Raw genomic sequence first — 144,179 nt, 5'->3', positions numbered from 1 at the left:
GAACTAAACCAAACCTTCCCCTTGTCATGAGTAAATGCTTACTTATCATGCAAGCCCTAACTCAAAATCACCTTTTTCCCCCATGAACACATCGTTTGAGTTTCCTTCCCACAGTAATTCCACAGAATTTTATCCGACTCCTTTAGTATTTATCACAATAAATTTTCTGTGTGTCTGCCTATCTTTCTCTCTATAGATGCTTATTCCCAGCACCTAGTAAAGTCTGGCATGAAGTAAAATGAACAAACAGCCAGAGATTTTTTCTTTTTTTTTTTTGGCAACTAGCACAAAGTCACACAAAATGTTGGCACTAAATAAAAGTTTGAATTGAATAGAATTGAATTGAATTGAACTGAATTGGTGCTAGGATTTCCAACAGCAGAACTGAACAAACTCCTACCTCTTTATTGTAGTTTGAACCTTAATGATCTTACTGAAGTCCAGTGACGGATGAGTATAGCATACACTCTTTGCCCTTTCTCCCCTCTCAAAACTCAAAATGCTGACACTTTTCATGCCCTGTTGGTTCTTTTCCTTCTTACAATGGATAAGGTTGGACACGGTTTACTTGCAGTGATTGTATTGATCCTCATTCTAGAGAAGCAGTTGGGTCTTTCCCTTGAAGGTGAATTGTCATTGACCTTTACTTAGAGAGACAAGATTCTGACCATGGGATGCTTTAGGGAAAGTCAACTTTCAGTATTTAAATGTGACCAGCCCAGTGAGCTAAAATTTTTACCCTGTAATAATTAACTCTCATCATCATGTCAAATGAGCTCTTTCATGTCACTTCTGAAAGGGTTATGTACAAACATGGATTTGAACACTAAGCAAAGGAATATGAAATTGTTTGGCCTTTCAAGTCAAATAAAATCTGTATCCTTTTCAAGTTCATCACTGGTGTTATAAGTCCTGTATACAGTAGAAAGGATGGTATAGACAAGAGCTAACTGAGTGAGCAAATCTGGGTTGAGTAGGAGTATGATTCTTTACCTTGGAACAGGGCTGCAAGATTTATAAAACACTATAATAAGTGTTGACTCATTTGTCCTTGAAACCACTCTTGCAAGAAAAATATATTCATTTCCATTTTACAGAAGGTAAAACCAGGGCTCAGAAAGAATAAGGAATAAACTAAAAAAAAAAAAAAAAAAAAAAAAAAAAAAAAAAAAACTGGTAAGAAGTCTGGTATCAAAACCCTTGCTCTTTCTACTATATTTTGCAACTGTGTGATTTTGTTTTTGTGAAATAAAGCCATTCACAATTTCCTATGCATTATCTCATCTGATACAAATACCTGTTGCTTAGAGTGCCCACTGCTGATAGTTCACACCTGAGTCCTTCCCCAAGACTTTCAGCAGAGAAAGAGTTGCTTCACCCCATATTACACTGCTTTCTCAGAGACGGCCCACACCCATTAACTGGGAAATGTGGGGGATACAAAATTCAGCTTCTACCTAGATAGGGACAACTCTAAAGCACCATCCTAGCTCTAAAACTGCCCCATGAAATCATCTGAGACCTCTATTATAAGTGCATTAACTCCTCCATCTCACCTCACTCCCTATCTGGTGCTACCTTTGGGAACAAAGGTACTCCTCAATAAACTCCCTACCCACATATCTTTATCTCCAAGTATTTCTCAGAGAACAGAAACTGAGAGAGTTAGTCCTAGGAGGGGTCAAAAAACAGATTTTTAAAATGGGATTTTGGATCTGGGTCCCTTGCCAGCTGGTCAACACTGGGAAGGCCATCACAAGAAGTAAAGGAAGTCCTAATAGCCCAAAGCATGTCATAGTAGGAGTTGTTACAGTTTTGCTGGTGGAGAACTGAGACAGAATGTTGGTGAGTGGAAATGGACCTGCAGGCAATACTTGAACTATTGCTGAAATTTAGGAAAAACAATAATCACAAGGAGACCATGGAAGCAGATGGTTTTTATTGGGGGGGGTACATTAAACAAATGTAATGAAATGCTGAAGATGCAATTAGAAATTTAAGGCAAAGTGTAAAACCTGGAGGGTCTCCTTGACAGCATATAGACTTTTCATCTTCTGCAACCAGAGGACAAAAAACAACTAAGGATCAGATGCAGGGCTCAATTATAGAGGTCATGGAGTTCAGAGAAGATTGAATTTTAACCCTGGAAAGTCTTTTCTGCTTGGTGTGGAAAAGAGTAGGGCCCCAAGATGCTGCATAGAGACCTTCATGTCAATGCCTCAGAAGGAATCCGTAGATTCTCCTGACCCCCTAGAGAAGTGATCATTCCTCCACATTAAAGCCTTTTTCTCCTAGTTCTTGCTTGAAAATATTGCAGAAGTTTCAAGATAACATGAGTCACCTGCCCCTCCCAACTTTGTCTCCATCACCAAGCCTGACCACCAGACTAATAGCTATGGGCAAAACACAGTATCACCCATCCAGGGAAATGTTTGCCCTGCATGGGGAAGGGAAGGGACCTAGTCAACATATACCAGCAGTTTCTGGGAAAGTATGCACAGAGCACTGGATCAAATGGGTGTGGGTGAAACATAATTAGGTAAAAGACATTTTGTTGATATGGGAGTCTGCTGTGTAATAAAAGATTTTACCAAGATTAAGACAAATCTCAAGCCCAGGGTAGATTCTTAACTTCCTATATGATCATATGAGATGTAACACAAGGTGTTACATGTCTATATATTAAAATGAAGTCCAAGTGACTGCATGGTAGGAAGACCAGGTATGGAACAAGAAACTAAGAAAAAGACAACTTAAAGCACACCATAGGCACAGAGTTCTCAAAGGTGATAGAAATTTTAAAGAACAAATCTAATGCTTATCACTCAGGTACAGATTAGAGCAGACAATAATAATCCAGAAGCAATAAAAATTCCTGGAAGAATTTCATTGGTGAAAGAAAATTTTCTCTACCTGGTGTTTAAAAGAAGGCAATTTAATGACTAGAAAACTTTAATTGTTTGTTTTTCACTTTTAGAGAACTTTAGTTGTTTGTTTTTCACTTTTTTTTTAAATTAAATTTTTTATTTATTTTCAGCGTAACAGTATTCATGATTTTTCACCACACCCAGTGCTCCATGCAATCTGTGCCCTCCCTAATACCCAACACCTGGTTCCCCCACCCTCCCACCCCCGCCCCTTCAAAACCCTCAGGTTGTTTTTCAGAGTCCATAGTCTCTCATGGTTCACCTCCCCTTCCAATTTCCCTCAACTCCCTTCTCCTCTCCATCTACCCTTGTCCTCTATATTATTTGTTATGCTCCACCAATAAGTGAAACCATATGATACTTGAATTTCTCTGTTTGACTTATTTCACTCAGCATAATCTCTTCCAGTCCTGTCCATGTTGCTACAAAAGTTGGGTATTCATCCTTTCTGATGGAGGCATAATACTCCATAGTGTATATGGACCACATCTTCCTTATCCATTCATCCGTTGAAGGGCATCTTGGTTCTTTCCACAGTTTGGCGACCGTGGCCATTGCTGCTATAAACATTGGGGTACAGATGGCCCTTCTTTTCACTACATCTGTATCTTTGGGGTAAATCCCCAGCAGTGCAATTGCAGGGTCATAGGGAAGATCTATTTTTAATTTCCTGAGGAATCTCCACACTGTTCTCCAAAGTGGCTGTACCAGTTTGCATTCCCACCAACAATGGAAGAGGGTTCCCCTTTCTCCACATCCTCTCCAACACACGTTGTTTCCTGTCTTGCTAATTTTGGCCATTCTAACTGGTGTAAGGTGGTATCTCAATGTGGTTTTGATTTGAATCTCCCTGATGGCTAGTGATGATGAACATTTTTTCATGTGTCTGGTAGCCATTTGTATGTCTTCATTGGAGAAGTGTCTGTTCATATCTTCTGCCCATTTTTTAATATGATTATCTGTTTTGTGTGTGTTGAGTTTGAGGAGTTCTTTATAGATCCTGGATATCAACCTTTTATCTGTACTGTCATTTGCAAATTTGTATGTTTGTAGCCACATTAAGAAGTTGAAAAATTAATTGGTTGATTAGTTAATTGTGCTAATGGTGAAATATAGAAATAAAGATTTCAGGGACGCCTGGGTGGCACACTAAGCTAAGCATTCAATTCTTGATTTTGGCTCAGGTCATGATCTCAGGGTCATGAAATCAAGCCCCATATCGGGCTCCATGCTGAGTGTGAAGCCTACTTAAGATTTTCTCGCTCCTTCTCCCTCTGTCTTTCCTCCCTGTTCTCTCTCTCTCTCTCTCTCTCTGTTGAAAAAGAAGAAGAGGATGAAGAAGGAGAAGAAGAAGACAACGACGACGACGACAACAACAACGACAGAGGAGGAGAGGAGGAGGAGAAGAAAAAGGCTGCAAAATGAAGCAATTTGAACAGATACTTTGACCCAGCTATTCCACTTCTGGAAACAACCTACAGATAACTTGCAGATATCCATGCCCATGTGTGCAAAGATGTATGTAGAAAGACGTTCACTTTAGAATTATTTGCATTGGCCAAGGGAGAAAGGATAAAACAACATAAACTTATGGGGCTAATTAAATAAAGGATGCCACACTAATATGATGAGATACCAATGAATCATTCTTTTTAAAAATGAGTTATTGAGTTAGATTGTTGATTGTGCTAATAGCTCCAAAACAGTTTTAAGTAGAAAAAAAAGAAGTACAGAACCGTGTACCACTCTGTCTTAATTTTTTTTCAAGTTATATGCAAATGCTTTTGCATGTATTTTCCTAGGAAGTTTCTGGACTATACCAAATGAACATTGCTACTCACCTTTCTCCAACAAAGGAGGTGGGGGTCTAGGGGATGGGGAAAGAGTACCAGAGGCAGTTCTCAAATGAGAGGAAGACTCATATTGTTACTTTTAAATTGTGTACCATTTGTACTCTCAGTGTTTCACCCTTTTCATTTATTAGATTATTTTTAGATAATAGAAAAGATTATATTTCAGGAAAAAAAGGAGAACTTGAGTTGTAAAATAGAATTTTGAATGGCACTGTAAAACAATTCTCATGGCTGAGCAAAGTGAGCAAGACTGAGAAAATTGACTCGGAAATTCAGTCTCCTAACAAGGAATCAAGTAGCCAGTAGTCACTGACCCTGACAGATAAACATCGTCTACAGGAAGCACTGGTCCTCAGCTTCATAATTGAGAATCACAGGATGAAACGAGAGTATACTTTGGCGGTATCCCCATGACACTCAACCATCTGATGAAAACAAAAACACTCAGGTAAAAACCTAATCACTCTTTGCCCTCATGACACACTGTCTCAATCTCAAGACACAGTATAGCCTATAGACTTGTTTTTAAATTTCCACGTGGGCATCTAGAATGGGGAAACATCACCTTTATCTTCAAAAACACAGATGGACACAGGCAATTGCCAAGAATTCCAGTAGTAATATGGGAAAATGACATATCCAGGCTCTTGATTAAAACAAAAATTGAATTAGGAAAGTGTTACTACTCCCCAAAACCGTCTGAATTTACCTGTGCCATAATTAATGCTTAAGTCTCCAATCAGAATCAGCATAATTTGGCAAAAATGCCAACACATTTGGGGTCAGAAGAGCTAGATTCAAGCCTCAGGTATAATAATAACCTTTAAATCACTTACATTTTAGGACTCAATTTTTTGCATCTTCCAAAGAAAAGTGAAGGAGGACTATAAAATTTCACATATAACCTAGGTATTAATTTGAAAGCAAAGGAATCTGACATTCATCACGTCCACTTGCAAAATGAGACAAATGCACACACACGAGTACATGTGCACACATACACACATACATTTTCAACAAAATTTTAGAATGTTCTTAAACTCCATAAAACCTATATTCAAAGACTCTAGATGAGAGTCTCTATCTAACATCATACCATCTGTTTGTTCTTATGGAAGATGTGATGTCAACATTTGATGAGAACAATGTAAGAAGTAGTGCAGAGGATCATAGGGGAAGGGAGGGAAAACTGAATAGGAAGAAATCCCAGAGACTGACAAACCATGAAAGACTCTTGACTCTGGGAAACAAACTGAGGTTTGTGGAAGGGGAGGTAGGTGGGGGGATCGGGCAACTAGGTGATGGGCATTGAGAAGGGCATGTGATGTGATGAGCACTGAGTGGTATACACAACTGATGAATTGTTGAACACTACATCTGAAACTAATGAAGCACTATGTGTTGGCTAATTGAATTTAAGCTTAAAGAATTCATAAAAAACAATAAAAGAACAACATACTAACCCCCACTCCCCCATGTAGCAAAAAAAAAAAAAAAAAATTTTTTTTAATTTTTAAACTCTACTTCTTTCCCCAAAGGATTGACTATCTTTTCATTTTAGATACTCACATAACAGCTAGTGAAAATGGCAACTTCTGTTTTTGAGGGATTACCTATAATTTCCACAAATTGTCTTCCCTATATATACAGTTAGTAAAGGTAGAGCCTGGAGTAAAACTCAAGTATGTGCAGCTAAAAAGCCCATTTCTTTTCAATGCATCACTTGTACAGGTAGATATCCGAAGACTGGTCAATTTCCCGGGACCTCTCAGATGTTTGCAGACAGACTCTAAGAATCCAAATCACACATTTAATAACATTTTAATATGTTGCTTCCCTTTTGAATCAAACTGTTGAAAAGAGAAGATCCTGAAGAAGCCTACCCAAAGAATATACAAGAAGGAGTACACTTTCAACATTTTGGGACTTCACTTAAATAGCTGTATTATAGGATGCTTATTCCTTTATCCATCTTTTACTCGGTATTCCCATTAGCACAGGGCAATTACTAATGAATACATTTCTTTTTCTTTTCTCTTGCATTTCTTTCAGATGAAATTAAGCTTTGTAGACCAACATCTCCAATCACATTCATACAGCTTTTTGCATGTTGGACTTGATTTTTCCCCCTGAGTTTTACTAAGTGATATTTACACCCAATTTAAATTTCAAAGAAAAAAACTCATGATGCTTCTTCTCATCCTTAACATATCAGAGTGCCATACTTGTCTTCATGCCCTGCCGTCTGCTTCTAGTACTCTCTCGCCACCTCACCCTGCATACATTCCGCTAACTATCGAACTTCTAGCCAATTAAAATGAGCCTTAGTGAAAAATCCAATTGGGTTCCCTCTCTTTGGATTCCCCTACCTACCACAAGAATAGCTCCCCACCCCTTTTTTTTTTTTTTCATTCTTTTTTCACTGAACGGAGGAAATTATCTTGACAATGCATAAATGATGTTCTTGGGCAGAGAGAGAGAGATCAAGAGTTGGTTTTGCTCCATTCATGCCAAAGATAGCTATGGAATTTGAGCACGCATCTCTGTCCCAGACTGCTGGTCTACCCCAGAATGATAAGCGTGAGAGATCCTGAGGGCGGTGGGGAAATGGACATTGGGGAGGGTATGTGCTATGATGAGAGCTGTGAAATGTGTAAACCTGGCGATTCACAGACCTGTACCCCTGGGGATAAAAATACATTATATGTTTATTAAAATAAAAAAAAAAAAAAGAGTGAGAGAGATCCTGCTCTTAATTCACAGGAGACCATCCAGCCCTGGCATACCCACCATTGCCACACTCGCCATGAGGAAGAGGATAAAGCCTGCTGCACACACACACATTTTATTTATTCTACTTATCAAGAATAAGGGAGGGGGGTGCCTGAGTGGCTCAGTCGGTTTAGCATCTGCCTTCTGCTCAGGTCATGATCCTGGAGTCCTAGGGTTGGGACCTGAGTCAGTTTCCCTGCTCAGTGGGGAGCCTGCTTCTCTCTCTGCCTGCTGCTCCCCTGTTTGTGCTTTCTGTCTGTCTGTCTCTCTCTCTCTCTCTTTCTCTCTCGCTAATATCTCAAATAAATAAATAAAATCTTTTAAAAAAAAGAAAAAGAATAAGGGAGAGATTAAGGAAAGGCTTCTCTATGAGCCACATTTCCACACTCTGGCTCATATTTACCTTCCATCTGTTTTTTCCATCAAGAGGAAAGCTTTTGTTGTCTGAGCCCTCTTCCTTCCAGTTTTTCTTCTGCATGTGAGAAAGAGGCAAGTTGCCTGGGGTGCTGATGGTCTAACCAGGAGACCACTGCATCCAAAAACAATCCAAAACACTAATGTCAAAACCTTCCATTTTTGAGTAATTTCCTCTCACCCTAATGAAGCTGTATGTACCAGATAAGATCCATGAGGCCCCCGCTCCACACATCATTGATCCACCATCCCCATCCCTTCCCTAAGGCAACACACTTTTGAACCATCTTTTAGAACTCAGTTCAAGCAGTCATCTTCCCATAAGCATTTTCTCAGATCCCTGCCCCCACTGAATCTGTGTTTTTCTTTCTGGGCTCACCCTTTGTGTTCCCTTTGCATTTTCTTCACACCATGATTACAATCCCCATCAAACTACATTACAATCCTGAGTTTTTGCTCCAATGAACTTTTAGCTTAGTTCTGAATCCCAGCTCAGAAAACAGATTAATTTAACTGAATACTCACTATGTGCCAGGCATCGTGTGCAGCACTTTAGATAGATTAGCTCATTGATTTCTCCCACCAAGCACCCTACTATCCCCCATTTTACAAACCACAAAACTCAGGCTGGAAAAACTAAATAGACTGCACAAGGTCATACAACTAGAGTCAGGATTTGAACCCAAGCAGTCTTTTGCCTGAGCCACAGTTTTAACCACTATAATCTGTCATCTCCCTTCAAGACACAGAATCCCAAAAGATGAAGAGCAGTCCACTGGGAAGTCAACAGAGAGCAGGCATTCTGGACTTTAAAACCTACAGATTTAAAAGCTCAAAATACAAAATAATATGGTGTCTAAGAAGTGGAAGAGAGTGTAGTGGCTGGTGATTCGGAAAACTGAGTGAGAACAAAACCTTGACAGCCTCGTTTTGTCAAAGGATTCAGAATTTGGACTTTATCCTTTAGCCATTTGGAAGTCATCAAAGGATGTTAAGTAGAAATAAGACAAGATTTTATTTGTATATTAGAAAGGTATTTCTGTTGGCAGTGTAAATGATTTAAGAGAGTGGAATTAGAAAGCTTAAACTTGGCATTAAAACTGAATGACAATTATGTGTCAGGCATTATACCACATTTTGGAGTGGGAGACACAAGATGGGGGATAATACAAGAATGAAAAATAACCAGCCCTAATTTTAAGACATTCACAGAGTGGTAATGGAAAGAGGCATATGCAACAACCACAGACAAATCATGACTCTACATTAAGTAGCTCTAATTAAAATTTGACACACAAGAATGAAAGTAGTCAATTTATGTCACCCTTTCCTTCATTTCCCTCCCATGTTCCACCAATATCCTATAAGAAGGTCAAAGGTAGAGAAAGGAAGTATACACTATGGTTGATAGACAGCTGAAGGACAGATAAGGTATGGAAAACATGTGGCTGTACTCCACCATCCATGCCCACAGAAGGCATCATAAATTAATCAGGGGTCTCTTTCTGTGAAGTGCAGATGTGAGCTCAGATATCTTCTCAACGGAGCATCGTAGGTACCCACAACCACTTGACCAGATTGGCTTCCAAGTTAAAACTATCTGCCTCCCCTGAGGGCTGAGGCTTCCAGTGTAGAATGAATGGGAGACTGTATTGACGGGTGTTTACACCTTCCCATCTTCAGTGTATCCTGGTATTATTGTAAGTAACCACAAACTGGAAAGTGGTTGAGAAATGCCATTTCAGTCAGGAGTTAGAAAAATGAATATCCTTTTTCTGTCCCAGACAGGACCGCTAAGCAGATGTCCATATATATCTTTACAGTCACGAAGAGTGACCTTACTGCTATGAGTGAACCCAAGATCTAAGAGCTTGTAAAGCTTTCCAATCATCTGAAACTGATTGTGCTGTAGAAAAGATAGGAAAATGATCTTGTGATTAAAAGCCACTTTAAAAGCCCTTTCCCCTCATGTAAATTCTATGAGTATAATACATAAGATGCAATAGTACCAGATTTCCCCTAGGTTCTGCCTCCTCCAGGAACCTCCGGGAATATCTTCCCATTGTGAATGGCCAGACAAGAGATAGAAACTCTATTTTTAACACTTCCAGGAGCTGCATTTGTAACCCACCCAGCAACTTTATGAAGTTGGCAAAAACATCCCTGTTTAACAGATGAGCGAAAGCAACTAGCAGATTAGTTTGATAATTTTCCCAATGATGTCCAGCTCTGCGGCAAGCCTGGGATGTGAACTCAAGTCCATCCAGCCATGCACCTGAATCTCCTTCTGTGTCTGCAGCCACACTTTGATGGGCTCTGTCAAGGAGGTGGATCTGGAACACTGGGCCCGCCCACTTTCAGTTAAACCACCTTCAGGGAATGGAAATTAGGTTGGCAGGAAATCTTCCCACACTGGCCACTTTGTAAGAGAAAGAAAAGAGGAAATCCAGACTTTGCCTTTGGGAACAAGCAGTCAGCAGAGAAGGCCTGGTTGTCCTTTATTAATAATCCCATTAACTTTCACCCCAAAGGACCCACATTGTGGTTTGCTGTGTTTCTGCCTACTTGAGACTAATATTGTCTTTTTTAATATTATGGGCCCAAATAACACTTTATGGCAGAACTGAAGGTTTAGCCAATATAATCCTATTTGGTTAATGCCCTTATCTAGTTGCATGGGGTTAGCTAGGCCTGCCTGAGAAGACTGAGAGAATTGCCAATGGAAGCAAGTACCACCACATCCTTTCATTTACAATCATGCTGCGTAGAAATGAAATGAAATTTTCCAAAAGAGGAATGTCCTTCTGTACCTTTCCATCCTTTCCTCTGTCAAAAAACAGGCTTTGGTCCAGAGAAAAGATGACCTCAGTTGGGAAAACAAGACAAATAGCAGTTTATTCTATGTTTTTTTTGTTTTACTGGACCCAGGTCAGGCAATTGAAGCAAAAGTTACGGGGTTTCTTCCCCATGTTCTTCTCCCAAAATTAATCATTTTATCTATAGCTGATCTCATATATGCCAATTCTGGAATCTTTAACTTCTTCGCACCCCTACCCCATTCCTTTAGGGACTCTACTCCACTCTTGTCTAGGCAAAAGGATGAAGAGAAGTGGATGGATCGAAGAGCTCTGCAGAGGTAGATTTCAGGTCTTGGTGACTGATGAGCTGTTGGAAGGCAGAGGAAAAAATCTAGGGTAACACTCAGGTTTCTCCACAGAGCCCCTCATTGTTTCCTTAGCATATCAAGACTGAGCAATGGCTCTGCTTCTGCACAGGAAATTGATCTCAGAAAATTCCATTTCCCCTTGATGATCCAGAGACTAAAATTGTACACATCTTCATGTGACCAAGTAAAAGAAGAATAATGTAAATATGAATACAAGTTTGTAACAGAATATTCGTAAAGGCAGACCCTGACTTGCAGCAGAAGGGCTCTATAAAACATAGTCCATGGTATTCTCAGGTCGTTTAGATCCCAAGTATTTCTTAGTTAGAAAGACTTGTGTAGATAAAGGTAAAAGTCGTGCATTAGCACGTGGTTTAATTTCTCTTTACTTTGATGTGCCCAAAGTGTTTTCAAGTTTGAAAATCATCAAGCATTCCTTGCCATGCATACTTCTCCTAAAAATATCCTCCCTGTATATGTTTGTTTCTTTTGTTTATGAAAGCATGTGCCAAAGCACCATCCAAAATTCTTGCAAGAAATGCATCATGGGTTTTTAACTTTGACTATTAAAGGAGTGAAAAAAATGTTTAATGTGTGCCTCCTATATGAAGGCATGGTGCATGGACTATATATCAGAAATGATGAAAATGTTAGCCAATCCTCTCTGGGTCGTATACATCAGTGCTTCTCAGATTTTCCAGCTGTGGAGGTGCCTACCTCAGCACACAAAAGTGGTGTGTACAGCTGGGGAGCTCTAGAGATAGCCTGAAGTGAACAACACAAAAGAAAAACTTTCTAAATCACATATTTTAGATTATACATTCATGGAAATTTTGCATTATACTCCCAAACATATGTTTGCATTTATATTACAATGACAGAAGATGCTCTGTGGTTGTCCTATAGTTTTACATTATTCCCGTCACAGCCCCATGTGTCCAGATGCAACCACATCTCAGGGGAAGGAACACTGTCTTCAGTGTGTGTCCTAAAGACCATAGCCCTGCCAAACACTAGGCCCAACACAGAAATGGGCCTCTCACACTGATGACAGCCTTCTTTCCCATTCTCGATCTTTCTTTCTGCTTGCCAGCCTAACAGTTTAATCTGATTTTCCTCCATTTCTCTTCACCTAAGACCAATTCTTGGTACTGCTTTCTGGCTCTGACCTTTAGTCTGCTCCTTCATTCTCATTTTGGAAACTCCCACTGACTACATTGTTTTGACATCCTTTGGCCCCTCCCAGAGCTGGTCTCTACATTAGTGAAGACCATCAGTGTGATACAACCCTATCAGATTCTCCCTAGATCCAGGAGAAGTCCCCCTCCACCCCCTCAAAAAAATACATTAATATTTGTCTCACAAAGTGTTAAGAAGACCAAGTCTGGCTCAAGCAATATCCAATGTATGTTTCCTAGGGCCATCCTAACAAATTACCACAAACAGGGTGGCTTATAACAACAGACATTTATTCTCTCACAGCTCTGGAGGACAGAAGTATGAAATCAAGGTGGGAGGAAGGCCATGTCCCCTCCAAAAGCTCTAGGGGAAAAAATGTTCTTGCCTTTTCTAGCTCCTGGTGGTTGTCAGTAATCTTTGGCATTCTTTGGTTTGTAGCTACATGACTCCAGTCTCTGCTTCCATCTTCACATATGTTCTCCCTGTGTGTTTCTGTCTCTGTTTTCCCTTCCTATGAAGGACACCAGTCATTTGATTAGAGCCCACCCTAATCCAATATGACCTCATGTTAATGTATTACCTTTGCAAAGACCTATTTCCAAATAAGGCCCTAATCTAAGGCTTCAACTGGACGTGAATTTAGGGAAGACACTATTAGTCCCACTACCCCAATAAGCATTGATTCTTTTCTCTGTGATGTTGAGAAAGGGAGAGGTGAGGTGTTACGTGATTTGTATCAGAATTGGATTTCTTTAAATAGTTTTATAGGTCTGTGAAGTTCTTCAACTCTGGTGCTCTCCCTGAGACACCTTCTTGTCACTGGATATTGTATATGCTTTGGGGCACCTAAGGCAATCACCACAATTTATAATGGCATCATCTCATCTTGGTTTGCTGTAAGAATATGGACTATGCCAGGCACACGCCAGAGTTCTCAAGTGAATCAAATGCTACACACTCCCTATGACTTTGTTTGCCTTCACTAGACTCTAAGCACTCTGTCTTATGCACATCCAATGATTGATGTTTACAGCCTTCCCAGCAAGTGCTCACTAGCTGCTTTTGAACTAAACACATAAAATGATATCGATAATACACTTAACATTCACCGAGAGTTTACTATATTCTAGGCCAAGACAGTCCAATAGAAATATAATGCAAGCCACCTATGTTACTATTAAGTATTTTGGTAGCCACATTTTAAAAGATAAAAAGAAATAGGTAAAACTATATTTAAAGCACACTGTATTTAGTCCACATGCCTAAATGTTATCATTTCAACCCAATATATCCAAAATATCATCATTTCAGTATTTTAAAATTCTTAAAATACATGCATCTTCCCTTTTTTTTCATCCTAAGTCTTCGAAATCCACAGTGTATTTTCTATCTAAAGCACATCTCAATTTGGACTAGCCACAATTAAGGATCGGCAGCCACATGTGGCTAGTGACTACCACATCAAAACAATGCGGTTCTGGGAATTATGCTAAACATTTAATAAGTATTAATTTTTTAAATGTCATAGAAACCTGCATGAAAATATCATATGTGTCCCTATTTTTCAGGTAAAGAAAATGAGACTCACAGAGTTTGCATTATTTGCCCAAAGTGACAAAACTAATGATTGCACAGTTAGGAATCAGCTGTGGTTTTGGCAGGATTGTATGCTTGAAACTGTTGTGCTACATCACCACCTAACCTGGACAGAAGAATGGGTGGATGAATATAAGTTCTTTGGAGGTTATTCCACGAATTCTGGGTTCCACATTCTCTTTTTTCCCCCTTTTTACTTCACTCCAACAAACAAGTATATGCAGACACATACACTCATGTGCGGGATCAATAGTTTTGAACTTTCCTCAAGTTAGTTACCACCTGCATCAGAATCACCTAGACTCTCAAGATTCCCAGGGTCTGCCCCTATATGATGCTCACCCAGGAGATCAATGAAGTCTCACAAGTTAATGCTATTAATTTTCCAGATTAGTGATTTGGATGCCCACTAAAATCGTGTTCACAATGTTGGCTGTTAATAGAATCATGGGGAACTTTAAAAATACCATGCTTGAGCTCCATCCACAAGCATACTCATATAACTAGTCTGAGATAGGACCTGAGCATCAATATCTTAAATGGACAGCTGGGGTTGAAAATTCTGCACTGGAGTATGAGATTCACGCTCATCATGCATCTCTCTCCTAACTCAGTCAGGATAATTACGCACGATAATGTTTAGAAGAATCCAGAAAAATGAATTTAAAGCTGCTAAACCTCCAGGTGTCCAAGTGGTCAATTAGGACAATGAGCCAACCTGAAAGTAACAATTGAGCCTTTACTCACCCATTGCAACAATGCAAGCAAGAGGCAAAAAAGAGGGGCTGATTCCCCAGTGCTTCACTTTTCACCCTGGCACCAGGTATGTGTCAGTGGAATGCAACGCAGCTGAGGGGACACCCTGGTCTCCTACCTTTTTATGAACATGTAAGCAAAGGGGATAGAGGGAATGGGCTAGCCATAGAAAGAGACCGAGTCAGAGTAGAGAAGGCCAAGGCGCCCAATAAAGAGGTCTCTGAATAGAAGTGCCCCTAGAAATATAAACATTTAAGAGCATGGTTGGCGAAGGGGAGGGGGGGATGCTGAATCCTTGCATCTCCCTCCAGAAAACAGCAATTCAAGGAGGGTATCTTCCTTCCCATGAGGCCTGCCAAATAAAGCCTTATAATTGCCTTTGGTTGGATCTAAAAGATCACATGTAGGGTTTTGGCCAACTCCTCAAAACATCTATTATTCTTACAGCTGTGTTGGACATGATAAGTCAGTCTGTACATGCTGAACTCTCCATACAAATGTGTTCTGAAGAACAAGCCAGCTCCTGAGCATTGTGAATTAAGCAAAGCTAGTCATGAATGATCCACTTTAACAACTTGGCTGGCTTCCATAGGGACCCCTTTACGATATGCTTCTTAGACCCCCAGGACTCTTGCCTCCTCCAACTACTATAAGTATTCATTAGGATTTTTGTCAGCTAAAAATGACAGAGGACCAATTTAGACTAACTTAAACCATAAACAAAGCTTTTGTTTGAAGAAGCTAAACAGACCAGAGGCATGGGTGACTTTGAACATGGTGAAATACAGAGGTCCAAATGTACCATCAGGAACCTTTCTCTTAACATATAATGCATTATTAGCCCCAGGGGAGGAACCTTTCTTTCCAACATTCTTTTCTCCTGCCCTCCATCACGAGGGCATCATCCTCAGGAAGCTCTTTGTACAAAGCATGAGACATAGCCCACCAGCAGCTCCAAGATTATCTTTGCTCAGAGCTAGCTTTCTGAAAGAAGAGAGCCGCTCCTTACCCACCAGCAACCACTGCAAACTCAAGCAAGGACTGCGATTGGCTCCTCACATGTCCATTCCTGAGCCAACGACTGCAGCAAGGACGGCAGAGCCACAGGCTTGTCAGCCCCACCAAAAATACGTGGAGAGAGGGAGGGGAGTTCCCAGAAGGAAGAGAGAGTCTTCAGGCACAGTATATTACTAAGGAAGAACTACACAACATTCTATCAAAGCTTGATGTGAGGAAATCACTTTGAAAATTTGTTTTTTAAAAACACTGCTATGCTTGCAGATCCTATGTTCCTGAAGATTTAAAAAAAAAAAAAATGTTTCTTTTCCCAGAATACTTAATAGGAATCAAGTCATTAACCCGAAAGAGAAGAAATGAGAGCTTCTTGGTGAGGACTGACCATAGAAAAGATCAGGCACTGAGCTTGGCAATTTTCTTTTATTTCTTTTATCACCTTTTTTTTTTTGTCCCGATAAGTGTATTCCTTAATTCCCATCTTCTATTTCCCCCTTCTCCCCCTGTCTGGTAACCATCAGTTGTTCTCTATGGTTAAGAGTCTGTTTCTTGGTTTGTCTCCCTCTTTTTTTTTTTTTTTTCATTTGTTTTGCTTCTTAAATTCCACATATGAGTGAGATCATATGATATTTGTGTTTCTCTGATGGGCTTATTCTCCTCAGCATTATACTCTCTAGGCCATGCATGTTGCTGTGAATGGCAAAATTCCATTCCCTTTTATGGCCAAATAGTATACCACATCTTCCGTATCCATTCATCAGTCAATGGACGCTTGGGCTGCTTCCATAGTTAGGCTATTGGAAATAATGCTGCAATAAACATTGGAGTTCATGTATCATTTGAATTAGTGTTTTAGTATTTGGGGAGTAAATATGCAGTAGTGTGATTACTGAATCATAGAGTAGTTCTATTTCCTATTTTTTGAGGAACCTCCACATTGTTTTCTATAGTGGCTGTACCAGTTTGCATTCCCACCAACAGTACATGAAAGTTCCTTTTTCTCCACATCTTGCCAACACTCGTTTCTTGTATACTTAATTTTAGCCATTCTGACAGGTGTGATGGCCCTGGCAACTTAATAAGACCAATTCATTGAATCCTCAGAACAACCATTAGGCAAGATGAGAAAATTGGAACCCAACAAGATAAGGCCCTAGCCCAAGAACCCAGAACTAGTAAATGATAGAGCAGCTCTTACATTCCATGCTCATCCTCTAATAAAAACGCTATGTTTTCTTACTATGATCAGTTGACTGCTTTTCCACAGCACAGTCATATATGTTATCTCATTTGATCTTCACAACAGCAAAGAAGGAAAGTAAGGCAGGCATTATTACAGTTATTTGGTAATACTTCCATGAGGTCAGTCCCTAGAGATAAAGTTGTGGGTTAAGCCATCAGGGGAGGAGGACATTAGAGTATATACAAGGATTCCCTTGTACCTCTGAACATCACATCACCCATTTGGGTAAGCCAGGACATTCCTGGATCCTCACATCTTCAAATGGAATCTCCCAGAGAGAAACAATACATTCCTGCCTCAGCTTCCCTGTGTCCCCACTCCCTTCCCCTCAACTCTCCCTGGAGGTCACCAAGGGGACTGACTTAACCCAGGGCTAGTTGTGTCCCTAATCACAGTAGCCCATCACAATTGGGAGTGCTCAAATGCTTATAAAACCAAACTAATTTGATTTACTTTATATAATGGCACTTGGTGTTTAAAATTTATTTCCAGTCATCAAGGAAGAAATACTAGTTAAAGGGGAGAATTTAGTCTGTGGACTCAAAGAGATGATGGTTTGAATACTGTCTAGGACAGTTTCTAGCACTTAGTAGGTATATATGTTGTTTTTTTTTTTTTCCCTTTCTGCATCTGTCCATTTCGATTCAAATGTAATGGTGTAGAAAGAATTTGAACTGGAAGCCAGAAAAGTGTGTATTCCAGCCCTCCTCTGCCACTGCCTTCCTCTGTGACCTTGGGAAGGTGATACCAGCTTGCTATTCCTTGGTTTCTTCAATCTTTAAATGAGGATAACAACGCCAATCTAGCCTACCTCTAGACAATTGTGGGGATTGAATAAATGGATGTTCATGAATTCACTGTGAAAAGTATAAAGAGCTCCCTAAATATTAGGGATCACAATGGGACATAGCCTTCATCAATAATCTTTGGGACAGCCTTTAGGGAACAGGAATGCTTGCAGAAAAAATGCAAAGTGGCTGTTACCTTTGCAAGGTCACTGCTGTGCTACGGGCATTGACAAGCCTGAAGAACAAGCAGGTCGAATACGGGGAAAATCTTTCATGCAACAGAGGATTTTTGTCAGCAGAACTGAGTGGAATGCCAAGTCACAGACGGTTCTCTAAAAGCATGATTAACTTCCTGATCAACACTTTAAAGCAATTTAGAAAAGTCACCAGAAACCATAGACTCCTGGAAGTTTAGATGACGAAGAGAACCTTGTAAGTTGTAATCCCAAATGCTTCCTTTTCCAGTTGAGAAAACTGAGGCTCATTCACATAGCTAATTTCAAATCTGTATTCCTTGCTACTACGCCAAGTATTTCCTTATGATAAAAATGAGGAAGAAGAATCCTCAAAATCCTAAAAAATCATTAAAGTAGAGTCATTACTGCACAGAGCCCTTCAACCTGGACCTCCGAGGGGATTGAACCTCCAAAGGTTTTGGAAATTGAGAAGAAATGTGAACAGAATATAGAATCCCCATAGACAGCATAATTTGTAAAAATTAGCGTGGCATTTGAGGCACTTGAGATGAAAGTCACCACAAAAATGCCCAGCCTTTCATGAAATAACTAAAAGGAATAGAGGGTTTCACATTATATTATAGCTTGCAGGTTTCCATTACGTTTCAAAGTTGCCCTGTTTAGTTAAAAGAGTTCAGCCCTTCCTGAAAAGACTAACTCCAGAGTTTTAACTCTTCTTTGGTAATTTAATATGACCCTGTAAATTTTTTTCCTCCAGGCTGGAAACTGGGTTTTGTCACAGTAGAGGTGCCACAAAAATGAGATAGCCCCCAGCAAATGGTCCCATCTGGAAAGGAGGTAGGAGGTCTTTTTTTTTTTTTTTTAATTCATTAGAACACTATGATCTTGTTAGGATAATGAGAGAGTTGTGTACACCCAAACAAACGTAGCTCACAGAGGACATGCTCATAAACACATGTGCGCAAGCTAGTGTAAGCTTGGAGCTGAGCTACACTCTTCCTACCTACAAAGCAAACACTTAAAAAGCATCCTCTCACAGTTTCAGGCTTGACAGTTCATTAGGTATTCCATTATTATGCTCCAAACGTTCAAAAATGAGATACCCTTAGGTACTCTCTGTTATAATTTTTGTTGTGGCCCCCATAAAGATATATTGAAACCCTAGTACCTTATAATGTGATCTTGTTTAGAATTAGGGTCTTTGCTAAAGAAATTAGTTAACATGAGGTTAGACTGTAGTAGGGCAGACCCTCATCCAGTATGACTGGTGTCCTTATAAGAAGAGTTGAGATAGGTGGGGTGCCTGGGTGGCTCATTCAGTTAAGCATCTGGCTCTGAATTTTGGCTCAGGTCCTGATCTCAGAGTTGTGAGATCGAGTCCTGGGTTGGGCTCCACTCTGAGCATGGAGCCTGCTCTTGGTTGAGATTCTCTCTCTCCCTCTCTCTCTGCCCCTCCCCGACTCTAAAAAAAAAAAAAAAAAAAAAAAAGTAGAGACACACATGGGAAATGCCATGTGACAATAGAGACAGATTAGAGTAATGAGGCTGTAAGCCACAGAACTTCAAGGATCGCCAGCAACACCAGAAGCCAAGAGAAAAGCATGGAGGGGCTTCTCCCCTGGGGCCATCCAAGCAGGCATGGCCCTGCTGACACTTTGATCTGGAACTTCCAGCCTCCAGAACTTCGAAAGAATACATCTCTGTTGCTTTCAGCCGCTCAGTTTGCGGCATCTTCTGGTGGAAGCCCTGGGAAACGAATACGCCTTCAGCTTCAATAAGGACAAAAAACCAGGCCTGAGACAAGGAAAAGCAATGGGACAGGGGTGCAGAGCAAGTCAGCCAACATTTAGGGCCTCCGTCACCTGGCAGGCTGGGCGCTTAAACTCAGGTTTGAAAAATGGTCTCTCCTGTCACACGGCTGTGGAGAAAGAAGCAGGATAGCCACCTTTATTGCTGACCTGGCATCATAAAAATAATTAGCAAATTGCCACAAGGTACTTCCGGAAGGTGATTCAGATGTCGCTGCCGTTCAGCCTGAGAGAACAGCACAGAGCAGCCGCCAGCCTGCTAATGCATCACTTTGAGGGAACGGCCATGTTTATGAGCAGATATTATTCTAAATTGTTCTCCACAGCACAGAATATCTTTTCTGCACTGGGGCCGTCCAGACTTAGCTCACAAAGAACACCCTCAGGTGAGCAATGAAGGTCATGTCAGTCTGAGTGTGTGAACGTGACAGCTCCCATCAGCTTCCAAAGCCAAGGGGCAACCCACGGAGCCACCAAGGGCCAGGAAGATTGATTGTGCAACTTCCCAGAAATGGGCCATTGTCCAGGAAGTTCAGAGTGCAGGACATGGGCCCTTGAAGTCAGTACCTGCAGAGCTTCACAGGCCTATAAGCATCTGGAAAAGGAAAAGTAAATACGGTAAGATGGTTTGGTAAGATGTTCTCAATCAAACTTGATGCCCAAGCTCCCTGGCAAGTTCTAACAATCAAAGACTCTCATTCTTTAATCTAATCCTAAGCATGCTTTGTCTTCTGTATTCTTGTATTCTGTATTCTGTATTCTTCTGTCTTCTTATATACATCCCTTATGTATATAAGGGATCATTTCATGGCTATCATTTTAATTTTCACTTCCTACTATTCACTGCAAAGTCACACATTGACCTTGAACATAGAGAAGCAGGGCAGGACAGGGAGACCAAATGATGGTCCTTGCCACCATCTACCGATAACTTTGATGTTCCAAACAGCACACTGAACTCTTCAGCTCTATGATGTCTTTTAATCCTTATTGTTCTGAAATCACATATGAGGAAACCGAGGCTCAGATGATTTACATGGATTATCTACCCCAAATCCCACTACAAGTTGAGGCACAGGTGTAATTCAAGCAGAGAGCTGTTTGCCATCAAAATCTATGCTACATATACTGCCTCATTTTTGCAATGGAGAAAAAAATTCAAAAACTGAGACTAATTTGTGATTCTAACACTGTGAGTGAGTCTCCATGGATCTCAAAGACATTCTCTCTATCCTTCCCAAGGCAGGCAAGGATTTCTAAACTGTAAAGTGTTGTTCTGCAGACAATGGACAAGTTTCTCTTTTGTCCCCTCTGGCAATGCTTGGCATGTGCCAGGAGGTGCTTTTTCTCTGCTTCCACAGGATTTTGAACAAAGCCAGTTGTGTGTATATTGTATGCAAGGCAGGCAGCATAAGCAAGCAATTGGTTTGTGTGTGTGTGTATGTGTGTGTATGTGTGTGTTTAAGTTTCTATTTGTTTATTTGAGAGAGAGAGAGAGAGAGAGAGCGAGAGAAAGCATGACAGGAGAGAAGGTTAGAGGGAGAAGCTGACTCCCCGCGGAGTTGGGAGCTGCGGGACTCTATCCTGGGACTCCGGGATCATGACCTGAGCTGAAGGCAGTGGCTTAACTAACTGAGCCACTCAGGTGCCCCATGCAATTGGTTTTTAAGATGAAATTGGTAGCAAGTTGAGGAGGCAAAGAATGAAGTGGATTCTCTACCCAGTATGGGAACAGGGGAGGAGGCAAAGGAAGTCCCTAGACAAAGACAGTAATTAAGTCAACACAATCAAGGTACAGAATATCTTTGGTCCTTCCTTGGGAGACTCTCTGATCCACAGGGGGAAAATCAGTTGAGAGCTTTCAACGAAAAGCAACTCAGGATTAATGGAGAGTTCCCAGGTCTCCCGTTTGGGACATATAAAATGTCTCACTCCCCTGCTTTTAAATCAAAACCAGGGAACTTTAGTCAGTAAGTTCCAAAAACGGTTAAACAAATTATGGTATAACTATAGATTAGAGTAGTATGGCCTTACTAGAAGTAATATTTTCAGTAATAGTTAATGCCATGAGACAATGCTAATAAGAGAAGTTTACACATAAAAAAAGAGGATTCCAGGGGCACCTGGGTGGCTCAGTCAGCTAGGCGTCCAACTCTTAATTTTGGCTCATGTCATGATCTCAGGGTCATAAGATCAGTGCCCATGTCAGGCTCTGTAGTGGGGTGTGCAGCCTGCTTGAGGTTCTCTTTCTCCCTTTCCCTCTGTCCCTCTCCTGTTCATTCTTCTCTCCCTTTCTCTCTCTCTCCCCCTCTCTAAAAACACAACAAAACAAAAAAAATAAGATTCCAATGTGCCTCTAAAATACAATTCTATTTCTTTGAAATATATATAATGTCTGTTGATCTGAATGGAAAAGAGTGAAATGAAACATACAGAAATTATTAATGGTGGTTATCTCTGAATGAAGAGATAGCAGTTGATTTTTATTTTTTATTTATAGTTTTCTTTATTTTTAAACATATTTCACAAACTCCATATAATGCTTTATAGCAAGAAAAAATAATGTCTTTAAATATTTCTGGAAAATAAGAATACTGAGCAGTAAATTGCAAGAACCACTTTCCCACTCCAACTCTGCTTCAAATCCCTTCCCTGGGCCAGGTGTCCACAAGGACAAAACACAGAGGTTGCTGTTCATATCTAGAGTTCCATGACTCCAATATACGCCAGACCCATTAGTGAATGTAGGCAAGCAGGAGGCATATGGAAGGAATTGAAAGGAGCAGGATGGGAGGCACCTGGGTGTCTCACTGGGTTCAGCCTCTGCCTTCTGCTCACGTCATGATCTCAGGGTCCTGGGATAGAGCCCTGCATCCGGCTCTCTGCTCAGCGGGGAGCCTGCTGTCCTCTCTCTGCCTGCCTCTCTGCCTACTTGTGATCTCTCTCTCTCTGTCAAATAAATAAATAAAATCTTTAAGAAAAAAAAAGGAGCAGGAGGTACAGAGGAGTCAGACAGGGCTGAAAAATTGAGAGAGAACAAAGAGAGCTAAGGAGAGAGAGATTCGGACAAAGCAGGTGTGAATGCAGATTTTTTAGATGAATGCTGATTTTAAGCCACTGCCTACTATTCATTGGGCTCTACGTTTAAGTCACAGTCCCTTAAAACTGTGATTCTTCACAGACCTTCATCTGCTTTCATTATTAAAACTTGAAACATCTTGCCTAATGGGTTCACCACACAAGCCCACCAGGATAGAAATTAATCTCTGTGCTAAGGCAGGGGTAACTAGAGGAATGTGATGAATTCAAACTGAAATGTGAATCTAGTGCCTCAAGCTACAAATGACTCACCCTTGAAATAAAGCAATTATTTGTGTTATCTGCCCACTTCACCTTTGGCCTTTGGTTTATGTGGAAAACAATTCAGTTAAAGATGGTACTGATTAACTCCACTCCACTAAAACACTCACAGGTCCTTTCACTCCAGACCCCCACTTGCCAGTGACTTGGGGACAAAACTCCCTCCTGTCTGAGGGCTACCAAGGCCTCTTTTCTCAGGAAAACAATGTGGGAAACAATCATTTTCACTCTGCTAACAAAATTGAGATCTCCATTTTCTGTCTCTGTTATGTCCTTCAGAACACCCAGCTATTCGAACCACAGGACACACTCAATAAATACTTAAACTCTAGGGCAATCATAGTTTTTCAACCTTGAAGAACTCCATGGCAAATCAGAGGCCATCGAGATCAACGAACAAGTTATAGTAGAACTCTAGCTAGAAACCATAGAATGGCTGGACCATTATATTACCAAAGAAATCCTTAATTCCTCATGAGTACACACCACTTTAGAATCTTTGCTCATTCATAACCTCCAGGTAGGTGGGAAAGCATTGACTTTCTGAATTTACAGAAGCCACTCAGATTTCAATATTCTCTTTAGAGAGACTTGAGGCTGAATCCTCACCTGATAAGATTTTACACATTTCTGCAAGAGGCATAAGTTGAGAAAGCATGTTCTGGGGCTAGATGTCTGGGTTCAAATTCTGACTTTGGCACATACTAGTTATTTAACGTTTCTGCACCTCAATTTTCTCAACTATTAAATGGGGTATGATTATGGTACCACATAGAGTTAGCATAAAAATCAAATAGTTAAGTTCTTTACCTAGTCCCTGACACAGTACCTGAAATCGTTTTAAGTAAATGGAATGATCACCAACCCCCACTTGATCATAGATGTGCTTGGAATTTATTCCCTACCTAATTTCTGTGAATTTGAAGAAACTACAATAAAGGCAAGTATTCTTTGCAAGTTAGTCAATGTGTTTATTATTCACATCAGAAAGTATCTGAGCACTGAAAATTTTTAATGCCAGCAAACCCTCAGCTCCAGGCAAATTGTGAACATTGGTCACCCTATGACTAGTCCATAAGAGGATGTTACAGACTAGAAAGAGTCACAGAAGAAACCCATTGAGACTGGGAGTGGGGAACTTGATTTGTGCTGTGGTTACAGGCTGCATATGCATGTAAAAATCATCCTGCTGAGCACCAACGATTACCACACACCATGCACTTTACAGTAGCTATAGCCTGCCTTTAAGGAAAAAAAAAAAAAAAAAAAAAAAAAAAAAACCTGGATCTAGAAAAGATGATGAGCTGTTGGAGAAATAAGATGGCCAACAGTGCAGGAGATAGTGCCCAAAGTGGATATTTCCCTTCTGGACCCCTACAAATCTCTGCATTCACCCCCTTCTCTGTCCTTCCCTCATGTCTGACTACTAGACCTCAGGTATTGGCACCGCATCTGTCCTCAAGGTAGGAAGAGATGGTTGAAGGAGCCAGAATTCAATAATCCAGGACTTTTTATTCATGGTCCAAATTAAAGATGGTACTAATTAATACCATCCCACCAAAACACTCATAGACTTCCACACACTGGTGACTTGGGAACAAAACTCCCTCTTGTCTGAGGACTATCAGGGCCTCCGTGCTTTCAGGAGCACAATGTGGGAAACAGTGGCCTCTCCCACAAAACTCCTGGAGCTATATGCCCACCAGAGCCACCTCCAAAACTAGTCAACACTCGCTTATTCTTCCCCCATTCTCTCTGACTTTTCATGGACCTGGATTCAACTCCTGCCCAGCTCCTTCACGCTGGTGCTTCAGTCATGCTGTTTGGCTCTCTCAAGCCAGCTTCACCTTCCGAAACTTCTGAAAGACATAGAATCTAATCTGCAGACCCAATGTGCCTGAACATTCCCAGCATCACCATAGTTACTACTCCTACAACTGGAGAAGTTTCCTGGTGGCCTTAAGAAACGAGCTCCCACTCTCCCTTCAAAGAATTAGACCAGAAGTGGTTAGTAAATATTTGGCATACACACCTTCAATCCACCCTACTACACCCTCAACAGATGTCACTCATCAATGCTGATTCTCCTCTTCAGACATGGAGGAGATCTTGGAGTCCTCATTAGCCCAGGACTCTCTGTGTGATTCACAGATGAGAGAAAATGAAACCTATTAGCTATCCCTACACTGGCTTCCAAATTCACAGAGAGACCTAATTAGCTTTGTACATGGCCTGAGAAGCAAAGGTATAATGGTGCCTGCAGTCTAGCCAGCCTATGCACTGCTTGTAGATGACCTCAGCTCCCTTGCTTCATAAAATGAATTTGGCCCTCCTCCAAGCAATCGGTCTGGTTGGGCTAGGTTTGCCCTTCTAAGGTCCTAAGCACTCCAAGTATCACCTGCCCCACTAGCCAGTGCCATTAATTTGCCACTGAGACAGTGACAAAATATTTCTTCTCCTTTTCAGCTTCTTTTTATTATTTGTATTACTTTTATTGGTGTACTGATCTTAATAAAATGTATCCATATTAAATGTTCAGCTTGATGAGTTTTGCCAAATGTACCCCAGCCCCTTGTAACCACCACCCAAAACAAGACAAAACATTTTCCATCCCCTCCAAAGTTCCTTGCTGGTGGAACATTTCCCACCACGGAGAAAAGCCGGCAAAAGTTATCTGTTCCCTTTATGTGGATGGTATCAGATTCCTGGCTGGCTTGTTAAATTGCACTCTTTCAAGGGACTAGTCCAACTACAGCTATAACCTCAAACAGCACCTTGTATTTTCTATCTAAAACAAAGAAAACTCCATTTTGTTTCTGTCCCTGAACTATTGAGTTTTATCTCCCCAGGCTTCGTTGACCTTCTAAAGGTTTTTTATATGTTTTCTTATATCCTGGTTTCTCCACTTATCTTCTTTATTGAAGTATCAGTTTTTCAGAATAGACTGTGTAAGTCCTTTTATAGCATTGCACGGCAATCTTATATATTAGGTATCTGGTGGGAGAGCTGTAAACTCAGGAGATTGTGGTGGGTATAGTGCTTGGGACCTGCCATAATATTTTTTTTGTGTCTCACTCCCTGTAATATCACACATGATTAGAGTCTCTGACTTAAAATCTATCTGGTTCTCAACCTGCGGGATATGTTATATGTTCCACATAACCTTTCCATACTACTCCAGAATTTTCTCAAATTCATCAACCCCACTAAAGGAGACGTGTTTGTTAGAAATACAAAAAGAGTCGTGATGTGGCCTCTGTTCTTCATAAGGCAGAGTCATTTTGCCAGATGATGAAAGATGTGCCAGGTTCTGTGGTTCTAGGTACTTGCCAACCTCTATGCCCAAGCAAATTAAGAATAAAATATTTCTAGGTATTTCCATGCTAGCCAGCAGTGGCCTGGATGGCAAAAACATGAAAGGCGCCCAATCTGATTCAGCTGAAAGGAGACGGACACAGGCAAAAGCATGAAGGAGAGAGCAGAGGTCCTGTCCCTGATGGTTTTTTTCCAGACCCTCATTGCTGCCTGGCTGGGTTATTTCAACAGCCTCCTAATTGGTCCCCTGCCCCTGGTTTCACCCAGCTCTGTCCTCTATACCACTGGCCATGGCTTCCTATATCACTCTGCAACGGCTTTCCCATGACGACAAACAAAGCCCAAACCCCACTATGATCTCCATAGGGTAGCTCACCTCTGCCCTGCCTCCTCGGTTCCACTCCAGTACTACACCTGAGTGTTCCCTTCTGTTGTTCTACAGGCCTTGCCCAGGACAACCTGCTCTCTCAGATGTCCTTACATTCCCAGCTGCTTTTTCCTCTGCCTGACATTTGTGTGTCTCTCTCTCCTTTTAGTTAGTTCTGCATCATCATGAATTAGCTTAGATGTTATCTCCTCCAAAATTCTTCCCAAACACTTCTGAATAGCTTGTGTCTCTCCCTCTGTACCCCTGTAACCCTATCACTATCTTTTCAGTGCTTCTGCATACCCCTCCCAATTCCAGGGGTACCATTCCCTTAGAACACAATGACTCCCTGGAGTTATCCAACATGGTGGTGTTAAGCCTTTGCACCCAAATCAGGTGTGTGCATGCCTGTCTCCCGCCCTTCTCCCTCACTACCCCCACAGCAAATCCCACTTACAGTCATGACCACAGCTCTTTTCAGAGGCTCTCTTCTCTACCTGTGGGTCTTCAGGTTCTCTTCTGAACCTTCATCCTTCAAACCTATCAATTCCATCAAATAAACCCGTTTTGCAGATTCTGTGCTTTGAGATTTGAAAGTGTTCATTTTTCCAATGGTTCTCAAGTTCAACTCTGAGTCAGTATCATTGATTTCCACTAGGGTCATATGTGCCATGGGCAGGCAGCACCATTCTCCACACAGCCCTAAGCCCCAGAATTCCTCCCTGACCAGAGTCCCAGGGCTCCTTATAAAGATGAGAATTCAGCCACATAGTAGTAATAAGGAAGAGTTTGGGACCCCTTGTCCCTTTAGTCTCAGCATTAGCTATTTACAGACAAGGGTCACACCTTCTATTTCTTTTTAACCTTTTCTCTCTCCCCAGGTGAGGTGACTTCATTCTGAAGGCCAAAGAGGTTGGATCCATTGTCCTACCAGGCTCGGTGGCATTTGGGTTAATTTCAGTCCCAGAGGGCAGCCATCAACTTGTCTTCTCCCTGGCTGCTGCTTTTAGCAAAGGCTTAAGGAGAATGAATTAGAAACTGTTAGTCCTGTTCTTCAGTGCACATACTATTTGTTTCTAGGTTTGGGCAAGACAAGGACGCTTACAGGTTGGTCAGTGCAGCTGCTGCATAAACAAGGATAGACGGCAAATTTGCATAGAGCTTCATTAAAAAAAAAAAAAATCAGTCTACAAGACACCCAACTATGCTGTGAGCAGATGTTACCTAACAACAGAAACTTCAGAGCAGGAGGCCCACCTGATCACAGCATTGGCCCCAGGGCATTGTGTTCACCAGTTTCTGCCTGGAGCATGATCTCCAGGATCTCGGGATCCTTATTCTAATGTGTTCCTATTCTTAGGGAGGAGAGAGCTGCTAAGAAACAAACAAAAAACAAAAACAAAACGCACACACAATTTCCTCTTTACCAACTAGTTAAATTATAAGGTATACATGGTAATTACTCACTTAATGATTTTTAGGTAAATGCACTTACAAACTGATGAATGATTTGGAGGTAAGAAATGTCATTTATCTTTAGTTGACAGACGTATATTCTTTTTTTTTTTTAAAGATTTTATTTATTTATTTGACAGAGATCACAAGTAGGCAGAGAGGCAGGCAGAGAGAGAAGGGGGGAAGCAGGCTCCCTGCCAAGCAGAGAGACCAATGTGGGCCTCAATCCCAGGACCCTGGGATTATGACCTGAGCCGAAGGCAGAGGCTTTAACCCACTGAGCCACCCAGGCACCCCGTCAGAGATGTATATTCTTAAATAATAAACAAAAATTGAACCAAAATCCTTTTTTGAAACATAAGAATCCATAAGCAATTGCACTACTGGGTATTTACCCCAAAGATACAGATGCAGTGAAAAGAAGGGCCATATGCACCCCAATGTTCATAGCAGCAATGTCCACAATATCCAAACTGTGGAAAGAACCAAGATGCCCTTCAACAGATAAACGGATGAAGAAGATGTGGTCCATATATACAATGGAATATTACTCAGCCATCAGAAAGGATGAATACTGAACTTTTGTATCAGCGTGGATGGAACTGGAGGAGATTATGCTGAGTGAAATAAGTCAAGCAGAGACAGTCAATTATATGGTTTCACTTATTTGTGGAACATAAGGAATAACATGGAGGACATTAGAAGGAAAGAAAAGTGAATTGGGGGAAATTAGAGGGGAAGATGAACCATGAGAGACTCTGGACTCTGAGAAACAAACTGAGGGTTTTGGAGGTGAGGGGAGTGGGGGGTTAGGTGAGCCTGGTGGTGGGTATTAAGGAGGACACATATTGCATGGAGCACTGGGTGTGGTGCATAAACAATGAATCTTGGAACAATGCGTCAAAAACTAATGATGTATTTTATAGTGACTAACATAACACAACTTAAAAAAAAAAAAAGAATCAGTGAGCTATCTTGTTGATTTGATTACTCTACATTTTCACAAACCTGAGAAGAGTTGCTTCTAAAAACCTGGAAGAACAAACCATAACAAAATGCCCAATTTGGCACCTGTGATCAATAGAGAATCTCTTTGACAGGGCGCCTCCTGCACAGTGAACCAGGTTGTACTTTTCCTTGCAAGTTGAATGTTGCAGATTCTCAGTTTATTCCTAGACAGTGAAGTCTCCCAAAATCATATATTAGATGCAGATGTACCATGGGAGAGGGAAGGATGGGAGCAGAGGGGTAGAAGACGACTTTGGTTTATTTCCTGAACATGGCAGAACATCATTCTCTACTCTCAATCTTGGTTCTGCAGCAACCTTGAGTCCACTTTCTGGGACAGCCCATAGGCCTCAAGAATCAATCTGTTTGACTGAATTTTTCTTCATTTAAAAAAAATTCAACTTGTTCTTTTGAAGCCTCTAACTGCCAAGTGAAATAATTTGTCTCTCCATGCTCTGCCAGGTAACTAAATGTGGTTGGGCCGTCCACCTCTGGATCTCTGTTTGGACAAGTTCAGATCATATTCTATTCTTCATTGTTCATCATAAATCAGTTCTTCTGGTCTTTTAATCACCCTTATTGCTGTGTTCTAAACTGGCTCCAGGGCAGTAAATCAATTAGAAAATGTTTGTAAAGTGGCTTTAAAAAATGAAAAGTGTGGGTAAGTACAGCATATCACAGAAACGTGGCAGTGCACCTAACAGGGAATCTGGTGTTCTAGATATGGCCTTTGTGTGCACAGGGGCATTCTTCTAATAAATTTCACAGTCGTCGTACTACAGTGGATTGATTCATTTCCCCTTTGATATTTCTCTTATTTCCTAGGAGCAAAACCAAATCATATTTCTTTGAGATATTTTCTTGGGTTGAAAGATAAGGACAGCCCTATTTTTACAGCAGGAGAGATTGTATTTGGATATGAACTTCCTGATGGCTAAGCCAACAAAGAGATAATCAACGAAAGAAGACTGGCGATTCCAGCAATGGACATCTTCAGGAAAATAAACAAACAAGCAAAAAGAGAGAGTGCTTGAATTAAGTCCAAGGTAGCAAATAGGCCTCAAGTTAGGTTGAACTTGGATCAATTCTGATCCACTGGTAGCAGCCGCCTATACAAATGGTTTTAATCAAGGATGTGGAGGCCATGTCCAGGCTCCGCGGGGAAATAACCCCATCAGTTAGAAACGTCTTCCCCGAATGTAGAGGAGGCAGACAGAGGCATGCATGGTATCTATCTGCTTTTAGATGTCAGGCAACCTGAAGGTAAGATTTACAAGGGGTTGGCCTCACACAAGACACCCATTCTCCTGCTGTAGACTACACACTCCATATAGGGTATGTGGCTATCATCTAACATAAACTGCATGAGTGTTCAGAGATCTATGCTAAGCTCTTGGAGGTAGTGGGCAAATGCATTCCACTTTTGACATAGTGAAGTTTACAAACATTCACATCTATGTTTCCTTATGTTACACTCACTTCATTTACAACAAGTGTATTTTGTGCCTCCTAGGATTCGAATAATACCTATGAGCTGGATATAACTGTGAATCAAAAATAAAATACAGGTGCTGGCTTTCTGGAATTAACATTTTCATGAAGGCTAAGAGGGAAGAAGACATGGGTATGGAACCCAATTTGGAGATGAGAAAACTGGTGGTGGGTATTATGGAGGGCACATATAATGGAGCACTGGGTGTGGTACATAAACAATGAATTCTGGAACACTGAAAAGAAATAAAATAAAATAAAAAAAGAAAAAAAAGAAAACCAATGTTCAAATAGCATGTATAATTTGTCCATTAAAAAAAAAAAAAGTGACATGCAGAAGGACAGGACTCTAGCCAAAAGTTCCCAGTGTCATTTCTCTCTGTCTAGCCCTGGGCTATCCTCCATTGTTTTGCATAACCCCAATCCCAGAGCTGACAGCCTCCTGCTTCCTCTTCTTGGAGGACCCTGAGGACTGCTTATCTCCTGGGCAGTGCGGACCTTCTGGGACACCCTTCAACACCATGAGGGCTTCTCCAGTGGTGCCCTCAATGCCACAGACCCCTGATGGCTCCTTCAGAGAATGGGAGCCCAGGTCTGGAAAGGACCAGGGGGCTTCACAAGCAATGTGAGTCAAGCCTGTCTTCAGATAGCAGTTAAGATCCAAAGTGGAGAAGAGAGGGAAAGGCATTGCAAATGGGTGGAGTGTAAGAGTAAGAGGTAGAAAGGGCGTGAGCTGCATGTGAAGGTAGAAAATCACAAAACAGGTAAATGCCTTCAGCGGACAATGAGTAGACAGGTTTAATTACCGAAGGAAAAAAAAAAATACACACATTTAGTGCCTGTCTCCCATAAGCAGTAAAAAATTCGATTTAATCCTCACAGCAATGACATGAGTTAGGAAGGCAGACATCTTCCCTCATCACAGATTGGGTAACTGATCTTCATTGCTGGTAAGCCACATGCCCAAGGTCATAGACGATTAAGTGGCAGAGCCAGGATTCATCCCCAGGTCTTGCCCTCTCCCTAACCAGCGTTCCCTCTGGTGAGTTCATGGCCAAGTATGCAAGGTCCTTGGTCGCAAGAGGGTGAGACTGGGGGAAAGAGTGAAAGCCGACAACAAATTGGGCAGGAGAGAAGACAGGCAGACCAGTTTTTCCAATCTGTCAATGTTGTTGTTACCCACGCTGGCCTCATATGTGATATGTCCAGGGGAAGATGGGAGTCAGCTCTCCATCAGCAACCCAAGCCTTCTGTCTGCCACGAGAAGGAATCCTTGACTGTTTCTGCTTTGAGGAACGTTAAAAACCTAGAGATGAGCTCCTCATAGGCTCTCCCCACCTGCCCTCTTTCTCAAGATACAGGTGGTTGGCTTCTCAGAACTGACCCCTCTCCTTCATCTTTCCTGCAGAAGCTCGGCTTCACTCCTTCTCATCCTCCCTCCTCCGCAAGCCCACAGACGCCCAGTCTCAGCAGGTGACTCCAGCTCAATCTAATCTACTCTAATCTAAGCCAGTCACGGAGGTCCCATTCCCTTACCCAAATGAACTTAGATATGAGTATGTGTTGCATTTGGGCCCGTGGGATATGAGGATGAGTCAGCCTGAAAGCTTCTGGGAGATGATTCTTCACTTTTAAGAGGGTACAAAGAGGAAATGACCTCTGCTTCTTCTGAATATATACTTTTCTCCTCGATGCATGATACCTAGAATTGTGGCAGCCATGTTGCAAACATAAGGGGACAAGGCTAAGGACAGACCAAGGTCACAGACTAGTAAGTGGCAGTGCCAGGATTTGTATCAATTTAACAGCATTGCTCTTACCAGCTCTTGTCTGACATGTCGTGTATTCAAAGAAAGATGGTTTCTTGTGCTGATTCACTATGCATGACAGTGTTTCTTTTGGGGCCGGGGGGTGGATTTGACAAATAAGAGGTTCTAAAAAGGCAGTATGGGCTATAGGGGGAAAGGGACAGAAAAAAACATTATGAGAACGATCACTCTAACTATTAAATGGGTACCACATAACATCCTTTGAGAGGAAGGAAAAAATAATGGAACATTTAAAAAGTTTTTTGGTTGTTGAACTATGCTTCTTGAATAGGAACCACTCTGAAGCTAGACCACAATGATCACGGCTTCAATAGCATGAAAACAGGACTGAAGGAAATGAGTCACCGCACAGGAGGCAGCTGTCAAATGCACATTTGTTGGTTTTGTGCACTCTTTACTGTGGAACGGGGGTCGGCAAAGTGCAGCCCTATGGCCACATCAAGCCTGCTCCCTGTTTTTATAAATAAAGTTTTGTTGGAACACAGCCAAATCCACTTGTTTACATATTGTCAGGGTTGCTTTTGTGCTGAAATGTCAGCGTTGAGTAATCACAGCAGAGACTCCGCAGCTCGTAGAGCTGACCGTCCTTTTTCTAATCTGGCTGTTTACCGAAAGTTTGCCACCCTGATTTAGAAGGAAGAGGACTGACTGACAGGCTGAGGATACAAATGATATATATATCACCCACAACTAAGGTTTTCTGGTGGACTCCCTTGCCATCAAAAGTGCAGGATACGTAGCCTTTGCTTTTCTCATCTGCCTGATCTCTGTTGATTTCCACAGAACTGAGAGGATCTGAGTCCTAATCCCGATCTGCCACTCACTCCCTATATGACATGGAATAATTCACTTCACCTGGAAGGAAATAAAAATTAAAAGTTAAAGAGGCTGATGGTCCCTGCTCATGGAGGTTCACAGGCTACATATACTCTAAGGGTGAGATTATCGTCATTGTATATATATATTGTGCAAATATATATACACATATGACCAACAAAATAGAAAAACGACTCACCTAAACCCATATGAATTCTGATACATAATCTACAGCAACCAGTCCGAGAAACCAATCCATGACCCCTAATAACCGGCTCAGGAATCCAATCTGCCACCTATAAGTTAGACTTGGGGGAAATGAGATCACTATCTCTAGCAACTAGTCAGAAAGCCAAACAAATCCTGTAACCATCAGCCCAAAATAGCCAGGGCTTGATTAATAACTGACAACTTTCCTAATTTTCATCCTCACTTCCAACAGAAGACCAACCAGAGAAAGTCAAATATGTGCCCCACCCAATCTCACAGGTTACCCAGCTTTGAAAGATCCAACCTGGAGCTTCCCTGTGCCCCCAGTCTCCAATCAGGACATACCCAAAGCCTTCTTTGTTTCCCATTAAAATGCTTTCCCACTCCCGTGCCTGTCTTTGAGTCTCTGTAGAAACACAAGTGATGAGAGGATTCTTTTGCAGTATCAGGTTCAGCAAAAACAGCCTTTGTGCTCCTCCTTTGGTTGATTTCCATTTATTTCCATAGATCTTGGAATCAAAGAACCTTAGTTCTAATCCCGGATCTGCCATTCATTTCATATGTGACATTGGTCTCACCACTTAAAAAAAAAAAAAATTAAAGAGGCAGTGTCCCTACCTACAGTTAGTTTATAGGCTACAAACGCTTTAAGAGTGAGATTTCCATATTGAAACCAGGTGCAAAGGACGGGGGAGCTCTGAAGAAGGAGTGACAGGTTGTATCTGGGTCATATATCTAGTAATTGCCTGGTATTGATTAAGTGATAATCACTGGTATCTTTGGCTACTATCAGTAGAGTCTTTGAGAAAATATCTTTCCCCTAAATTCACAAATTTCTTCCTTTCCAAGCAAACCTGAAAGTCCCTCATTTCAAAATATGGTGCAGTCATTTGTTTGAAAATCCAATTTCACAAATGGCTCATCTGTTAAAGTAATATTTTAATGGATCTTGATTCAAACCTTACTCAAACCTTCTTTTCTAAGCTTTCCATTAGTGGAGTCAGTTGAGTTTATCCAAAGCACTGTCGGTTTGCTTCATGGGTGCCTAGAAATTTCCACAAATAATACACTTCTGAATATTTTAGATGTTTTTAATCTTTTGCAGAATACTTACTTGGTTTATGGTGTGCAAAACAAAAGACCAATTGTACAGAACTTTCACTAAGATATCACCAACTGCCTTAGGTGATAGTATCATGATTTTATTGCCCATGAGCATTCTATAAATGTCCTTAGATAGGTCCCAAAACAAACTTAGAAAGCCACAGTTTCTATTAGTTAAAAAAGCAATATATGAATATTTATTTGGATTTTTTAGCTTTAGCCCAAATATTATGTGACATACAAGCAAAGTCCGTCTTGTAAGTTCTGTAATATCCCAGATTCTCCTACTATATGCAAATTGAAAAGTACATGGGACAGTGTGGGGAGTCCTGGCATCCAGTCTGTAATCTACCCCTGACTAAGCTCCAGACAGTAACATCACAGCTTTGGATCCCTATTTCCTCTCTTGTAGGCTACCACTGAGGTTCATTTCAAGACTAAAAAGCTATCATCAGTGAGCTCCATGAATTTTAAGAAATAGTAGTAGAAAATGACATTTTCCAGATGCTCAACAGGATGACGTCCATCTGGAGGAGTCTTAACTTCATGAAATTTTAACAATGTTCACCTCAAGGAGCACTGGGGTCAAAGTGGAATCTAGGATGACTTCTGTCCAGGTGGTGTTCCTGGACAGAACAATATTTAGTTAGCATCATCAGCATGGTGATTGAAAAGGTCAATGAGGGAAGGCCTTGACTCGGTCACTCATGGAGCAAGAGTTGAGCTAAATGCTAGGGATTTGGGAGAAAGACACTGCCCATCCAGATGCCACTGCAGGTAAGGAGAGAAGTGGTTTGCAAGTGAATAGAGACCATTCACTTGGCTCTGATTTCACTGTATGACCCATTTGGTAAAGAAACGGATGATTCTTGTTATCTTCCCAGGTAGTGTGGTGGTCATCAGCACTACATCTGGAACTAGGATTCCAGAGTTCAAACCCCATTTTGCTACTGACCAGCTGTCCTCTGCCTCAGGCTTTTCCTCACCTAAAAGTCATGCACAATCTGAACCTAGTGATGTGCTATGTTACGTTGGCTAATTGAATCTTTTTTTTAAAAGGCATGCATAATAGTCATATCTACCTTGTGGAATTTTCTGAGGATTAATTAGTAAATATATATAAAGCACTTTGTATGATACCTAGAAAACTGTAAGCACTCTGCAAACACTGGTAACTTCTAGTTCCTGTTTATTGAGCATTGTTGAAATAGTGTACATGCATGATGATGTTTAATCCTTAGGTATGTTCTGCCCTTCTCATTTTGTAAAGAAAATGAGGCTAAAACAATTTAGGTGGGACCATGATTCAAGCTGGTCAGTATGACTCTAGCATTATCACTAAATGTATACTCTATAATTTGGGGGAGGGGTGGAGAGGATGTCCACCCTCTGCCTTAACCTGCTTTAACCTCCATGCAGGTTATTATCTCATGTTAGAATCCACAGTACCACACATCTTAAGGCATAGTTATTAGAGAACTGTAGCTTCAAAAATGCAAGTGATGCAAATATTTTCATTTCCCCCAAGAGGGCCAACAAAATACTGTGAGGTTCATCTGATAATGTACAACAATCTAAATTAATGATGATAAAACAAAACAAGCTGCGATTTATATTTAACAAGTATGAATAGCGCATGTGAAAACCACAACCAACAGACTGCCCCAATTGATACATAATAACTAATTGTCCTTCCGGAATATAGTGGGAATGTCAGCCTGCATGCAGCCATCCATGGGAGCTTTTTTTTTTTTGTTTTAAGACTTTATGTATTCATTTGAGAGAGAGAGATAGCACTATTGGGGGAAGGGGACCAGTGCAGAGGGAGATAGACAAGCAGACTCCCCACTGAGCAGGGAGCCCTACTTGGCGCTTGATCCCAGGACCCCGAGATCATGACCTGAGCCAAAAGCAGACGCTTAACCAACTGAGCCACCCAGGTGTCCCCATTCATGGGAGCTTTTTGAGGCTGCCTGACTTCTCACTGAACACCAATTTCAGCCTTCCACAAACTCCAGTAGTACTTAATTTCAGTTTCTAAATACTAAAGTTTAATATCCCTTAATGAATCATGTAAAGTGTAGAAGTGCATGGCATTTGGAAAAGAAATGAAAGGAGAAGGGGGAAGAAGGAAGGAATGAAGGAGGGAGGAAGGGTAAGAAAACCTCTGGAATTTTGCATCATCTGCCAATAAGAACTGAAGAAAAGGATATCCTAATTTGTAAAAACTTTTCTTCCCAAAGTCTAGTGCACAGTCTGGACTGTGTATACATTTTCTTTTCACTGGAGCTCAGAAACTCTATGAGGTCATGGTCAACCCAAAAGGAGAAATCCCTTATGGCTTCGTCTTACAGCTCTGTCACTTCCACTTCACCAACCAATTAACAATTCATAATTAGGTCCAGAGTTGAAATTCCTTAGTCACTGCCCTCTATGAGGGGAAGTTGTCAGTAAAACAAAACAAAAATATGCCACACTTTTCCACTTGCAGACAGATAAATTTCATTGCAGTTAGCTGGGGAGGTGATGTGAGCCCCCATGACTACAGTACCCTAACTCTGAGCACTTTGTGACCTGGGCAAGAGAGACATCTGGCCACTTCCTTCAGAGACCCACAGGGCTTTTATTACACCTTTAAGGATGGCACTTCTGTGCATCTATATCTGTACCTGCATCCTCTTCTCTGCTGGTTTGTTTCCCCTCTCGTGCCCTGATTTCCCTGAATATCTCTGTGGGTTTTATTAATTCAAATTCCCCTCCTCACATAATAGGTATATAGCTTCATTTTACCATGCACCAGTACTGAATTCCAGCCCAAGTCTAAATATCACATCTACTGCCTTTTGACATTAGTTTCTTTTTTTCTCATAATCTGCCCATTTGTATAGAGGTTTGGAGACATAATTCACCTCCTTTAAAACTGTTCTTTCTTCTAAGTCCCCAGACACAGTCTGCATCTCCATTCTTCTCTTGAAGTCATACTTATTATCATCCAGAGCAATTATTTCCATGACTATTTCTGCCTTCCTATCTGTATGAGTTTCCTAGAGCTGCCTTATCAAAGTCCCACAAGCCTGGCAGCTTAAAATGACAGAAATGCATTGTCTTATAGTTCTAGAGGGTAGAAGTCTACCGTGTTGGTTCTTTCCACAGCCTCTGAGGGACAATCCTCCCTGTGCCCTCTCCTGGCTTCTGGTAGTTGCCAGCAAACCCTGGTGTTCCTTGACATGTAGAAGCATCACTCCAACCTCTGTCTTCACATAGCCTTCTTCTAAAGACACCAATCATTGGAATTAGGGAAACCCTAACTCAGTCTGATTAATTACATCTCCAAAGATCCTATTGCCAAATAAAGCCATTCACAGGGACCAGGGTTAAGACTTCAACATACTTTTTTTTTTTTTTTAAGATTTTATTTATTTATTTGACAGACAGAGATCACAAGTAGGCAGAGAGGCAGACAGAGAGAGGAGGAAGCAGGCCCCCCGCTGAGCAGAGAGCCAGATGCGGGGCTCGATCCCAGGACCCTGGGATCATGACCTGAGCTGAAGGCAGAGCCTTTAACCCACTGAGCCACCCAGGTGCCCCTTCAACGTACCTTTTTGAGGAGACATGATTCGACTGAGAACACCATTCCTGTTCACTTTAGATCCTTGTGCTTCGGTCAACTGGGCTTTAGGACAGATAACCTGTTCTTTATCCCCAGGGATGGAACCAGCTCAAGGGGCCATCTCCATCTCCTCCCAAGCTCAGAATGCCAATTCCATGATGCAAGCCCATGGACACAGCCAGCCATGCTCCTCACAAAACTGCTACTCCCTTCCAAGATAGAAATATCTATCAGAAAAAAATAATGAAACCCTGCCTGTGTTTCCACCATCCTGAAAACACTCCCTACTGGTGCTGTTCTTCCACACCTACTTAGGGGGAGCTGATAATAAGGCACAGCAGGCCCTTGGCCACTATCAGAACATACCCATCATGAAAACAACCGGGTTCCATTTTGGTCAGATTGGGTGGTAAAGAATGAAGTCTCTTTTCAAACAGACCTGGATGTAGATAAATCCTGGCTTTGCCCTTTACCACCTACATGACCAGAAACAAGATACCTCACCTATTTTGCCTCAGATTTTATATCTGAAAATGAAGTTATTAATAGTACTAGTCATGGAATTATTATAAACATTACAAATGAGTATATAAAGTGTTTGGCTTCATGTCTGTGATGGGTTGAATTGCATCCCTCCAAAATTCGTATATTGAAGCCTTAAGCCCCAGTACCCCAGAATGTGAGTGTATCTGGAGACAGGGCCTTTAAAGGAATGACTAAGTAAAAATGAGGCTGTTAGGGTGGACTCTGATCCAATCAGACTGGTGTTATAAAAAGGAATTCAGAGGCACAGAGAGACACCAAAGATGCCTGAACTCAGAGAAAAGCCCTGTGAAGCCACAGCACAAGATGTGCCTCTATAAACCAGAACCAAGCATGCCCACAACTTGGTCTTGGACCTCCAGCCCCCAGACCTGTGAGATAATATATTTCTGTTGTTTAAGCCACCCAGTCTGTGGTATCCTTTTTTTTTTTTCCTTCCAGCTTTCTTGAGGTAAACTTGACAAATAAAACTGAATGTATTTCAAGTGTACACTGTGGTGTTTTGATGTAAGTAGGCATTGAGAAACAATTACCACAATCGAGCTAATTAGCATAGCCATCACCTCACATAGTTACCATCTTTCTTGTGTTGTGGGAACACTTAAGATATACTCTCAGCAAATTTCATGTGTTCAAGACAGTATTGTTAACTACAGTCACGATACTGCATCGTAGATCTCCAGAACTTATGCATCTTGCATAACTGAAACCTTATACCCTTTGATCAACATCTCCTATTTCCCTTTCCTCCCAAAACCTGGGAACCACCATTCTACTCTCTGCTGTTATGAGTCCAGCATTTTTTAATTCCACATATCAGTGAGGTTATGGACTATTTGTATCTCTGTGTCTGGCTTATTTCATTTAGCATAACGTCCTCCAGGTTCATCTACACTGACACAAATGACAAGATTTCCTTCTGTTTTTCAGTGAATAATATTCCATTGTAGCTATACACTGCATTTTCCTTACCCATTCATCCATCAACAAACACTTAAGTTGTTCAGTATCTTGGCTATTGCAAACAATACTGCAATGAAAATGGGGATGCAGACATTGAGATGCTGATTTCGTTTCTTTTATATATACGCCTAGAAGTGAGACCCACTTCTTAATTTTTGACAAACCTGGGGCACCTGGGTGGCTCAGTGGGTTAAAGCCTCTGCTTTCGGCTCAGGTCATGATCCCAGGGTCCTGGGATCGAGCCCCACATCGGGCTCTCCGCTCTGTGGAGAGCCTGCTTTCTCCTCTCTCTCTGCCTGCCTCTCTGCCTACTTGTGATCTCTGTCTGTCAAATAAATAAATAAAATCTTTAAAAAAAAAAAAAAAAAAAAAAAATTTTTGACAAACCTCCCTACTGTTTTCCATGGTGCTCTACTAATTTACACTTCAGCAACAGTGTACACAAGTTCTCCATATGCTCGCCAGCATCTATTATCTTCTGTCTTTTTGATAATGGCCATTGTAACAGGTAAGGCGCTATGTCACTGTAGTTTTAAATTGCCCTTCCGTAATGACTAGTGATGTTGCACACATTTTTATATACATGCTGGCCATTTGTAAGTCTTGTCTGGGAAAATGTCTATCGGATCCCTTGTCCATTTTGTAAACCAAGTGTATTGCTTTTCTTAAGCTGCTAGGTTGTTTGAGTTTCTTATACATTTTCGATATTAACCTCATGTAGGATGCATGGCTTCCTGGGCTTGCCTTCCTCCTCCTTTGATCCAAATCCAAATGTCTTTCAAACTTTGGCTAAAATGCTGGCTCCTTGATAAAACTTCCACTGGGAATCATCTGCCCTTTCTCTGCCACATCCCAGAGGCCGGGAAACAGAGTCCGGATCCACCTCCACTTGCTTTCTCTGTGTTGCTGAGCACGAGTCCCCACAGATAAATTCTGTTTGAAATGAGGGAAAGTAAACATAAAGCTGCAGCCTGGAGTAGAGATGAGGAGTGCCAGGACATTGTCTACTTAGGAAACAGCTTTATGTTTGCAACTTTGGTAAAATTCAAAACGGGAAATCCTCCCAACTTGAATTCCAAATCCAATGGCATTCATAGGGAAGGAATTCTACCAGCCCCTCCAAGAAACATGAATCTGCCAGACACAATGAGGGGCTAGCTGTCTTGTCTAACACCCCAGATTCTCAGCGTCTCCTGAGTAAAGAGAAAATGAGTTCTCCAGGGAACTACAGAGGTGGCTACTGTCCCAATGGTGTCTGCAAGGCTGAAGGCGTACGTGGCCTTCAAGCATAATTTAAATGAACCCGAAGAAAGTCTAAGTGTTGCCAGTGACAAGTTGCAAAAGGTAAAACCTCATTGTGCACTACCCACAATACACACCAAGGCAGGCTGGCAGGCAATGGGCATCAGAGACAAGAACTGGACCTCATAGCCACATGGCTGTTTAATGATAGGGTAACTTTGGACGAACCACTTAACCTTTCTGGGCCTCAGGTTTCACCTATCCAAAAAGAGAGCCATAGAAGTTAATGTTAAGTTCTTACTACACCCTAGACACTCTGCCAATTGCTGTCCATGCCGTGTGCAACCAGATTGAATGAGTTCACGTGTTTAGAGCTCCCGGTTCAGAATGCAACACAGGATAAACATTGAAAACAATAAATGATGGTTCTTATTACTGTGAAGAAAGATGTTATCCCTACAGCCCAGTCAGATGGACTGACAGATTTTTCGTTTCTCACAGCTCAAGCACTGGCTTTGCCCCCCACCCCCACCCCACCCCTTAACCCCTCACACCCACCCCCTGCTGGATGGGGGCTTGGCTGCACTTCTAAAGATTCTCAGCCTGTCTCTGATCTTCCAAATGTGCGTAACAGTCCCTGCTTCACAAGGTCGTTGGGACCAGACACCCAGGTGGGATGTGGAGCTGAAAGGCCTTGAAACGTAATGTATTGTGTGAGTGAATAAGAGTATTCTGATTATTGCCCCCACCACTGTGTTATCTTCTGCTCCCATTCCCACAGTAAATGACCATGACTGAATGCTTAAGGGAAGAGAAGATGTATATCAAGCCTCCCCATGGGCAAGTACAGAGGACAAGCTGTAACTCCATGCTATGCCATCCCAGAGGTCTAAGCCTTGTACCCTTCAAATTTAGAGGCCACTAATAAGCCACACCCTGGTAAGGTCAACAGAGCAATAAATGGGCCAATGCATTTGACCAATCTCTCTGTCCTCCCCACACCTGTCGCAGCACTCTGGCTGCAAGGAGAGCTGGTCTACTTAGAAGGTAGTTGCGATGACAGTGAATGGCATTGGTAGGGTAGAAGACGGGTGATTAAAAAGGAAATCATGGATTTTGGAGAGACACAAGAAATGTTTACTTCTAGCCCCTGCTTAAGTGTGCTTCCCCTGACATGTATCCTGACCACGCTGTCTGAAATATCCCACCTTTCCTCATGACTTTCTAACTCTGTGCCTCAGTTTCCCTTTATAAAATGAAGATAACAATTATACCTCTTTTAGGATGATGATATGGATTAAACACATTATACAGGTAAATGTTTACAACAGGTATGGTGCGTGAGGTTTCACAAATGTTAGCTTTCATCAATAGTCTTAGTACTACTATTTCCATCTAATCACTATTTTACTCTAGCAGGTATGATATTCTGAAAGCATTATCTTGGCTTCTGACTTCTTTTACTTGGGTTACCTGACTTCCCCACTAGATCTCATCCTTTATAAGAAGGAGCCTAGACTCTCTCTGCACTAAATGCTCAATAAGTATCAGTAGGTTGGATAAATGAATGATTTAATGAGTCAATGAATGAATAGGCAACCCCCACACTCACAGGACTCATCTCTCAAATCCCAACAACATATTTGTAGAACACAGTTTCTTTCTTTTTTTTTTTTTTAAGATTTTATTTATTTATTTGACACAGAGAGAGGGCTTGAGAGAGAGGGAGAGAGAGCACAGTAGGGGGCGGGGCAGAGGGAGAAGCAGGCTTCCCACTGGTCAAGGAGCCCCAGCAGGGCCCAACCCATCTTAGTGGAAGGCAGATGCCCAACTGATTGAGCCACCCAGGTGCCCCTAGAACATAGTTTCTTATATAAAGTTTAGACATGAAGAAATAGGGACACTGAAAGATGGACTATCCACATAGGAATGTGGATGAGCAGTAGGCTGGCTCTATGCCAGGCACCATGCAAAGCCCTACTGATTGATTATGGATTGATTTAACCATCCTCGTGGTTGTCTGTTCCACAAATATATGTTAAGTTCCTGTCCTGGACCATGCACTGGGCTCCCCAGCCCCATCCACAAGGGAGGCTGTCTTTAATCCTGGGCTGCACCATACTGCTGGACTCACAGTTATACACACAGGAAAGCAATACCGGGGGCAGACCTCACAGTGAAGTGAGGAGGCTGGGGGCCACAGACCCCACAGCACTCCTCCTGAAACATCTGAAGCACAGTCGAGTCTCTTCTTCCTGTGACACCTGATTTCCTCATAGATGACTGTCACAGCCAGAGCTACACTGTCCCAAGGACAAGGCCATCTGGGTCCAGTTTCGTGAGCCTGCAAGTGCAGCTTTGTTTGTTCCGGTGGGGGCGGGGGGAGGATGTTGATAAGCATCACCACAATCCATGACTTACCGTTCATTTCCTAATCAGTCATCACATTTTGTTCAAGCTTAATGCTGACCTATCGTATTTAACGCCACATTCCACAGCAAAAAGCTACCACTGAGATTACTGAGGGAAACCCGCCAGCTCTTGGCCTTGCTGCTGCAGCAAGCAAAAGAAACTTGGATTCTCAGGATATTTTCCCTCTCGTTATCTAGGGGTTTTCACTTTGTTCAAAGACTGTGTCCACCTCGTCTTCCCTCTTTCCCTCTATGGTGCCGATACAACCCGGATTACTTACAGCAGAGCTATGTTTGGCAACTACCTCGACCTTCTCTCCCAGCTCCAGCCCCCTCCCAGCAGTTGCACACACACGGATGCGCATACACGCACACACGTTATTAGCCAACACAACTCTGAGACCTTCGGCCAATCACCTCCTTCTCAGCCTACATTTCATCAACTCTAAAATGGGAAGATTGGACTAGCTCATCCTTTTCTGTTCTGAAATGACACCATTCCAGTTTCACATGACTCTCAAATGATGGCGTTAGAGTCCTAAATAATCTGAAATGGAAGACAGGTGTCGAAATAATCCAAGATGCCATCCTCCATCTTCCCACCATTTGTCCACATATCCATACCAACTATCCTATTATTTACTCAATTATTTTCCTTTAAGTTGACTTTTTTTGCTTAAAGGCCTGTATTTAAAAGGGACAACATATCACTACCATAATCAGAAAATCATAATCTTTTGTCATAAACAGAATCGTAACTAAAGGAAAATAAAGCAAACAGAGAAAATTCTATCTGGGTACTATCACCCACCCAAAGACACTAGCCGGCTGTTTGCACCTCTGTGTTGAAATGGCAGCATAGCTAGTGTTGAAAGGTGGCTAGAGTCATGCTTCCACAAAAGGTGATTTCTCCTGGCCTTACTCAGCATTGACAAGGGCCACAGTTCTCTCCCCAAGGCGTACTGGTTGTTATTTATCAAAAAGGTTGGACGCCATGCCACCCAAGTTCACTCTCACATCCTTCTCTTTGTGTAAAACATCTTCACTGTTGTTCTTTGTTCACTATGATACAGTGTTGGAAAGTGTCCCCGTCTGCATTTGTGACCATCTCCTTCACCTCCGGGTATTGCCAGGCAGCCGGGACAGGGAAGCAGGAATACTCAAACATACCCTTACACACAAGCACAAAATGCCCCCCAACAGCTTAAAAACAAAAACAAAAACAAAACAAACAAAAAAAGCATACTGCCTTCCCTGGCTCTTCCCCAAGTCCACAGCTCTGGGACTCTGACCTTGGGCAGTTCAATGTTGCTGCCTTTTTGAAAGGAATCACTGCCAGTGTACAATCAAGAACAGCTTCCCCTGAACATCTGAGAAGCCTCTGGGCAGTTTGTCCGTTTCCCTTTCCTCTCAGAGACACCAAGAGGAGGAGGAAAAGCGGGACAGAGACTAGAGGGGTAGAGGCAGGAAAGAGCACAGGAGAGGCGCTGCCTTAGTTTATTTAGCACGGTGTAGGGAAAAAACACTTCAGTGTCTCCTCCTTGGCTTCAGTCTGGCACCTACTTCCAATTCTATCATTTTGCAGCAACATAAACTTGGGTGAGTTGCTCATCCTCTCAGAGCCATCATCTCGTCCTTTGCAAAATGGCTCCTGTGGTGAAGATGTCCAGAGTCCCATCAGGTACAGGGCCAGCCAGGCAAGACAAGAACGCTCCCCAGAGATACCTTCTCTACCTCTTTTAGCTTTTCTTAACTTTGGCATCATTCATGGAGGTCCAAAATCTGCCCTCTTCATATTTGTTTGTTTGTTTTGCCTCCCAAATCCTGGGTCTCATCTGCAAAGTAAAACAAAGAGAGAGAAAGAGACAGAGAGAGAGCACGTGCTGTGAATTTTCATAATTTAAGAGTTTCTCCTACGATCTGATTATGGAAAGTGATGTATAGGCGCCCAGTGGAATGACAAGAGAGCAAAGAATGGGGAAGAAAAGACTTTACACCAGCAAGCCCAATAATCATCCCCTTTTGAATAATCATTAGCAGTCTACTGGAAGCTCCAAGTCCCCAAAAGGTTTTCGGGATGAGAGAGTAACACCATGAATCTAGAAAATGTGGTGCATTTTGTGCATAGATTTGAATTAGAATTCTTGGTTGGTTTTGCATCTGAAGTTGTGGAGGTAGGCGAAGGCACAAAGAAAAACAGAGAAACACTTCCCCCTGCTGGCGAGAAGGCAAATAGCAGCATAGATGTAAAAAATTTCCATGAGTGTGGATTTAAAAAATTTCCACTCATGCCCTAAATGTTTGCAAAGGATTCACTACGTGCATTTGAATTTAAATTTTATGGAATCCATTTTCCCATCTGAAGCTACCTTCAAAGGTTGTAGAAGTGATCAAAGAACAAGGGCCTCTTTTCCAATGATTATGTTCTTCACTGGACATTGTTATTTCTTTCCTTGAACAGGAAATACATTAATATGATTTTAAAATCAAAACAATATAAAAATGATATATTGAAAAATGTCACCCCGTTTCTGCCTTTTTTGCCCATACTTCAGATGCTTTTATTAGATTTTTTATGTAAATATAAACAAATATGGCTGTATAATCTTTTTCCCTTCTTTCTCATACAATAGGTGCTTACTCAACACTGTTCTGTATATTGTTTTTGTCACTGACCACCCTGTCTCAGAGATGTTTCCATTTCAGAACACTGTAAGCTTCCTCATTCTTTCTTCACCGAGCATCTTAAATACAGAAGAAAACAAAATACACTGCCAGTTGGGAAACCATATACATTGGTTGACTTAATTGCAAAATGTGAATGATTTAAAATTTTTAGCATAGAAATGACCTTCAGCCCACATGACCCTTTGTAATAAACTTGTCTCCTGCTTAGATTTTTGTTCCAGTCCTCCTGTGAATTAGCATCTCTGCCGTGGTACCCACCGCGTTCCGTGCCAGAACAGAGCTTTGTCACCACTGAACTTTACAAGCTGGCGCTCAGAACTGAAACAGCTTCATGCCACCAAGATTTCTATTAAAAACCCAGGGTGAAGAAAAAAGCCTTTCGCTTCAGCTGAAATGCTCTCGTAAAGGGCAAAACGGAAAATACAAACACCGCTGCCTTTTTGCTGGTTGGTTACCACAGCCGTCAGCACCTCCCAAGCGTGGCAGTGGGAGCCAGGTTTGGTTTATTTGAAACAGTTAGAAAATGGTGCTTCCAGTGCAGACAGCAAGTCAGTGAGATTGTCAAGGTCAAAGAAAAACCCAATTATCTATAACAAACACTGACCGTACAATTAAATTATACCAGTCAGAAAAATGTTTGATCCTCTACAACTGGCTTTTCCAGAAAATTCACCCTCAAAGCAGTCTGCACCATTGGTTAGCATCCAGCTGACCAATTTCCTTTTGTCAGCCAACATCCTGCAACATGTCACTAGTCAATACGTCAGTGCCCACTCACGTTTCCAGGGTCCACCCTAGCAGTCACCCATGGCTTCAGTGTGAGCACACAGATATCTTACCATCAAGGAATTGCTTCTCTCTACCCAAGGGCTTTTCTGGCTACAGAAAAGGCATGCAAGGCAGGACAGAAGTGCCAGGACATGAAGTTCCCCATAGAGCAATGCGGGATGAAAACTGGTAGATACATACCATAAATAGTCAGCCTCCTTGCCTCTTGCTGGAGTGATGCTGAAGGGTGCTGTACCCAGACTCTCGGAGGACACAAGTGCAAATGAGCCCCAAATGCTCACAGTAGTGAGCCACTCATTGACACGTTCTGTGTTGGCTTTTTTCCTTCTCCACTCTCTTATATTTTTCCTGGATCACCCCCTATGACAATCTGGGTCCAATCAGGAGACAGAAAATACACAATAACCCACACAAAGCAAGTTGAGTACAAAGAACCATTAACTGTGCTACAGGAACCATAAGATACAAAGAGACTCTGTAAGGCACCCTATGGCTTCAGATGAGTATCCATGGAAGAACCAGCCTTGGGAGGGATCCAGACATCTTTGGAGAAGGTGTGGCTCTGCCCATCAGGGAGCAGAGAAGTCTGCTGCTATGGCCAGGCTAGGACTGGTCCAGAGGTGCTTGTGAGGCCACACTCCAAAGAGCAAGTGAGAAAGCAGACAACTAGAAACTGATCTTAGGGTGTAGAGTCAGGGAGTCCTTCAGAGGCTGTCTGTGCTACAGCCTCTGGTTTCCATGTTGAAGGGGCTACACGAAAGTTATGACCACCTTTGCAGAGACTGCAAAGTTGCCAAAGGGCCATGTTTTGGCCTGTGGCTGAGGGAGGCCCCACTGGTGCTCTCACACCCTTATTTGAGCTTCATCTGGTCCAGAAACAGCAGGAGACCTTCCTCTTTATCATTATTAATAATAATAATAATAACAATTTTATTATAATAAAAGACAGAGTCTCTGAAGGACTCCCTGACTCTACACCCTAAGATCAGTTTCTAGTTGTCTGCTTTCTCACTTGCTCTTTAGACTGTGGCCTCACAAACACCTCTGGACCAGCCCTAGCCTGGCCATAGGCCATGGCCATAGGCCATATCTACTGAAGTTAAATAGTCACCAAACCTGTGGTCTAGTAATTCCACTAGTAGGTATAGACTGAAAAGAATAAGAGTATATATTCACCCAAAGATACTACAAGAATGTTGACAGCAGCTTTACTCATAATAAGGAAAAACAGCAAATAATCCAAATGTCCCCCAAGAAGAGATTAGATAAATAAATTGTGATGTATTCATAACAATGGATAAAAAAGACAAAGTACTAATACGACATGATAAATCTCACAGACATTATGCTGAACAAAGAAGGAAGACTCAAAAACAAAATTACTACAAAATGCCATTCTTGTGAAGTTAAAGAACAGTGAAAATTAATCATTGAGGCTAAGTGTCAGAACAGTGGTTATCTCTAGATGAAGAGGTTACTGACTGAGAAAGCACACGAGGGAACCTTCTAGAAAGGTGACAAAGTTCCGTATCTTAATCTCACTGATAGTTATACAGGTGTATTCAAATTACCCAGGTATATTTAAAAAGTCCACAAGCTGAACACTTAAAATTAGTGCACTTTGACAAACCTTGAAGTTCTTAATTTTACCTCAGTTTTTTTTTTAAGGACTTTATTTGAATATCCCAGTTTAACAAATTAGTAACTGCAAATAAAAGGCCTTTGGAATCAGAGTTCTGGGTTCAAGTCTCATTTCCACCACTTCCTACCTTGTGAGAACTTGAGAAATCTACTTAGCTTGTCTGAGCATCAATTTCCTCATTTACAGAATGAGCATAATAACTCAGTTGTCTCCAGTCTGCAGAGAGGATTCTACACATAACACGTGAAAAAGCACCTAATACTTACCAACTATTGTATTCAATAGTTCTTCATTCCTTCTCCAGGAATTTCACAGTCCCTTAACTTGACTTCCCCAAAGCAGGGTTTGTGTCTGTGATGGCAAACGTGGCCAATGGGCTCACCCTCCACTGTCCATTCCCACACCTGAGGATAGGTTAATCAGTGGTGCTCCTCTTCCTTGCTGACCCCTAAAGCCATCTCCACGATGTGCTCCCTGAAGCTGTACATTCCATGAGAGCTGGCACATGAAATAAAACCTATGTACCATCCTGACCCAGGTTATATTCATCTTTGCCTTGTCTGTAGCGTCTGGTACAAAGACTTGTTGAGGTTGTGAAAAACGATAAAAGAACTGATATTTATTTAGCATCTAAAGCTCAACAAACTCAGGACAGGGTTATATATAGAGAGATGGTACCTCTTAAATCTTCACAAAAATCTTGTGAGAGAAGCATAATTCTTGTTGAGTAGTCAAAGAAAATGATGTTCAGTCTTACTGAAGTCAGAAGCACCAATTCACAGATCACAGGTGGCTAAGGCAGGTATAAATCCAGGTCAGTTTGTCCCAATGCCCAAGGTCTGTCCACCATGGCATGCCACACTTCATCAACTATGGAAAACCAATGCAGGCCTAACATTAGACAACAGACAATTATGGATGAATCATTCAGAATCGAGAACAAGGAAAATAGACATGCATGATGCCATTAAGGGTGAGTTAAAAAGAGAACACAGGAAATGATTTCATGCCAAGAAGTAAATAAAAATAAGTGAGCCCTGATGGTTACAAAGGAGCAACACAGAATCACCAGTCTGCCATAGTAATAATTTATTGGCTGCTAATTCTGCAGATTTGCTTTTTCAAACATGAGCACATGAGGTATTCTGCCAATGGAGCAGAGGGCGCCTTGGCTAATCCCAGCTGAAGGTCAGCTTCACAATCTCTGCAGAGCCCTGCCTATTTTTCTTGCTTTCAGTTTGGTCTGCTTTCCTGCCATTCCATGTACCTCATCAGAGATCAGAGATGGGAAAACAGAGCTGGCCTCTGACAAAACAGAGCTCTTTGTTGGGGAAGACTGAGAAGACCCAGCGTGCACAGGCCCTGTGCCATTTTGAATCTGGAAATACACATTGTAATGACTTTTCTCCTGGGGAAGCAGAGGAAACAGGAGAAAAGACAGGGTGGGGTAAGAATGCCAGACTGTTAGAGCCACGAGGACCTGCAGATGCCATTTTGCCCATTTCTCCAAATGCCAGTCATGACTACCATATTCCTATGCCATCTTTACTATTATTTTCTTATTCTCTTCCTTTAATAAGTGCATTTACTTGACAGTATTGACCCTCATCCTAGGAAACAGATCAGTGAAATTATACGCTTGATGTGCTAGCTGTAGTTTTCCTTACAGATATTAAAATAAATATGGTACTTATGAAAATTAAAAATGTTCATCCAAAATCATGATGAGACATCACCTCACACATGTCAGAATGACTAAATCGAAAACACCGGAAACAACAAGTGTTGGTGAGGATGTGGAGAAAAGGAACCCTTATGCACTGTTGGTGGGAATGTAAATTGGTACAGCCACTGTGGAAAAAGTATGGACGCTTCCTCAAAAAATTAAAAATAGTAAGAGTACACTTGATAAGCACTAAGTAACATATTGAATAATTGAATCATTATATTGTACAACTGAAACTCATATAACACTGTATGTTAAGTATACCTCAATAAAAAAAAGAAATGAAAAAATTAAATATAGAACTATAATATTATCCAGCAATTCCACTTCTGGGCATTTAGGAATCAAAACCCTATTTCAACAAAATATTTGCCCCCTCACATTCATTACATTATTACTTATAAGAGCCAAGACATGGAAACAACCCAAGTGTCCACTGATGGCTGAAGGAACAGAGAAAATGGGATCTGTATGTAAAATAGAATATTATTCATCATGAAAAAGAACAAAACCCTGCCAATTGTGATAATATGGATGAATCTTCAAGACAGTATGCTAAGTGAAATAAGTCAGACAAAGAATGAATACTTACATGTGGTATCTAAAAACACTAAACCCATAGATACAGAGATTATATTGGAGGTTACTAGAAGCAGAGTATGAAGGACAGGAGAAAATAGTTATAAAATAAATAAGTCCAGGAGATATAATGTACAGCCTAGTGACTATAGTTGATACTATACTATAGATTTGAAAACTGCTGAGAAAATAGATCTTAAAAAGCTCTCATCACAAGAAAAAAAAATTGTAACTATGGTGATGGATGGTAACTAGATTTACTGTGGTGATCATTTTGTCATATATACGATATCCAATCATTATGTTGTCACCTGAAATTCATGTAGGTTATAGGTCAAGTGTATTTCAAAAAAAAAATTGTTCAGCCATCTAACATGTAAAATCAACAATGCAACCCCCTAGTGGGACATGTACCATTAACATGTTGATAAAATATTGCTAAAGGTTGTTGGATTCTAGCCTTTTTTTTTTTTTTCATTAGTAGCAGAAATACAGTGGTACAGGCACCTGGCTGCCTCGGTTGGTAGAGCATTTGACTCTTGAACTCAGGGTCATGAGTTCAAGCCCCACATTGGATATAAAGATTACTAAAAATAAATAAAATAACTTTTTTCCAAAGTGTCCATTTCTAGGGGCACCTGGCTGGCTCAGTTGGTACAGCAGTGACTCTGGATCTCGGGGTTGTGAGTTCAAGCCCCACGTTGGGCATAGAACTCACAAAAAATAATTAAAGAAAAATCAGAAGTTTAAAAAAAAAAAAAAAAGAAAGAAAGAAATTTAGTGGTCCTAGGGGATTTTAAGGAAACCCAGCCTACCCAGTCCACAGCATAGTGACTCTGATGAAAGAGTAGGGTGGCCAGGAACCCCAACCCTTTAGCATCCACACTGCTGCCACCCCATCCTGAACCCTTGGCTGCCCCTTGTAGATCAAATAAAGTGCAAAGAGCAGTACTGGGGACACTGTCCTTGAGGAGGAAACTGAGGCACAGGGAAGAGAGCTGATGAGCAAAGACTGAATGTGGAAGTGATTGCAGGAAAGATCTTGAGCCTGAGGCCTCTGACATACATCTTGGGATACCTGTATTACCCTGGTGCCTTGCAAAAGCTTCCACACTGGGCCAAGGAGATGGCCCATGGTCTCCCTCCTCCTCTGGCTTCTTCCACACCTCTGGTCTGGAACAACCCTTGAAGCGTGAGAAGAGGCAATCTGGGCCAGGAAGGAAAGTAGAACAGTGGGTTAGAATGACGATGGCCAGGGTGCTACTGTTCTGAACGCTCTTTGCACCGAGAATATACAACCAATGCATGAGAGCTTCAGGGAAATAGACACAATTCAAATGCACCTGGAGCATCTGGGCCCCCTGTTCTCCCCTAACAGACACTGAAGCATCTAGAAATGCACCCACCAGCAAACCCAAATCCTACTCCACAAAGATCGAAGAATAATATGAGACAGCTTCCACATCTCGGTCTCTTTCCTCAACTCCTCCCTCTTCTCCTCACCCTATCCCTCTCCAGCCATGCCTCTCCGGCAGCCCTTTCTCGGGATCTTTCTCTCTCAGGGCATCCAGTATCTTTTCACCTGGAGAGCACACCAGCCTCTGCAGATCTCCCCACCCACTATGCTGTTCCACACAACACCAGCAGCGCAGCCCACCCTGCTGGTGATGGAGTCTTCCTCCTCTGAAGCCTGGAGGTGGGATCATAAACAACGAAACTCAAATCGTCTTTTTCTGTCCACCAGATTTTAGTTCAATATAAGCAATCATTTTCCAGAGCAAGAGGGAGAGAGTAAATAACACAGGGCCCATACCCTGCCTTTCAGTGAAGAGCCCCATCACTCTAGCTAATGTGACTCCTCCCAGTGGTGATCTTGTATTGGTTAGGGGTCAGGACCACTACACTGACAACTGCATGGGGTTGGGTGTGTGTGTGTGTGTGTTTGTGTGTGTGTGTCTAAGAGGAGAGAAGATGACTCAGTCGTGGGGTACTCTCTATCCAGAGGGGCAAATTTGATTAGATGCTGATTAGAATAACTAATTAGTAACAGACATAATAATAAGACATTACAAGTTGCTCATTCCATGTCTTGTTTATTATTCTCAACCACCCTGCAAGGTTGCCATTCATATCAACCCCATTTATGTGGACCAGGTTGCCCAGAAGAGACTGAATTCTAAAATTGGTTGATACTAAGGAAACTACCATCTCGAGTATTTTGTGTGGTTTCTCATGTGAAAAACTTGATCCTACTTTTGGGGCAAGTGGTCCTTTGTCTTGGAAATCACCATTTCAGAAATCCCTCTGGGTTACACTATGCAAAGTAAGTTCATTCCTACCCACAGATTCTGGGAAAGGGACTGTTTTAGTGGAGAGGGTGCTTGGGAAAAGCTTGTGTTTAGAAGAGAGAGGCTGATAAGTGGAGTAATAATGGATCTTCTCTCATATGTTTTCAAAAAAAAATTGATTACTTATTTTTTTTTAAACATTTTAAAATCTGTATGAATCTACATAGTGGGCCAAGAAGCCTTCTGGGAGAAGAGGGTTTGGTGTTTACCTACAAATTACATGTATTAAAACATATCCGATGGACAAGGGTGGACACATATGAGGCCAGATAATGGGAAGAAAAAGAAGGATCTCCAAGAGGAAATTCATCAAGAGGGAGGAGTATGGATGAGCACCCCAAGCACATGTTGTTGGAGCACAGTGCTGGTTCTGAGTCATGAGTGGATGATGCTGTAACTCACAACACTGCTCTCCGGGTACCAGGCCGTCCCTTAGGAAACAAGGTTGCTCTGCAGTGAAGTGGAAGAGCTGACATCTGATGGGCCATGGACCTGCAACCCAAGCCAATCAGAGAGGAGTATTCCTAGTCAGAGGTAAACCAAGAGAAGGACCATCATGCATTGTTCTGAGGGACCATTTCTGCTGACCACAGGGATAGCCCGGCTTCAGCATGGGGACAAGGTTGCCAGGTATTGTTTGATATAGGAAAAGACATTAGGGTTCAAAGCCAATGGCCAAGAAAAGAACTCTTGAGACATCTTTGATGCAAAAAGGTGGTTTTATTAAAGAACAGAGACAGTGTGTAAACCTGGCGATTCACAAACCTGTACCCCTGGGGCTAATAATATATGTTAATAAAAATTAAAAAAAAAAAAAAAGAAAGAAAAAGAACAGAGACAGGACCGGTGGGCACAAAGAGCTGCACTGGGGTCATGAGGAGTGGCCCATTATATGCTTTCAAGTTGGAAGGGGGTCACGGTAGCCTAAGTCTGTAAGGAATTTTGGAAGCAAGGATTCCAGGACCTTGAGGGGGCTACTTATTGCTGGGAAAAGGTCATTTATTACTGTCTAATAAAACCCTAGTCATGAGACCCTTCAGATGCTTGGTCATGCTTGGAGGATGATAGCCAACATGTATCTTGGGGAATAGAGATAAAGGAAATTTCCAAAGCAATTTTTATATGTTAAAGTAGACTTACAGGATTCTGGGGATTGAGCTAAGATTACCTGTTGCCCTTAGCAAAATATTAGCTGAGTCCCTAGAAGAAGGTCACTCTGCCTGTTTCAAGGACTTGTCAATGAGCTATAGGTGTAGGGAAATTTAGTAATTTCTCTTCTGCCTTTTTTTCCTGCATTATTGTTCTTCTCCCCCAGCAGAACCCCAGTGGGGATTCTTGGGCATCTCATGAAAGGCCCCTGAAGACAAGGGGTGGAGCAGGGGAAGAGACAGTACTGCCTGCTAATCTGAGCAGGAGGACCGCAGGTACAAAGGGACTGTTAGCAAAGGGAATCATGTTGTATTTATATGAACTACTGAGGTCCAGGGATTTTCAGGTTATGAGCATATGAGCCAACTGAGGCTTAGAGAGGCTTAATAAGAGGATCTCAGCAATTCTTAACCCTCACAACTCACAGAACTCCCCAGGGAGCTTCTCAGACAAACTGATGCTGTGTTTGAAACCTAGTGCAACTGAATCAGTCCTCTGGAGTGGAGCCAAGGAATAAACAATTTTTGAAAAGCTCCCTAGGTGAATCTAATGTGTGGCCAGGTTGTGAAGTACAGGACTAACTCAAGATAGATGAGTAGATGAGAGAGAGGGAGAGGGAGATGCCGCCATTTTATGGATTAGGAAGCTGGGAGCTAGAAATTCAAAGGAGCAGTCCCAGTTCATTCTGTCAGTAGCAAAGTCCTAGGCCACAACTAGGTCTATCTGATTGCTGCCGCACATTGATTGTGTTCTATCATGTTGCTCTCACAACTGGAGAATGAGAAAAAAGGAACCAAGACAGACAAAACAGCAGAAACACCCTCCAAGACTTCAGCTTCCTACCTGTTAAAAATATCCTTAGAGTAAGTAAAAGAATTTTACAATACTCCTGCATAGCAAGGAAAAGCCACTCAGGCCAGATCAACATATTTCAAGAAAGGCTTTTTCTCCCCACTTCTTTGTAGCTGGAAATGTCAAGCACAAAGCACTGAAGGTATGGAGGCCGGAGCTGCATGAAAGGGAGAAAGAACGCAGCTGGTGTGGCTTGGACTCCGAGGGAATCACAGGCCTGCCTGGGCTCCCAGCCACAAGGAGCTCAGACAAAGACCGCCACCTTGTGGGAGAAATAGCGCAAGACAGGCTGGTCCCAGAGCCTCAGACGTGGCCAGAGATGTGGGGCCTCTGGGCACTAGCACTTTCCTCAGAGTGTCTGTGAATATGCAGTGAATTTCAATTAGAGCTTCCCTTAGAATTTCAATCACAGCTATCATTTATTGAAAGCTTACAATGCACCATGTTCTAAGCAAGGCCGTTCAAGGGGGCCCTTCACAAGCCAACCCCACCAACACCAAACACACACACACAAACCATGGAGTTGGTGGTATTCTCTTCAAGACAGCAATGAGGAGACATGCCTAGAGATGTGGATAACTGACTAGGTCAAGTCACAGACCAAGTAGTGATGAGCCGGGATTCAACCTTGGGCTCAGGACGGGGGCTGGGGGATGATAGTGACCCTCATTTGCTATTAGGAATGCAGGGTCCATTTGACTCCAGAACTCTTGGCAGAGTATGTGATTGGGGAAAATGCAGGCAGGAAAATGAATGCCAGCCAAAAACCTGCCCTGGCAACTGTCCCACTCACTGTCTTTTTATGTCCTCTCCTTGGTCTGTAACTGCGCAGAAAACAAGGGTGAAACTGGGGGGCACTTGAGTGATGTACTGGTAAGTATTTAAAAACTGGCTTTGTTGGGGGGGGAACCCTCATTTGTGGCATTTTTCAATTTCTGTGGTATAAATATTCCCACCGTGGCCAATTTCAAGCTACCAACTTGGCATCAACTACTTCACAAATTTCCTGAAAATTTAACACAAGCTTGTTGTCTGAACTGGCTCCAATATACCTATGGAATCGATATGGTTGAAGAAAATAATATCGGGCAGTTAGAACTAGGGACCACCCCATCCCCCGGTCTGTCCAAATAAACCAGAGTGTTTTAGCACCCTTCCGTGATCTCATTCAGGTTTCTTCTCACAAGAGCTAATGTGTAATTTACTTCATTTCGGCAGACCCACACAACTGGGTTGTGCGACTGGCATTGTGCACAGAACACTAACGATTGAAAGCTCTGGGTTCCACAGGCCGAAAATCCAAGTGAGTGACATTCCAGACCAGGGGAATAGGTTTCATGAATCAAAGTGGAAAAAAGGTCCATCCAAGTCAAGACTGGGTTCAATGGATGAAGGAACAAATTAGAACCCTTAAAAATGAAAAAGAGTGAGAGTAGAGATGAACTACATATATATATGTATGTATGTATATACTCTCTCTATATGACTCTCCCACTGGGGGAGAGGGGTCACAATGAATATTCATCTTTGAAAATCAATATAAACCTAAACAGATAATAATGGGATTTCTATAAAAGAAAAAGGAGTACAGTAAGGGGCACCTGCTGGCTTAGTCAGTTGAGCAAGCAACTCGTGGTTTCAGCTCAGGTCATGATCCTGGGGTCATGAGATCAAGCCCCACATAGGACTCCTGCACTCTGCGCAGAGTCTGCTTGAGATTCTTTCTCCCTCTCCCTCTGCCCCTCCCCCTGCTCATCCTCTCTCACTCTTTCTCTCTCTCTCTCTCTCTCTCTAAAATAAATAAAATCTTTAGAAAGAAAAAGGAAGGAAGGAAGGAAGAAGGAAAGGAAAGAGGAAGGAAGAGGGAGGAAGGGAGGGAGACAGACAGACTATGGTAACCGGGGATCATGCTTTCCTTTGGATTCGGATTCACTTTGCTGCTTCTTAGAAAACTGGTTTAAGTTTGGTCTTCCTGGGAGGAAACAGTGGGGTACCTGCCTGCACAGGCTTTGGGGTGACAGCCTGTGGCACTGATTAAGTCACATGACATTTATAAGCCTCAGATTCCTTGTCTGTAGAATGGTGGTATTGATGATACCTTCAAACCCACTTCTCAGGTAAATAAAGTGTGAACATTTATCCACATTTTATTTCAAATTGTTGGCAAGGGAAAATACTTCAAGAACACTAATTCAAGAGGTTTTCTTTGAGGAGGAAAACAAATGTGATTTAATAAACACTACTTGACTGGAGGTTTAAAAGATGAATGTGTGGTTTACAGATGATTAGAATAGCATCAGGCTTAAAAGAGCATTGTACCTTTGAATATCTGGTTAAAAGTTATTGCACGTATCTAAAGAACAAGAGTTAGCAGAATGGAGTCAATCTAACTTCCCAGAAGGACTCTAAATCACATTAAACTCCATCAGAAAAAAACACCAGCACTTTATCAGGAAGGCTGGAGCCTTCCCAAAGGGGCTAAAAATCACATCAGCCCACAAAGTTCTGCCCCGGATCAGATTTGGAGTGATTTCCTTTCGTGGTAACCACCACACTGGGCTGGTGTGAGGATTAAATGAAGTGCTAACAGCAGTTAACTTCTATGAAATGTGTGTCCTGTGCCAGGACCAGTAGTGAGCACTTGACATCCATTACAAAATCATGTCATTGACCAGTTTAAAATTCTCCAGGGGCTTTTCCTCACACTTAAGACAAAACACATCTCCTATCCTTGGTATCAAAGCCCTACATGGTCTGATTCCATCTGCTACCCCTTTACCCCTTGCACAATATCCTCCAGCTGCAATGATGTTATTTCTGCTCCTCAAACACAATAAAGCTGAATCTTGCCCAAGGACCTTCACACTAGCTGCTCTCCCTGCCAGGGCTGCTTCATTTTCTCATAGCTGGCTTCCCTAGGACCTTCAGATTCGGTTCGAGAAAGACCATCCCTAACCTGAAAGCTGCTAGTCCCTCACCCTCAATCATATGCTCTACTTAATCTTCTGTAGAGCACTTATCTCTGAAATGTTATTTTTGCATTTATTTGATGACCAGCTAATTCCACTGGGACAGAAGCACTGTTATGACAAAGGTTTGTCTGTCTGGCTTACCTGCTTTCCCTCCGACATCTAGAACATTTCCTGAGAGGGCACCTGGGTGGCTCAGTTAAGCTTCTGCCTTTGGCTCAGATCATAATCACAGGGTCCTGGGATGGAGCCCCACATTGGGCTCTCTGCTCAGCGGGGAGTCTACTTCTCCCACTCACTCTCCCTTTGTGCTTTCTTTCTCTCTCTCTCTCTCAAATAAACAAATAAGATCTTAAAAAAAAAAAAAGAGCATTTCCTGTCATGTAGTAGGAGCCCAAAACATACTTGTGGAATGAATGAATGATATCAATCATATCTTCTCCTAAACCATATGGTTGTTCTATTATTCTTTGCATTAAACAAATAAGAAAACAGCACAGAGAGATGTGGAACAATTTGCCCAGTCATACTGCTAGAAACCAGCAAAGCTAAAAATGCAAACCTAGTTGTTGCTCCAAAGCCCCCAGGCTCTACCCCTTCATAGTCATGCCTGTAAAAACAAGCTTCTTCACTCATATAATCTATTTTATATATTACACATTTAGTCTAGGAAATTGGTATAAATCTGCCCTTGCTTTAGACTTTAATCTGTTCTTCTGCATTCATTAGTCAAAGAGCTATGTACTGTTTTATGTTAATCAAAATTAAGAAATATGCTCACTTCAGGAGTGAAGATGCCCATATTTGTATGACTGTATTTTTCCTATGTCTAACCTTGAAAATTAAGCTTACTAACTTACTTACTCATGCCTTCCACACCCCTTGCCCACCCACTGCCTATCATTTCTTTTAAAACCAGTTCAAGGCTGCCTTCCTACAGAGTGCTTGCTTCCCCTCTGAACTCAGCTTACCCCAGCACCCTTCCACATATGTACACATTCATTTTTTTCCCATGTTGTCCTCATTTTTTACATGATCTGACTGCATTTATTTTAATTCAAATATATATTATAATTTAAATTGAAGCTTAAAAAGTAGGTATTGTTTGTACCTGCCAAGCATGTTTTGTCTTTACAGTGAGCACTCTGGCTCCTTGAGAATGGGGCCAATGCCCATGGGGCTTCCTGTATTAGATAAATGTACATGAGACCAACAAGATAGTGGAGAACATCTCTTCAGTTGCCTATTAACAGAAAATGTGGATATATAAATAAAAATGCACTTTCTTCTCTCTTCCTTCCTTGTTGAAATGTCTAGATTTGTGGAACAACACATATATTTTCTTTTATTGCAAAGCTCACTATTTAACCACGACTGTAACTTGTTCAACATACTTACCACATCAAAGTATGTATTTTTGATCACCTAAAATAGTGGAAATTCAAGTTTACATTCAAGCTAAAAGAATCTTGACAGCTAGTCAGGCTTTTTTTTTTTTTCCTTTGAGAAATGTGGCTGGGAAGGCACAGAGGGAGAGGGAGACAATCTGAAGCAGATTGCATGCCCAGCACAGAGCCTGATATAGGGCTGGATCCCATGACCCTGAGATCAAGACCTGAGCTGCAATTAAGTCACTCAACCAACTGAGCCACCAAGGTGCCCCAGCTACTCAGGCTTTTATTATCATTTTTTTAAATGGTTACCTGAATCTCACCTGTTAATTATGATCTCACTCTTTTTCACAGAAAGAGTGTGCAAAACATTTGAATAAGTTCCTGACTTAAATCCAGAGAAGCGCAACCATTGATTTAGTATTCATTGCCAAAAATAATTACTGATGACTACTTTATTGTTTTCTTTGAAGAAGTGAGCATTTGTCTTGTCTTTCTCTAACTAACTTTGATATCTCTTGAGGCATATGGTTCAACTCCATGGAAATCATTCTCTAGGGACACCTGGGTGGTTCAGACAGTTAAGCATCTGCCTTTGGCTCAAGTCATGATCCCAGGGCCCTGGGATCCAGTCTGCTTCTCCCTCTGCCATTCCCCCTGCTTGTGTGCATCCTCTCCTGCTCTCTCTAATAAATAAACTAATAAAATCTTTAAAAAAAAATAAAAAGAAAGAAAGAAAGAAAGAAATCCTTCTCAAGTCAAATCTTTGTAGTGAGAAAGTTCCTGCATTTTAAGAGTTGTCCCCACCCAACCCGTGGCCTCTCTGAATAACTGAGGCACTAATATGGAAAGAACAATTCATCTGCCTTGAAGAATATCACATGTGTATTGACACTGTGATGCACACCTGCATCGACTAGGAGGAAGTGTTGAGGTGGAGGTGGTTTACAAAGGGGTAAACACTGATGAACGCTGATGTTCATTAGGCTCCTGCACACCTGACACCACTTTTCAGCATCCCTTCCCATCTTAGTTCCCTCCCATAACCATAACAAAGCACACTCCATATTAAACAATAGGACTTTCATCAGTTAGGATGATTTTTGCAATTTGTTTCACATAATCAAATGATGACTAGGACAAGTAACTGGGTTGCAGGAATATGGGGAAGGCGGGCAGAGACTTCACTGCCAATCTCTCATATGTGCTTCACTCGGTGGGTTCACAGATTTTTTTTTTTCCCTCTCACAGACTGACTCTGTCCATGTGGAACAGGATCTAGTGGTTGACTACTCCAGACATGTGTTTACAGCGTGGCCACCAGAGAGGGACACCAGTTACCTTCCAATGTCACAGGTTCTAATTTGTGCAGCTCAGATCAAGGGCTTAACCCTAGATTGTTAACCGTTGTCTATAAACCTCTTTATTTTCCTCATTGTCTACAAAGAACGTGAGTCACCAGTATAATCAGTGCTGCTTGAATTTAAAGCCAATAAAACTGGCCAATAAAATTGGATGTGACCTGAGATAGCCTAGCTGGCCACCCACACTGCTCCCCATGGCAATGACTCAATGGTTCACTATAGTGTGGGCCCACCGTTCAGTCTTGCAAAGCCAGAAGGTGAACATTAGGACATGAAGAATGGATCTGAATCCAGGCAGTTTCACAATTAACCAAGCTCTTAGAGCTTTGTACATTAAAATAACTCCGGGAACTGGAATTAGACTAAAAAATTAAAATCATTCATGGGGAGAGGTATTTCCACCCAGTGGAGAGATTACTTTGAGTCTCTCCAGGTGTTGAATAGCATCTTTTCCTCCTTTAGTAAACTTTTTTTTTTGTAAGATTTTATTTCTTTATTTGACAAAGAGACAGCACAAGAAGGGGGAGCAGCAGGCAGAGGGAAAGGGGGAAGCAGGCTCCCTGCTGAGCAGACAGCTCAATGTGGGACCCAATCCCAGGACTCTGGAATCATGACTTGATTCCATGATTTGATTCCAAGGCAGACGCTCAACCAACTGAACCACCCAGGCACCCCCCCCCAGGTAAAATCCAAATGTGAAACCAAATATGCCCCAAATGTTACCTAATAATCACAGAGTCATAAGAGGAACAACTAAGATCATCTAATTAAACTTAATGGCTTCCACCTAATAGTTGAAGGGTTCAGAACAAGTGTTTCCAAAATATGCCACCTTGGCATGAGGATTATTTTGAACTAAAGGTAGTCAAGACCCTTGGGGCACCTGGGTGGCTCAGTGGGTTAAGCCTCTGCCTTCGGCTCAGGTCATGATCTCAGGGTCCTGGGATCGAGTCCCGCATCAGGCTTTCTGCTCAGCAGAGAGCCTGCTTCCTCCTCTCTCTCTCTCTGCCTGCCTCTCTGCCTACTTGAAATCTCTCTCTGTCAAATAAATAAATAAAATCTTTAAAAAAAAAAAAAAAAGATAGTAAAGACCCAGCAGATTCAGGAAAAGCTCTTTACCTCCTCCTCAGCTGCCTAAGCTTACACAGGAAAGGGAGCCTGTAATACGAAGAGAACTATTACCAGAAGACACTTTTTGAAAGAGTTCAGCTTTTTATTGGACATGTTACAAAAGAGGTTTAGTCAAAAAGACCGAAGTCCCCGTCATCATCAGACTCCTCAGATTCTTCTTTCCTTATTTCCATTTCTTCTCCTCAGATGGGACAGCAGGGCTGAAAGGGGCAGGAGCTCCTGCTAGGGCAGTGCCAGCTGATGGGGCAGGTCTACTAGTGCCTACACTGCAGCTGTGCTGACATTGGCCAAGGTCACTGCAAACAAGCCTGGCCAGAAAGCTTCAACATTTACACCCGCTGCTTTACAGTGGGCATTGATCTTATCTTCTGTGACTGTCACCTCATTATCCAGCAGAGTGGAGGCAGGTGAGCTCCAGGCGGAGGCCAGACTGCAGGTAACTGCTGGATGGGCACTGCCAGGCACCATGCTAGTCACTGATGAAGGAGGACCTCACCCCAACATGGCCTCACCTTCCTTTGAACAGCTGAGTACCTTAGTGGCAGCTGAAGAAAGGGGTTAGAGATCCCTTCTTTCCTAAGAAACGTACCTGCAGAGCAGGGCAAGCTTTGTTTTCCAAACATCTTTCGCCTTTCCATGAATAGCCTTCCTTCCCTTCATATCCCCAGACCTCTACCACTTTCCTCAGCTAGGACATTATATAAGCTTCTATTACCTGGCTGCCCTTTGGGTCTCATATGTTCATAGGGTTCCTGTATGTACAGAATGACATTTGTTTTTCTCCTGTTAAATCTGTCTCATATCCGTTTAGTTGTTTGACCAGCCAAATAACCTAGCAGGGAAGAAGGGATAATTCTTCTGCCCCTACATACCAAACATATCCTCTCCATAGACAATGCCAATTCTAGACACTTTGGATCCCTTCCTTTCACAGATGCCTGTCAGCTATACCCCCTCTGAAAATATTCCTTATTCTGAGGTCAAATACTCTTATTACTTAAGTATGCAATTTCTTGCTTATAATCACTATATTTTCTCCTCCTCAGAATTTCTACCTAGAATTTCTACCTAGATTCCACCTAGATCTGAATTGGATTTAAGGTATTCAGATAATATCACATACTTTCTATGGATCTTCCTTTCATTTCTACTTTCCCTAATTTCCTTCCAGGAGGTGTGACTTTTAGTTTTCAGGGCACCATCTATCATCTAGAATATTCAAGAAACATATATATATATATATACACTAAAGCTATTTTTAAGATAAAAACAATCGGGTGCCTGGGTGGCTCTGTTGGTTAATCTGCCTTGGGCTCATGTCATGATCCCAGGGGTCCTGGGATCGAGTCCCACATCAGAGTTCCACATTAGGCTCCCTGCTCAGCAGGGAATCTGCTTCTCCCTCTGCCTCTCCACCCTGCATCCTCTCTCTCTCTCTCTCTCTCTCTCTCTCTCTCTCTCGCAAAAATAAATAAAATAAAAACAACCATCATGAAGACTAATTCTTATTACTGTAAAGCTCCTTTCCATCTTTATAAGCACATATAGAATATCTTTTATTTAAGCCATCTGCTATAATGTCACCCCAATTGTCAAAATAGCCAGCAACTCAGTAACATTAATAGATACTGGCTCCTTAACTTCATAACAAATCTTACTTTTGTTAATCTGATCACTATCATTACCAGTTTAAATCTTAAAAGCTGATAAATATGAAAAAAGTGATGTCATCTGCGTTAAAGGAATATCTTCTTATGAAAAAAAAAAGTGTTCACACCAGAAAGCATGTAACAAAAATATGACAAAAAGACTCATTTAAGGGAAAGATAAATGGCCATCAGAGTTCCCCAAACATAGATGAGAAAATTCATATTTTAAAATTCTATCTTGGTATGCCCACCATCTCCTTCCCCCAAGGCTAAGAGCAACTTTTTCACAAAGTAGCAAATCTGCATGTATCTTAATGGACAGTTTAATGTTAACTGATGGGCTACATCACAGAATATTTCTAACAGAAATGAAATAAACATCCCATAATAAATTAACATGTATTATGCATATAGTATATACCCAGTACCATCCTAAAGACCTGGTTTTCTACCTTGATTATATTCTCATTTATGGCACACTGACCTTTTACTTTATACCCTGACCTCTGCTCAACATGCAGAGCTTCCCCCTTTCTCTCTGTCCAAATTCCACCCATTCTATTGGGGGGGGGGGGGGCAGGGAGGCAGAGGAGAAAATCTCAGATGCCAGGCTTGATCTCACAACCCTGAGATCATGACCTGAGCCGAAATCAAGAGTCAGAGGCCTAGGGGCTCTTGGGTGGCTCAGTTGGTTAAGCGCCTGCCTTTGGCTTAAGTCATGACCCCAGATTCCTGGAATCGAGCCCCAGGTCATGTTCCCTGCTCAGAGGGGAGCCTGCAGCTCCCCGAGCTTGTGTGTGTTCTCTCTCATGAATAAATATCTTTACAAAAGAGAGACACTTAACCAACTGAGCCACAGAGGTGTCCCACAACTCCAACCATTCTTAATGATTTACTTCATCTGGGATGCATATTACAAACCACCGTCATTTATATGACTTGGCTACCCTGTGAATTAAGCATTATTTCCTCTGTTCAGAGAAGTAACTTGTTATCTAGTGAATGGCACTTCTTCAATAGAGACTTCCCAACTGGAAGGTCTCACAACTACACCTTTTGCTGCCTCCTTCCAGCCCAGGGATTGCCAAACTTTTCCTACAGGTGGCCATATGGTAACTCGTCTCACCTTTGCCAACCAGTCTCCATCTCAACTGTAGGCTTGCAGCCAAAGCAGCCAGACAATTGAAACCAAGCAAACCCAACAGGTGTGGCTATGTTCCAATTAATATTTATAAAGACAGGTAAACAGGATTAGGTCCGTGGTTTGTCTAGTCTGATGTTTCTCAGATGGTGATCCCTCAGCGTTTGCTGGAAAGTGAATCTCAGGTCCTGACCCAGACCTACCAGATTAGACTCTGGGCATGGGGCTGGCACTGTGTGTTGACCAGCCCTCCAGATTAATGAGGCATGCTAAAGTTTGAGAGCCACTGCTAATGTTCCTGATTACCCACACAGGACTCTCCTATCGCATAAAGTATGAATAACTAAGGTGGCAGATATGTCCCACTTCACCAGAAAGTGTCCATTCCCTGCCTCCCACCCCTCCCCTACTCCTCCCCCACCCCTCCTGATTTCTCTCCTCCTCTGGATTTCCTGCCCCAATATCCCAGGGGCTTATGTAGCCCAATCCTGGTTCTCTGCGGCCATTCCCACTATCTTGCTGTCCCAGTTCCATCATCCATTCTCCTACCAGCTAGGTCTCAGCTGCATTCTGGAATTCTGCAACTCTTCCAGGTAACATATGCTCACACAGCCCCCATTTCCAAAGCACCCCTACCCTTGAGCACTCCTAGAATGGCAAGGAATGAGGTTTCCAGTGTCTGCCAAATGTTGCCCATCCCCCTCTCTAGCTTATCATGCCCCTGCACCGCCCCACCTCCATGTTCTGACCCCCGAGCAAGAAGGCAATTCTTTCAAGCTCCTTCAAGACAAAAAGCAATCCCCCTTTCACATTCACATTCGAAAACGTTCTGCCCAACTATTATCTCCACCTGTACTGGTGATTTTATACTGCAGCAGAGATAGAGGGATAGCTGTGAGCTTGGAGTTTGTTATGGAAAGGCAAATAATACTTGTCCTCTCCCATACAACCTTACAAAAACTGTCACAAGAACTTAATGGGAGTTTGAACCCCACCTAAAAACGTGTTCTATTGTCATTGAAAACATGGATCGGTGTTGATGGAGGGTCATTTAGGAAATGATATTGGTCAGTCTTTTGATTATGAAAGGCAAGGCCTAGGGCCTGATTTGGAGTGGGGAAGCCCTGGGGAGGGGAGGGAAAGGAACCAATCCTGCCCAATAAGCCAATGTGCTTCGTTGGGGGTTAGGAGATAGTCAGAAACCACTGACCTTCACTGGATTAACCCTCAGAGACAGAGTTTAGAGGATGGGGTAGAGATGAGCGGTCAGGCAGGCTAGTCTGTAGAAGAGGAGGAAATCATAGGGCCCTGTAAGGGCCTATTTAGCCAGAGCATTCCATCCAGTTAAGCAGGGATTTTGTTGTTTATAACTTAAACGTCCCTGCCCCTCTTCCCCCCAGGGGATTTACTTAAAAACAAGTCCTAGAAACCAGTCCCAGGTAACAAAGCCCAAATACAAGGGTGGGTCAGGCCAGGTGGAGGTAACCAATCAGTGGGGGCCCATACTATCTCAGCTACCAAGGAGTATGGGCCCCGCCCTTTGGGTGCCTTTTGGGCGCCAATTCTGACCAAGGTGATAGGCTAGTTCAAATATCTACTACAGGGTAAATTGTAATTCAATTAGTCACTTATGTGTGACCTAGCATGACTATGTAGTTTTCTCTGTGTGTTACAATCTCATTGGCCAACTGTGAGTGGCCAGGCCAACCACATGGCCTTTGCCCTTAAAATCTAGTCTGTAAGGCAGAGAGAGGTCACCTCTTTTTAAGAGATGGCCCCGACCAGTCGGTTTGACAGTCGGTTTGATTCTCGATGCTTGGCGTGAAATAAAGCTTTGCTTCACCTTCGCTTTGTATCAGTCTCACTCCTTTGATTACGGACCCAACAGCCCAGACACCTGGCAGGAGTATGGTGTCCAAGGATACAAATGGCTACCAATAAGTTGCTGCCATAATAAATAACATATATTTAGCAATATATTATATCATTCCCCTCATTCCCAAAGTACTCATAAAATTTGTTAACCATCATCTTAGCATCAGACTTAGGAAACAAAATCTCAATCATGTTATTTGAGAAAAGCATTTGATCCTTATCAGAATGTTCCAAATTCAGACACAGTGGGGTAGGGGAACAATGGCAATTTTTTTTAAGACCTCACACTCTCATTATTGTCAAAAATTATATAGACAATTATATTGTCACAAGAGATATCAAAGCAAAGAGGTCATGGTAAGAAATGATGACTGCTTAAAACAGATTTAAAAAAAAAAAAAGATTTAAATATATGCCATTTCCCCTCCACGTATTCACAATACTCATCTCTAGGACCTGTCTTCAAGAGTAAAGAAAAGTACCTTTGAAGAGCCAAAGCAATGAGGATTAGGGACCCTCACTCTTTGAATGTAACTCTTTGACAAGGCTGCAAAATTGTTCAAGTTACACTGTATCTAGTATGTGTATACCCAGTGTAACTTGAACCCATGGATACAAACAGTTATTTCTTTTAGATTCAATGTGTATTATTGAGTAAAACAGTTAACACATTTTATAAAATTGATTGTGAATCATCTACTTAGATTATAATCAGTTCTCACCCTATTACATTTTAGAAAATATTTAGGATTTTCTATATGTTACTCACAAAACAAAAAACAAAAAAAAATTAAGATTTTATTTATTTATCTGAGAGAGAGAGAGAGAGAGAGAGCGTACACACAAGTAGGGTGGAGGGGCAAAGGGAGAGGGAGAAGCCACAATCCACTAAACCAATTTATTTTTGCCAGCAAATGCCTTATTGTTTCATTATATTTTTAAAACCTAGATCACTATGCCTAATTAAATTTATGGAATTTTGCTGAATGTTTATGGGTGATTCTTAGTTATTCCCCAAAAGCTGAATAAATTTGATACATGCACCTATATATACCAAACAAATGCCATGCCTTTTATCATACTATACACTTAGTAAATAACACATATTTAGCACCATATTCTATTGCATTGTTGATAATTAACGGAAACATCATATTTGCATCTTATTTTCTCTTATTTTAAAAATGGATAAAACAATTATGTCTTACACTATTTTAATTTTCATTGCTTCTAGTAATCTTTTAAGATTCATTCCATGACTTTTTCTCTCTGCAGTCTTCATTATGATCCTCAAAAAGCATGACACTTTATTTGAACTGAAACAATGAAGCCAAACTGTTTCTCACAGAAAGTGAATCCGATTTGGCTAGTTGTATGTTGAAAACAGGCTCAGTTAATTAGGGTCTATGACACACTTTCCATGCTTGACAAAGTTTCAACCTGAATGAGCTGTATCATTAGCTGCAAAGTTTTGACCAAAACAAAACTGAAGTATAGGATAACAAAACAAAATTTTAAAAAGCATTTTATCTGAAACCATTTATGAAAATGAACAATGTCTAGATTTTCCCCAAACTTTGGAATATATCAGGTTAAACAAGGTACATCTCATTGAAAAAAAAAAAAAGTCTCATTTATAGTTATTTGATATTTTAATAAAGTCTATTTGGTTTATTTCCCAGAAACTGAAAAAGTGAACAAGGACTAGATAAACAAATCCTTTGGCAAGTCAGGTGGTTTTCAATTCTTTTGCTTTGAAGGAAGGTTGAACAGTGAACTCATAAGTCATCAAATCTAATTTTTTGATACCAAGAATTGAATGGCATTGCTACAATAAAAGTCCATTCCCGGATATAGTACTGGTTTATACGAATACGGTTTTTCAGGGCATACAGATGTAAAAATTAGAAATAAGAATAAAAGCCAAAACAAACAAACAAACAAACAAAAAAACAGAAGTGATGCTCAGCTTTCCAGAAACGAGACATATTCAACCACACACATATGAATTTGTAAAAGCAAAATATCCACTTCACCAAGAAAAGTATTTTCCAATAAACTTTACATTCCATTAAATAATTAGGAAAAATACTTATTCTGCTTTGACCACCTACAACAGTAATTTAAAAAAAAAAAAAAAAAAAAAAACCTCAGTCCAGAATTACCCGATTTGCCTGCTGTCTGTATAACCTTGGGCATTTTACTTAATGTCGCAGTTTCCTGATTTTGCAAACTGAGGACAGAACTTACTAAGACGTAGCTCAGTGTTGTTCTAAAGACTGAACGAATTAATGCATATAGGAAGCGCTTAGCGCCAAGCCGGGCACAGAGTGCGAGCTTTATAAGCGTTACCTCTTACTACTATCAAAGTAATAGATAGCAAACCCTCAAAACTAAAAGCTTGTGGGTTTGTCTTCACCGGCAGGAAGATGCTGGAGGGATGGACCACAGACACCCTCGGAGAGTAAGAGGGGGATGCCCACGGGAAAACAGGACGGAGAGAGGGGAAGAGAGACAGGAGGCCCCTGGAGCTCCCTGCTGGGAAGAGAACGGGAGCGGGTCACAGGCTGAGAGCGCAGACGGGTAGGAGAGTTTTGATAAGCAGTTCCACCTACGGTTCGCATTATGCCTGCGGATCGCGACTGCTCCGTGAAACAGGAGCAAGAGAGTCAGGCCTAAATGCCACCGGGCACCCGGCCAGCTCCGCACCGGCGCCCCCTCGGCCCCCGGCCCGGGGAGTCGCTTGGCTCACGCGCCGGACCACCCCCGACTCCGATACTGACCTTTGGCCCAGACCCCGCGGCTGGCTCGGCTTTGTCGCCGCCACTTCCGCCGCAGCCCGGCCTCGCGGGGGCGCCCGCGGGCAGCCGGAACTGGCCCCTCGCGGCCCCCGTCGCCGCACCTTCCTTGTTATTGTCACCGCCTTTTCCCCCCCTCTTCCCCTGGTTCCCTTTCACTTCCGGGGTTGCTCTGGATCCGCTGGTTCCGTAACAACATCCCGTTGGCTTCCCTCAGGCGGCGGGACCGGTGCAGCCGCCGCCTCCCAGGAGCGCCCGCCTGCCCGGGCCTGCGCCTTCCCTGGCCCAGGCCTCCATGGCCACCAACCCGCAGCCGCAGCCGCCTCCTCCGGCGCCGCCGCCTCCCCCGCCGCAGCCGCAGCCGCCGCCACCGCCGCCGGGCCCCGGGGCTGGCCCGGGTGCGGCGGGCGGCGCGGGGGCCGGTGCAGGTGCCGGAGACCCGCAGCTCGTGGCCATGATCGTGAACCACCTCAAGAGCCAAGGGCTCTTCGACCAGTTCCGCAGGGACTGCCTGGCCGACGTGGACACCAAGGTTCGGGGCGCGCGGGGGCTGCGGGGGAAGGGGAGGACCCCAAGGGCCGTCTTCTCCGCCACTCACTCTCATTCGTCCATAGGCAGGCTGCGCTTTGACTTCTTCAGCTGGGGCTCCTCCTGAGCCCTCCCCAGGTTCACTGTGCCGCTGCTTCCTCTTTGAGCGGCTGCCAAGCACCAGGCACTGTGCAAGTCTCGGTGCGTTCATTCATTCGACGATCCTTTCGTTCGTTTAACCGACTAGTGTTAATAGCCTACTACGTGCAGGCACTGCTTAAGCGCGTGGAATATACTGGTGAGCAACACTAAGTCATTGTTCTCAAGGAGACTCGTCTGAAACACTAACGCTAATCGGGCTTTCATCTCGGATTCCCCCACCCCACCCCCCTGCGGCTCACTTTGTATCCAAGTTGTTTTTGCGACCTCTTTTGAAGATTTCTGGGCGGTAAGAGTCTTGTCTTTGTCTTTTGGGAAAATGTTTAAGTGATAATGAATCAACTTAACTTGCAGTGTGCCTTGCTGTGCACTGTGGGGATGCAAAGGTAAGGAGGCAGACCTAGACGGCTGAAAGGTGGCTTAGGGAGATCGGGACTCTTGTTTCCACCAATGACTGCCTGATTAAGGTAGGTTAGGTCAGGTCACTTCTCTGAAGTGGCAAGGGGTTGGGGATAAGGTGAAGGGCTGGAGGAGAGGTGACAGCGGGTATTGAAGGGGAAAAAGGACAGGAAAGAGGAGTGAGTTCTGGAGAATAATGGGAAGAGGGGGAATGGTCAGCAAAGTGCTTCCGTGTATAGAAAGAGTTAGGGGCTGGAAGGAGAAGGATTTTGCACCAAATGTCAGAGTGAAAGGGGTGGTAATAGGAATGGGTACACTGAGCTGGTTCTGCGAAAAATGTGCAGAGAACACCAGGAGAGAGCAGTCAGTGAGACAGATGGAAAAGGGAGTCTGGAATTCTGGAAACTCTTGAAAGAAACAATTAGAAAATTGGGGATTTGGTCTTATATTTGGTTGGGTCCATCCGACTGTAGTTTTGATGGAGTGAGGGTTTTCTCAGCAAATTCAGCTTTTTTGAGGAACCTCGTTTCTTTGAAAAAGGGGTGTTGCATCTTCCACAGATGCTTCCATGTGACTCAGAGTTCACCAGGATTTGATGAGAACAGCACACAATCCTGCTCTCTCCTCTGGGAAAACCCTTCGGACAGTCTGGGGATATCTTCTCTTATAGGGGTTCTGGTCCACCTTGTAGACCAGGAGTAGAATTCACCTGTTTACAGTGTTGGGGTCTTTACCTCACAGAGAATTAAGTATACTTGTGGATGTTTTTCTATGTAGGAAGTATATAGTTTTCTCACTTTGTTGTAGGGAATATGCACAGCCATCATTTTGAAAATAATCCCTATTGCTCCTTTTTTTTTTTTTTTTTCCCTAGTGGGAGATTAGACAAGTCCAGGTAGATGTTACCCAAATAAAGCTGGTTATTTGTATCCATCAAGTAGAGATCTCAATTTGCTGTTCCCAGAAACTTAAAAATCTGTATGTTATCCTTGTGTACCCACATTGGACATTTAAATATGCTGAAAGGGGCGCCACATTATCTAAGACTCAACTTTTTTTTTTTTTTTTTAAGATTTTATTTATTTATTTGACAGAGAGAGAGAGAGATCAGAAGTAGGCAGAGAGAGAGAGGGAGAAGCAGGCTCCCTGCTGAGCAGAGAGCCCAATGTGGGCCTTGATTCCAGGACCCTGAGATCATGACCTGAGCTGAAGGCAGAGGCTTAACCCACTGAGCCACCCAGGCACCCTAAGGCTCAACTTCTTCTTTCCCACTAAATGTTATTATTGCATGTCGATAATATCCCTGCCAGATCCTCTCAAAGTGGAGTTTGAAAACCTTTATTGGGGGGAAGGAAGGAAATACTGTTGTCCTGACAATCTAATGAAGCTAGGACCTTCTCCCAAGAAAAATACACGTACATATTAAAATACAGTTTTTGTAATTCAGAAATGGTCAACTCTAGACAATTACATGTGGCTCAAACTAATGCTTAGTTTCAAGGAGTTCAGCAGCCACAGAATAAGGTCTCTTGTTTTAATGTTTGAAACTAGGGAAGAATAGAACCGAAATGATACCCCTTCCCTGGCAGAAGAGTTTGCCTGGGTTTGGTGGAAATTCCTCAGCCCTCATGTCCTTTCTCTTTCTTTATTCCTGATGCCTGCTCCCCTCTTTTTCTCTTTGTCTTTCTACCTCTGTGAACTGCTCTTTCTGGTTATCTTGCTTCTCTCCCCGTGACTGTCTCCCTCTTCCTCTTCCTTAGCTTTACAAACAATTATGTCGATTTTAATTTAATTTAAGGTATTTTTTCTTATTTTATAACATTTTGTACTCCCTTTTCTTATTAAAAAAAAAAAAAAAGGTCTTAAGTTTGAAAGTCTCAAAAAACATACAGAAGGGGCGCCTGGGTGGCTCAATGAGTTAGAGCCTCTGCCTTTGGCTCAGGTCATGATCTCAGGGTCCTGGGATGGAGCCCTGAATCGGGCTCTCTGCTCAGCAGGGAGCATGCTTCCTCCCCTCTCTCTCTGCCTGCATCTCTGTCAAATAAATAAATAAAATCTTAAAAAAAAAAAATACAGAAGCCAAGGTTTTCTTTGGTATGAGCTTAACATCTTCCCAGTGTACTGAGTGGACCAGAATAGGCCTGAGATGCCTCATGCAGAGGAGCATCACTAATAGAAGTGTTGAGTCTCAGCTGTAAGAACACCTTACAATTGAGACCTCTTGTGGTATGGTGCTTTTGGTCATTGAACCCAGAAGACTGACCTGCAGTATATAACCTACAGTATATACTCTGTAGGGTTGTAGCAATAACTGTAGTGTCAGTCACATGCATATTTAAGAATCAAGACATTTGATACCTATCAGGTGCTTTCCAAGAGCCGAACTGTCATCCAGCCCAGTGTGTTTAAAGCAAGGCGAGAAGTACCAAAGTCTGCCTCCATTCCAGAAGACCGTAAAACCTTCCAAACTGTCCTGGGGTCCTTAGCCAACCAAGAGAGGGATCTGACCGTAGCAGACCAAATCAGCCCTCCTACCCAAAGAACTGGAACCTTGGACATCCTAACTAATGCTAAGACTCCTGTGCTGTAGATTACAAGCTGCCAGATCCCTGGAGCAAACCGAGAGGTTACAAAGTTTTTCTGACCTTTTGTTCTGAGGTCGCAGTGGAGAGTATGAACAGGGAAGATCAAGAGAGGCCCATCATTCTATCCCAGGCAGGGATAAAGGTGCTAAATGTAGCACCTTTCTCCCCAGGTAATAAAGATCAATTTTGGATACTTTCTCAGTTACGAGTGTCTCCTGCTCACTGTGATTATTGCCTTGTCTTTTTCTTTTTAGATTTGAAAAGAGTATCAAAGAGCATATAAATTTATTCACCCAACAAATATTTGTTATGTACCAGGCACTGTGTTAGGTGCCAGGATACAGCATCCCTGCTGTTATGGAACTTGCATCCCAGCAGAGAGAAACACAGGAAATAATGTGTAATAGGTTCTGTGGAAGAAATAAAGCAGGGTGAAGGTGGAAAGGGATGCTGATTTGTTTTCAGTAAGTTGTCCGGGGAAGATTTCAGTAAGATGATACTTGAGCCATCACTGAATGAGTTGAAGAAGCCATCTAGCTATATGTGGCTGAGCTTTCTAAGCAGAGACCACAGGTGAGGGGGAAAGTGATAGAAGATGAGATAGGTGGCCCTCCTGTCCTCCCTTCACAGATCTGACAGGCCCTGGAAGCTATCATAAGGGTTGGGCTTTTACTAGAGCAGAGAAGCAGCTGGCAAGTTTTGAGCCTGAGGGCATGATCCAACTTCTCTGTTAGTAGATGGATTGGTTTTAGGTAATTATTAGTAGTCCTGATATGGTTTGGATAATGAATTATATGATTTCCCTAATTTTAGAAGATTTACCTAACTGCTGTATGAAAAATAGACTTCAGTTGATCAGGAGTAGAAAGAAACCAGGAGATCAGTGACAAATCTAGACAAGAGATGAGTGCCTTGGACCCGAGTGGTAGAAGGGGGTGGGTCTGGACAGATTACAACTATATTTTAATGCTAATGATGACAATTTGCCAGAGGTGTGAAGCTGGGGAGAGTCAGGGATGACTCCAGGTCTTTTGACCAGAGAGCACTGGCAAAGAAAGAAAAGAGAGAGCATCTCAGAGGAAGGTTGGAATCCAAGATACTGCTGGAATCACTAAGCTTTTTATTGGAAGGAGAGTGGCAACAGGGAGAATTACCTGTTGTCCTTCAAATTGGAACTTGCTGTGGAGCCACTAGAGGGCTAAATACATTGTGATGTTTGAGCCCAGTGGGAAGGATTATGTTTTAGAATCACTGGGTGAAAAGAATTAGTTTTAGTTCCCATTGATGTTGGATAAATGGAGGGGGGTGTGAGAAATGATCATGAGTGTTTCTTGTAGGATAGAAAATAGGTATCAGCAAAAGTCTGGAACTTGGGGAGGGATAAGCTGACATCACAAAGGAATGAAACCTTACCATCTGTGCTGGAGATAGTTATCTAGCCATCTCCTCTAACAACTGCAGTTTAATTGCTTATCTGCCAAGCAATGTTGTAAACTATGTGAAAGCAAAGGTTAAGGGAGTGGGAGGAGGAGGCTTCCATTCAGTGGAGAGATAAATGCTGGCCCCAACCACCTACAGTGCAAGAGTTGTTGGAAAGATGGTATATATAGAAGGAACATGGGGGAAAGCCAGGGGAGCCTACTATGGGTGTTGGGATGACATCACAGAGCTTACCCTTGAGCTCTGAAGGTGAAAAGTTTGCCAAATGGAAAACAGGGAATGGTAAGTATAGAAGATTGAAAGGCATGAGAATTTATCACAGGAGTATAGGCTTTGAAGGATAAAGAGAGCAGCAAATGGCAGAAGATGAAGCTGTAGTGTTGCTGAAAGTCATTCAGAGATGCTCAAACTCATGTACATTAAAAGTCACATGAAAGTTAGAACATGAGTTGGGGGGACAGCCTCTAGGAATGGAGTGTGCAGCCCTGCTGGGGTGGGCAAACATTCCTTCTAGGCAGTGTCCTTTTAAGAAGTGACACAATATGGGGTACCTGCCTGGCTCAGTCTGTTAAGCATCTGTCTTTGGCTTAGGTCATGATCCCAGGGTCCTGGGATCGAGCCCCCGCATTTTGCTCCCTGCTCAGCAGGAAGCCCGATTCTCCCTCTCCTGTTTCCCCTGCTTGTGTTCGTTCTCTCTCTCTCTCTCTCTGTCAAATAAATAAATACAATATTTAAAAGAAAAAGACAAAGAAGTGACATAATCTGTGTCCTCTCTCCTGATTCCCTTACCTTAGGGGTTCTCAGCCTCAGCACTGTTGACATTTTGGGCTAGATAATTCTTTGTTGTTCTGGGTTCCCTTCTGCACTCTAAGATATTCAGCAGCATCCCTACCCTCTACCCACAGAATGCCAGTAGCAGCTTCCTGAGCTGTGACAACCAAAAATGTCTCTAGACATCATCCAGTGTCCCCTGGGGGTGGAAGTGGAGGGCGAAATTGCTCCCAGTTGAGAACCACTACCTTACATCAAATTTAATGCCCAGTTCTAGTGTTGCCCCTTTGTAACTTCTCTTGGTTCCATGCCTTTCAGCCCATTTCTACCACCCCAGTACAGACCTTCATCACTGGAGTTACTGCATCCTTTCCTATGTATATTTTACGTCTCTTTACTCTCTCACTGTTGGAAGATTAATCATCAGAAAACTCAGCTGTCACGTATCACTCTACTCATGTGCAGTCAGTTCCTCTCCTCAACTCCATAATTCCAGACTTCTTTTTTTTTTTTTTTAAGATTTTATTTATTCATTTGACAGACAGAGATCACAAGTAGGCAGAGAGGCAGGCAGAGAGAGGAGGAAGCAGGCTGCCCGCCGAGCAGAGAGCCCAATTCGGGACTTGATCCCAGGACCTTGGGATCATGACCCAAGCCGAAGGCAGAGGCTTTAACCCACTGAGCCACTGGGGTGCCCCAATCCCAGACTTCTTATACAGGTACCCAAAGTGCTCCAGCCCCCAGCCCCAACCTGTTTACAACCTCCTATCTCTGCCCTTTTATATTCTCTTATCCAGACAAATTGGATGCCCCCAAATGCTCCTGACCCCACATTTTCTCATTCAGTTGCTCTTTGCTTCTGTTGTTGGCTGTTTGTTCAAGGCCCACCTTTCCAGTTGCCAGCTGCGTTGGGGAACCTTGAAGGTCCAACTCAGATGCCATGTTATCAGCAAAGACTTCTTCCTTTGCTCTTCTCTCTTTGTTTGTTCCAAATCATCTAACATTAATATTTATTTGTGTCTTATTTTCTAGTCCCTTGTCTACAAATAAGACATGTCTTTCTTCTTTGTGTTCCTCCCATCTCCAAACATCCTGTCTTAGGCAAAGTAAGCAGTATTTGAATGTCTACATTATCCTAAAGCAGCATAGGCATAAGCTGAGAAACTTAGTTGCCACTAAGTTTGATAAGGTAATCTAAAACACATTGACACTGTTAAAAATACTCAAATTCCTAAGGCTATAAATACTGATATTATATAACATTGGAGATTTTTAACATTTGTGTTTTTTTTTTCCCCTCTCTAGCCTGCCTATCAGAACCTGAGGCAGCGAGTTGACAACTTTGTTGCGAACCACTTGGCAACTCATACATGGAGTCCCCACCTCAATAAGAACCAGCTAAGAAACAATATTAGGCAGCAAGTGCTCAAGTAAGTCTCAGAAGGGTCCAGCCCCTGGGCAGGCTTGACAATGTCCATCTACTCTGTGGAAGGCAGGGATGTTATATGGAAGTCTGATGTTATTTTGTCAAGTTTGATTGGCCGTTGCATATGTGATGCTGTGTAATTTTAGAGCGACCTGTCTTATCACTTCACATTCCCCATAAATTTTAGCAGTCTGATTTCTCCTGTAGACCTGGGGAACTAACTGAAGAAAGAGGATGACAATGTGACTTAAAAAAAACAAAACAAAAACCTAGCGTAGAATATTAATAGATGGTAAGTGCCAGAATATTGCTATACCATTCATTCACAACTATTTTTTTGACCCTAAAAGATCAGGCTTTTTTATTCCTCTTTGACAAATAAAAAGACATTCTAGATCATTGCAATTAAAATAATTGCCTCTGTCTTGAGGTTGTATCTTGTATCTTCTAATACAGCACTCCCAGCCCCCCCTCTTTTTTTTTGCACTTTACTATGACTTTTAACTCTGTTTTTAGTGATGATATACCCAGTAAAAGAAGGAAAGTGTGTTTGGACCTGTCAGAGCCACTTTTGGGTAAACATAAGATAAAGAGAATGAAAAGAACTGGAATGTTTAGAGGGACCTAAAAAAAAAAAAAAAAAAAAAAGGTGTTCCCAAAAAAGCAGATTTACAAGATTTACAAGATTTACTATCTTGTTCTTGAATATAAATATTTGACAAGACAGGAACACCTCGACCCTGTATCTTTGCTTCATCACCCCTGCAGCCTGCTCAAGGGGTTACTAAGTTATTTAAAGAGTACCATGTCTTCCTCTCTTGACAAATATTTATGTTCAAGCTCATCTTTTAGAATGAAATGTGACTTCCAAGCCGTTAAATCCATTTTCTACCTACCACCTTTTCATACCCTCTTGTCCTGTAGGAACCTCACTAACCTAATAGCGTGTGTACTCCATTGATAGTTCTACCTGCAAGAAACCCCACAGAACTTCCTACTCTGACTCAAAGACCTATTTAGGTCCAAGTAATATGAGAAACCAGGAGCCTGGGGGCTCTTACTATCTCCTACCACAGAAGAGAGGAGGGAAATAGAATAATAGTTTTGTTGTCTACATTTTATAGGAAGTTTAAGGAACCTATAAAAGAGCCTAGGAGAGATCAAAAGATGCCAGGGAGGGCTGCATAGTAAGATCTGATGAGAGAAGCCAAAGCCTTTCCTGAAAACCTGAGGCAGCCGTGGTTTGCTGGGGGCGGGGCCTGGGGGGGGGTACTTATTTCCAGGCTTTCAAGGGAACAGTAGGGGGAGAAGCCTACTGACTGTTTCTACCAAGTACTCCTGATTACTGAGGGCTCTCACCCTTTTCACAAATGATTACTACCTTTAAAAACAGAGTTTTCATGGGTTGGAAGGGGAGGTGCTTTCTTTTTTTCATATATTGAGAGACTAAAGTGGAAGGCAGATTTCCTTGTATTGCATTTACTCCTTAGCATACAAAACCTAGAAAGGATGGAAGCTTTCAGTTACTCTTTTCTTGCTCCTGTAAAATCAAGCACTTAAAACTCTTAGGGCACCAATATAAGACATTTTCACAGGCTCTTGTTTGGTGAGGGGTTGCTATACCCCATCAGTAAGGGGTTCTCATGACTACTAATAGTTACTGTTATAGTGTGACTGGCTTCTAGAGACATTTTAGAACAAGGGAAACAGCTGTGTCTTAGATAGCTTAGTCATTGCTCTTCTTGGGACATTTGTTAATTTTCTTCTAGCCATGTTATTTATTTTTAAATAAAATATTCTCCTTTTTAAATTCCATTAGTAAAGTCATGTGTTGCTGATTATAAAACATTTTCAGGCTTCCTTAAAGAAAGAGTTGTGTCCAACTACTGTTGTAGGGAGAGACTAGTCCCTATAAATAGAATTTCGAAGAGTTTTTCATACAAAGACATTGAGGAATATTCAGTTGACCATTAGCTTGAACCATCTACAGTTACCATTTTTGTAGAACAAAAACCATCTAATTTCAGCAATTTCAAATAGCTGAACTTAATCATTGCTATTCTGACTCAATAGTATTCTTTTTATGCATTCATTTGAACAGCAGACTCTAAAATGCTAGTTAGCTCTAAATAATGATCTTAACTGAGCAATTTAAAAGGAAGACAATGAAGTAGCTTCAATCAGGAAAAATACCACCTGCTGGCCTTTTGGCCTGCCCTTGGATGGATACAGGGTTGTGGCTTCTCAGGTGAGGCAGATGTGACCACACTGCGCTTGAGTGAGCCCACTAAGAGCCCACAATGCTCTTAGTGGGTTTACGTGAGCACAGTGTGGTCACAGGACTGACCTCCGCTTTAAGATCAGAGCTGACCTTGGTGGAAGACTAGACTGAAGTAGACGAGGACCTGGAATATAAGCAGAGAGGCTGCAGCAGTAATTTTAGGGTGGGTGGGTTTTATTTTTTATGTAATGCCTTTGTATTATGCCTTAAAACATTTTTAAGATTGCTTGTCCTTTTCTTTTCCACCTGCTACATTTTGAAGGCACCTCTAAGATGTAATAGTGTTTGCAGGACTTGCTTTTTTTTTTTTTTTTTTAAATCTTAGAACTTTAAAAAGCAGGTTACCTACTTTATACGGTGTTGACTCATTTTTCTCTATGGCCCACATAAGTAGAATTATAGTATCACAAGGCTGCAAGGTGCCTCAGGAAATGGAAATCAAATCCATCCTCTACTCCAGACTGAGCTGCACTCAAAAATAGCATTGTAATGTAAAAGAAGAAACACCTCCCCCATTCTGCAGAGAGAGCCTGAGGCCTAGAGGCTGGAGGGACCAGCACCCTGCTCTTGCAGCACTCTCCAGGAAACTTTGGCTTCTTGGATGGTTTGTTTTGTTTTGTCTTAAGGAAGAAACACGTTTTAGGTACATTTCTTAAAATCCTTGTCCTCTTCTCTCTCGCACTCTCGCGCTCTCTCTCTCTCTCTCTCAAAAAAAGAAAGAAAGAAAGAAAGTGTTTGTCCTCTTATTTTACTCAGGGTTTTGTGATTTTCTACACATTTCAGACTTCGTTGTTCCCTTTGCTCCTGTATCTCTAGTGTATATTTCTCTGAGCTCTTTCTTCCTCTTCTGTGGAAATCAAGGCTCAGTGCAAATGTCTTCTCTTTTGACACATTCCCAAATGTTCTTAAATATATCTAATAATTCTTTATTCCACTCTTTCCCTACAGTAGATGGTGTGTCGTAATGCCTATCTGGTATTTTATTTTATTTTATTTTTTTTTTTTTAAAGATTTTATTTATTTATTTGACAGAGAGCGAGATCACAAGTAGGCAGAGAGGCAGACAGAGAGAGAGGGGGAAGCAGGCTCCCTGCTGAGCAGACAGCTGGATGTGGGGCTCGATCCCAGGACCCTGAGATCATGACCTGAGCCGAAGGCAGAGGCTTTAACCCACTGAGCCACCCAGGTGCCCCCTATCTGGTATTTTAATTGTTTGTTTCTATTTCTCCTGCCAGCCGGGGACCAGGTCTGATTTGTAGTGGAGAGTGACTAGCATAGTGACATTCGTAACATAATTGTTGAATGAATAAATCACCAGTTTTTATAGAGGAAGATAATAAAAAGAAAGCCAGAAGTCTTAAGTTTTGTTTATGTGTTTCTGAAGTTTTCTTTCTTTTTTTGTAAGTTTTAATGAAATTACACTCTGTGTGTTCTTCAGTTTTCCTAAAGATCCTAATACTTATAAAAGTTTTACATTTTTCTGTTAAAAAAAAAAAAGTTGTGGAGTACATAGGTTTATTTTATACCCAGAATTCAGCTTTAGTGAACATTTATTCCCATATGCCCTGCCAGGGTTGGAGTAAGATAGGCATCACCTGTTAGGTGTGGACTCTAGATAGACTATTGTGTCTAGTTTTCTTTTTTTTTTTTTAAAGATTTTTTTTATTTATTTGACAGAGAGACAGCAAGAGAGGGAACACAAGCAAGAGAGTGGGAGAGGGAGAAGCAGGCCTCCCGCCAAGCAGGGAGCCCGATGCAGGGCTCAATCCCAGGACCCTGAGATCATGACCTGAGCCAAATGCAGATGCTTAAAGACTGAGCCACCCAAGTGCCCCTGTTGTGTCTAGTTTTTAAGGGTTTGTTTTTTGTTTTGTCTGCTTTAGTATTTCCACTAGTGATACCAATGATAAAAAGCATACCGACTTTCTTGTAGTGTGGTATATTTCCCACAGCCTATTCTTTCCATTATTAAGATGGGTGGATCAGAGCAATTTAAGGTTGCACATACATATAATAGATACAGTTTACTTAAAAGTAATTAATGCATATAATTTGGAATTGTTTTTTACCTTTCTGTAAAAATTTTCTCATGTTTCAGATCAGGAATGTTGGAGTCTGGTATTGACCGAATTATTTCTCAGGTTGTGGATCCAAAGATCAACCACACATTCAGACCTCAAGTAGAGAAAGCTGTGCATGAGTTTTTGGCCACACTAAATCACAAAGAGGAAGCAAGTGGCAGCACAGCCCCCGACGATGAGAAACCAGACTCTTCCATCATTACACAAGGTGCCTTGCTTTTCCTCTTGGTCAGTTCCATTGCTTTGCTTCTTGAACCGAGTATGAAGTCAGGGATATGTAGTTCCTTAAAACATCTGTCTCTGTGGCAATGCTAGTGAAATTATATTTATTTTAAATATCACCTACATTCCTTAACTGACAGACTGTTTCTTTTTTAGATTAACACAAAATAATAGACATTTTACTAATGTATTGAGAGTGTGTGTGTGCGTGTGTGTGTGTGTGTGTGTTTATGTGTGTTTCAGTAGAGGGAATAATTAAAATAACTAAAGAGAATTAAGACTATTCTCAGTATGGTGGCTTTCCTGTGATTCAGTATTAGAACAGTAGAGAATTTAGAATGTACTAGGTATTAACACTGGTATCCAAAAATCTAAAGAAATATGAATGGTGTGTATAGCATATGTGTCTTATAAAGATGGCAGTGACTTGTAGTGTTAATTCAGCAGAGGGGCTTACCTTCTGCATAAATTTTTTCTTTCTCTTTTTTTAAAGGATTTATTTATTTTAGAGAGAGAGTGCAGGTGCACGAGCACAGGGAGGGGCAGAGGGACAGGGAGAGAATCCTCAAGCAGACTCCCTGCTGAGTGCAAAGCCCCACACAGGGTTCAATCCCACGATCCTGAGATTGGGACCTGAGCCAAAATCAAGAGTTGGGCACTCAACCAAATGAGCCAGCCAGGCGCCTCTGCATAATTTTTTTTAACACTTGTCTTTCCCTCAAAGGTGTCCCAGTTCCTGGACCCAGCGTTAATGTAGCCAATGATGCCATGTCAATCTTGGAAACCATAACTTCTCTTAACCAAGAAGCCAGTGCGGCCAGGGCTTCAACAGAAACGTCAAATGCCAAGACCAGTGAGAGAGTATCCAAAAAACTCCCTTCTCAGCCAAGCATTGACACTAGTACTGAAAAAGAGAAAACTTCAGAGGACATAGCTGATAAAGAAAAACCTACACCCGATTCTGCAGGGGAAGGACAAGAGACAGCTCCCAAGCCTGAAGAATTTACTGATCTCCCTTGTCCAATTGAAGAAATTAAAAATCACACGAAAGAGAGCAATAATTCAGTTCTGCTGAATAAGGATGTTCAACAGGAAAGCAGTGACCAAAAGAACAAATCAACAGACAAAGGTGAAAAGAAGCCAGAGAGCAATGACAAAGGAGAAAGAAAGAAAGAAAAGAAGGAAAAGACTGAAAAGAAATTTGATCACTCCAAAAGGAATGAGGACCTACAAAAAGTAAAAGAGGAAAAACAAACAAAGGAAAAAGAAATAGAATGTTCAAAACTCCCTTCAGAAAAGAACAGTAATAAACCTAAAACCATTGAAGGGACAAAAGAAGGTATATAAAAACTTGCAAAAATCTACAACTGTTTACACATCAGAAAGTGTCCATCGGGGACGAGGTGTCAAATTTGCCTTCAGATTTTAGTAACTATTTCAACTGTTTCAAAAGCCTAAAAAGTCATATCCCCTTTGCTAAAAAATGAAGAATAAACATTTGTATATTTTCCATGCCATTGTACCAACTCACAAAGTATATGAAGAGAAAAGGTCTAAACCTTATAATTTAACTTGTAATTTATGCACATACATTATTCCAAGCAACTTAATTCATAGTATATATCCTAATCTTTAAAATATTAGTAAATAATTCACTTTCTTAATATTTGCCTTTTGTATATGTCATTTACATCATAAATTAGTAGTTATTTTTACAGAATACTAGTTTGCTTTTGTATTTTCTCAAAACACCTCTACCTTGATACTGGTTACAAATGATGAGAGATTTCTATTTCTTTTTTTTTTTCTTTCTTTTTTTTGAGAGATTTTTATTTCTAAAGTTGAAGATCTTTGACATGTATTTAATGCAGGAATTATAGATGTAATTTAGGAATTGGGTGCTGAATATGTTTTTGTAACAACGTGATTTATCTTCATGTTTTGTTTCCCTCTTGAAGATTGCTCTTTGATAGATTCTGATGTGGATGGACTTACAGACATCACAGTTAGCTCCGTCCATACCAGTGACCTTTCCTCTTTTGAAGAAGATACCGAGGAGGAAGTTCTAATGTCTGATAGCATGGAAGAAGGAGAGATTACATCAGATGGTAAAGCATTTTATTTAATAATGCCTCTGTGAAGCTTCCCGTGGAGCATTATTTGTATATTCAGATGGCTGTTTCGTGAAAGACAGTGTGGTATAGTGGCAAGAGCATGGGACTTTGTAGTTGGAAGATTTGTTTCTGAGTCCCAGCTCCGAGGTTGTCTGTCTGAGCAAGCTTGGTAAGTTACTCAACAAGCCTTGGTACTCCCACCTTTTAACTCCATTCCTCAGGTTTATTAGAAGGTGTAGATGAGACAGTGTACATGAAGATGCTGTATATGTGTGAGTGTATGTGTCTGGGTTTGTACAGGTGATGTTAAGGGAACACAGTCCACAAGATTGCCCTTACTTCTGACACCAGTTGCAAATTTGGGATCCCTAAGCCCACCCTTAGGTTTGATAATTCTCTAGAAGGACTCACTGAAAGCTTTAAACTTTATGGTTATGGTTTGTTGCAGCTGAGGGACACACATTAAAATCAGCCGAGGAACAGGCATATAGGTCAGAGTCCAAGAAAGTTCCAAACATTGAGCTTCCAGTTGGCCTTTTATGGAGGCCATTACTTTCCTGTAGAGTTATGGAGAGCATTACTTTCCTGCCATTGATGTCAGACAATATGTATGGCTAATCGCCAACTAGGGAAACTCACATAAGCCTTGATGTCCAAAGTTTTTGTTCGGGCTCCATCATGTAGACATAGTGTCTGATCTCAGTCCCCAGCCTCTCTGAAAGTCAGGCTGATACCTCATGGCCCAAATCTTCCAACCCAGATCATACTGTGATATGATTTAATTTGACCCAAGAGCCCCAAGCAAACAGAAACACCTGTCAGACACGACATTCCAGAGACTCAGAGATCACCTCCCAGAAGCTAGACCACAGTCATGCCTTGTCCCAGGACACGACCATACTTCTCTTTACAGTTTGTTTTTCAGTTAACCCTTATTAAGCACTTACTGTATTCTAGTCATTGTGTTAACTTCTCACATTCCTGTGTGTACTAGCTTTTATAATCCTCACAACAGCCCTGGGAAGTAGGTCCAAGTGAGGAAACAAAGTTACCAAGAGAAGGGTTCCTGTCCAGGGTCACGCAGCTGTTGAGCTCCAGGTCCAGTTTCAAACCTGAGTCTGCGCTTCTGACCAACATTTTGTGTGGCTCTGTATCACATGATTAAGTTCTGCTTATGACCTTTTTGAAAAATCAAATATTTGCAACTATTTGTAAGTAGCATCTTGTAAATTTGCTGTTGGCTTTTGGATAAAACACTGTAAAGAGAAAATCCTAGAGGAGAAAAAGTAGATGCTCTTAATTCCACAGATGTATTTTTCAGTCTCTCCCATTTTGCATTCTTAGTAGCCCCAGGATGACCAGCTCAAAAAGCAACATCAGAATTCAGCCACTTTTCATACCTCTTCATGAGGTCAGTTCTGTAGGCTTTATATAGGATGATGAATGCTACTCATCCTGTGAGCACCCCACTTCCTGAAGCTGACTAAAATTCTCATTCTGGGTGTTTTTTTGGGGCTCTTCAAGTTTTTTCCTAGACAGGACTCCTGGTTTTCTATGTATGAGATCTAAAAAGTAAGAAGGTGATTATTTTTAAAGTACTAAGTGGTAGGAAATGAAAACCTTGTTTACAGGTGTTCTACTTGACTGTGTCATGGAGCAACATACCCATCTTCCTAGGGTAGAGGTGTTTTATTATTATTTATTTTAATTTTGTTTATTGATTTGGGAGAAAGAGCATAAACAGGGGGAGGAGCAAAGGGAGAGTGAGAAGCAGACTCCATACTGAGCAGGGAGCCCAACTCTGGGCTTAATCACAGGACCCTGAGATCATGACCTGAGCTAAAGTCAGATACTTAACCAACTGAGCCACCCAGGCGCCCCAAGGTAGAGGAGTTTTAGTATATACTTTGTGTAGGGCCTCTTGTGTAGGGACTCTTGTATCATTAAAATCTCAAATTAAAAAAAAGAATTTCAAGCCCACTTTAAAATGTGGCTTCAAGTAAATTTATTCAGTTTTACGGTGGTAAAATATTCATACCAGGTCCACTGATCTACAAATGAGAATTAACTATTTGTCAAGGAACCATAAATAGCGATAAGGTCTGATTTTTCTTTGCTTTCTTTATGTGTGAGAAGTTAATTGTAAGAAATAAATTAAGATTTGGATTACAGCCATTAAAATGTTTATTTCTGATTTTTTGCTTACTGATATTTCCTGTTGGACCTCAGATGTACTTGAACGACATTGGTACTGTTTTGCCACTTGATGTTGATCAAGCATAGTGTTAATTTTATTGGTCATTCACAGAAGCACTCCTTTTTCTGTTGGCTTTCTTCCAGATGAGGAGAAGAACAAGCAGAACAAAACAAAAACTCAAACCAGTGATCCCAGTGAAGGAAAAGCAAAAAGTGTACGGCACGCTTATGTTCACAAACCGTATCTTTACTCAAAGTATTACAGTGATTCCGATGATGAGCTTACTGTAGAACAACGGCGCCAGTCGATTGTAAGTTCAGACTAGATCTGTTGCTATTTTAACCTGTTTGACTGGTCTGTGTGCAGAGTACTGGACAGCACACCAAACTGACATGTCAGTTCTGCCTTCAGGAACCTGTCATTTAATGAGGCAGTACAGACATAAATATGGAATATGGGTCTTTGTGTCTTGATCAATAGTGAGAACTTGGTAACAATGCTTCACAGTATGGACATGTTTGAATCCAGCGTGGATCGAGCCATACAAAGAGGATGTGTAGCCATCAGTATGATATGAAGAGGGGATACAGTCTGCATATTTTCTAGTTAAAGATGGGGGTGTTTGGCTTATTAACAGCTTCTTAAAGAAAAAGATTGCCACTTCATCATATGTGTACATCTGTTTTAAGATGACTTAACAGTTTTAGAAACATTAAAATACGGAATTACACATTTTAGAGTAAGGAAATACTGCACAGAAAAATTATTTGAAAGAAGTAGGAATGCTAATAATGGCTTATCTCTTGAGAAACTGGCTTCATCAGGATTTATGCCTATACCTAGGATTTTGGCACTTTGAGACTTTTGAGTTCTGAGTGGGAATGGGGTGGTGGGAGTAACCCACAATAACTGGATTCTTGGCTTTTTTAAATAGAAAAGCAGAAAGTCCCACATTTAAAACCTGGGTTCCAAGAACATAACCAGCCAGTTGTATTTGTTGTAGGACTAGCTTGCCTCTTAAATCTGCACAACTTTCTCCTTTAGAATAATTTTTTTAAATTATGATATATTTGCCTATGTATACTTGATGTTCATACATAATTTCTAGCTTTTTTTTTTTGAGAGAAAGAGTGAGCAGTGGGGCAGGGGGCAGAGGGAGACACACAGAGAGAATCTTAAGTAGGCTCCATGCCCCAGCGCAGAGCCCCACATGGGGCTTAGTCTCACAATTCTGAGATTATGACCTGAGCTAAAATCCAGAGTTGGATGCTTAACTGACTGAGCCACCCAGTGGCCCCTCACAGCCCTCCTTTTAGTTAAACTAACTGGTTTATTAAATCACCGTTTCCCAAAATGATACCTTTCCCATTCTTTAAACTAATGGCAATCTGAAAGAGTAATAAAAAATTTTCACATCTGTCTCTTATTCTTCTGGTAGCTTCCAAATGGTATGATGAATATGCAGCATTGCAAAGCCCCTTATTTTGTAAGAACATCTGAAGGGCAAACATTTTTTTTCAGTGTTTTTGCTTTTTCCTCATAATTAGGATAATTGTGACTATTTTGTGGTTTTAGGCTAAAGAGAAAGAAGAGAGACTTTTAAGAAGGCAAATTAATAGAGAGAAACTTGAAGAAAAACGAAAGCAGAAAGCTGAAAAGACAAAGTCTTCAAAAGCTAAGAATCAAGGTATAGGAAGTGTTAACTTTAATATTTTAAATGTCTTACATACTTCATTAATTTTAGATATCCATATTACTTATGAGATGATTATAAAATATAATCTAAATTACATCTCAAAAAACTGTGTTAAAAATTAATCTATTTTCAGGTATGGGAGATTTCCCTTTTTAATCTGACGTGTTGAATAACTTTTTAAATCATATTTCTGTGTCTAAACATTCTGTCGGGTGCCAGCTTATACAACTTACATTTTAGCAATTTACTTTCCTTTGATTGTGGAATGAATTATCTCTGGAAAATGAATTGTTAACCCATGAGTAATCAAGCCTTGATGGTGATATCAGTAGAAGTAATCAATGCTTTATGTTTAAAGTGTCAGACATTTATCTGGAATATTTCATTGACCCAGACTGAACTTACTCTGGGCAGTGATCCTGTATAATATACAAAAACATATATACATTTGCAATTAAAAAGGTAAGTCTCCTCCATCTAAAATAGTTTTTTATCCCAGCATAACTTAAGGATATTAAAGCTATCTAGCCTTTTTACAGTAATTAGAAAATCTTAATGAAAAAGAAATACTAATGTTGTTTATAAACGCTGTTCTGAAATACAGTTTATTGATTGTTTCTTTCCTAGGCAAAAATAGTGTGGATTTAGAAGAATCATCAGCAAAGAGTGTGGAACCTAAAACCCCCAGAATTAAAGAAGTCCTTAAAGAACGGAAAGTTTTAGAGAAGAAAGTAGCCTTAAGCAAAAAAAGAAAGAAAGATTCGAGGTACATATTTTATCTGGCAGCATTCCTATGGTAACATCCCCCCGGCATGCTTTCAGAAGAGAGGCATTGACAGGGTTAATAAAGAGCCATACCTTGAATGTGTGTATCATTATCACATGTTTATGAAAACCAAAGGGTTTCACTTCTTGTCGCATAATTCATTGTGTTAATATCTATATTTCAAAATAGTGTTTCTTGATGCATAAACAGTTGTTTCTAGAATTTCAAAGTTCATAGCCCCTCTAGAATCTCAGGAAATATCTCCACTGTGGACATTCAATAACCTCTTATTTACAGTGACTGCATGCATTTTCCAGGCTTGCTAGGCATTCTCTTCAATGGTATTCATGCATCTCCCCATAATCCAGAGGGCTGAACCAAATTCTTACTTATCATTGTGTTATCATAGTTAATTCTATAAGAATTAGAAAGCTGAAGAGACTCTGAAAGTGACTCTGAAGTCCTTGGAGCCATAAGCTATGACCAGGTTGCAATTAATGGACATTTATCACAGACTTCAAGGTAGCAGAATCAATAATCTGCAGAACTCAGAGGAGTCAGCTCTTAGTTTTCTTATTGTACCTCATTACTATTGATCTGAATAAATACGACTACCGTATTTACTCAAATGATGGTAAGACGTTTGAAATGTAATTATAGCCAATAAAGTATTCATTTTCAAGCAACAAATTAGGAATTTTTTTTCAAGTATACTTTCCTTGCCAAGAGTAAGTTAGTCACACTGGGGATTATGTTTTCTTCTGTTGACTAAGATAGGAATTAAACTGAAATGCAGGGAGGCTTCATTTTTGGATCAAGTGTTTATAATAAAGAAAAACGAAGCTTTTTTTTTTTTTTAACCTTCCTGAAAAACACTTATATTTGATTCAAATCAAGTTAATGTATGACTCTTCCCTCCTACTTAGGAATGTTGAAGAGAATTCTAAAAAGAAACCACAGTCTGAAGAAGATTCTAAAGAAACTCTCAAGACAAGTGAGGTGTGTCTTAATTAATAAAACCTATTTTAAATTCTCTTTTGTTATATATAGGCCATTCAATCCTTTGGAGTAAAACTTAGAAATTCAGTTTGCTCTTTTCCAAGTTAAATAAAAAATCCCTCATCTTTAGCAATCTTGAACTCCCATTCTACTATGGCCTGAATTCCTCATTTTAACTAGTTGATTCATGTAATCTTTTATTTAGTTAACAGCTACTTTTTCCTACTTTCCTTTCCCTCACCCCTAACTCCCCACCCCTATTTCTTATATTGACAATAACAAAATTGCCAGTAATGATAATAAGAGAAAGGGGGGGGGGGTTGGCGCCTGGGTGGCTCCATAGTTTAAACGTCTACCTTCCACCCAGGTCATGATCTGAGTCCCAATATCAGCCCCACATTGGGATCCTGCTAAGTGGGGAGTCTATTCTCCCTCTACCCCTCCCCCTACTCATGCTCCCTCTCTCTTGTTCACTCTCTCTTTCTCAAATAAATAAATAAAATCTTTAAAAAAAAAAAAAGAAAGAAAGAAAGGGGAGGACTCTCAAATCCCCCCACCATAGCGGACCATCCATTTCATTCTCATACGCTCTTCATACATAAATGTATGTAACTTTGTAGAGTGGATATAATCTTGCAAAATGATTTTAACATTCCCTCTTACTCAACTCATGTTACTTTGTAAGCTTCTGATTATTATATTTAATGATTGCATGGTGTTTTATTGAATAGACATGCAAACACCATGCAATCATTAAATTATATTTAATGATTGCATGGTGTTTTATTGAATAGACATACCATGATTTAAGCATGTCCTTACAGTTGAGCACTTAGATTACTTACAAGATCTGATCAATTGAAATAGTAAAAATTATGTTCAATGAATATTTGGATTATTTTCTTAGGGTAAACTTTTACTTTCACTGGATTTAAATCCTTATTTACCCTGCCATATATATAATTCTGAAGCCAAACTTTTTTTTTTTTTTTTTTTTGAGTAAGCTCCACACCTAACCTGGGGCTCAGACTCATGACCCTGAAATCAAGAGTCACATGCTCTACCAACTGAGCCAGCCAGGTGCCCCTAAACCCTAACTATGTTAGGGAAAACTAATAATTTAAAGATTATTTGTTCGTAGCCAATAAATAATCTTCATTTCTTTATTTAGAAATTACAGGTGTATTTATGAGTATATCCTGATGTTTAAATGGCGTACTTTAAAATATTTAGCTTCATTTTGTGATGCATTTCTTTGAAAAAGTATCTCATAAAATTTTATTCATGTTAATTGGTCGGAACTACTATAAAATTGGGTTGATAAAATCCCTGTTCTTTCTTTCATGAATTTTAAAGTGTTTTTTTTAAGATTTCACTATGCCCTACTCCCTGAGTTAGTAGAATTTCATTAATCTTTGTGTTAAATGCTAAGACAGTACAGTGATAAACTGACCCAGAGACACAGAAATCTTTCTGAGAACTTCACCCCATTATCTGAATAAGAATAATTAAGGTAGTAGTGAGACTATACTAAAGTATATTTCATTCATTAATACTAATAATCTCCTCAGTGCCATACCTTGGGGCTGGGAGGAGGGTCAGATGTGCTTGTCCATCAGTGTCTTCCTTTGGTTACATGAACATACACATGCTTGGGGTGCCTGGGTGGCTCAGTGGGTTAAAGCTTCTGCCTTTGGCTCAGGTCATGATCTCAGGATCCTGGGATCGAGCCCCGCATCGGGCTCTCTGCTCAGCGGGGAGCCTGCTTCCTCCTCTCTCTGCCTGCCTCTCTGCCTACTTGTGATCTCTGTCTGTCAAATAAATAAATAAAATATTTAAAAAAAAATACACATGCTTTATATGTGATATGGTTAGTGTTACAGTGAGTTACCATGTGCATTTGAAACTTCCTAAGTAAAATGTCCTACAAGTAGCCTGGATTCATGAGGTTTCCATAAATAATTCAGGCTCCTAAATTAAAATGTTAGGAAACCTTTATTTATTTCAGTATAAAATTTTTAATTATCTTCATTGTCAGATATGTTTTGGGACTAAAAAGAATATCGGACTGTCATTTGTGCAGCTTATATTTATTAATGGCTACTGGGTATTAGCGAGTTTTAATAATTTGAAGTTAAAGGCCTCCCAAATGCATGGACAGATCTTAGGAGAAATAACTAATTGTGCACGGATGTCTGTGATGTAGTGGGAAGAGTCCTCAACCGAGAATGAAATCCTCTCAACTTGTTGCCTGGGTATCAAGTTATGGAGCCACTCTGACCTTCAGTTTCCTGGTGCATAAAATGAGGTTATCCATACCTACCACAGGCTGCTGGCTGAGATTAAGTGGCATGTCACACATGACAACGTTCAGCATATCCAGTGTACCCAAATGTTAAGTTTAAATATAAAAGTCAATTTTAGTATTGCTCATATTTTAACTTTTATTTTCTTACAGCATTGTGAAAAGGAAAAGGTATCTTCTTCAAAGGATCTGAAGCATGTTCATGCAAAAAGTGAACTAAGTAAACCTGCCCGGAGACTTTCAGAATCTTTTCATTCAGCTGATGAAAACAAAAATGAATCCAAAATAGAAAGAGAACATAAAAGACGCACGTCTACCCCTATTGTGGTGGAAGGGGCACAGGAAGAGCCTGATACAAGAGATGGGAAAAGGCAAGCAGAACGGTCAGAAATTGGCACAGAAGAGCCCCAGAAACAGAAAAGCACACTTAAAAATGAAAAGCATCTAAAAAAGGACGATTCTGAAACAGCACATGTGAAAAGCCTACCTAAGAAAGAGACAAAATCTTCCAAGGAAAAGCCTGAAAAAGACAAGACTCTGTCAGAAGACAAATTATCTACAAAACATAAATATAAAGGTGACTGTATGCATAAAACAGGTGATGAGACTGAGCTTCATTCTTCAGAGAAATGTTTAAAAATGGATGAAAATATTCAAAAGCAAAATCAACAAACAAAACTTTCTTCAGATGAAAAAACTGAACGAAAAAGTAAACATAAGAATGAAAGGAAGTTATCAGTTTTAGGCAAAGATGGAAAGCCAGTTTCTGAATATATTATAAAAACAGATGAGAATGTTCGTAAAGAAAACAACAAAAAAGAGAGGCACATATCAGCCGACAAGACTAAGGCAGAGCACAAATCAAGAAGATCAAGTGATTCTAAAATTCAGAAAGATTCTCTGAGTTCTAAGCAACATGGAATCGCATTACAGAGAAGAAGTGAAAGTTATTCAGAGGATAAGTGTGATACAGACTCAACTAATTTAGATGGCAATTCAAAACCAGAAGAGGTGGTTCACAAGGAGAAGCGAAGAACAAAGAGCTTACTAGAAGAGAAACTTATGTTAAAGTCTAAACCAAAAAGTCAAGGCAAACAGTTAAAAGTAGTTGAAACGGAATTACAAGAAAGTGTCACAAAACAGGTGGCCACTCCAAAACCAGATAAGGAGAAGAACACAGAAGAAATCGACGCAGATAGACAGCGGAAGTCTAAAGTTGAAGACAAAGCTTCTGAGGAAATTGGTGTCGAAGTTGTATTGGACAGTGCCACTTCCTCAGCACATGGTACACAGAAGGATTCTAGTCACAGAACCAAGTTACCATTAGCAAAGGAGAAATACAAGGCTGATAAGGATTCAGGCTCCTCCAGACCTGAGAGAAAGTTATCAGATGGGCATAAAAGCAGAACCTTAAAGCATGGTAGTAAGGAAATGAAAAAGAAGGAAGAAAATAAATCAGATGACAAGGATGGTAAAGAAGTTGACAGTAATCATGAAAAGGCCAGAGGGAATAGTTCAGTTTTGGAAAAGAAATTAAGTAGAAGGTTGTGTGAAAACCGAAGAGGAAGCTTATCCCAAGAAATGACCAAAGGAGAAGAAAAACCAGCAGCAAACTCCTTGAGCACTCCCAATAGTTCCTCTGTTCAGAAACCAAAAAAGAGCAGTGATACCACAGTAATGCCTGAACAAGAGCCAATGGAAATTGATTCTGAGCCATCTGTTGAAAATGTATTTGAAGTATCTAAAACTCAAGATGGCAGCAGTAATAGTTCTCAGCAAGGCAGTGACTCTGAAAATGTTATGAAACAAAAAACCAATATCGTTCTAAAGGATGAATTAAGAACTTCCACAGTAGATTCAAAAACAGCAGCTCCAGCCTGTAAATCAGGACGTGGAACAGGAGTTGTTAATTCTGAAAAGCACGCTGACCATAAAGGCACCCTTACCAAGAAAGTGCATATCCAAAGTGCTGTGTCCAAACTGAATCCTGGGGAAAAAGAACCCATTCAACAGGGAACTCATGAAACAAATACAGACTCTGAAACTTGTCATAGACTGTTGTCACAAGCCCCATCAGAAAATGATAGGACACAGAAGAATTTTAAAAACACAACCAGACTCACTGAAGAACATGTTGCTCAAGGAAATGCTGGTCGTGAGCATTCCCCAAATTTAGATCCTTCACCGTCCTTAAGTTCAGTAACTGTGATCCCTCAGAAAGAATCTTGTGATGCAGATGTAAGTCCTTTGATTGACAAAAGAACTGTTTTAGAAGGTGGCACAGCCAGCACTTCCCTTGTAGAGCACTCTGATATTCCTAACCAAAGTTTGACTCTTAGGGAATCAGAAGTCCCTAGGACAAGTGACAGCAAAGAAAGTGGGGCAGTTTCCACAGTAGATACGCTGGCAAAAGCAAGCATGGATAGCAGAAGACACATTCCAGAAGGTTTCCAGCCTGCTGTGCTGCACACTAAACAAGGAAGAGTAATTGTGCCTGTTGGTAGCAAGTTAATGGATGTGAATACAGAAAATGAGAATGCACACAAAGAAGGCAGCTTTATGGACATGGCCAGAAAAGAAAGTGACTTCAACACAGAGCCCAGTGCAAAGCAGACAACAAGAGCAGTACTAGAAAATGGCAAAAAGCATGGCATCACTGTTGACCCTGTGGTAGGCATGAGAACAGAAAAAGATGCTGAGACCGTCAAACTTAAGTGTAGTAGTGGCCCAGGTGAAATGGAAAACAAATCAGTTGTGGTCGAAGGAAGGACTGAAAGTAGTGAGGTCGACACCAGTGCTGGAAGTAACGCTGCTTCCTCAGTTTTACAGCAAAGGAATGGAGAAACTGCTGATGGCACAACCGGATCTGGCAGAGCAGAAAAGACTTCTTTTGCCACTAGCACTGCAAGGAAGGACGAAGGTATTCCCCTAAATACAGTAAAGGCAGGGGATGCCACGACCACTTCCTCAGAAACAGGAGAGGGTGAGGTGGCTGTGCCCTGCACAAGCATTGAGGCAGATGAAGGCTTCATAACAGGTGCATGCTCTAAAAACAATCCTCTTCACACTGGGGCAGAAGCCAGTGAATGCACGGTTTTTGCTGCAGCGGAAGAAGGCGGAGGCGTTGTCACAGAAGGATTTGCTGAAAGTGAAACCTTCCTCACAAGCACCAAGGAGGGAGAAAGTGGAGAGTGTGCTATGGCTGAATTTGAAGAAAGAGTAGTGGGCCCTGTGACTGCTCACGAAGTCACGGTTGAAGATGATGTCAACAGTGGTGTGACAGAAGAGAAGGATGATGCTGTCACCAGTGCCGGCTCTGAAGAAAAATGTGATGGTTCTTCACGTACAGACTCGGAAATGGCTGAAGGAACTGTTACTTTTATTAGTGAGGTTGAAAGTGATGGCGCGGTGACAAGTGCTGGGACAGAAATAAGGGAGGGCTCCTTAAGCAGTGAAGAGGTGGATGGATTCCAGAGAAATCTGATGAGAATGGGCCCCAAAAAAGAAACTGAGGGAACTGTGACATGCACCGGAGCAGAAAGGAGAAGTGCTATCTCTATTATGTGCCCAGTAACAGGCGCCAAACGACAGGAAGAGCATGTGGTTACAGGCGCAGCTGTGGCCCTTGTCAGTAAGGACACACCACCAGGAACCAGTGCCCCCCAGGAAGGAAATGCTTCTGTGAATGACGGGGCAGAAGGCGAAAGTGCCGTCACCAGCACAGGGATAACAGAAGAAGATGGAGAAGGGCTAGGGAGCTGCACAGGTTCAGAAGAGGGCAGTGAGGGCTTTCCTCTAAGTTCTGAATCAGAAGACAACGGAGAGAGTGCAATGGACAGCACAGTAGCCAAAGAAGCAACTAACGTACCATCCGTTGCTGCTGGGCCATGTGATGATGAAGGAATTGTAACGAGCACCGGTGCAAAAGAGGAGGATGAGGAAGGTGAAGGGGTGGTGACCAGTACTGGAAGGGGAAATGAAATTGGGCATGCATCCACTTGCATTGGGACAGAGGAGGAGAGTGAAGGGGTATCAATTTGTGGAAGTGCCGAAGAAGGTGACAGTCAGATTGGTACCGCAGCAGGGCACGTGGGAGCAGAGGCTGGAGCCACCATCACCAATGCCAACGAGAGCAATGTTGACAGCATGAGTGGTGCAGAGAAAGGCATGAAACATAGGGAGATCTGCTTCAGTGCAAAAGGGATTGTAGAAAGCAGTGTAACCAGCGTGGCTTCAGGGAAGGGTGAAGTGGCACCAGTTCCCGAAGGTGGTGAGGGTCCCATGACTAGTGCAGCTTCAGGTCAGAGTGACAGTTTGCTCACCAGAAAAGAAAAAGATGATACCACAATTTCCACCGGCCTGGTGGGGGGCAGCTACAAGGTACTTGCATCCAGGGCAGTCCCAGAATGTGAGGCTGGTCACACATCACCCAGTGGAAAAGAAGACGAAGGTATCATCACCTCAGTGGACAATGAAGAATGCGATGGCCTTATGGCTAGTACAGCCAGTAACAGTGTTACCAACCAAACTTGCTTAGCTGAGGGTAAAAGTCCAGGCAAAGGCTTGATGATTTCCACCAGTACCACGCATGACTACAGCACTCAGTTAAGCACAGTTACAGGCGTGGAAGAAGGTCATTCAAGTGCGCTGAGAACCGGAGAAAATAAGGAAGGCACCAGAATAAACATGGAGGAATTTGAGGCCCCCATGCCCAGTGCAGTGTCAGGAGATGAGAGCCAGCTCCCTGCTATGAGAAATGAAGAGAAAGATGAGTGTGCCATGATTTCTACGAGCATAGGGGAGGAGTTCGAAGTGCCCATTTCCAGTGCCACAACCATCACGTGTGCGGAAAGTCAGCAGCCAGTGGCCACCATGGAAGAAAGCGCTCAGGACCCTGGCCTAGTGAGCACCGACGACTTCGAGGGGCCCATGCCCAGTGCGGCCACAGCGGTTGAGAGCCCTCTTGCTTCAACCAGCAAGGAGGAGAAAGACGAGTGCGCGCTGATCTCCACCAGCATAGCAGAGGAGTGCGAGGCTTCTATTTCTGGCGTCCTCGCCGAAAGCGAAAAGGTGCGACCCACCACTGTGGGTCTGGAAGAGAAAGACGGGAGCGCCATCATCTCCACCAGTTCGGGAGAAGACTGCGAGGGCCCCGTGTCCAGCGCCGCCCCTCAGGAGGAAGTCCAGCCCTCCGTCACCCGAGCAGAGGAAATCAGCGACACCACCATGATTTCCACGAGCACCTCCGAAGGCCGAGAAGCAGTCATGATGGGTGCTCTCCCGCAGGACGACGAGGCACCTGGGGCGGCAAGGATGGAGGATTTGAGTGACGCCGCCATCATCTCCACCAGCACGGCTGAGTGCGTGCTGGCGCCCGCCGGCCTTGACAGGCTGGATGAGAACCCGCGGACTGCGAGTAGCGTGGATGGGAAAGCGCAATCGTCGGCTCACAGGATGAGCAAGGGCGAGGCCCCGAGGCCCAGCCTGATGTGCGCAAACAGCTGTCCGCACCCTGGGCCGCCGGCAGGGGCCAGAGCGGCAGGCACCGAGGAGGGGCGCCGCAGGGTGGCAGTCCATGAGCCCTCTGCTGCGGGTGGCCCGCCAGCAGCACAAGCATCGGAGGAGGGGTGCAGGCGGGACGGTTCCTGCGAGGTGCCACTAGTAGGGAAGGGACAGAGTGAGAGCAATTTGGGCCTCATAAATGTGGCAGAGAGGAGTGTGTGGCTGAGCGATGTTCAGAGAAGACGGGGGAGCCAGGAGGCGGCTACTGCAGGCCATAGCACCTGTTGGGCAGGAAGGGATCTGCGGAGGGGAGTGGACTCTCCTGAGGATCTGGCGGGACCAGAGCAAAGGGCGGGTCCAATGGCTGAGGACCCCTCCCTCGGGATCCGCTGCTTGCCAGCAGTAAGTCCTGGTGCTAAGAACACCGATGACGTGCTACCTGCCAGAGATACTGCAGTGGATCCGTCCTCCCCTGAGCAGTCCTGGCCCACAGCCCCCGTGAACACTACCACTGAATGTATTAATGGCCAAGAATCAGAAATTGGCCCTTCCCACGCGCTAGTCCTTCCAGCTGCCTACAATGTAGCTCTGTCTGCTTCAAACTATGAGCACGACTTGACTGTAAAGGGTGATCACAATGGCAAACGGCTAGTTCAAGGGTCCAGTGAGAAAACAGGAGATGGTAATGGCATGAGGAAATCATCCCAGGAGGAGGCAGACCTCAAGTTTCCTCCTGAAGAAAATTTGCATGACATAGGTGAGAATCTCTGTAATTGCACATTTTAACATCTTACAAAGATGATTGCTTATAGAGTACATTTTAAACAGTCTTCCAAAAGGGGATTTTGGTTCCAGAATGTCACAAAATAACTTCTCAAATGGGAAATTTGAGCTTAGAAACTTGGGTTTAAAAACTGAAAACCTTAGACCCATTTTTCCTGTGCTAGGAAAGCGGAGGCAGGAAGCTGGGGGAGGGGAAGTCAGCCAGCCATGTGCAAGTTGCTAAACCTTTGACCCTTGGGTTTCTTGTGAGTCAACGAACACTACCTTACAACAGCCCTGCGAAATGAGTATTTTTTTATCACCCTCATTTTACAAATGAGGAAATGGGTTCTGATTGTTTAAATAACTTGCATAGTCCTTGGGGCCTGTTAGAAAAAAATTACCTCTGAGCTTCAGTTTTCTGTTGTGTAAAATGGGGACAATAGTAACAAACACCATTCCAGTCTTCATCTGATGTCCTATTGTCTTGTGGTATATGTCAGTTCAGTTCAGCTGGCTACTTAAAATCAGGGAAGCACTTTTTTTTTTTTTTTAACTGAGTTTTTTGTTCAGGTAAAATGAGTTTCTGATTTGAAATTTGAAAGAAAAGAAAAATGTTTCCTCCTGACAGGCTTCAGAGAGTGTCAGTCTTGCTAGACATACTTGATAACTTTCAAAGGGGTAAGCTTTTGGGCTCAGTCTTTCACTATGCCATACAACTTGGGACACTCCGTGCCAGCTACTACTGTGCTAGGCTCTGGGAATACAAAGGTAACTCTTCAAAATGGGGAACAGCTGTGAATCCAGCCTTGTATTTTAAGTAGGCAGTGACACTCTGGTGGCAGGTGCTTAGAATCTTTGAGAACTCAGAGGGACTTGAAGGGGTCAGGGATGTTGACTTTTCTACTCTGGCTGTATAAATTTTGGTGTCCTGGACTTTTAAACTGGAACAGACCTTGAATGTCATCAAATACAGCCTCAGGAAGCTGAGGCCAATAGACGGAGTCCTGTTCATTATAGGGACTTAAGAAAGGCACCGTTAAGAAGTGTTCCAAGGGTTGAAATAACTTGAAATTTTTCCATTGAATTTAGCCTGGGTAAATTGAATGCTTGGCAGATTTTTATGACTTAACCCTTGCTACAGTCTGTTACTCCTTCCTCTCCCCACCTTTGTTTCCCTGAAGGAGCAAAAAACAGAAGAGGTTTTACCAAGGAAAAGCCTGCAGCCTCTTAGAGAAAGGAAGGATTTTCTCTGGAGGCTTCTGTGTGGGTGGGTGAAAGAACTGGAAGCCACAGTCACAGAGGGACAAGGGAGAGAGAAAGAAAGGACTACAACAGGGATAGGATTGAGTCTCCACCAGAGAAAATGCCATTTTCCTTTTGTCTGCCTCATGGCTTCCTAATTTGATTTTCAGCTTTGCTCTGTCAGAGTGAAGCAACAAAGTGAGTCTGTTCATAAACATTTTCTTTGTTGAGAATATATATCAGTGGCCCAGAATATTTTCTTTTAGGGCCAAACTTGATACAGAACACTGTAGAAAAATATTTGGAAATGTGATGTCTCCAGAAATAATCTTTTGTTATTCTTTCTGGGCAGCCGTCTTAACAGCAAGAAACATTTTCACTCCCCAAAATGAGTAAATGACCCCTGCCTTTCATCCAAGATTTTTCATCCATATTCCTTTTATTGTTTTCTACTGATGGCAAGATGAAACAGCAGAGGAAGGGGTCATGGCATGCTAGATAATAGCATCCTGTTACCTTTTGATTCAGCGTGTATTTTGTAAGCAAATTCTTTAATTGGTTTAATGGTCTGAATTTCATTAGGCAATGAAGAATCTCCACCGAATGTTCTGGGAGGACGGGCACTGAAAGGCACCTTGAAAACTGAGGTATGGCTGATAGTCCCATTATGCTGAGCTATAGGTGATATGAGGGCCATTTGACTGCACGCAGATGTATGTGTCCTTAAGCATCATGTGGCTCCTGTTGCCAGTGTACTTAAGACCTTACACATTGTTTCTGTCATATCCTGAGGCAGGAAAGCTAAGAACCTCAACAATCTCAGTAAATAGTGCCATCATAGTTCCATTTTCTCAAACCAGACAGCAGGAGTCACCTTCAGTCTCTTCTTGTCACCCCATATTTAATCCATTGCCAGTTCTTGCCCAATCTATTTCCAAAATAAAACTTGAATCTCCACACCCCCTTTGCAGCCTGACCTCGTGGCACCCTCTTGAGTATATGAGAGACAAGGTAGCAGTAAACCCTGGGACTATGTACGTGCAGAGGAGACTCCACTTACTAGCAGGAGCCATGGGTACACAGACAAGAGTGTTTGCAAGGAAGATATTGGAGTGGGGTTTTACAAGTAGAGTAGAAGTTTACCAGAGGAGAAAGAAAAAGAGCCTTGCAGGCAAAGACGCATGTTCTAGACACAGAGCGGGAGGGCCAATTGTGAGCCATGGGCACTGCAGTGATAACGGCGTTGTGTGGACAAATGCAGACCTGGCAAGGGAAGGGACATGATTAATGAGGGTCATGTGTGTCATTACTGATTTGGAGTTTAACTTTTAAAGCAACAGGAGAACCACTGATGGATGAAATATGAGAATAGATTGATTTTGTTTTTTGTTTTCGAAAGTTGGCATGTATTCATTTTCAATTTTGCACAGACTTGAAAGTAGTCTTTTATGTTGTTACAATATGCTAGATGTTTTAATTAAGTTTAGGTTAGTCATGACTTCTTGTTCTAAAAACCTCAGTTAACTTAGTTTTTTATGGTGCTTTGGACTTTTTAGACATCTGTACCATCGGAGGAAGAGAAAAACCGTGAAATTCTAACAGCACCAGCAAGTCCATATGGGAGAAAGCCAAGTGGAGTAGGTAAGCTCCTTTCCGCAGTGGTTCACATTAATTTCCTGGCCTATGGTTTTATCTTTTGTTACAGCTTAAAATCAATAGCTGAGAGGTGTCTGGGTAGCACAGTCAGTGAAGCATCTGCCTTTGGCTTAGGTCATGATCTCAGGGTCCTAAGATCAAATCCTCCATCAGACTCCCTGCTCAATGCAGAGTCTGCTTCTCCTTCTCCCTGTGCCCCTCTTCTCCACTCATGTTCTCTCTCACTCGCTCTGCTCTCTCTCAAATAAATGAATCTTAAAAAAAAATAAAATCAGGACATGGGGAGATGGAGAGGAGAAGGGAGTTGAGGGAAACTGGAAGGGGAGGTGAACCATGAGAGACTGTGGACTCTGAAAAACAACCTGAGGGTTTTGAAGGGGCGGGGAGTGGAAGGTTGGGGGAACCAGGTGGTGTGTATTAGGGAGGGCACGTATTGTATGGAGCACTGGGTGTGGTGCAAAAACAATGAATACTGTTACGCTGAAAATAAAAAAAAATTTAAAAAATTTTTAAAAAACAGAGGCCCTAAACAAAAATAAATAAATAAATAAATAAAATAAAATAAAAATAATAGCAGATTCATAATAAAACACCTGACAGGCTATGTGAATTTGCCTCTCACTTTTTAAAATAGGTTGGAGAGGATTCTTTACTATTTTATTTTTAGCATATACTTTTTCTCATCAGTTATCGGTCAATTTTATGTAAGGTAACGTGTAAATCTCTTATTTCCAAATAGGTATAGCAGAAAGCAAGTTGTTTTGAAGCAGACTCTTGCTCTTTCCCCAAAATGTGTCTCCATGTGCCTTCCTGCCCTTCCAGGTGCTGTCACACCTCCTTTCCAAAAGCTAGCTTACAGCCCATGCACTCACATCTCTGCCTGTTGGCCCTTGGACTCTAGCTGGGCCCCAGTGACCACTGACGCAGCTGCCAGTTTGTACAGGCTCTTCCCAGTCTCTGTGCGCTGTCTTCAGGGTCTACTTCATGTTTTGTAGGAGAGAGCCTCTTAAGGCAGCAGCTCCCAAACTCAGGACCACTTTAGACTCCTAAAAATTATTGAGGATCCTAGAGAACTTCCGTTATGTGGATTATACCTGTTGACATTTACCAAATAACAAACTAAAACTGAGAAGGTTATAATATACATATCCATCCAATATAATTAACTCACTATAGGTTAACATAAATAACACTGTTTTTCGTGAAAAATAGCAGATTTTCCCAAATGACAAAATGCAGTAAGAAAAGCAACATGGTTTTGCATTTTTGCAAATCTCTTTAAATCTAGCATAATAGAAAGCAGCTGGTTACTCGTGCTGTTTCTATATTCACTATGTTGCTGTTGTTGTCTTGGTTGAAGTATATGAAGAGAATTCAGCATCACACTTAACATGGTTGATTTTAATAGCCTTTTCAGATAATTCTGGGAACATCACATGGCCTCTGGAAAATTGCATTGTGTACTCATGAATTTAAAAGGTGAATAACATCTTAGTATTTTGACAGTAGTGTGGACCTTGTGGAGCCCTTGAACGATGATTTCAGGAGCCCCAGGGGTCTTTGGACCACACTTTGAGAACCACTGGTTAGGGAAATAGAAATGAGAATTGTGACAGTGGACAATTATTTCTGGTTTGTATTCTAGTCATTATGGTATTGTCTCTTCTGATCTGCATATTAACTAGGGGGGGAAATAAAAGCAACTTTAGAGCCTGTCACCAAATTTATGCTATTTCTTTCTTTCTTTTTTTTTTTTTCCCATGTTAAAATGTCCATTCAAGCTGCATAGAGCAGTCAGGGTGATTTTAGTTGCAAGTCACAAAAAAACCTGCAAATGTTTACAGGAAATGTACTAGCTCACCATCTTAGGCAGTTTAGGCTAGAATTCTGTTAGAACAGAATTCCATAGACTGAGTGCTTAAGCACCAAATACTTATTTCCCTTGGTTCTGGAGGCTGGAGGTCCAAGTTCAGGGTGCCAGCATGGTCAGGTTCTTGGTAAGGAATCTCTTTTTGTTTATATTTTCACATGTATGCATGCAGAGAAAGAGATCTCCTCTCTTCTTATTTCCATAAAGACAGTAATCCCAGCACAGAGTTCCACCCTCATGATACTTAAACATCCCAAAGGCCCCGCCTCCAAATACTATCACACTAGGGACTTAGGGTTTCAATATATGAATTTTGGGGGGACTCAAACATCCAGTTCATAATAGTATTCACAAAATTGCAAAGTTCAGGCAGAGCATGATCCAAGAGCATGGTGATGTCCCCAAAGACCCATCTTGCAAAGACCCAATTTCTTCCCTTTCCCTTAGCCCCCAGTAGAGGTAATTGCTTTCTCATTTGTAAGTCTCTAGAGAAATATCTTTGTCCTCTCATTCCTGGCCAAAATCCCAAGACTTATTCTGATTCAGCTTAGGTACCTTTGTCCATCCTAAACTAATTACTTTGGCCAGATGAACGTACTTGCTGGTTGATTAAAAGTAAATCAAGTGCTCTGTTCCTGGGGTGAGAGTAGAGCTGGTATCCCTGGAAACACATTGTGCCCCAGACCACAATCCAAGCTCTTGGGGAAGGTGCTAGGAAAGCAACTATATGTTTACAATGTGATGACCTTGGCTCTTTAAATTATTCCCCCAACAAACATTGGTAAGCAAGGTAAGGGAAATTGAGGTAGAGAATGAAGTCCCCGTCTGCGCTCAGGGAGTTTGCAGAAATAACATGCCAGGAGAAAGGTGCTCTCTGTAATAAAGATACATTGATGTCTGGTGGGGTCAGTTTTGCTGGCGAGGGCTTTGGGGAAGGCAAGGGTTTAAACTGAACCAATCTCTCTCTCCCCTTTAATTATAGAAAGTAAGACACATAGAAGCACATAATCGTTTTCCCACTTCTCATGATACCCTCCTTAAATACAACCTTATATTTAAACAAAAATGTAATCATAGTATTTGTAGTGTTTTCTAATTTCTTTTTTTTTTACAATCTGTATACAGATTGACTTCATTTGTTTTAACAGCTGAAAGTAGTCTGTAACGCCTTTTCCCACTTGTTAGATCTTCAGTGGTCTCCAGTTTTATAGTATTTACTATTATAAATAAAGCTGCAGTGAACTTTCATATGTGTGTAGTTACGTGTTTCCCTAAGTATTTCCATGAAAGAGAATTGAAGGCTCAAAGACTATGTAAGTTTTGAATTTTCATAACACTCATCACTCCCCCTTAAGTTGGAACCAGATAAGGAAGCATGAATAGGTTTGCATTAGGTGGACGCAGCAAAGGGAAGGGCAGTGTGTAAGGAGTAGTGTGTATAAATCCTCACCCAGGACTATCTGGGGTGATCAGGGCAGGGACCTTCTAAGGCAAAACCATCTGAAGGGGTGACCTTCGAAGTATGTGATCTCAAAAGCCTTATAAACAGAAGTATCAGGCAGTCCTTGAAGACCACCCCAAGGCCTGAGAAACCATTCACGCTGATGTGTTAAAACCGTAATGATGACAGATTTATTCAAAACCTAGATGTATTAGTTAAAACTTGTATATATGTGTTAAAGTACAAATAATTGAGCACCTAGGTGGCTCAGTTAAGCGTCTGCCTTCAGCTCAGTTCATGATCCCAGGGTCCTGCAATGGAGCCCCACATCCAGCTTCTTGCTCAGCAGGGAGTCTGCTTCTCCCTCTGTCCCTCCCCCCCCCATGCTCTCAAATAAATAAATAAAATCTTTATTTAAAAAGGTACAAATAATTAATAATCCCATTTGTTAATTGTCAAGAAGGTAACATTTTTGGATTCTGAAGTCCTTTGTTCCCAGTTTATTCCAGATGACTTCACTGTGTTTAGGTACGATTCAGTAAGGGATCTACTTACGTAAAAGGAAGTTGTTTAAAAGAAAAATGTGTGTTCTGTCATTGTTGAGTAGAAACAGTAGACCTCGTACTTCAGGTTTCCAGAGAATATAAATAGACCATTGCAGTTTGAAGGAATAGAATCTAACTTTTCACTTGATGGCATTATTTTTAAATGAACCAGTGTCACTTTGCTGCTGAACAGTTACAGCAAAGGTCTACCTTTCTCCTAAGCTTCAGATGACCAACATAGTTAAATAGGTGCAGGGATTTAATGGACCACTGCCATTATTATAAAAATGCAGGCAACATTAATTTCTGTTGTTTTTCTGGAATAATGGCAGGCACAGTTTATAGAAAATAATTGATCAGAATTTAATAATTCACAAGGCAGCTAGGCAATAGCGACATAGTCCTGCTTTACCTTTAAAAATTCTAAGTTTATTCTCTGTGGTTCAGAAACAATATTCAGTTTCCTTATTTCTTATTTTTGTTTTTGAACAGCCGAACTACAGAGGGAGCCTTTCTTGGTGAATGAATCACTTAATAATGTAAGTCACCGTAATGATTTGGGTTTTGTTATGGGGCTTGGTGTTTTGAGAGCAAATGTAAAAGGGACATCTAGCAAAGGGGTAGTCTGTGCATTCTTTAGGAGACAGGAGGCTATTTGTAGTATGCTCTCCACTCACGTGCAACATACCAGCTGAGATACTCAGGCCAGTGTACAATTGTATTCACTGATGTTAGGAATTTTAGTTGTTTTCCCCAAGAAAAGAGATCACTCTGAATTCAGCAGCACTGCATTCTGGTGGCTTCTTAGGCCAGTATTTTGAAACATTTAAGGAAACAGAAGAAGGCCCAGATACTTCAGACTAGGAAACTCACCTCGGAATTACTCATAAAATCCTTCAAAGAACCATGAACTTTCTATTTTTTATTATTGTAACAAGTTTGATAATTGGATTACAACATCTGAAATTATCCTGGTGCTATAAACAAAACATGTATTTTGAGAACTAAAGTTCTTTTTATGTTTCTGGAAAGCCTTTATGAAGATTCTACACTCTAATTGCCACATATACATATTCTTTCCCAGCTGTGGCTGTCATAATGTCTTTGGTGCTTGAAAGAAATTTTATGTCTTTCTTAATGCACAGGGGACCTGATACCAGGAGAGAACATTCTGTAAAATGCCTGCAAATTGCAAAGAGACACATTATTTCCAGTGTCCCAAGAGAACTCCGGGGAGCTCTGTGCACTGCCAGACATCAGAGGGCTATCTTCACCCCTTGAAACATCCTGCTTTATGGCTAGAAACTCAGATACAGTCAGCTGAGTAAGAGGAAAGAGAAAAACCCACTTGGTTTGGTTCAGATTTACTCTCCAACAGGATCCCAAATGAGGAGCTAGTGCTCCTCCTCACCTCATTACCCTGAGGACCCCGGCAGCTGCCTTTCCCCAATCTGAGAATATCATGGCCTTTCCAAATACGCCTGAAATTCTGTAGCTAGGATTTAGAATGTTGTAGGAAATTCTAAGACTTCCCCTCGGTTAAAAAAATAAAAGTACAGTTGACGAGATTTGTCAGAGAGATGATGACAAAATGACAGAATCCGTTAGCATTTTTAAGTAAAGAAAATAGTCATGAGGATATGGAATGGGAAGAAAATTCATAGAATTCAGAATTTATTTATTTTTTAAAATTTCTTATACTTTTGTTATAACTGTTTTAAAGACAAGGAGAATAAAACATAGTAGGATGATAATTTGTTAAACCGAAACTTCTTCAAAAGGAAGATGCTTTGTGCTCTACCTCTTGTGGATGAAATTGAAAAGAGCATGTATTCCAGCCCATTTCCGTATTTCCCACAAACAACCAGGTTATGTCAGTTCTCTTACTTGTTTTTTCTGCCTTTAAGACTTTGGTGATATTATCCATAAATAACCTTTTCTGTGGTATGTTTAGGCCAAAAATATGGGCTCAAGAGCAAATGAAGAACTTTGTAGCAAATCTCCTAACAAAGAAGGTAAGTTAATGAATTTTGTAGTATTAATGTTGGTTTTAATTGTAGTTCCCATTTGTTGAATGCTTTCTATATGCCAAGCCCTGTGCTAATTACTTCACAAATTTTCTCTTATTTAATTCATATCATTTGGTAGGTATTAACAGCATTACTTCTGTAGCTGGGGAACCAAGGGTGTGAAGGGTCCACTGCCTTGTTCAAGGTCCTGCAGCTATTAAGTGGTGCCTTGACGTAAATAGCTACTAGAACTTTCTCGGTAACTTCACTGTGGACTTAATCCAATGTGAATACAAAATGTGTAGCTGCCTGAGGTTTGTACTGTAGAAATTCTGTGTTTACTTCTGACAGGCAGTCTCTGTTTGGTAGATCAAGTGTATCACATTTATGTCGGTCTTCTCCTAGGAGTCAGGCCTCATTCCATGAAACCTGTGGAGGCTGCCAACTCCAGAGGGATAATTCTCCTCTCAAAAAGAACATAGAATGTTGTTGATACCTTATTCCAAGAGTGGGGAAAGAAGTCTTTTTATAATAATATACTGTATTTCAAACCAAAGTAAAGCAGCAATAATTATAAACAGTCATGTACTTATCACCTAGTTTTGTTATATCTTTAAAATGTAGTATATTTGCTTCAGATGCTTTTTAAAAAAATATTACAGATATAGTTGAAATCACATATGCCTCACTGATCCCAGTCTCTCTTATCTCGCTCAAAAGGGAGCCACTGTTCTGCAATTGCTATATATATTTCCATAAAAAATATGTAGCCTGATGTTGCATAGTTTAGGAAGAGGGGATCACATTAGAGAAACTGTTTCCACCTTGTTTTTTCATTTGGCATTATGCTCTGAAATTGTGTCATGTTGATATGTATAACTCTAATTATTTCAGTTGCTCTTTGGTATTCCATTGTGCGAATATACCACTATAATTCTCTTTTGCTTTTGTTGGTGGACATTTGGGTCTTTTGCTACTTTTCCCAATTGCAGAGTGCTGCCACGCATGATCTTGTACCTGTCTCCCAATGCATATGTCATGTACCTGGAACTTAAGTGTGGAATTGCTGAGTTGGTGGGCACCTCTTCAGCTTTACTGGATGTGCCAAATTGTCCCCGGGTGGTGTACCAATTATAACTCCACACCTTCTCCTTTTTTGGTTTTACCAGACTGGTGAATGTTTGCTAATCTGACAGCTATGAAATAATACCTCTTGTTTTCCTTGGATACATCTTCACATTGTGTTGCTCCATGAGCTGGAGGAAACTGGCTGTGAAGTCACTGTGCAGAGTCAGTGACTTCATCCCTCCATAAACCCATTTATTTACATTCTGCAAATGGGAATCACGGAGCTTACGTGGTTGCTATGAGGACCCCGTCAAAATGACTTATGAAGTGTCCTTCCTGCTGCCATGCACACCCTAAAATAAGTATTGGAATGAATAAATACTTAACTTTTTTTTCTCTTTTTTGTATTTATTAATCAGAGATATCCAGCGGCAGAAAAGACAGTACAGAAGCCTTAAGAGATCACAGTGTTGAAGCAAATCCTAAAGAGGTGGGTTTGCATAAAAAACTCAAGTATTCGTGTTTTGTATATAGTGCTTTTGTACAAAGACCTTAGTTCTTAGTATGTTTTAAAAATTAAGTGGATCTCCATATCCACTTTTATCTGTTTATACTCTTGTGTAGGTAATTATTGGTAATTATGTCCACATTGTAGTCAGGAAGGCTAAATGTTATTTCTTACACTGCCTTCCTCAGTTCTTTGCTAGGCCACTGAAAGAGGAGAATACTACCAATTAATTTAGGACATGCCACTGATTGTAAGACATATCTTGACTTCAGAGATGGGAAAAGAAGCAGCATTTTTTTTAAACATATTTTAGAATGGTTGGAATACAGTGACTAACCAGAAACAGGTTCTAATGTTTTGTATGGATTTATACTCAAATACAATACAAAAAAAAAAAGAAGACTCAACCTTACAAAATAAGTGTCATCCAAATCTAGATGCCGAAAGTGTTATTCTAGATTTTTAAAAAACTTATTTCAAAGACTAAAGCTAATAAATGTACTATCAGTTCAGTAGTTTTGGTTCCAAATTCTGTTGACTTTAATATATAGTCATCCTTGATTCCAGGTTGAAGAGGAAGAAAGGCAGATGCCTAAAAGAAAAAGAAAGAAGCATTATCCCTCTTCAGAAGATGAACTGGGTAACATATTTAGACCATATATATTCCTTTTTCAGACATCTTGGAAGATCATATTATTTTTACATCCAAAATATTGGGCCAATATCGAAAATTTTTGAGAGGAATAATTGCTTACTTTTACAGCTCTGGAGTCGTTTGTATCCAGACTGGCTTGGCATCTCCAGGGCTTTTTCTGAAGTTGATTTAGAAACTACATTTTTACCTGCAGAAGACCCAAACCCTGGAACTCAAACAGACCCACACTCCCTCTGTAACCTGTGCCTGGGACCCAGCCAGGTGCCATCTAACTCCTTATTTTATATCATCAACAGATGCCCCACAGAGCTAGTGAAGCACATTAATAAAAGTTCATGTAATAGCCCTTGTGTGCTTCATACTGTTGATTTTCCCATGGTCTATAACAGTGCTATCCCACAGAACTTGCCACAATGATGGAAATGTTCTTTTGTCTAGTACGGTAGCCACTAGCCACGTGTGACTATTGAGCAATTAAATGTGGTTGGTGTGAATGAAAGACTGGATTTATAATTGCATTCAATTTTAATTACTAAAATTTCAACAGCCACATATAGCTAATGGCTACCATATCAGATGGTACAGAGACTTATACATTGATACCTGGCATGAGGTACAAATGTAACAAATATTTATTAAGTAATATGTGAGAAAGAAAGGATAAATACTTTCCTTTTTTGGTTAGGAGCATGTAATTATTTTTTTAATTCTTGCGTTCATATTTTAGGTACTATTCATGTTATTTTATATACATTCATAGTAACTGTGTGAATTAGGCATTATTACCATTTTATAAATAAAGAAATTAAGATTCGGCAAGATTGTGACTTTATTCCCACCAAGTAAATCTGATTCCTAAACCCATGTTCTCAATCACTATGCTGTACCTCCTAGGTGGTAACACATTCGGGAAGTTAAACATATCTCTGGGAACTTTGTATGCCCTAAGCCCTTACCATAGAGTCTTCTAGCATATTGGTATCAGCTAAGCATTTGTGGATTTTTTATTTTATTTTTTATATTTTACTTTTTTGGTTTTGCAGGGGCCACAGTCAGTGTTCAGTGCTTAAATCACATGACATAAATACATATAGAATAACTTTTCTCTTCACTGTATCACAAGACTAAAAAAGAAGTCTTAAACTGTCTTAAAATAGAATTGTGCATTTCATTTTTCATTTAGCTTTATTCCTTTGTGATTCTGTCCAAACTGATTTACAGATGATAATCCAGATGTCCTAGATTCCAAAATAGAAACAGCACAGAGACAGTGTTCTGAAACTGAACCGCAAGATATAAAGGTATTCTTTCCACGTATTAATTTTAAGTTTTGGGGTAACCTAATTTCATCACTGTGAACACTTACTAAAATATTCTTTTTCATTCTAGTATTCTTTTTACTTTACATATCTCTAATATTCATTATATTATAAAATGTATATTTTTTAGGGTCCTGCAGGAAAAAAAAACAAATACTGCACTTTATTATTTTATACTGTAAGAGTGTATTAATTTCACAGTTTGTATATAACCATTGCTTAGGTTTCTGTTCAGTGATGTCATTGACTTAAGGCTTCTAGGTGCTTCCTTCCAAAGTGTCAGATGCTTTACCACAGATGTGCTTATACCGAAACATTGAAATACAGTGATACATATTACGTTAAAGTTTTAATAACGTGCCTTCTCTCTACTTTACTTCCTGCCTCTAAAATATAAGTAGTCCAAGGATTGGCCTCACTCATTGCCTTTTTTTCATATGGTCTTATTTTCATCTGATGACTCAGGGAAGTGGCTCATAAATTTTATTTCTGTTCCTGCTCTCTAGGCCCAGATTTCTCCATTTCCTGCTAGATAGCTCTTCTTAGGCAAGCTTCCATTTCTGAGACTTGGTGCTGCTCATTGTCTATTCCAAACTAGTTCCATCTCCTTTCTCTGTCTTTCCCTAATTTATTTTTTCCACCATGTTCCAAAAGTGTTTAAGTCAGCTTATAGACATATATGCAGTTGAATTCTAGCTTACTAAAACCAGTTCAGAGTCTCTGTTTTCTGCCAGTGACTGATGAACTAAATAAAAAATAGTCAAAGAATTTTAAGAACCAAGCAGAGAGTCATGTATCGTCATGAATTTCAATTGGTCATGGTGAAGGAAAGAAACAGAATTTTAACCCCATCCTTCCGCCTGCCCTATCTAGAACAAGAATCCTGAGACAGTACTCCTTAATTTAGAGAAAGGCAGGAATATTGAAGGGGTCTCTTTTTATTTTCCCTTCAATATCATGAAAGTTTTTTAATGCAGAATTTAACTAAAATATACCAACCATTTTCAGTAAGAAATCACATCTAGATAATGTTTTCAATGTTTATAAGACAATTCTAATTTTATATTTTAATTTGTGTGGGTTGGGTTTGTTTTGTTTTTTACATACTGTATCAGTATTACAGTAAAACATTTTGGCATTTCATGCTGAAAACTGTTTTGCAACTAAGAGTGAATGATTCAACTGTTGAGAGACTGTTGCTCTAAAATAGCCTACCCTGATACCCTGAAATTCTCATAGGCGCTCTCCCTCTTTATCCCTTCCCCCTAGTCCCCTCCTCCAACACCCAATAAAGAAAAGAAATCTGTTGCAAGTTCCTATCAGTTCCTTCTTTGGAGTTTCTCTCAGAAAGATAAAATACAGGATGAGGGAGGAAAAGACCGATTCTATTTTGCAGGGAGGAAGATAGTGCCCTAGTTGCTTTATGGTTGAGTTTTACCTCATTCTGTTCTGCCTTCAGAATTTGTATCTCTTTGTGTAGCCTCACTGGCTGCAAAAAAAAGAGCTACTTTTTAAAATTCTGCGACAAACTTATTAAAAAACAGCTAGAAATTTGTTTTTGAGATAAAAAGGAAAACCTTGGGGAGGACAAGTGAGGCAGGGTTAAGAAGCTTCTTATATTGTTTAATTCTCCACAGGAGGAGAACACTGGAGATTTGGAAGAATTATCTAAAACAAGTTCTAAGACAAACAGCACTGCTTCAAAGGCCATGGATGAAAAAGGTGAGTATACTATACAGACTTGGATGAATTGTTTTGAGATGAGACTCATCTCTCACCAGGCTTCATAGCCTAAACCCCGCCGACTTATTGCCCTCCCTTGAGAATGCACTTTATACTCACAGGGCTTGGGAATCATTTTGAATTTGGGTCTTAACCCAAAGTGTGCTTCTTATCAGTTAGCCAGACTCCAGCTTGTTAACTTCAGTGGCATAGGCCCGCGATGACATACATGTGCATGTGTGACTGGGGCCGTGCAGGACACCTGGGCAGGTGTGGTGGCCATGTGGCTGACTGTGGTCCCCAGCCCTGAACAGAGCTCTGATGTCTCTGCAGACGAATACAGCAGCGGCGAAGCTGCTGGCGAAAAGACAGAGCAGAATGATGATGACAACGTGAAATCTCAGGAGGTAGGGGATGTCTTTTTTGTATCTTCCTGTTCAGATATTTAAGTACTAATGGCAAATAAAATGCATTAAGTGCTATTACCTAAAGTTTTTGTCAAGTGCTGTTGAAGTAGTTCATTTTTTTAGTGCAGTGGAACACCCTTTCATACTGTGCATTTTATCAGTGTCAGTTTGATTAATTTTGGTCTCTTAATTTTCATTTCATCCAAACATTTGTTTGAGACCTATTTCTGTCAAGACTGCATAGGATCAGCCCAGAGCTGTACCTCAGTTGTTAAGGCACGTTCCTGTCCTGGCAGTGGGGCATAGCCAAGTCAGGCAAGTGTTTAGGTCAGAGAATTGGGCTGCTGAGCCCTGGAGTCTGGGCAGGACAAAATGGGGGCAGCACAGCGGGGTGTGCAGAAGGCCTACAGCTGATGCCCAGTGGAACCCAGTTTTGTGAGGCCAGGTGGGGGATTCCTGGGAGGCAGCAGGAGCAGGCCAACCTCCAGCCCTGCCCCTCAGGGGATTTGCAGGGAGGAATCCACTGGTCTGAGACAGGCCCTAAATCAACGGAGACAACCTATACACCAGCCACATCTAGATAACCATTACCAAGTTTGTCTGACACCCTTTTTTTTTATTTTATTTTTAAATTCAAGTTAGTTAACATGTATTACTAGTTTCAGAGGTAGAATTTAGTGATTCATCAGTTGCATGCAACACTAGCACTTTTTCCATCAAGTGCCCTCCTTAATACCCATCCCCCAGTTACCCCATCCCCTCACCCACCTCCCTTCCCACCACCCTCAGTTTGTTCCCTAGAGTTAAGAATCTCTTCTGGTTTGCCTCCCTCTCTTGTTTTTATCTTGTTTTATTTTTCCTTCCCTTCTCCTGTGTTCATTAGTTTTGTTTCTTACATTCTACCCAGTACAACTTCTTAATAGTTCTTATTGTTTTCTCACACTTCTGTATGAGAAGTTCAGTGGCCTCCTTTATTTTTCATAAGGGATAACATTTGGTCACAAGTGACTAGGACTCAATCCAAATTTAAATGTGCATGCATACCGATTGCCGAAGTCAAAGTGGACACAAAGTGCTCACTTCAATTACCTCATCATAGATTCACAGTACAGTTCTCAGTGTTTGTCAGGTGATGGAATGCACAGAGAGAAATGAAGTACAGGGGTCATGTATTTCTTTAAGTGACAGTTAGGATCGGAGACCTCTGAGGAGGGAACTCTAAATTTTTATTGCTTTTTTTCCCTCCCTTTCCCCCTTAGGAAGATCAGCCAGTAATTATTAAAAGGAAAAGAGGAAGACCTCGTAAACACCCCTTAGAAACAGTGTTAAAAACAAGTAAGTATTTGTTGTGTTTTCGGTTCACATGCAAGACATTTTCAGGGGGTGCCTGGCTGGTAGAGTGTGCAGTTCTTAATCTCAGAGTCGTGAGTGCAAGCTCCATGTTGGGTATGGGACCTACTTTAAAAAAAAAAAAAAAAAAAAGACATTTTCAAACTGATTTTCTAAGTGAGATTTTGTTTTTTGTTTTTTAGAAGAAGACTGCAAAACAGATACTGGCATTGTCACTGTAAGTAATTGTAACAGATGAGAACTCTGGGAGTTCTTGACCTGGATAGTGTATACTGCAATATTTGTATTTTCCACTACTTTATTTTTTCAAATATTAGAAAAGTATTAAAAGAATCCCTTAAAGAAAACACTGAATAACCATTTAAATAATATTTCAGTTACTAATGTCTTTACATAAACAGTCTTCAGTCTGATCCCATCCTCACTTGTGAGTTTGCTTATATAAAAATTATCTAGGGACTTAGCTTTTTGTCATCCTTGATTAAAATACAGAAAATGGTTGTTTCATACAGTTTTTAGGTAATTGCTTCTTTATGGAAATCTCCAGTGTGTCTCACCTCTTACTACTCTCTGTAGAGTTCCTCTCCTAACAAAATGTACACTGATTTCAATGCAGGAAAATCCTCAGTGACACTTTATCTTTTTAAACTTTATCTTTGACTCTGAAGTATATATTCAGCAAAACTCATTGTATCAAGACTTCATTGCATGACAGCATTATTAGAAGGACAAATATATGTCCAGTGTCCTAAAAGCAAATGAGGTTCCAGCCTCAGCTTTGCCACTTACTCCCAGAACTGTGATGCCGAGCTGATCATGTGACCCTCTTAAAGCTCCTATTGGACATAAAGTAGCATAACAATCCCTATAGTGCTCATCTCAATAGAATTATTACAAGACAGCAAAACCAAAGCGCCATAGGCAAACACATTTGTCAGCACATAAGACAGCATGGGGAATACGAATAGTGGCCTGGCTGCGTCACCTCCTGTGCCCCTCTCCCAGGGTTGCAGTGGAGTGGCTGGGGAAGAGGCTCGTGGGAGCCCTGATTGTCTTGTGGAAAGACCATGTGTTCAGAAGCATGGCATCTATATTTGCTTGGTATTCTTAATCAGCTGCAAAAGATAGGTTCCAAGTACTCTGCCTCCATAATAGAGGTCCTAAACCTGCCTTGCAGAACAGATGACTTTCTTTGTGATGATGACTAACTGCTGACTTCAGTTTTTTGTTGGTTTAAATTTAGGTAGAACAGTCTCCACCTGGCGGCAAACCAAAATTAACACAGACAGGTGTGTACCTAGAGCATTGCTCTGCCTTGGATCCAAGGAATGGGTGGGGGCAGCTGGCTATTGGGGAAGGTTTTAGAGTTTCATTGTTTCTCCATGAAGTGGATTAGAAGGTTGTCCTTATAGCCCTGGGAGACTACAGCTATTGGCTTTTCTTGTGATCTGAGCTCTTCTTGGTTTTGGAAGTCTCTAGGAAGCCTCCAGAGAGGAGGGTAAAGGCAATAAAAAGTAAAATGGGGATGACATTGCTGTGTCCAAATCATAATTTACTGGATATGTTTAAGGGAGAAATAGATCAGCCTGGGAACGAGGCACTCTTACCAGGAAGTCGGGAATTTACTCAAGAGCCTATTGTTCTCAGAAAAAGAAGAATTTTGAAAGCAGCCTGTGTAGTTTCTAAAGCCAGAGTGCAAGAGATGAAACTGTTTCAGTTATTTTTTGACCTCATTCCAAGGAGAAAAATACTCCAAAATGTTGACAATGATTGGCTCTGGGTGGTTAGATAATGGGAACATTCCATGATGTTAACATTGCCTGAATTTTCTGGAATTTTTACAATGTGTATATATTAATGTCTTGGCTAAAATTTTTTTTTACATAAAAACAGCAAGACTGGGGCACCTGTAGCTAGGTTGGTTAAGCATCTGACACTTGATTTTGACTTAGGACATGATCTCAGGGTCGTGAGATCAAGCCCCGTGTCAGGTGCTGCGCTCAACAGGGAATCTGCTTGAGATTCTTTCTCCCTCTCCCTCTGCCCCTGCCCTCAGCACACACACTCTCACTCTCTCTCATAAAATCTTTTTTCTTTTTTAAAAGGCAACAAGGCCTTTTGGTGAGTTTTAAAGTGTTGGCATAGGCAAAAAAGATGAATGTGACAACTGTTTTGGATAAAATAAATAGCTGGTTAGATCAGGAAAGTACGTACATAATCTCACCAAGGTAAAGCAAATATGTAATTTAGAAACCTTTCCACATAGTTAACTGTGTGTGATCTTGTGATCATATTTCAGTTTTTCTTGTCTCTTGAAAAATTAAGGTCGATTTATTATTTTTTTTACAAGGGGAGATTCTGCTTATGTTTGGTTTTTAACCAGTTTTTATTCATAATTTTATAATATTTTGAATCGATACAATGAGAAAGAATTATAAAGAAACCTTTATAATTTGAATGCCCTTTAAGGACTGTAATTTGAGCTGTGTGATTATATTTTATGGTTTGGCAGCAATTTTCCGAGTCTGGGTAATAATGACCAGTTATGACAGGCTTCTTCACTGTAAGCCTTGTTGGTATAACTCTTCTGTCTACATCAGTGTACTGAACTTGCAAAAAGGGTGATACATGGACATCACCACCAGTGAGAAGTACCTTTGGGTTGTCGAAGGTCTAAGGAGCATTCCTGAACTTTAATTTCAAACAGTGCATGAAACTAAACTTCGTTTTTCCCCAAGATACATTGTCAGAAAATTGTAACTTCTACAGAAAGCAAATATATAAAGAATAGGCATACACAACCTAAAATAACTTAAATATGTACTTTTCTAATTGCTCTGATGTAACTGTTTATAGTCAAGAGAACTCTAGCTATTACACTACTTATTAGTCCTATGACTGAACAAATTACTTAAATCAAGTTACTTGAGTCTCTTTTTTCCTAACTACCAAAGGGGTATCATAATGGAGAGGGAGCTACATAAGATATCAGTAAGATCTGTAATCCTGTCCTGTGGGTCCTGGTGTGGTCTGAGGGCTCCACAGATGTCCCTTTCCTCCTCTCTTTCTGGGTGCAGAGCATTTGATCTGAAAGGGACCATACAGGTGGTCTGACCCTTTTATCTTATGGATAAAAACTGAGGCTTGGGGAATTTAAGTAATTTTCTCAGATTGCACAGGTTATTTGTGAAAAGTCTGAAGTGCAAATCTGGAGGTCCTGACTTGTATTTGAATGTACTTTCTGCTAGGTATTCTGACTTAAACTCTGCTTGCCTGATACAAAATAATGATAAATTGTTAAACAGTACATTAATCAGCACTGGTACTTTCAGAGACAATAAGCCAGACTGTTGAAAAGTTAATTTTATACTAAGAGAGTGTTAATGCAGACATTTTCCTTTTCTTAAAGATGAGTCCAATAAAGAAACCACTACCCTACAAGAAAGAAGTATAAGCAACGTAAGTGTCAGTTTTCTTATCAAGGTATGTCCTTCAGGTACTGAACAAGGTATGTTCAATTAACCATCCTTTCAACTTTAATTTTATTGCTTCCAGGACGATGGTGAAGAAAAAACAGTAGCAAGTGTGCGTCGGAGAGGAAGAAAGCCCAAGCGTTCACTCACTCTGTCAGATGATGCTGGTATGTTTCTGGCACATTTCTTAATTGCAGGGTCTTATCATTTCAAAATCCCCCTTTTTTTAAGAGTTTTTCTCTGGATGAGGAAAAAATCCAGTGGGGCACAGTCAGTATTAATATTACATAAATATGTGTGAAATGACTCTAATCCCATGTCAGAAATGGTACATCCCAGATGCTTTTCTGAGTACATGTGAATTTTTCATGAATGCTGGCTGTGAACTGCCTAAGTAAACTATCCCAAATGTGTTTGAGATTAAGTTAAACAGTTGTGAATTGCAAGTGCTGAAAAAAAAGGAAATGGAAAACCACTTCTTCTGCCTCCAAGTCCCTAATATCCTACATTCTAAACTCCATGACTCTCCTTTGGAAGTGTCTTGGGGAATTGTACAATCCAGGTGTTACCCTTCTATTTGAACAGAATCTTCAGAGCCAGAAAGAAAACGCCAGAAATCAGTTTCTGAAGCCACTGAGGACAAGAAAGACCAGGAGTCTGAGGAGGATGAGGAGGAGGAGGAAGAGGATGAACCCTCAGGAGCCACTACAAGGTCCACCACCAGATCAGAGGCTCAGAGGTAATGGGGGCAACAGAGAGCTTCCAAAGGCCTTCACCACCTTCTCCATCAGACAGCAGCTTTGGCTTTCATGTGATTCTCTTTTCATTGACTCGCTTGTGCCACAGTGTAAGCCATTTCCTTTCGTTTTACCTTAAGCAAGCAGAGAGCACATGCTCTTAGCCCTTGAACACTGCAGTTCTTCTTGGAGAAACCCTCCTTGCATCTTAAACGATTGTTGAGGATCACACCAGGCTTTGCCAGGTTCAAAGTGCCTGTTCGGTGAAGCCCATTCAGTTTTCCTGTACAGATATTTATTGAGCCTCAGTAGCTATCTCAGATACTGTGCTGGGCCTGTGGGTGAAAGCAGGTCCTGTGTATACGGAACAGTCCCTACCTGGAGCATGCCCGGGTCAAGTGCAGGAGAGAAGGCAGGCATACCCATCGCCATCATAGGATGCTTGGAATTCTGCAGTGCTATGGAATAGGTTGACAGGTGAAATGGCCCATATGCAACCATGTTTTACTAACATAAATTAATTTCATGCTTCCCAAAGTTTATTCTGCCAAACCCCACTATGGCCAGAAGCCCCTGGAAGAAAGTGCCATGGTCAAATGAGTTTCAGGAATGCTGGTGAATTCCTTCTCCTTCTTAAGTCACAGCACACATTAAAATATTAAGAGCCTGGCATAGTCCTAAAGGAAAGAAACCTGTTAAACTTTGAACAAGTATTATTTGCCAGTTATACCCCAGCCAGTACCCGTTAATATCAGTGTTCTTTTCCCCACTGCACATTTTGAGACATGTTGCATCCATTTACCGTTTATCAACCTACTAGAGCAAAAATATTTTCCATTTCCAAGGTGATTCAGAAGTTGTTGATTTGGTATCATCTTTTGTCATTTCATTAGCCATCATTAATCAAAAAGTTCAGGGACATTTATTTCAAGAGTATCACTTACTATACCTGTCACCGAAGTGTAACAGTAATAATGTCTTGTGTTTATATAAAGACTTAAAATCAGCCTATGTCTGTTCACTTCATACTTGCATATTATTAGACATTCAGGCCATGGTTTGATTTCTCAAAAGAGTCAGATTTTAGAGCCACAAGAGCTCCCACAGCTGAAGGTAAGGTGGGGTCCCATATTTGTTTTTAGATGGAACAACTCAAATAAATGGAAGAGACAGAAGCAAGTTTCCTGCTAATGGGAGAGGCTGGGGGTGCTGGAGCACACCACCCTAGCACCACCACTCCTTAAACACCCACACAGAGGTCACCCAGGACAGCAGGGCCCCACTTCAAATAGTTTCATAGGCCAAAAGGCCCCACTTCAGATAGTTTCGTAGGCCAAAAGTAGCGGTGAGGTTGCCCTTTTAAACTTCGTTCTTTGAAAACAAATCTTATTTGACCTGTGATTCTATAAACACCTAGAATGTCAGTATTCCTCCTTAACGGACCTTGAGAACTTTTGATTTACAAATGGATCCTTTTCTCTTTGTTTAGATTCGTCAGCATCAGTCTCGGTTCCTGGGCTCTGGCATCTTCCTCATTGCAGATTCTTAGGGTTGGCTGGGGTCTTCATGGGTTACTGCCTCACTGTCTGCACCAGCAGCTCCTCTGCGAAGGTCTTTCTGCTTGCAGGTTCCTTGGGGACAGGGAAGCCTCCTTCTCCTCAGCATTCTCTTCCTTGTGTCCAGTAGAAATCGGCCTCCCTGAGGCATCTGCTCTTGTTCTAGTTCTGCTCTTGGGGCTTCTCTGCAGCATTTCCCTGAGCACTGGAGGGCAGCTTCCAGGTCTTCTGTTTCGATCCCCTTCCTCATCCCTATTTGTTCCAGAATTTATCTGCTCTCCTCTGTAAGGAAGCCACAGGTTCTGCACAGAGCGTGGGCTGATAAACTCAAAAGAGGATTGCCCCACCTTATCCTGGGGTACCTGCTTCCACATGCACCCAGTCTCTGTTCCCTCCGCTGGACCTGCACACTGGCTCAGCAAGTCCTTTCTCTTACAGTTTCATTGGCAAGCCTGTTCTTCCATCCCCTAGTCCTTGTGCAGTTGCCTGCCTGGACCAGTTGCAGGATCTGACCAGCTGGCCTTGTAAATTGTACTGTTTTGTACTATCCTGGCCCCTTATTCTACTCTGGTGAGCACTTGAGGAATTGTCATCTTGTCCACCAGTATATTGTTTATTATCACAGAGTCGTCTTTCTCTAAAATCATGACAAAATACCCTGCACAGTAAAAGCAAAGACACCATCATGCAGGCAGTTAGTTGTGGATGACTTCAGACCTACTTTTTACCAACAGTCCAGAAAACCAACCATTTTCTGCTTTTTTTGTCCCCATTCTCTGACTCACCCATGAGGAGCGTCGTCCTTTCTGAAGTGGCCCTGGGCCTGGCGTGTTCAGTATACCGCTGCCCGGTGTTTCTGTCATCTGTTTCAGAAGGCATCATAGCAAGCCATCAGCACGTGCAGCATCCACGTTTGGCAGCCCAGAAACCATTTCTGCTAGAAATCGCCAAATATTAGCAAAAGAGAAGTTATCTGCCCGCGAAAAAGTTAGTAAATCTCCCCCATTAGGAAGGTAAGTCCCTGCTTATACTTGAAGTCATCTTTAATCCCCAGAGACCCTTTTTTGGTATGGTAATGTTTCCTTCCCAAATTCCTTTAAGATTTTTCTCTTGCCACATAACTATCTTGGGATCATTGGTTTCCCAAATGGAAACCCACTCCAGAAGGCATTGGGGCTGCAGAAGGAATCTCAGGCCTCGTTTCATGCCCTCCTCCACAGACTTGCCCTTGAGCTTTGTGAGCCTTACACACAGACTCCTATCCACCAGGACCAGAGGTGAGGCGTGTTTCTTCCCGAGTGGTCCCAGGTCCGAGAACTTGGCTAAACCGGCACAGCATGGCCGGTTGCGTCACAGCCCAGAATCGTTTCTGTTTTAGCCATCATGTTAGAGAAGCAGTGGGGTAACAGAGTAAAACAGCCACTTCCAGCTCAGCCCCTGGCTGGCTCCCACCGTCTGCAGCCTCGTTCATCCTACCACTTCCCACAGGCTGCACCCAGCCCTCCTTTGTGGCCTTGGCTTGTGCTGGTTCTTGAGTGCCCTTGCCCCAGCTGCCAGCAGGCCAGGCACTGCCATCCTTCCCACTCCCTCTTTAGGAGGCCCCTGCTCCTTTAGTTCCTCTCTGTCCTTCCCGCAGCACTACCAGCCTGCTGTGCACAGGATGGTGGTGTATGCCGTCTCTGAAGTCTAAGCTTCTTCCTTGAGATGTGAGTCTTGTCTTACTTTCTGTACATTATAGCATCGACAGAGCTAAAAGACTCTTCACAGTGTACAAAAACTGTCATGATCTTCCTAGCATATGGGTAATGTAATATGTGTTATCAGCCTCATGTTCTAGAAAGGGAAACACAGTAAAGTGCCAGGCATCTTTCATATGCATTCTCCCACTTAATCCTCATTAAGTGAAATGTCATATTTATCCTTATTTTATAAGTGAGGGAAGGAATCTCAGGAAGGTCTGGTCCATATTTCTCAAAATGGAATTGCAGACCAGTCGGGGAAACTCAGTGCTAAGATTCTGATTCTGTAGGTCTGGGTAGGGCCTGAGAGTCTGCATTTCTAGTAGCTCCCAGGTGATGCTGGTGCCGCTGGTCACAGACCACGCGTAGGGTGCAGGAAAGGGCTTGGGTGACCCCCTGAGCTCAAACAGCCCAGAGGACGCACCCTGACTCCGAGCCGCTATCCCCTGCTACATGGAATCTTGCACAGCAATGGCGTGCCCACTGCTCTCCAGCCCTTCTCGGTACATGCATGTATGTTGAAACTGTATCCTATGCAGCACCGAGCGACTCGGTTTGAGTTTACTCACTTGTGCCGTCAAAAGAACAATAAGAAGACCTATCTTATCAGTGCAGCTCCATCAGTCCATCTCCTGCAGTCTTGGTTTTCCAGGCCTTTTCCTTCATGGATAGAACTATGGCTGCTTGCTGATATGTGCCTTTGTGCAACGTACTGGGGAGAGGAAAAGGAGTAATACTCAGCAGTGGCCCTGGAAAAGGATCCTAGCGGGGACATTTGTCCATGACTTGGAAGCTTTTTTGGCACCACCCACACTAAAACTCTGTTTTGCGGTACATTTGCAGAATGCTCACATTCTGCCGCTATCACTGCAACAAAACTTGCATATTGTTCAAAATAATGATTATAGCCTACAGCTGGCAAAAGCCAGCAGGTAATTGACAGTGGTAAGCACTCTGTTGAAGACACAAAGTGCTGTGGATATCCAGAGAGCATCTTATTCTCTGGTGAGGAAGGCTTGGAGGGCTTGCTTTTCAACTGGGGCTTAAAGACAAGGATGTCTGCTGGACATGGGAGGTATGGGGTGATCTCTAAAAACTCACATGCCAAAGCATGAAAATGTGAAAGAATGTCCTGTGTTTGGGAACGGCCTTATTTTGGCAGGACTGTAGCCCAGGGTAGTGCAGAAGCCAGGGCAAATTATAAAGGACTTCATGAATTCTCAGGATGACTGATCCAGAGGGCATTAGATAATCAAGAGGAATATATGTATAAAAGATAAACAGGACAGTGACTTGATTCATTGGGGTTTCTGACAGATAATTCTGGCAGATGGGAGACCAGGGAGAGGCTGGTGGCAGGGAGATTGGCCAGAATGCTGCTCTGAAATTCCTGTGCCTTTTCTAACATTGCCGGCTCTCCTCCGTGACACTGTCCCATGAGACATGATCGTGCACCACGCAGACATAGTCCACAGTCCTCTATTCCCACTGGTCGCCTCAACTTGGGACAGCATGTGGAGGACTGACTGGCTGTTGATTGTTTTGTAGATAGAAGAACTAGGACCCAGAGAAGAAGGTAGATTTGACACAGGCCAGCACTTGGGAGTGTGACCAAGCTGGAACCGGAGCACAGGCCTCCAGGCTCCTTTCAGGCCATTTGGATGTAAGCTGGTCAGCAGATGACTAGTTAGCACTGTTCTTCTAGAGTCTCCTCTTCTATATAAATGTGACCCGGGTTTTCTCTTCCTGGCTCTCAAGTTAAAAACTTTCCCTGTTTTAAAGAATTCCCAAATTATTGAAGCCGCTCCTTTCAGCTCTTACCACTACCTTGATTTTTGTTTACTACAGATCGAAGGCCCAGCTCTCCCCTTCTAGCAAGCGCAAGCGGGAAGCCAGCCCCCCCGGAGCCCGAACCAGAGGCCAGCAGAGGGTGGAAGAAGCCCCCTCGAAGAAGGCCAAGCGGTAATCCTGGCCTCCGCTGCCCCTGGCTTGTTGGGAACACAGCCAAGAAAAGAGAATCAAGCCTTGGGGCCATAGCTTTTTTTTTTTTTTAACCAGGGAAAGGACATGCATGTGCTCTAAGTTCCTAGGTGCAAGCTTTTTCTCGTTCTGTTTTAAACAGCTTTATAAACTATTGTTCATAGAAGATATTATGTACATTTATTTCAGATAAAGAAAAATAAGTTTACTTTGTATCTGAACTCAAAGTAGTTGTATATTTTAACATTTGAAATTGGGATTTCCCGATGTGACACATCACTAATGCAAACCCTTCCAGCCCATCAGACACCAGGCTGCCTACTGGTAATCTGTGTACAGTATATAAACATGTAAAAATAGGTTGTATTTTACTCTATGTATGATGCTAATCAATGAACACTTTATTTATTTTACAGAGAAAACTTATCTGTGAACTTTACTATATATCTGTTTATTTTATTTTATTATTTTTTTTTATAAAAAAAAAAGGGGGGGGTTTTAAATGCTATGCAGTCATTAGTAGAAATGTTTTAGGATGCTGCCTGCCTTGTAACTCTCTGAATATGATCTGGCAGGAAATACAGAATCTTCTCGCATGTATCCAAGTGAAGTAGTTTAGCTCAAGAAAGGGTCTGCATTGCTTCTCTGTTCACAGTTGTGACTGTTTTTAAGAATGTAACTTGTTTTTAGATTATGCTCGCATCTGTGACTTTACTTCCAGCCCCACTGGTATGAGAGGTTCTGGTTCAGGTAAAGTTACATCCTGTCACCTGCAACAAACATGCCTCTGTCGTTGTTCATTCTTCCCCTCTGTGCTTTTCTGAGGCTTCTGCCCATTCTCTTTCCATATTGTCCTTTTCAGTGAAGGGAAATGCATTGAGATTAGGTCACTCATGTCTATCGAGCTTCAGGATTTTATGTTGTTTTATATGCAATTATTTCAGGATAGAAACTGGCTTTATTGCCAGATTCTTTTTTAAACATGTTTTAACTCCCACATGAACAAACTGTCCAACTTAAGTTTTTCATAAAATTAAATTTTTCTTAAGATCAAATTTGTCTCTAGCAATGATGTGATGAGTTGCCAAATAATTGAGATTATTTTAAAATGTTTTGTTCATATTGTTTTATAATTAAAATTTACATTCAGTGTGTGTGAATTTTTTTTTGACTCTTAATGTAAGGTGGATATTTCTGTCATTTTACATGGTTTCTTACAAGATTTTATATATAAATTATAAAATGTTTCCAAAACTTGAGTGGTAAGAATTTTTTTTCTATATTTTAAATTTTCTCCCTGTGGAAACCATTTCTTCTCTCCAAATACTTGGTCTTAGGTATATTGTTCCATTTTCACGTTCAAATATGAGTCCATGATGGCCTCCTGGTAGAACTGAATGTTGGATCTGGAAGGGACCTTGGAGACAAGGAACAAGATAAATTTAACCAAAGCCCAAAAAGCTAAAGTGATTTTTCTTAAAGTTGGTCAGGAGAAGCCAAAGTAGGTCCCCAGTAGGTTCCCAGGCTCCAAAGTCCTTGACCAACAATCTTGACACTGGAATAATGAATTTTCTGGTGGGAACTCAGCTAGACCATTTGGCTTCCAGTTGTTCTGAAATCCAGATAGGAAAGAGATACCATCCTAGGGGGCACTAGAACTGCTGCAGTTCCTGGTCATCGTGGTAACTCGGTCCTGCTAGTATTTAGTAGAAGGAAGGTCGGGAAGGCTACACTTTCTACAGTGCACAAGAAGGTCTTTGCCTCCACAGAAACATCTATGCCAAATGCCCGTAGCTTCCCCCTGCAGACACACTGAGAAACACTCCAGACCATTGCCATACTTGCCACTGCCTGGTCTCGGCTCACTGCTCCTCCATAAACAACGTGAACACAAGGGGAAAAGCAGATGTGCTGTTGTTCGGGTTGTTTATGGAAGAGCAGTGAGCCGAGACCAGGCAGTGGCAAGTATGGCAATGGTCTGGAGTGTTTCTCAGTGTGTCTGCAGGGGGAAGCTACGGGCATTTGGCATAGATGTTTCTGTGGAGGCAAAGACCTTCTTGTGCACTGTAGAAGATGTAGCCTTCCCGACCTTTCTTCTGAGAAAAAAACAGGGTTTTAGAGGGGAGGGAGGTGGGGGTTAGGTGAGTCTGGTGGTGCGTATTAAGGAGGGCATGTATTGAACAGAGCACTGGGTGTGGTGCATAAACAATGAATCTTGGCACACTGAAAAAATAATTCCCAATTCCTCTTCAGCTGAAGCTGGTAGTCCACAGGCACAGTCCTTCCCTCCCTACCTCAGGCCTCCCAGCATTACGACTCTTGGCCACCACTGCCACCATACCACCTAGACTTGCTAACTATGGCTTGTCCTAAGCACTCCAATTAGAAATGGCCATCATGTGACATTCCTCTACCTGACAAGATCTCACACTCAGAACGGTTGGTGGCAAAGTTGAGACTAAACTCTTCTAATGCTCAGGTCAGGGTTCTTTGTGTGAGACCCCATGAGAGGGGGCACTGATGCACCTCAGCAGCAGGCCCAGCAGCTTAAAGACCATCATCTAGTGGAGGTTTACCCCAGACATGCCTTGCAACTGATAAACCTAACCAATTTGAGATTGGGGGGTTGATAAGTCGAATTCGGAAATACTGAATAGGTTTGCTTTCTGTAATTTTATTTTCATGTCTTTTATTCACCCTATGTGCAAGAGCACTTTACCACATTTCCCAAAATTACTACTTATCTATCATTCTATGATTGAGTCCAGAACAAAGCAGTTTTCATTATTCACGGACAGACGCTTCTCTCAGGGGAAGGAAATGGTTCTAGAGCCTCCATCTTCTGACTGATGAGCTCCTATGTCATGCCCAGCACAGGGAGGCAAGTCTCGAGGGGTGACAGCCCCATGAAGCAGACAGCTGTGCTGCACTGGGATTGGTGTCCAGTCATGGGGCACGCTGGGGGAAGAAAATCTTCCTGAGGGAAGCCAGATGAAGGACTAACTCCTCACAGATGAGGAAGACTGGGTTTTTGGTTTGGTTTGGTTTTAAAGTATAAAATAGAGTTTTAAGCAAGGTTAGAACCTAGAGATGAGGACATTTTGGAAACTGAGGATCAGGGAAAACTAGAGGTAATGACATGGGTTACTTTTACCACCAAGTCAACCTTCCAGAAACTTCTGGAGAAAATCCATACAGATAATCACTATATAGCTCTACATCACACAAAATACTAGTCCCAAGAGCTACTCCTCACACTGCAGCCCTTCTGAGATATTCATGGGACACAGTAGTAGTACACATAAATTTCCAAGAAATCAGGTTAACTTCTTCCATCCTTACTAAACCTAAAACCCCTGTTTCCTCACCCCATATGTGCACACACAAACTTAACATCCATGGACATTGGTGATACACAAAACTTTGAAAACTACACTCAGTTGTGAACAGCCCTGTAAAGGTGTATCAGACCCCCTACTTTACAGTTGGGGGAGGTGAAGCCCAGAGGTTCTAGAACTCACTGTTGGGAACACACGCATTACACACTGCTAGGACTGGAACCGAGATGCCATGAGTCTCATCAGAGCTCTCTCCACAGAGCAGCTTTGCCAGGGCCTGCCACAGCAGGATCCGTGTGACCTGTGGGCGCACATCAGCTACCATTCTGTCACGTTCTCTTAGTTGTGTGCTTGACTTTTTTTTTTTTTTAACAAATTATACGAAATCTGAATGTTGCTCAATAATAGTATTTTTGTTCTCAAAGTAATGTCCTGGTCGTAGGGAAAAAAAAAGCACAACCATAGGCAACGATGAAAAAAAATCACTTATAAACTCACAAGTCAGATATATTATTTCTTTGATAGCCAATTCCTCCAGACTTTTCTATTTAATTAAGTCCAGAACTCATATACTGTATTTCATCTCATCTAAGATGCTGTTGACCATACACTTTATATACTCCTAAGGGGAAAAAAAACTAAAAGTGTGACACAAAAATTAATCACAGTCTCACTAGATGCATGAATCCATCATATCCACTTGCTGTTGCTTTGAAATGTCTTTCCTCTATTCCAGGGGATTTGATGATTCCTCTCACCATTAGCTATGTGACTGGGAATGCACTGGATAATACCTTTGCGCATATATCAGGAACAAAATGCAACAGCCTCACTACCCTGGATTATCTTCCTTTCTTAGGTCTCAGAAGATCCTTGGTTGTTACTTTGCAAGAAAAGATGAGATCACAAGTATTTCTTCAACACTGAGTACTGGCTTCCCTGATATAGAATGTATTTCTTGTTGTCAGGTTCCTGTGTACACAGTACCCCTGGTTTGTTGCCAAATTATAATGAAATCTATTTAAAGACATTTTAAGTGGTATTTAAAAATCAAAGCACATAGAATCAATGATGCACATAATTAAGTGACAGTAATATCAATAGTTAGAAACAAGAACACATGACAGTGGTGATTATAGCCTAAGTGCTGCTTGTTCAGTAGCAATTTTAAGATACTTTCTAATTTCATGGATGTTAAACTGTGGAAAGAAAAAGTGTGCCTTCGAATTAATGAAATATGTAGATACTTCTTTTATACAAAAAAAAAGTGGGATTTTTACCTATCTACCTTTTTATACCCTTTTAAAAATATGATACAACTTTATGGAATATTTTGTAAATTATTTTAACTTTAAAATTTTTAAATTTTGATTTTAAAAATAATTTTAAAATAGTATACAACTATATGGAATATTTCTTGTAATAAAAAGAATAGAGAGCTTTTATATATATATACACATATACATATTATATATACAAGTAGATAATGAGAATATTGTATATCCAATATGTATATATAAGCATAAATATGTGTATATGCACATGATATAAGATTATATATATAATGTATATATGTATACATAGTATATATATAATACATGTATGACATATTATATAAACAACTGGTTTTTTTAAATCCCATTTACCTACCCTTCAGCTTGAGACAGAATAATAGCAACATCTTGGAGGCTTCCACATGTCCCCAAGGTTACCAACACTCTAAATACAAGTTTATCATTTTAACTACATATGTATATAACCCTACCCATTTTAAGTTGTGAATGTTTATACACCTTACATAAATAGAATCATATTTTAAGGATCATTTGAGACCTGCTTTTTCCTTTTATACTGTGTTTTGGAATTCATCTCTGGTAATGGGTGTAGCTCAGGTTAGTTCATGTTCACTACTGTCTAGTATTCCACTGAAAGCCAGTATTGCAACATACTAAAGCCATTTCATTGCCTGGTCCTGGTCTTTGGGCTGTTCCCAGGTAAACAGTGGTGCTGTTAGTATTCTATGAATATGTTGTGGGCAGACCTTAATATCGTTGTACATACAGAAAATTCTATCTGTTGGCACACTGAAATAAGAAGAAAACAAGGCTGGTTACTGCCTGAGGAGACCATCAGCCTGTGAACCAGAGGACCAGGTCAGCCATCCACTCTGAAGGCTAGAAGATCAATATGTCCCGCTTTTCCACACCAAGACATACCCAGCTTTCTGCTTCAGGGGTACAACTGCTGATGTCCAGGGTAAGCATGTTTTCAGCTTTGCAAGGTAATGTCAAAGGGTTTCCCAAAAGTTTTTACCATCTTGTACTCCCACCAGCTAGGTACTTCTTTCCCTTGACATTTGGTAAATTTAGGACTTCTTGATTTTTGCCTATTTGGGTTTTTTATTTGCACAGGTTTCAAGAAGATCGAATATCTTTTCATGTATTTATTTTCCATTTTATTTCCTCTTCTGTGAAATGCCTGTTCCTGGCTTTTGTTCATTTTCCCATTTGGCTCTTTATGTTTTTCTTACTGATTTGTGAGAGTTATTTATATATTCTTATTTAAAGATATAAATATAGGGGTGCCCGGGAGGTGCAGTTAGTTAAGCACCTGACTCTTGGTTTTGGCTGGGGTCCGATCTCAGGGTTGTGAGATTGAGCCCCATGCCAGACTCAGCGCTCAGCCTCTGTGGGTTTCTCTTTCCCTCTTGCTCTGCCCCTGTCCCTTCTGAATAAATAAATAAATAAATCTTTACAAAAAGATATATATCTCTAGTATTCAGGGCAATAACCTTTATGTATATGTGTCATAAATACCATGCCCTCAAACACACACACACACCACACACCTGCACACCACACACACACACCACACACCACACACATGAACACCATACACACACCGTACATACACACTATGCACATGCACACACACCATACACTGCATACACACACATACATGCACACACCACACATACACACTGCACACATGCACGCCACATATGCATGCAGCACACACACATACACGCACCACACACATACACACACTGCATACCACACACATGCACACACATACACACACCGTACACACATACATACCACACACACACGCCACACACATGCACACACATACCACACATGCACATACACACCACACATGCACACCACATGCACACCCCACACACATGCACACAATACACATATTGTGTGGTTTATCTTTCACTTTCTTTGTTGTACTTTTCGTGAACAGTTTTTAATTTTAATGTAATTGAATACAAATTTCATTTTGTAGTTAGCTCTTGCATCTTAAGATTGAGATCAAATAGATATTCTACAAGTTTTGATGTTTTGCCTCTCACATTTAGGGTATGGAGAGGAAAGCAAGGGGTGTATTAGCATGAGACCCAGCCAAGCCAAGTATATGAAGAAATCGAGCCAAGTTCTCCCAGCCCAAAGCCGTAAGGCCTCTTGCTGAAAACAGCTCTCCACCTACTGTCTCTTGGGTCACGCTCCTCCAGTGCCAACTGGCCTCCCCCTCATCCGGGGTCCTCTACCCACTGCCCCAAGGATGCCCTTCACTCATCTCTTGGATCCCCTAGGCCCGTATCATACATCTTCAGCTGTTGTTTCCTCCCCTATTTTGATGAAGCAAGAGTAGCATTCTGAGAAATGGCCTCTGTAATAACATGAAGGACCAACTGTCAAATCAGACTCATCTGTATCAGAGCTCTTACCCAGCATCACATGTTACTAATTAGGTCAAGGGCATGCATAGTCGCTGGGCACAAAGAAAGCACAGATGTCTGGGCCAGGTCCTACCCCCTCAGTCCCTTCTCATCAGGACACCCATGTGCCCTTATGAGTGCAGGTCTCTGAAAACCACCTGCCACTCTGTTATTTACACGGAAGGAAGACGTTTCAATCATGCAACAGCCCTCCTCAGATGATTACGTGGCTTGTGTGACCTTTTCCAGGGAGCTATGCCCATAAATCACAGATTCCAAGCAGGGATTGTTTGTTTGTTCTGTTGTTGCTATAAGTAATCCTGGAGGGACCAGGTACATCCTGCCAAAAGCATTCCATTAAGTATCAAGTCTCCCACAGCAAGCACCATCATTTGTCTGCCTGGGGGTCCCTCGTTAGCAGGTTTATAAGAATTTCCAGCTCCAGGTCACCTTATTTCTTTCTTGGGGTATCTCTCAGTATCGGATAAAGACCTGATGTTATTCATGTTCTTCCTATGACATTACAGCAAATCATTTGAGGCCTGTTTCATCCGGGTTCAGTCAGCTGTGAGAAAACACATCAGTTACTGTAATGAATAACTCAATCTAGGGAACTGGCTTTGATTGACAAGCACCAGGGTGACACAGACGGAAAGCAGAGTAACTTCAGAAAGCCACCATCACCACTGTGTTGCTTGGGAAACACAAAGGCAAGGTCGTGACTGGCAGGAGACAGAAAGAGAAGAGTTCAGGGGCTCAGATTCAGAGGGGTGCTGCCCGTGGGGCACTGGCCCCCCCAACACAGCACAAGGAGACCCATTCCAAGCAAGTGGGGCAAACTGGAAACTGAAACCAATTGTGACCCATCAGCTGCCACCACTGGGGTGAAGAAATGTTGCAGGAGTGACACTAACAAAAGAGTGAGCCAACGGGAAGCAGCAAGCCCCTTCCCCAGCTTCAGTCTTTGTCTCTTTTTAGTGCCTCCAATGACAGACTACAGAGAGCCAGCGGGATAGGGAGGAAGCCGGCTGCAGAGAGCTGGCCCTGGGCCACCAAGCAGATGCTAGAGGCATGGCTCAGAAGCTAAGAATTCATAGCTTAAGCATTATCAACAATAGCCGGGGATGCCTGGCTGGCTCAGTTGGTTAAGCATATACCTTCAACTCAGGTCATGATCTCAGGGTCCTGAGATAGGACCCCACTTTGGGCTCCCTGCTCAGCAGGGGTCTGCTTCTCCCTCTGCCTCTCTCCCCCACTCATGCTCTCTCTCTCTTTCTCTCTCAAACAGATAAATAAAATCTTAAAAAAAAAAAAAAAGAAAAACAATAGCTGAACTATGACAAAGGTCAAATGGCCATAGACAGATGAATGAATAAAGATGTGGCATCAGTACACAATGGAATATTACTCAGCCATCAAAAAGAAAGAAATTTTACCATATGCAATGACATGAACGGAACTACAGTGTGTTATGCTAAAGGAAATAAGCCAATCAGAGAAAGACAAATAATACATGATCTCACTCATATGTGGAATTTAAGAAAGAAAACAGATGAACATATGAGGGGGCAGGAAGGAAAGATGGAAACAAACTATAAGAGACTCTTAATGATAGAGAACAAACTGTTGGGTTAATGGACGTAGATGCTTGGGGGATGGGCTAGATGGGGGATGGGCATTAAGAGGGGCTCTTGTTATGATGAGCACTGGCTGCTACATGTAAGTGATGAATCACTGAATTCTCCTCCAGAAACTAATATTGCACTGTATATTAACTAAGTAAAATTTAAATAAATAAATATTTTTTAAAAGCACAATAGCTTAATAATCGGCACATGCCACACTTCTGACTACTCACCCCCCATCCTGAAATTTCGATACAGGAACGATGGGTGGCTTGTGCGTTTCCCTCATTCTCTAGCAAGCTCAGCAATGCATTTAAGTCTGCAATCCAAGTGTGTACTTCACCTAGCATCTGGGTATTTTGCTGCAGTAGGGCCTTGGTAAATTCCTACTGTGGCATGCTTTCTAAAGTGGGGACTCCAAATACATGTTTCAAATCCTCTGCAGAAATCGTTGGTGTCCTCATTCACTCACTTTATATCTCCTGAAGGATCAGCCTTTCTGTGAGCTTCTAATAAATGTGTTCCTTATGACTACTAACAGAATCCATGCAATGTTTTTTTTTTTAATATCATCTTTTCAAAATGAGTTTATCATCAAAACGCGGACTTGTTTTTATTTGTGGAAACCAACCTGTCGGTCTTCACCAAGCCTTACTTGAAATAGTCAACATTTTTTTTTCAACTGAAAGGAAGTACTCCACAAGAGCTTGCCTTTTCCTGTTTGGGCTCATGTGTCCCTGTTTACCCTCAAACATTGTTGTTCACTTCATCTCTGTCAGTTTCAAGTCCTCTGGTCCTTTTCCCAGTAAACACTATTGGAGTTTAAAAGGATATAGTTTGGCAGCGGAGGGCGCCTGGATGGCTCAGTTGGTTGAGCATGTGACTCTTGATTTTGGCTCAAGTCATGATCTCAGGGTCGTGGGATCGAGCCCCGCTTTGGGCTCCAAGCTCAATAGGCAATCTGCCCGAGATCCTCTCTCTCCCTCTCCCGCCCCTCCTCTCTCTCTTTCTCTAAAATAAACCTTTAAAAAAAATTAAAATTAAAGGAAATAGCTGGTCATTTTGAGTTCTTAAAATTAAAAAAGGAAATCTAACCTTTAAGTGAAATACATGTCTCAATAAATGTGTCCACCCTCCCACCCCCGGAACACCACTTCCTTGAATCTGGACTGATTATAGAACCACAGTTTGGGCAGGAGGTGCCTTTGCTTCTCTTTTTGTGTATTTCACTAAGAATCCTTTCTGAGCCTACCAGAGACACTTGTCTCCAGCCCAGTTCACCTGCGTTTGTGCAGGGATTTCTCCAAAGCCGCCTCCAGCATCTTCCTTTGACAGTTCCCAGGACAGCTCGGTCCCATCTGTTCATCTGACTTTCCATTAAGTCCGCATGCTACCACGATCTCCTGTGTTCCCCTTCCTGTTTCTAGCCACACTTACTCAGACAGAATGACAGTTTGCTGTAATTCCTTGACATAAATCTCCCCAGGGAGCTTTCTCCCCGCCCTACACCCCTTTCTCTGAAAGCACAGCCTCTGGCCCTTTCCCTTTCAAAACCCGGTCCAAAATATCTCATAATGGAAATAAACATCTCTAAGTTAGGTCTCAAAGATGATTTAACAACAACAGAAGAAACTGAAATATGTTATTTGTGCTAAAAACCTAGGGGAACGGCTCTGTAACCGAAGATGATGGAGAACTCACATGTTTTACAGGGCAGTCCCCTCACGCAGTGGCCGTGTTCTGCATGACCTTGAATAAGACCACTTGGCCCCTCTGAGTCTCAGGTTCCACATCTCTAACTAAAAACTCTGATACCCACCCCACAGGTCTCTAGCACTGTGTGAGGATAAAATGAGACCATCCAGGCAATCGATATTTGCTAAGGGCCTATGAGGTGCCAGGCCCCTCCTGGGTATTGCAGATGCAACCACGACTCATTTAAAACACCGTGTTTATGAGATCCCTCCATGTGGCTGCGTGTGGGATTAGACTGCTGGTTCTCATTGCTGCAGAGGATCTTATTCTGGGACTGTATCAGACCAGATTTAGCCATCTATTCTTCTACTTCTTCTTTTTTTTTTAGATTTTACTCTTTTATTTATTTGAGAGAAAGAGTGAACATGAGCCAAGGGAGGAGCAGGGGGGAGGGCGAAGAAGGGGGTAAGAATCCCTAGCAGACTCTGCACTGAGCATGGAGCCCAGCGCAGGGCTCGATCTCATGACCCTGAGATCATGCCCTGAGCCCAAACCAAGACTGGGATTCTTAATCGACTGAGGCACCCAGGAGCCCCATCCTTTTTACTCACAATGAACATTTAAGGGATTTCCCGGTTTTTGGAAACTAGAAAACAGGGCTATGGACATACTGATATATGTCTTTGGCAAACTTACAGACACATTTCTGTTGGGTTGGTTCCCTTTCAGTCTTTTTTGTTAGGTCAGAAAGTCTCCGGCTGGAGCTAGCATGTGGCAACATCTCTCCACCACATGACAAGCTGTCCCTATAACAGGGAGCCAAAGTCAGGCCCCCACCTTCAGCATCCCGTTACATCTAGCTATTTTATTGTTTTATTGTTTATTGTTTTATTTTATTGTTTTATTGGCATCCAATATCTTTTCAGATTGTATTTGGCAAGAGGTTCCTGGTGCTCCACTTATTTATATACTTATATGTAAATGTATGTTATTTATACAAAGGTTCTTTTGAAAATAAACTTCTTTCAAGTTTAAAAAAGTACATCACTTAAATAAAGATGTGTAAGTAACTAATGATTATAGGTGGCTACAGATGGCAAAAAAAATGTAAAAATGGTGGGGCGCCTGGGTGGCTCAGTTGTTAAGCATCTGCCTTTGGCTCAGGTCATGATCCCAGGGTCCTGAGATTGAGCCCCACATAGGGCTCCTTGCTCTGTGGGGAGCGTGCTTCTCCCTCTCCTTCTGCTCCTGGTTGTGTTCCCTCTCTGTCTCTCCCTCTGTTGAGTAAATAATTAAAATCTTTTTTTTATAATGTGAAAACATATCAAACGATGGTAATTTTGGAAAAGCTATTCTAAAAATAACCCACACTTTCTAATTAAACCTCTTTGTTTATCATCATTGGGTGGCAACTTGCCCAGATGAGTCAGTTTAATTAAAGACAAAGTGTTCAGGTCAGGTGCCTCAGCAAATCATCCTAAACCACTGGGTTTCCTCATTTCCTGGAGGAAAAAGTCACAACAGGTCCAGGTGGGAGGGTCCCATCAGGACTCAGAACAAAAGCAATATATGAGCTGAGCTCAGCAGGTGGAGAACAGTATCTTTAAAAAAAGAAATGTATATTTCCCTTCTTCCGTGTTCTTTTTCGGACTTTGTGGGTCAGTGGGATCTCCACAATAAGTAACAGGGCAGAAGGCGGGAGGTGGGAGAAATAGGAGCCAAGGTTGAAGGGGTTTCTCAGGAACATCACAGCATCATGTGGCTGTGTTACGAATTACGGAAATAAGCAGGAGAGCACCCCTAGTCATCAATGCTTCCACCCACCCTTGACCTCAGCATCACCAGCAAACCGAGCACCTCTGAAATCTTGACTGTGTCCTCAGATCTATGGCCACGGCTCTTTCCAGCCCATATCCCTGATACTCGGGGTCCAGCAAGTATCTTACTCTTCCAAGACTTCTAAGCCTAAATCTATCCTAAATCTATCCATCACCTTGCTCTCGTCGTTATTTTTGCCCTGATCCAGCTTAGACTCCTTGGTTTCCTGATTATAAACCCTCCCCTACAGATCGTGGGAAGCCCTACCTGCTCTTGTTCTAAGCGGCCCCATTATGCCCTAACCTCGGCAAGTCCAACTGTCTACCTGGTCTATGCTGTTTTTTTGTTTTGTTTTGTTTTGTTTTGTTTTGTTTTGGGTTTGGGGGAGGTTGTTTTTTTTGTTGTTGTTGGTTTTTTGTTTGTTTGTTTGGTGTTTGGCTTTTGGGTTTGTTTTGTTTTACGCAGAGCAGGGAAACATTGCTGGATAGAAGCACACATCCGTGCTAACTGGTCACACTTCAAGTTCATGCATTGGGGGCACCTGCGTGGCTCAGTGGGTTAAGTCTCTGCCTTCCGCTCAGGTCATGCTCTCAGGGTCCTGGGATCAAGCCCCGCATTGGGCTCCTTGCTCAGCGGGGAAACTCTTTCTCCCTCTGTCTCTCTGCCTGCCTCTCTGCCTACTTGTGATCTCTGTCAAATAAATAAATAAATACAATCTTTAAAAAAAAATAAGTTCATGCATGTAAATCTCAAACAAGCCCTCAGTCCTTCTCGTCTCTTCTACCTTATCCTGCTATCTTCCTACCCCATTGTCCAAAGTGACTATTTCTCACTTCCTCACTGTACCCACCCAGTCCTCCCTGCCCCACTGTTCACACTCATCTTGCCCATTCTGGTTAAGAGAATGAAATCAAGTAATAAGCATTAAGCACTTGGGGCACCTGGGTGGCCCAGTCAGTTAAGCATCCACCTTTGGCTCAGGTCATGATCTCGGGGTCCGGGGATCGAGCCCCACATTGGGCTCCTTGCTCAGTGGGGAGCCCGCTTCTCCCTCTCCTTCTGCAGCTCCACCTGCTTATGCTCTCTCTCACTTTTTTGGTCAAATAAATAAATAAAATCTTTATTAAAAAAACAAACAAACCTAAATCACCTGAACAGTGCCTGGCTCATGTGCTCAGTAAATGCCAGCCACAGTTGTTATCACTTCACGACCTTGATAACACCTTCCAGCATTCTATTTACCAGAGATCAGCTCCCCTCACATTCTCAAGGGCTTCACTTCTGCAATTTTCTCCTTTCTCCTGAACTATTAAGTGTCCCTCTTTATTAGATTCTTTACACAAATACATAAACATATTCTAGCATCATCTGTGTAAAACTGACACTCTAGACGAAAGAACCCCTCCATTCCCATCTCATTGCTCTGTTATCCTTCATGGTCAAACTTCTTTAAAAAGTGGTCTACATCTACTATTTTCACTTCCTCCCCTCCTGAGCTCATTCCAATCTAGTCCTCTTTCAACTCATTCCCAAAACGCTGCAAGACAGTGCCTGTCAAGTTGGCCAATGACTTCCATTTGCCAAACCCAATGGCTGTCTCTCTGTCTCATGCTACTTGAATGCAGCATACTACATAGTTAATCTCCTTCACTGCGCCAACAGAGTCTTCTCTTGCCTCCTCAAATACTGAACTCTCCTGGATCCTTCTATGCACTGGTGATTCTTTCTCAGTCTCTTTTGGTGGGTCTCCCTTCACTGCTGAACCTGTTGGAGAACCCAGGTTGGAGCTCTCTCTCATTCCTAGGTGACCTCACCCAGTTCTATCCATGCTACCTACTGTCTGAAAAATACTCAAATTTCTGCTTCTGGCCTGACCTCTTCTTGAAATGTTATATTCACTGGCTGCCTTCACGCCTCCACATGGATGTCTACGAAGCACCTCAGATATAATATGTCCCAAAGGAACTTTCCTCTTGCCCTCACCCCCAACAAGTCTCTCAAGTCTGTCCCACCTAGGTGAGCAGCAGCCCTACTCACTGAGCCCAACTCCAGGAGGTAGCTTGGGTCAATCCTTTTCTCTCGCCTCTCCATCCCATTGACTGCATGCTTCAAAAATACTGCCAGACAGTCCACAGTATGGTAGAAATATTTGCAAATTATATATCTGACCAGAGATCAATATCCAAAATACACAGAGGACTAAAACTCACCCACCACTACCACAAAAACAACCACTCTGATAACATGAACAAAACTGTCTACAAAGATATTAAGATGGCTAATAAGCCCACAAAAACAAGCTCAATGTCACTAACCCCTGGGGAAAAAAGAATTAAAACTACAGTGATATATCCCTTCATACCCATTAGCATGGCTACTATCAAAAACACAACACAACAAAAAATAGTAAGTGTTGGCAAGGCTGTGGAGAAATTGGAACCCTTGCTCCCTGTAGGTGGGACTGTAAAATGGTGCAGCCATTATGGAAAATAATATTGGGATTCCTCAAAAAACTAAATGTAAATTACCATGTGATCCAGGAATTTCATTTCTGGGTATACACCCAAAATAACTGAAACCAGGGTCTTGAAGAGTTGTTTGTACACCCATGTTTATATCAGCAGTATTCACAATAGTGAAAATGCATATAAGCAACCCAAGTATCCACTGATGGATGAATGAGTTGTTTAATATGTAGTATATACACACACAATGGGATATTATTCAGTCTTAACACAGAAAGGAAATTCTGACATATGCTACAACATGGATGAAACATGAGGACATGATGCTAAGTGAAATAAGCCAGTTGCCAAAGGAAAAATACCGAACGATTCCATTTATATGCAGGACTTAGAGTAGTCAGATCCATAGAGACAGAAACTAGAATGGAGGCTGCCGAGGAAGGGGGTTGTTTCATGAATACAGTTCTAGGAGTTTCAGTTCTGCAAGAAGAAAATGTCTAGCAATGGATGGGGGGGATCGTTGCACAACAATGTGAGTGTACTTAATGCCAATGAGCTGCATACTTAAAAATGGGTAAAGTGGTAAATTTTATGTTATGCACATTTGACCATGATTCTTTTAAAGAAATTATTAAAAAAAAAAAAAAACACCCCCGGGGCACCTGGCGGGCTCAGTCTGTGGAGCATGCAACTCTTGATCTCCATGTTGTAAGTTTGAGCCCCATGTTAGGGGTACAGGTTACTTAAAAATAAAATCTTTTTTTTTAAACATTTTATTTATTTATTTGACAGACAGAGATCACAAGCAGGCAGAGAGGCAGGCAGAGAGAGGGGAGGGAAGCAGTCTCCCCACCGAGCAGAAAGCCCGACGCGGGGCTCGATCCCCGGACCCTGAGATCATGACCCGAGCCGAAGGCAGAGGCTTCAACCCACTGAGCCACCCAGGTGCCCGAAAAATAAAATCTTTAAGGGGTGCTTAGTTGGCTCAGTCAGTTAAATAACCAACTCTTGGTTTCTGCTCAGGTCATGATCTCAGGGTTGGGAGATCAACACCCACCTCAGACTCTGAGTTCAGTGAGGAGTCTGTTTGAAATTCTCTCTCCTTCTTCCTCTGCGTCTTCCCCCACTCGCTCTTTCTCTTTTTAAAATAAATAAATCTGAGGGGCGCCTGGGTGGCTCAGTGGGTTGAGCTTCTGCCTTCAGCTCAGGTCATGATCTCAGGGTCCTGGGATCGAGCCCCGCATTGGGCTCTCTGCTCAGCGGGGAACCTGCTTCCCCCTCTCTCTCTGCCTGCCTCTCTGCCTACTTGTGATCTCTCTCTCTGTCAAATAAATAAACACAATCTTTAAAAAGAAAAAAAAAAAAAGAACACTACCAACATAGATGCCAAATCTGTCTATTTCCTCCATCTCCAGCACCACCTAACCCAGGCCACCATCTCTGCATAGGACTCACTAGCTTCTAGCGGGTCTCCCTGATTCCCCATTTGCCACAGCCGGAATCTTTTTTTTTGCAGAACAACCAGATGAAACTCATATTCCATTAGCTCTGTACTTACAATCTTCCTGTGGCTTCCCATCACACTTAGAATAAAGTTCACGCCCTTGACTGTGTTTTATAAAGCCCCATGCCAACTCGTCCATGACCACTCTGCCCCTCGCACTTCACTCTGGCCACAGGAATGTCCTGCCCCCGTCCCAGAGCACATGGACTCTCCCCACTGTACGCCCTGTGTAGTACTTTCTCCCTCGGAAAATCTTATCCTCCATATCTCTTTCTGCCTCGAATCTCACTCCATCTACAGCAACCCCAAATCACCTTCAGCCACATCACTCTGCTTCCTTCTCTTCCCAGCACTAACATCATCTGATGTCGCTCCGTTGCTTTAATTAGACATTTGTTCCTGGATGGTATTCCTCCACTAGAATGTTAACCTGCGGGGAGCAGTGCCTTACGGCGCCTCCAACCCCAGGACCTAGAACCTCTCCTGAGCCATTGTAAGTGCTCAGGGAATATTCAGTGAATAGAAAATGAATGAAAGGAAGAAACTAGAGAAAGGTAAATAAGTTGGAACTTTTTGCAAGGAGAAACTGGCATAGGGTTTGAGGTCCCCCAGGATAGTTACTTAGAGACAGGACAAGGATAAAATCCGAAGACTCCACTTGTATTTTATAAGCATCTCAAACTCGACACAAGCAATGGCATATAACATCTTCCTCTTCATCTACTCAAACTTGCTCCTCAGACTTACCCGCCCTCCCCTCAATTAGCACCATCATCTGCCCACTGACCAATAGACAACCCAAATGAGAAAATAAAACCTGAGGGACAAGATGGGTTTGTCTGTAATGCCTGAAGTTTCTGATATTTGAGGTGAAATACCCCTATTAGTCTCATAAAGAAACTAGCTCCTGAAGAAACAGGAAAACCTTCCTACGGCCCCAGTAAACACAGTGTGTGTCCTAAATCACCATCCATCGGGAGCCTGGTCGAGCACTCAGCCTACGGAGCCAGTATCCAGGAATGGAGGTGCTGTTAGGTCAGGAGGTCTCTGGGATCTCCCCACTGCAACCACTTGGATTCTGTAACCGGTCTCTTGGCACGCCCTGGGGGAATCCATCTTCCCCTGGCCTTGAGTGCAGGAAGTCTCCAGTGGGGTTCCGGAGGGTGTCTGCATGAGTTTTTAAAATGGAACACCTCAGCTATTACATCACTGACAATGCGAGACTGGGGAAACATAAAACTAAGAGCAAAAACATGCCGTTTTGCGAAACCAACATGTTCTTTCTGCCTAGGCTGCAGATCACTGTTGTTCTCTAGAGGAGAACGCCATACACCCCTCAGAGGTGTCCGCTAGGTGGCGCTCGTCCTCCACTGTAACCAGGCGCGTTCCGGAGCCCGCACAATTCTTTTTAAACCTGAGAGGCTTTTTACAGGTAAGAAAACGAAGCTCCAAAGTGTCTTCCGTGAGGCCGTATCACTGCATCTTGGAGCCTCGAGCAAACCCAGGTCCCCATATTTCTGAACCCAGCTAACTTCCATCACCTGGCTGTCTCCCTCTACCCACGGTTTGGTTTATTGATTAAAATAAAAACGGTGTTTCTTTCTTGGAATGTAACAGGTTTGGGTTCAGATCTGCAGGCCTTAGAGTCCTTTATTTTCAAACGCTCGGAACAGAAAAATCGTCATATTTGCCCGCCCGGGTCCTTTCTTTGAGTTCTGAGCTCAGTTTCTGTTGAATGAGTAGCAGAGAAATGGGTAAGGAAGACTATGGGAAAGGTTTAACGAGAATAAACGTGAAGGTTTAAGAAGAAGAAAAAAAAACTGTTAGAGTAGAAAACCCAACTAGATTGGCATTAGACAGTCAGACTTAAATCCTGATTTAGCCACTTGCTGATGTCAAGTCATTTAAACTCCCTGAGACTCGGTTTGCTCATCTATAAAATGGGGATAATCATGTTTTCTCCTAACCACACCCCCAGGGTTGTGTAGATTAAGTAAAACAATAGGCTGTGGCTCCTGGCATATTGTTGCTAAACGACATTTGTTTAATAATTCGGTCCATAATAATCCTTGGTCCATAATAATCCTCTCTTCAGTCTAATATACCTGAACCATTTTCATGAAAAACCCTAGTGACGGACGTAGGGAAACGGATGATTTAGGAACCCAGGAGCCGGTGTCTGCTGGCGGGAAAGTGGCATGTCGCTTGAAGTTTGGGGTGCTGCGGCTGCTTCGAGTGCTCTCAGGAGCCTGCGGATGGGGACAGACGGTCAGTCCCGGGCGCGACCTCCGCCTAGACCTGGCCCTGACTCTCTTCCTCTCGCCTGCACGCCAGTGCGCGCTGTTCAGGAGCGCCTTGGAAGACGCCAGACACAAGCCCTCGTTTTACAGGACTGGGAACGCTGGCCTAGAGAAAGCAGGTGACTTCAGTCAAGGTCATCAGCGTCTGAGGGCCAAGTCCCGCGTGGCCTCCCATTTTCACAGCCGCTGCGGGAGTGGCCTCACTCCCTGGGGCCTCTTCCCGCACAGAAGACTCTCTCTCCTCCCCTCCACTCAGACCGAGGACGGCCAAGGGCGCAGGTGGAAGGCGGCAGGGGCGCAGACGCGTGCTCAGCAACTTTCGGCGCGCGCCGGAGGACCGGGGTTTCCCCTCTCCCGGCCCCCGCGCCTCTCCCACTGCCCTCCCATCCTGCGCCCGCGGCCGCCGGAGGCTTCGCTGCCCCGTAGCGCTTCGGGCCGGGGCAGTTCCTGGGGCGGGAGGGCGCGGCACGCTAGGGGCGCGCAGGAACCAAACAGCGGAGGAGAAAGAAGAGAGAGGGGTGGGAGGCGAGAAGAAAGGGAGGAGAGGGAAAAGACTAGGAAAGAGCGGAACGAGGGGCCAGGGAGGAAGGCTCGGGAGCGAATCTCCCCGTCCTCCTCCTTGAAGGCTGGCCGGCTGCCGGGGCTCCCCGGCTCCGCCGATTCCCGCGGCGGGCCCAAGGCCGAAGCGCGGCGCCGACGGAAGGTCAGGCGCGGTCAAGCAGCCGCGGGGTTCCAGGAGCTCGCGGCCACTCCCGGGGCAGATGGCCTTAGTGGGCTGGGAGCGCGGCCCCGCTGCGCCCGCGCGGACGCTCTCCTTCCCCGCGGACCCCCGGCCCTCCGGCATCCGCTGACCTGCCGAGCCCTCGACAGACACCCCAACTCACCGGCCTTGACTCTGCGTGTGTCCGGGACAATCTCTGCCTACGACCACTTCTGCTCACCGTCCCCGAAAGCCTTTTCATCCCCACCCAGCCCCTTACTAGCAGCTTTTAGTTGTAGTTCCACACCAGGGTACTTACACACCTCCTGGCCCTGCCTGCAGCCACTCACCAGACTTAGAGGTCGACAGCCGCGGCAGTTGCCCAGAGATGACACGAGTCTCTCTCACTTTGTGCCTGCTTAAGTCTAGGAATGCAGCCACTGTCTTGCAGTCTGGGGACGCACAGAAAACGGACAATTCAAAACCTCCTCGGAACTGCATCTTTAATGATTTGACAACCTCTTCTGAAGACTGTGGCAAAGGGCATATCCTATTGTGGATCGGGTTTCTTTTTAAAAATATATTGGGGGGGGGCAACTAAATAGCAGTTGCTATTTACAAGTAAGTCTTTGTATAGCCCCCAAACTTGCTTATACTAGGTCATTCAGCCCCCAGAACATCTCCGTTGCCTGTGTGTGCAGAACTTACCCTATTATTTGTCCACACCAAGCCCTCACCCCACAAAGGCACACAGTTCACACCTGTTCATCTCTTACCTTCTGGGGGACCTGTGTCAATCTCCCTAGACGCGATCCCCAGAGAGTAACAGGATGGTGGGGGAGGGAGGTAATTTAAAGAGTAAATAAAGGTCAGCGGGAGGAAGGAAAGGACACGCTTTCTTTTGAAACCTCTGAAGCATTCTGTTGTTTTCCTTCCGGCCTGAAGAGCATCCCGTTTCTTACATTTGCGTTATACTGACACCAAATTTAAGCACCTTTCCCTCAAAAGTGATATAACCCTAAAGAGCTAGAAAGGGCAACGATCTTTTCAAGTGAGAATTTGTAACCCAAGTACATTATAGGATCTGCACTGTATGTATTGGGGATGCAAAAAAAGCACCATGTAGCTGAAATTCTGGGAAGTACAGATGCTGCAAAGCCCTCTTCCCCTCCAACACACTGAGCTGAAAACTATGAAGAGTGTGTGTATGTCGTACTGCAGTGCACAAGATCCACCAAAAAAGAAAGCAACAGGGAGAAATGCTATTTATTTTAGTGACACCAAGAGCACCAATGTACTAAACTAAAATCACAGTTCTTAAAACTTATTTAATGGTTCAGATTGTGTCTTTAGTGTTAAGTTAAACCTTTGTAAAATTTATGGAAGGCAGTTAAGTATGTTACTTGAGTAAATTTTTTATTTAAAAATAATTAATGTAAATAAGTAACAAATGTTTTCATACTACAATATTTGTGTTTCAAAGCTCGGTTCCTTCTATCACATAAAACAATTCATTACTTATTTTTTAAGAAAATTAATGTAATGTCGTCTGTTCAGGATCATGAGTACGGTAATTCCCACATAGTCCTTTAAACAAACACATATCCTTTCTAATCTTATTCTACTCACAAGTAACAGGATATTTAAATAACAAATTGAAATATTTTTTTCCCTCCTTCCTGGTGTAAAGTTTAACAAACTCCAATTAAATTCAGTATTAACTGTCCAGGGAAATTACCGCGCAATTTCCAGAAACTCTCCCAAAGATGACTTCTCATTTCTCGCCTGCCTTTAGTTCTCTAACTGTACCATCTTTTTCTTTTTAATTCCTCCGTAGAAATCGAATCAAGTAAAATAAGGCGAAGGAAAAAAAAGTATTTCTAGTGATTTTAATTGATTATTTCCATGAAAAGAATTAGCAGTCAGGAAGCCCTGAAACTATAAAGGTTAAAAATAAATTTTTTTTTTC

General features: G+C 41.9%; 1 protein-coding gene and 1 long non-coding RNA gene across 3 annotated transcripts; one reads left to right on the top strand and one right to left on the bottom strand.

Annotated features, from left to right (window-relative positions):
- Window positions 1–44,660: 44,660 nt before the first annotated feature.
- On the bottom strand, window positions 44,661–69,602 carry LOC308338470. Its single transcript, XR_013966406.1, has 6 exons — window positions 69,514–69,602; window positions 51,940–52,068; window positions 49,235–49,426; window positions 47,095–47,284; window positions 45,807–45,889; window positions 44,661–45,272 (listed from the first exon to the last, which is right to left on the bottom strand). It is a non-coding gene; the product is annotated as an uncharacterized lncRNA (long non-coding RNA).
- A 124-nt stretch (window positions 69,603–69,726) lies between these two features.
- On the top strand, window positions 69,727–124,286 carry BOD1L1 (biorientation of chromosomes in cell division 1 like 1). 2 transcript variants are annotated; one of them, XM_080796537.1, is made up of 27 exons: window positions 69,727–70,060; window positions 76,716–76,840; window positions 81,216–81,406; window positions 82,145–82,759; window positions 83,379–83,528; window positions 85,875–86,041; window positions 87,307–87,418; window positions 88,055–88,193; window positions 89,120–89,192; window positions 91,651–97,756; window positions 99,589–99,653; window positions 100,563–100,647; window positions 105,011–105,057; window positions 106,473–106,533; window positions 108,015–108,085; window positions 108,671–108,743; window positions 109,980–110,059; window positions 111,715–111,799; window positions 112,133–112,206; window positions 113,466–113,541; window positions 113,739–113,773; window positions 114,800–114,845; window positions 116,966–117,015; window positions 117,112–117,196; window positions 117,615–117,768; window positions 120,195–120,335; window positions 122,910–124,286. In XM_080796537.1, the coding sequence occupies exons 1-27, from the start codon at window positions 69,824–69,826 to the stop codon at window positions 123,025–123,027; spliced, it is 9,261 nt and encodes a 3,086-aa protein (XP_080652663.1). In that variant the 5' UTR covers window positions 69,727–69,823; the 3' UTR covers window positions 123,028–124,286. The 2 variants fall into 2 exon arrangements, with proteins under 2 accessions (XP_080652663.1, XP_080652664.1); XM_080796538.1 differs by lacking the exon at window positions 120,195–120,335.
- The last annotated feature ends 19,893 nt before the right edge of the window (window positions 124,287–144,179 follow it).

Source organism: Martes martes, assembly GCF_963455335.1.
Source record: "Martes martes genome assembly, chromosome: 2".
NCBI lineage: Eukaryota > Metazoa > Chordata > Mammalia > Carnivora > Mustelidae > Martes > Martes martes.
Note: the sequence above shows the minus strand (reverse complement) of the source record. Positions and strands in the feature narration are given on the sequence as shown.

Coding starts and splice junctions, on each gene's coding strand:
- BOD1L1 (XM_080796537.1), top strand. CDS start 69,824: ATGGCCACCAACCCGCAGCCGCAGCCGCCTCCTCCGGCGCCGCCGCCT. Junction 113,542..113,738: donor AGAAACAGTGTTAAAAACAA/GTAAGTATTTGT, acceptor TTTGTTTTTTAG/AAGAAGACTGCAAAACAGAT. Junction 117,197..117,614: donor CACTCTGTCAGATGATGCTG/GTATGTTTCTGG, acceptor CTATTTGAACAG/AATCTTCAGAGCCAGAAAGA.